Source organism: Haemaphysalis longicornis, unplaced genomic scaffold (assembly GCF_048455015.1).
Source record: "Haemaphysalis longicornis isolate Haplotype H1 unplaced genomic scaffold, Haemaphysalis longicornis Haplotype H1 scaffold_43, whole genome shotgun sequence".
NCBI lineage: Eukaryota > Metazoa > Arthropoda > Arachnida > Ixodida > Ixodidae > Haemaphysalis > Haemaphysalis longicornis.
The window spans coordinates 1,712,209-1,856,387 of record NW_027526371.1 but is presented as its reverse complement, the minus strand read 5'-3'; the positions used below and the strand labels follow the sequence as shown (position 1 = coordinate 1,856,387).

The window sequence follows — 144,179 nt, the reverse complement described above, 5'->3', positions numbered from 1 at the left end:
GCCAGTACCGTCACCAAGATTGCTCAAGGTGCCCCGTGCGGGGCTTCGACCTGCTTCAGTCTAAGCAAACCAGTAGGAACGCGACGCGTTTCAATCTCCACATCCTGGCTCGTTTCATTGCTTGATCACAGAAACCGATGGTGGTTCGCCACGAGATGGAACAGCTCTGATGAGCGACGCAGCGCGAGCCCGAGGAGGCAGTCAGACAGTAACTGCTCAACATGGCGCTCCGAAGGTCGGCCCATCGAGCCCGCAAGGAGCTCGAGGCTGGTCGGAATTTCGGATTCCGAGCTTCCCGAAGGCTTCCTCAGCCACCTCCCTTCCATCGAGCGGCCGTGTTTCAGCCATCTGACGCTTGTATGTCCCTGGTAGCCGGTCTTCCGAGCTGGCTGCCGGCCCTTGCCTCCCCGACGTATTTCCCCGAGTCTGGCCGCAATCTGCTGCAGCTATCTACGCTGCTCCTGGAGCCCGTGCCCGATGTCTGCGGACTGCCAGCCCACTGGGAACGTCGCCGTCCTCACTCGCTGCGAACTGAGGATTTAGGTTCGTCTCGCAGCGTCCACCCCGAGCGCATCATGGACACGTCACCCACGTGAGTCTCGTTTAGTTCGTAGATCCGCCCGGTTTTAACAGAGCAGCTGTTAAAACTTTAATTCCACCCGTGTCTGGAGTCGCTCAAAGGCCGGCGCAGCGAAGTGGAGTGGGGGAAAATGCTGGGCCAAGAGGGGTGGGGGGAAGTGGCGAGGTGGTAAAGAGGCGACGAGCAGGTGTGCGCGTCGCGGCGCAGATGTTCGGGTGGGGTGGCGCGCGTCGCGAACTGGCTGCGCCTAGTGACGGTGCAAGTTCTGACTATAGAGAGAACCTCTCTCTATAGTTGAGAGAGAGAGCGCGAGGAAGGTCTCCGATATTTTCCCGGCCTTCCCACCTCTATTTCGTAGTTGGCGGAATTTTTTTTCACCTTTCCTTGTTCAGTTGCAACGATGTAAAGCCTTGGGTGTCTCATCAAACGCGAAAAATGACTATAGTTGTCGTCATAGGAGTATACACGACCGGTGCTAGAATGGCCACCGCTATGAAGAGAAAATAAATTTGGTTCGTGCGGGATTTGAGCCCGGGTCACTAGAGCAGTAGCCAGGTGCTGTGACCACAGTGCTAACCTGGCACGCAGGCAGAAGGGAACAAGAATTGGCCTGATGCGTGCGCCGTGACAGGTGCACGTGGCGGCACGTGCGTAGAACGGTTGCACGCGGTGGAGATCTCGAGCTTTGACAATGGGGAAGCTGCAGCGGCTAGTATGTGGGTCGGAGTAATTCGCGTCAAAAGGCATAGCGAACGCGAAACAGGAGACGCAAACACGGCGTAGCAGCGGAGAAGCCGTTGATAATGCTAGGCTTTTGGCTTCAAACGACGTTACCAGCGCGATGATTTTTAGATGCGGCGCATCTCTTGCTCTGAGGCATGTCCCTCCTGCGTCGTCGTCGTCGGCGGCGGCGGCGTCCGTCCGCAGCCCTCCTCCGTTCGCCTCTCCCACAGCTGTGTGCAACACTCTCACTCCGGCGCATTAGCATAACGACAGCTGGAGCGCTTGGTTGGCGCGCGCTTCGCTGCGTTAACGCTGCGCTAACAGCTGCTCCGGTGCGCATGCGCGACTCTCCTCCGCGGTCTCCTCTCCTTCAAGCGCTGTGAATATAAAGCGGGTATCGCGCTGGGTGGTGGCCGCTAAAACACGTGTACTCTCTCATTTCGCGTATGCATGTGCATGAAAATGTAAAATTGCCTCCATCGTCCCGTGTATGAGAACATCCGTATGTGATGGAAGGCATCCTACGCGTTCACAATACGTTTCACGCGATGTAGAGAATCAACCCAATGGAAGTGCCAATTGAACCCCCAGATGCGCCGCATCACACCAGGGTTCCCTCGCGGGGGGATGGAGGCAATTTTTTTTTTTCACCCCCAACCCCCCTCCCAATCAGTGTTCCAGCACAAACGCGTCCGAGACGTTTGTCACTTAGCGTCTATTTCTGGGAGAAAACCTGGACATTTCCCGCTTTATTCATGCCTGAGTATATACGTAAGGCCGCAGTGATTGATAAGTTATATAATTATCCGGGTGTTCTGGTTGATATCTTTAGTGTTCTGCTTCGTTGGATGTTCTCACTCCCCATTTCGAAATCAAAACATCGGGGCGTCATAATTTTGCATACTTGGGGTTGACATTACGTTGTATAATTGCAGTTGATATTACATATTTCAAACCGCAATATTTACTTACGAGCTCACGATGAGCGTGTAGGGGGGGGGGGGGGGGGGGGTCGTTGTGCAGTACTGTTATAACTGAGTATTTTGGATTACTATTTGATAATATTTCCACATTTGCATTTTATTTTCATGGGTTAAGTCTTTTCACCAGTACTGTTACCAGTACGCGCGCTGTTAACATTTTCTCAATATTTGTGAGAAAAGTCGAAAAAAAAAAAACAAGCGTCGAAAGTGAGGACCGAACCCACGCCTTTAAATTACATGTCGAGTGGCTTACCAATTCGGCTATCAGGCGGCTGTTTTGTCCGCCACATTCTGGGTACTTACGTTTGGTACATTGTATCTTGCAATTTAGGGAGGTAGCCAGCGCCGCTCTGACAACACGGGGTGAAGAGGGCCTTCTTTTCAATTCCCGGGCCGGGACTCTAGCGTCTAGAACACGTCATGAGCAGTCGACTGTTATGCTACCTTTGGCACCAAGGCAGCCAGGACCGAGGTCCTCGCTATGCTCGCAGAATACGGTTGGGAACACTAGGGGATCGTAGAATAAATACAGAACGGAAAGCCGGCAGTAAAGAACGCCAAGGAAAGCACAGGGGAATAGTTTGAATGTTAGAGTACAGTTAACCTTCTTTTTATTTATTTAACCACGTGACGATGTGCTCGCAAAAAGTACGGTATTTGGGTCAGAAAGTATAGACAATCTGTCCTCCGAGGTTTTTATTGATTGCTTAAATTTACTAATGGTATCCGTCCGATTCTCCCAATTATACGTCCTACTGACAAGTCTGCCGACACTCTTGGGCTTTGAGGGAAATTTGGGGTGACATGAGATCGCAGAGTTACGCATTGTTTCCGCGAACACCTTCCTGGAAAGGCGTCTGGTGACATACGGGAGTCACAAACGCAGCCCTCCCGAGGCACTATATGTCATTAGTGCTCGTTTTTTCTTTACCTTCAGCAACCTTCCGCCCGAAGAGAACTCAATCTAACGGCGACATTGTGTTTGCAGGACGATACTGTCAAAGCTGCTGATCCTGAACGAACTGCACGGACGTCTAGGGATCTCGTGGCTTAGCAGTGACGCTCCGGGCCTCACCGACTGCCTGCTTAGGTCGCCGCCACGTCCCTCTTCTCTGCCTGTTGTAGCCCCTGAGCGACCACGACAGCAGCCTGACAGCGCACCAGCGCAGGCCCAGCAGCACGCAGGTTTTGAGCTTGCGTACGTTTCTCGAGAAGAACGCCTCAACTATCTACGTCACGGTGGGAAGCCACGTCAGCAGCCCCAGCAACGGCGTGGAAACAGCACTGGGACTCCGGAACAACGAGTCCGGTACGCAGCTCACGATAGGCTTAACCGAGCCGGACGGGCTGCCTGGCCAGCACCTTTCAACGCTGTTCGCGGAAAAGGAACCACATCTCTTGGTGGCCCTGGTCTGCGGAACACGAGCGAACCAGGACAGCGTGGTGCCTGCGGCAGGAGGATGACGGGAACGTTCACTACCGCGTGCTGAGCGCTGCCAACGACCCGTCGGCGCCTGAAAACAGCCACGAAGGCAGTCGCCGCCGAAAGCACCGGCGTGTCGAGAAACAGTCCGCATGAACTTTGGAAGGATTACGTTTAGCTGCAGGTTGACCTGCGAAGTATGAACAGCGAATGATGCAGCATTGGCTCCATCTGTCAGGCCTTGGTGGCATTTCCATTTAAAAGGCAAAACATCCGATCGTGTCTTGAGACATGAACCGTGGAAACCTTGGAGGCATTCATATGCTCATCAAATAACTTCAAGCGTTGTGTGCCAGATTGTTTACATTGCGTAATCATGAAAAAGAATAAACATTTATCTGCGCAAACGGTGGGGGTTGAGCCATCTCTCGGCGGAATATGGGTTCGCCTCACTCCCAGGAATACCCCTGGGCTTCGACTGCAGTTCCAGCGCGCACGGGTGACCAGAAATTATTCTCAGAGCGGCGAGAGCTGGCCAGCAGGCCCTCCGACAGCTCAAAGGAAGGATTGGTGTTGGGCACGAGAGATAGAGCCTGTTGCCAAGTCCACACACATGTATTAGAAGAGCTTCAGAAGCGGCAGGTGAGGAAGTTTGCGTAGATAAGGTTGAGTAGAGGGCGGGTGTGCTGTAATCGGTGTTTCTTTGTAAAAGACACCAGATGAGTGCTTCCTCCTCGGTTAAGGGTGGGGTTGAGGCGGGTAAGGCGAGAGTTGCTATAATGGTGGAGGATGTCTTGGTTGCGTGATTGAACACCGGCAAGTGGTGGAGGCTGGGCCGTATGTAGTGACCCTGAGGGAAATGCCCGGTGTGAAAGAGTTGATGGCCGTTGCGTGAGCCGTCTCATTTCCTAGAGGGACGAGTGACTTGCATGGGTCCAGACGATGTATAGGTCGCGGAGGGGGCTGATGTGAGCACTCGTGAGGCGTAATAGTGCAGTCAGAGTTTCGCTTTTTCAAGAAACTTTTATCCCGTCAGTATCAACACACATTAAGGTTGCGTATTGCGTGTTTGCTCGGTATTGAAAGCGTGTATACTAAAGGGACGATATTTTCAGCATTTATTTATTTTTTTTTTAGTTTGGCAAGCATTTACCGGCATTTATTTTTCTCATACATGAGAAGCAGCATTTTAGAGCACTTTTCCGCCCATAAACTCCAGCATTTCTGTGGCTTCAAAAATGGCTCACCCGGGCATTGGTAGGGATAAAACAGCCCTGTATACTGGAAGTGTTGTCACAAAAATGGTCAAACAAGCCTTTAAGTTGTTTGCAACTCACAGTGCCATATGTATAGAGGTTGTTCTCAGATGAGGGAAGCAACACTATTTGCTGACACTGGACATGAGAATTCTACTGCGCTGCATCCGTGAGCTATATACGGCCATCTCGGCAGCTTTTGAAAAAACAAAAGCACTTTCATTTGCTTAGTACTGCGAATAGAACACACGCTATAAAAATTTGTTCAGGCTCTCACATCTTCCTTCATCGCCATAAAACCACGGAGAGAACATTTTAGGTAACGATGGCGATAAGTCAGCGTGGCGTACAGGCGCCCCAAAGAGTAAACGGAGCATGGCTTCATGAAATTAGAATTTCTTTTTTATGCGGCTGCATGCATAAATAAATGTGCTGCCCGGTTTTAGAATGACTTTCTTGAAAAGTCACTTAGAGGTTGCTGGCTAGGCACATGGCGGAGAAATCCCCCCAAAATCTCCAATCCGTGCTCCGTTTACTTTTGGGGGCATCTGTACGTGGCAGATGCATGTGAAGATAAAACCGAGCAAAATGACCACGCGCATAAAAAAAAACATAACGATAATTGCAATACTGTTGCTCACTTGTACACAAGGGTTCTCCAACTTTCATTTTGAAGTTATGTAAGAAGCAGGGGGTTCATTGCATGTGGCGATTAAATACTTTTTTCCGATCGGTTGAGGGCATCGCCTCCTGGAATACAGGCAGTGAGCGTGGATGGGGCTACGTGTGGGTTCGACACGCGAGAGGGAGGAGGGTAGGAACCCGCCGTCGGCAGTGCCATTGGGAGCGCCCGGTAGGCAACATTTCGGGCTGCAGCGAGTGCTGCTTCACTCCCTGCAAGGCCTACATGAGTGGACAATTAGAACGCACGACATTGCTCTGATAGTTCAGACATCGCTACAGCAGACAAACTGCTTACACGAAATAGTCCGCAAAAAAAAAAATTGTCTGGTGATTAGGATACTCCCTAATGCGATATTTGGGCGCAGCAGCAGTGCGCTGAGGCAGCACTAACTCGTGGGTTCTCTCGACGGCAGCGATGATAAGCCTCTGCGTCGGCGGCGCGCAGTGATTCTCAGGAAGCGTGGACTCCGCGATCGGCTGCCACGCAGAACGGTACCGCGAACTGCGTCTTAAGCGAACGCACATCATAGTCACGCACACGCCCCTCCCTTTTTCGCCAAGGGTGGCGCCGTCCTCCTCGCGCGGGCACAGCATACTGCCCCCTCCTCTACCGCACACTTTCGGAGAGCGCTGGCTAGCGCCGCCACGGCGAACCACCCTCCCCTTCCACTTGCGTGACACTCTCCTACTTTGCCTTATTTCTTTCATCGTTAGCTTTTTCTTTCACTCGTCAGTCTTGCCATCGTTCACTCGGTTGCGCCGACAACGCGGCTCAACCCAGAGATGGCCGTCAAAGGGCTGCGCCCTAAAAAAGATTGAGGATCCGAAAAGAGAAACATACGTACGCTGACGCGAGTCTCAACTGACCTGGCTGCGCGCGGCCTCACTTGCGGTGGCGCCGACATAATACAGAGCACGGTGGTGTTTTGACGCTAAAACATTTTGAATTTCATCAAGCGATGACGGCCACCTCGACACTTTTTATTCAAAATACCTTCCAATTAACCGATATAATTAGTTATACCTTCAAATTATTCAGCAATTTTTATTGAATTGCGCGTACAATTGATTTGCGTGTGCAATATCACTTCCAATTAACCAATAATTCCAATTAGGCGTCTTTTAATTATCGAGAGTTGATTGTTCCTTGTTTACGAATAAATTGACCTGGCGAAGTCCGAACGAACGCGAGAAAAAAAAAAAAACACGGCTGTTTGTTATTTGCGATTTAGCCTATTTTTCAGATAGTTATAGTATTGAAACCTGAAAGGGCTGCAGTTTTATCCTGTCAGACAAACATGGGGCTGAATGTTTCACGTTGTTTTTGGGACGCTGTCTTAGGAGCACCGGCTTCGCGTTATTTGTGTTAAAACTGCGACTGGTAATTGCTCGTGATATCTCCTGAGATAAAACTCTCCACGATTATGTGGCCGCCTCAGCAGTCAAACGTCATTTATATGTTTCGGGGTTTTTTCAGCAAAACAAGAATCACAGCCATTTTTTGAAGCAATTCTTCTCCCGAAATGTCTATATGTCGACAACGGACGGGCAACGTTTACCACTTCCCTCTGGCCTACCGAATTACGACAAGTAAACGAACTCGCCGGAAGGAAAGATACGTTTGACCGCTCCATATTTTTTTCTGGGATGTCTACGCTAGATTTCTAGCTACAGCAGTTTCCTCGATAAGCTGGCTTTGTCGCAAAGCGTATTCTGTGTACGATTCTCACAAGAATAAATGCAGACAAGCGAGCAACGTACAGCTTCGCTGTAAAAAGTACTTAAATGCCAACTACAGTTGAACTTCGTTATAACGAACACTGATATAGCGAATTATTGGCTACTAAATACGAACTTTGGTTGGTCTCGCTTCATTTCAATGACACTTATTACCCGCGCGTGATATCGGATGTAACGAAGAAATATTTGACCAGGAGTATGAGAAGCTACATGAAAAAAAAAAAAAAACCGTCGTCCGAAACTGTAGAAGTATAAAGGCCTTTTTTTGTTCGTGGACACAGTTTAAAACTACATCCTGCTTAGTGCTGTGAATAGCCACCAGATGAAGAACACATCCTCCATCAAATAAATAAGGACGCAGGCCTGTTTTATCAAGTGAACTTTGTTCTGTTGTAATTTCAGGTACTCACGTTACGGTTCATTGAGATTGAAACGCAACAAGGAGAAAGGTAAGGGTTGCCTTGCTTACAGTCATTCGAAGCCTAAAGAAATGGAGTTTGGTATCAAGTATTCTTGCAGGAGCCAGATTTTCGATTTGTTAGAGGCGATTTTTACCTCTACTGTTACAAGGAATATCGGATATAACGAAATAATTTGCTGTCCCGATACCACGTTCGACTGTATTTGTAAAAAAAAAAATCGGGGATAACAAATAGTTCAATAAAGGAAGAGCAGGTGCAGCTGTCCGGCCTCCCGCAGTTCTTCCAGAAGTGATTCAGAGACCGACTGATCACATTTAATGACATAACAGAGCACTACCGCCTCTCGCGTCGACAATTTGCCCCGCCTCATCCATCCCTTACGATAAGCCAGGCGCGTATTTGGCGGCTCTTGCAAACGGACACCTTCCCAAGCAGAGCTCGCCTCCACCACATCCATCCGATAGAATTCCCTTCGTCAGCATGCCCCCTGTGCGGGGAGCACGCCTCACTAAGTCATTCCATATGGCAGTGCCCCCAAGACCCCTTCCCTCTAATCACCAGCAGCGAGCAGTGGAGGGAGGCGTTGGGTAGCTCCGACCGGGCTGCACAAGAAGTCCTGGTCAAAAGAGCCACCGAAGTCGCTACCAGCCTTAGGCCGGTGGCCACCGCGCTTCTCTGACCACTTGCTGCAATAAAGTTTTCTCCTCCTCCTCCTCAGCGCAGTGCAATGAATTTTCGCACAGCTAATGCTGGAGGCGAAAGCTTGCTCTGTGCATAGTTTCAAGTTTAAAACATTGTTCTACCTGTTTTCGGGGTCATTAAAACTATCTCTGTGCGATGTATAGGCAGTAACTTTTGATAAGTAGTTACACAAAAATGTTTGGAGTTTAATCTCCAAGTCGACTCCTTAGTCAGGTGAAATATCGCTTTTCCCTTTCGGATTCAGTACGTTCCTGAACAGTCATATTTTTTTAACGTGAAAGTTGGGAATGGATCAATAATCACAGAGAAATGTTCATTGATCTTCCGCCTTGCACGCCAACTGGAGGTTGGGGTGTCTTGGCGCTTTTCCTGGTACGGGACGTCTCGTTGCCAAAGTAAAATGTGGGCCATGAAGACGAAGTTTGAACTATAGCAAGGAAATTTACGTACACTTATTTAAATTTGTACAAGATCGATTCCCTCTTTGGCGAAGCCAATGCTGAGGAGCGCCACACACAAAAACCCCCACCTCCCCTCGCGGGAACCCCTGTGTAGATGCGACGCATAGGCGGAGCGGCGAAGGGAGCGCGTTTTATAGCGCGCATAACGTTGAGGGGACTGCGTAGCCGGTCCCAGTCGATGACGACGTTGGCATACTTGTAAAGCGGCGTGGACTCTAGGTGTTTCAGCCAAGCGTGGATGTTGCTTCGCCGGAGAACGGCACACCAGTTATATGCGCAGCGCGCCCGAAGGAGAGGAAACCGCGGAAGAGAGAGTACTGCACATGCGCCGGCCCCAGCGCGTCTGCCGCGGCTATGACGCAACACAATCCACTTTAATCCAATCCAAATCCAATCCAAGCCAAGCCAAGCCAAGCCAAGCCAAGCCAATTCAATCCAATCGAATCCAATCCAATGCCCCTCGCCTCGCGAGAGATTGTTCGCTATCGGAGAGGAGAGGGGGTGAGCGGCGGAGACGCGGCGAGGAGAATGGGGGAGGGGTGGAAAACGCCGCCGCCGCCGCCGACGACGACAATGACGACGACGCCGGAGGGACAGGGCGAGTGAATCAGATGCTCTGCATTTAAAAACACAGAAATGCCCAAATATTCGCCTACTCGCGGGAAAAATTTTTCATCTACACCCTCGCGTCTCCTATCCCGTCGTCGCCCGCGTGATAGGGCTCTTGCTCTGGAGTTTTGGCGACATGCAACGCCCCCTCGTGTCCGACGCCGCTGGGCAGTACAAAAGCAGACGACCACCGCCCCCCTTCATGTGCTTTCAATTACAAGACAGAGCGAAAGTTGGTTGTACTTAATTTAATCGCGTTTTTGGGCGTTTAAATGACTGCATACTGAATAAAATAGCCCTAAAGTAATTGCAGAGGCTAAACAAAATAATATAGGCTACAACGAGCTGATTTATCGGCTTTCTTTTGAGCGAGCTGTCGCGATCGTCGCGACGTGGGACAGTGTCGCCAGGTCGGGTGGTCTAACTTCCGACGACAATTATTGTTCTTTGCGTACGGTCGACAAAGGAAAGTTGTCAAGTAGCATAAACACTGAACGTACTCTCCTATAGCCTAGGACTGCAAGAGGTTACTTCAGCGGCAGCATGCCGGCGGACACGGGAAGCGCAGCCGCTTCAGCTGGCACTGCTGGCCTGGCACCGCCTTGAAAACGAGTGGAAATTTTGTTTTGTATTTTCGCAAACTAAATGATTCTTGCTTAACATTTTACGCCGCACGATTTACGAACGGCAGGGTACAATACTAGCGAGTAGGTGAGGCAATAGCGTGAAATAAACAAATTAAGCGCAATTAAAGGACGCGAAACAAGCACCAAATAGCACGTCCGCTGCCTGCAGAGATGTGTACTTCTATATTTGCATAACATAACAAAGCCGCATACATGGTGCGTGGCTCAAATATTTACATACGATCGTCACAGACTGTGTTGGTTATTTTCTTGTGCAGGGGTCGGCAGCCTACAGCCTGCGGGCCCGCGGGGCTGTACTATGAGGCCCCCAGCACGTCGTCAGGACACCCACCCCTCCCCCTGTCACTAACAATCTGAACGCCGACACGCCAGCTTTGATCTCAAATGGGATTAGACAGCGAGACAAGGACAAAGCATTGATCGCTTCCAGTTGCATTGCCCCCCATCTTCATACTTCGCCAGATTACTGTCAGCTGAATTTTTCCTCTTTGCCTTCAAAGCCCCCCCTTTCCCTCCCACCCGATTTGCCGTCTGGCCCTCCGCCGTGTCGACTTCATGCAACTCGGCACTACACCTCAAAACGTTGCCGACCCTTATTCTAGTCTATTAAGTGCGAACTGGAAAAAAATATATGGTGCAAGAGCGTAATTAAATAAAGTAAAAGCAAACAAGGAAACAGAACGGCCACTCGGTTCGCCCGACCACTTTGCTTTAACGGCCACTAATTTCGGAATCGCAAAACAGAGTTCACGCTTCTGACGCTCGCTGCATTTTGTACTGAGCCACGCAATGAAACGGCAAGCTAGCGCTGCACCATGTATTCGCAACGGTAAGGCAAACCAGCAGTGTTTAATGAAAGTGTGCGCATAGTGCGCAGGTACGCAAAAGAGCGGTTCACCTCAGCAGACGAGCCTGTGGTCCGCCGGACTTGCTGACTTTTACGCACGATCATCGCCGATTGCGTTACTCTTTTTTTTTTTTTATTGATCGGCCGTGGAAAAGTTCTTGTCGCCAAGTGTAATAATTTAAACAAGAAGCTTTCACTTAAAATTTCACTTCATGCGACCGGTGAACCAGCGAGTGGCAGAGCGCCGTCACCGTCCCTGCACTTTTGTCGACGTTGTAAACTTATGAAGCACTGCAAAGCTTTTTTTCCCTAATGCCAAGTTTAGACCACAAATTTAGACCACTGTTGAAAACCAGGAGGCAGACGCGGTAAAACTAGCACCGGTTTATTAAGACCTTCGAGCGGGTGGTTCGGTCGAGGAAGAAGCTAGCACGAGTGTCGCCCCCTCGTGAGGCAGTCGCTTGTCCCTTCTTCCTTCTCGTCGTCTTCTTATCGTCTCAAGCAACACTTTTTGTAACGGGCTCCGGGCCGGCCAAATAAAATAAATCAGGTTGGTTCAGCTTCTTCAATCTTCAATGCTTGGAGTGTATGGATCTGAAGCCTCAAGACGATAAAGGAGTTGAATTGGTCGACGCAAAGTGGTTCCGGCCGATGTACGGACTTCACAGGAACGAACCTTTCCGTCTCTACCTTGGAAAAGCTGAGTCACTCGACCCAACTTCCACATTTGGCGGGGCGCGTTCCTCTCTCCAATAAGGACAACGTCTCCGAGATGTATAGAATACGTAACTGTCCTTGGACTCATGTACGCGGAGCGTAGTTCATGCAGGTACTCGCGTCGCCATCTGGTCCAGAGTCTTTCGAGTAGTTGCTCTTGGTGTTTCCATCTCCCACGAAGTTTCTCGGCAGAAGTTTCAGGGGCTGAATTGGGGCACGAACTTTCTCGGGGCAACATTGTTAGACGCTGCCCAATGAGGAAGTGGCCTGGAGTCAGCGGATTAGGTTCGTAGGGTTCTGAATAGACGTACGTGATGGGCCTTGAATTCACTATTGCTTCTACTTGAGTTAGAATGGTTGCAAGTTCCTCGAAATTCAGGCTGTTCTTTCCGATTGTTTTCTTTAGGGTTGTCTTGATTGTCCGAATTAATCGTTCCCAAAACCCTCCCCACCAGGGGGCTTGTTCAACAATAAATTTCCAGTGGATGCAGTTTTCCGAAAAATATCCCTGAATTTCATCTCCTTTCATGAGAGCCCATAGCCGCTTAATGTCTTTAGAAGCACTTTTAAAACTCTTCCCATTGTCGGAATATATGACCCTGCAGAGGCCTCGCCGAGCAACAAATCACCGGAACGCGAGGAGGAACTGTTGCGCTGACAAGTTACTCACAAGTTCAAGATGAACAGCTCGGACGACTGCGCAGGTAAAAACCAGTATATAGGACGTCTCCATCATTCCGTTCCGCTTGTGCAGTAGAGGTCCGGCAAAGTCTATGCCCGTTACATCAAAAGGGGGAGATGGCACAGTTCTGTTGGCTGGCAGGGGCGCAAGTGGCTCGCAATAAGGCTTGGCAGAGTATCGTCGGCAGACTGTACATTCGTGAATGACCTTCTTCACTACTTGCCTGGCCCTGATGATCCAAAAAACTTCTCGCTGTTCGGCAAGCACAAGGCTGACACCCGCGTGTAAAAGCCTGCGGTGTTCCTTGATTACCAAGAGTCTTGTGAATGGGCCTGTAGCAGGTAGCAAGACTGGGTGCTTACAGCTTTCTCTTAGATTACTGAACTGAAGTCGCCCCCCTACCCTCAGTATTCCTTCCTCGTCGAAATAGGGGTCGAAGCGTTTTAGCGACGAAGTCATTACAGTGACAGTTGATCCAAACGCGTCTTGTTGAGTCTGCCGGATCCAATTCAGCTGCTTGTGTCTCACTCGTTTGGAGGTTTCCAGCACGTTTACTCATAGGATTCTTGCAGTTATCAATGAACCTCTTCAGCCAAGCGGTTACTCGTACGAGACGGTTGTATGAGCTGTATGATTTGATATCTGTAACCGCACACAGGAGAATCAGGTTGGTTGAAGGCAACGTACTTTCTTCGCCTGTGCTGTCGATATCTTCGTAGTGGTCGAAATCTGGGATGTCGTTGATGTCGGGTGCCGCTGACGCAAGAAAGTGCGGTCCACTCCACCAAAGTGAGCTTTTTAAAAGTTGTTGTGCAGTGATTCCCCTGGAGAGTAAATCCGCTGGATTTTGCTCCCCAGGACAATGTTTCCAGGCGTTGACGTCTGTCAGCGACTGTATTTCGGCGACTCTGTTTGCGACAAAGGGTTTCCATTTCTTCATTGAGTTTTTTATCCAATGGAGCGCAATCGTAGAGTCAGTCCACATGACGGTGTCCATGCCTTCTATGTCCAAAGCCTGTTTAAGTGACTTTGCATGACTAGCTGCTACAAGGGCTCCCATCACTTCTAAGCGCGGCAAGGTCAACTTCCGCAATGGTGCCACTCTTGACTTGGCGAGGAGCACCTGGATAGTTGGTGGCCTCGTTCCTTCTTGAGTTTTCAAATACAGCACTGCTCCGTAAGCTACCGGACTTGCATCGCTGAATGCATGAATCGCTGTGTTGACACGCCTGTCATCCGGGGAACAACCGAAGTATCTTGGGAACGAAAACTTTGCAATATCTTTTAGTCCCTCCGTCCACACTATCCAGTCTTTAAGCAAGCACTCAGGTAGAGGCTCGTCCCAGGAGTACTTCTGCATCCATAACTTCTGTATTAGTAGCTTAGTTGGGAGTACGAAAGGGGCTAGAAGACCAAAAGGGTCATATATCCGGGAGGCGAAGCTTAGGATTTCTCTTTTGGTTCTTTTAGGTTCTTCCTGTTGGTTGAGCATGTGCTGTAGGGGTGGTTTTAGAGTGTCCGCCCTGGTGTTCCAGACCAGACCAAGGATCTTCTTTTCTTCACCTGCGTCGAACTTGAGGGGATCACTCTCGCTGTAACTATCTCGCAAACGTCTGCTGTTGGTAGTCCATTTCGTCAAGCGCATTCCCGCGTCTTGTAAAATGTGGAAGCAATCGTTCACAAGTGTCCTTGCCTCCTCGTAATTGCTGGCTCCGATTACGAGGTCATCAACGTAAAAGTGATCCTTCAAACGAGGAGCGATCTTCGGGTACTGATTTTTCACCTGACGGAAATGGTGTCGTAGTGTTGCTGCGAGAAGAAAGGGACTACTCGACGCACCGAAGGGAACTCTGGTCATTCTGTACTCCTCTATGTTTGACGAGTTTTCTTCATACCAGAGGAAGCGGAATGCATCACGATCTCTCTTCACCAAGGAAACCTGTAGAAAAGCTTTCTCTATATGTGCAGAAATTCCCGTTCGATAGCTGCGGAATTTAAGGAGTAAGTGAAGAATATTCGGATTCAAGTTAGGTCCCACCCACAAAACGTCGTTTAGAGACGGACATCCAGGAGCGTGAGAAGACGCATCAAAGACAATGCGCACCTTGGTTGTCTCTCTTTCTCGTTTTACCACAGCACGGAGGGGCATATAGTAAACAGGTCCTTGGATGGTGTCCGAGGTAACTTTCTCAGCAAAGTCATTGTGAAAGTAACTTCGAATGGTCATGTCGTATTCGTTTTGAAACTCTGGTTCTCGTCTTAGCTTGCGCTGTAAAGTCTCAAGCCTTCGACACGCCACATCTCTGTTATCTCTGAGCTCATGACGATTCGGGCGCCAGGGCAATTCGACATGGTAGCGCCCACTGCGCTTAAAAGTTGTTTCAGCGAAGGCCTTTAAGACGTCGTGGTCGTCTTCGGAAAGCTCTGCCTTATCACTTAGTCCGAGGTGCTCAAGTTCCCAAAACGCCTTCATCTGCTCGGATATACACTCTTCACTTGCCACGTGAAAACTGATAACCTCTTGTGAACCGATGATCGGCGAAGTAACTGTAGCATCTCCATGTACCGTCCACCCGAAGACTGTTTTCACCGCAGTGAGATTTCCGTTGAGGCGTTGAATGTCCCCTGTCACCAGTTTCCAGTAAAAGTCCGCTCCGATAAGCAGGCTGATGCCTGGTTCTGTCTGAGTTTCAAAGCAGGACAAGTCGGCGAAGGGCATTGCGTTGGCATCGAGTTCCTGTAGAATTGATTGTTCTGTCAACCGAGACAAGTCATTACATATCTCGGGAACTTCGATGGCATCTATCTCAAACCCGTGGTTGTCGTACTGACTGTATAGGGTAAGCTGTACTCTTTTGTACCGCTTGCGATGAAACGATGAGTTCCCAAAGCCAGAAATCGTCATCTGCTCCTCGGCGAGTTCCTTTGGTCGCAATTTCTTAGACAGCGTTTCCGTTATGAAGCTACGCTGACTACCCCCGTCCAGCAGCAGTCTCACCAGATGTTTGGTAGCTGTTCCCTTGGCCCACACCCGTGCCGTTTGGAGAAGAACAGTTCTCTGAAGAGTCACGGACTCAGTCGCCGAACTCGACACCGTCGTCGGTCTTTCCGGTGGTCGGCGTCTCCAGTTTGGGTCGCACAAGGGAGTGATGTGGCGCCCCTGGCAATTGCGACATGAGAGTCTCCTCGCATTCTTGCATTCGTTGGCACGGTGAAGGGGCCTCGCGCATCGAAAGCAGCCTCCTTGTTGTTGCAACTTCGCTTTCTTTTCCTCTAACGTTAGTTGAGCTGCACAGTCCTCTGTGATGTGGTCGTTAGAATCACAGAAAACACAGCCGTTGCGGGAAGACCGTACAGTAAGCATAGAAGCAGAACCTTGAAAATGGTCCTTAACTTGCCTACGGACTGGATGTGTCTTAATTGGCGGATCTATTGGCGATCCAGTCATGACCAAGGTGGTCTCACGACTCCGTACTTCAAGGTGCAACAGATCCAGTAGCGCTGATACTTCATCAGGCCGTTCACCTCCCGTTCCTCGTGTTGACGTCTCTTTTAAAGTCAGTTGATTGAATTTCAGTACGAGCTCACGGGGCAACGTCTGCAGTAGCGAAGTCTTCAACATTACTCCGTAGGCCGCGACATCCACACCGAGGTTCTTCAATGATCTCACGTGGGTATGTATCTGTTCATGGAGCGTCTGAAGGCCGTTCAGGTCGTCGCAGGAGGTCACTCTAGGCAGGTTCAGCAATTTGCTCATGTGCTCGTTTATTATAAGTGTTTTATCTCCATAACGCTGCTGCGGCAATTCTATGGCTGTAGGGTAGCTCTCATTGGTTGTTGATAAGCCGCTTATCATGCCTTCCGCTTTTCCCTTTAGGTAGCTGCGCAGGTACTTAAATTTGTCCACATTGTCTAGCGATGGATTTTTATGTATTGTAGATTCGAATTGGTCCCAAAATTCTGGCCAGCGAATAAATTCTGCATCGAAAGGCTGTATGTCGAGCTTCGGCAGTCGAACCTGGACTCTTTCGCGGGATGGAGCGACCTCCTGACCTGTACTAATCGCCGAAGGGCACGTGGCCGCAAGTTTTCTCTCCGAGCGATAGATCATGCGATCGATTGAGTCCTGGTAATGTTCTGCTGTGGCAAATTCCTCGTCTAGCTCCTCATCTGGTACATGCTGCTCTATCTCTTTGTCCAGGTCGGCTAATATAGTCTTCTTCTGTTTGAGTATGTTGAGGTGTTCATTCAGCTCACCGATAGGTAGTGGGTTACCATACAGCAGTGATTTCATCTCGTTAATGATCCTTGTCGTTGATGCGCGGTGCGTCCCACGTTTCCGTTTCAAACGGTCCATGGTGAGGCCCGGTACGTTGATGTCGCTCTGTCGCTCTGTTCATTCGATGCGCCGCTCGAAGTCCGGGGTGCCCTTTTCAATAGTCTTGCCTCATCGTTAGGGGTCTTCAACTGTGTAAACCTTGCATCCTGGTCACGGCACCAAAATGTTGAAAACCAGGAGGCAGACGCGGTAAAACTAGCACCGGTTTATTAAGACCTTCGAGCGGGTGGTTCGGTCGAGGAAGAAGCTAGCACGAGTGTCGCCCCCTCGTGAGGCAGTCGCTTGTCCCTTCTTCCTTCTCGTCGTCTTCTTATCGTCTCAAGCATCGCTTTTTGTAACAACCACAAATATAAAATATAATAATATATAAACAAAAATTTAAAAGTAAATATAATCGGAACTAATAATAAAAAAATAATAAAAAGAATTTACGGAGAACACAGTTTCGAGGAACAAAGATTGCGCCAAAACTTGAAATGACTGCAAAAGTTTACTCAAATCCGATCTCCCTACAAATGAATGAAATAGTATACGTTTGCACAATTTCCGCTGAGCAGACAAATTGACCCATATTTCTGGAAGCCTATTCAGCACGACATCATTGTTGTCCGTGCTCACTGGTTTTCCTAACTGCGCACGAAACGTTGCCTTTTTCCTGACTATAATGTGACAAACTCAGGCGATTTATATAAAGGAAAACCGAACCTTTTTATTTAACGGGAGAATGGTTATTTCAGCTCGTACAGTGCTCAGTATAAAAAAAACGGCTGTGTTATTTTCTTAAATAAAATACAGAATCATTCGATTCCATATGATTAGATTTGATTTGAGATCAGAAGGAAAGCTCGACCATACTGAGTCCCAACTTATGAAAAATTACAGCGTCCTTTTTTTTTTAAAGTCGACTAATGATTCAAATCTCGTGACTGCAGTTGCGCACAACATTTCAAAAAGTGTATAATGTGGCCCTATAGAAATTGTAATTGCTGTTTAACATTCTCAAATTCCCTACCCAGGGACACTTTTTCTGTCGCTAAGAAGTTTTCTCGTTCTTTTTCTTAAACCAATTCAATTTATACGCAAGCTGGTCCGCACAGTCTTGAAAGCACATACTAATAAAAGCTCGTGCTCCTGTTTTCTTCTTCTTTTATTTTTGAGTACCCATAAAACAATGCGACTTTTGGAGATTTGACTAAGAATGTTTAAGAATACAAGCTTCCGAGACTACTAAACCTTGCTCGATCCAATTAGGTTGTTGGTTCGGTGGAAGAGAGGAGACAGACTTCGGGGGCGGTTACAACCCCCACGCCCGTAGGTGTGCCACTGCCTGGTCTTCGGCAGAAATCGCATTTCCGCGACCGGAAGTGGCCGCATTCACCGCTCTCGAGGAGCCCTGCTTTCTGCGTCCGTTCACTGTGGTAGCAGGAAGCAGAATAATATATTTAGTTTCACTCCGTCAATAGTGGTACTAGTATAGAAGAGTACAGAGCGACAGAGTGGAGAAAGTGCGTTGAGTGAGTGGCTTCCGCGACTCTGGAGACGTTGCCATAGAAAGGAAAAATCGAAGAATAGCTAAACAGCTGTCTCTAAGGGCCTTGTGACTCCCACCACACGTGTAAGCGTTGTAGGGCGAGTCTGCAGTTAGTGAAGGGCGGACAACAAGAGGGAGGAAGGGGAAGGGCGACGACGAAATGCCGTTACTGGTGCGCAACAAAAAGAGCAAAAGGCCGACAATGACGCTGCTAAAGCGAGAGAACGGGACAACTGAAATGGTTGGACTGGTAAGCACGATTGGCACGGTGTGCGAGATCGAGACGGGTGATAAACGCCGCATTGCGGATTTCTGAAACCAGTGGCCGAATTCTCTAAAACGACGGGCCGTCGCTTTGAAACGACGCGGTAGCGCCATGCAAATGCATGTGTTCCGGGGTTGGGGCCGTCGCTTTGACGGGTGAGAAAGTGGCGAAATGGCACTTCGGCGCATCGTCCGCAGGGAGAAAAGCGACACGCGCTGCCCCCCGTCGTTTTGTTTGGCACTTTTCTCTCTGCGGACGATGCGCCGAAGTGCCATTTCGCCGCTTTCTCACCCCTCAAAGCGACGGCCCCAACCCCGGAACACATGCATTTGCATGGCGCTACCGCGTCGTTTCAAAGCGACGGCCCTTTTTTAGAGAATTCGGCCCCTGAGCGAGGCGTCAGCATCAGGCCGACCCTCGAGTTAGCAAGCGAGATGAGGAGGAGGAGTGAAACTTTATTTTAAGCAAGCGATAGGGACGAGTTGGGCACGCATTCCTGAAGATCCAACAGTGAATATTCAATTAATTTTCCTTCAAATGAACAAATTAACATCCGTAGTAACTATTCGACCCCGTCGCCACAAGCAGACCGGGATTCCGGGCGTGTACGTGCCGAAATCGAAAGGAATGGTATATTAAAGGCACGTCCACATCCACACGGCGCCAAACTGCATCGCCGTCCGACTCATTACGTAACCGCTCTCCACCCAAGGCGCCTCGTCAGTGGAGCGAAGAGACTCTCTTCTAAAGACTCGATGGGTATCGCAACGCGAGATGCCGCCCTGCAATGAGAGGCGGGTGGTCATATATTGCGTGGATGAAAAGGAAAGAACAACGAGGGCTCCAGTACCACCTGCTGCACGTCTGGCAATGCCTCTCGGAGAGCGCCTCTGCCGCCCTAAATGAATGGCACGGCTCGGTCGCTTTGAGACGTGAGAGAGCACCGGGGAGGGCCTCGGGGACTGTGCAAGCGTGCGGACGCCATTGTGGACCGCGGCGACCCCTTTGTTCCCGCGGTGGGTGGGCAATTAGAGACTGGGAAGGCCACTGCGCTTCGTTGCGACACCTGTCGGCCCGAGGAACGTCCTCTTCACGGAGTGGCCTGCAAGAAGGCACCGCGCTGGATGCTGGTTAGAAGATATCAAAGCACGGTAGACTGCAAGCCTTGGTTGCACGGCGACGTCTTTAACGAAGGCGTGCTGACAGCCGCCCGACACTCGGATCGGGCCCGATGTCTCCAGGATGCATTTCTAGAGCCCTTGTATGGTGCGGGAGCGTTGCGGGCTTTTCGTCGTACGCGTAATGTGTTAACATTTTTGGGCCTATAAAACAGTTGTTCTGGAAAGTTGTCCGCTACGATCCTAAAGTAGAGTATTGTCATAGAATGTAATGCATGCCTGGCTCCAAGTGAAAAGGGGAAACTTCGGACGTACGTCATGGCATATCGTCATCATTCCGACCTCCACCCTTACTTGCGGGGGACGAGGATGTGTTCCGTTCACTATTTTAAGGCTAAGAGACAGCGGAAAGGGAAGCGGAAGTGCGAGACCACGTGTTACCAAAAAACGAAGAACTACATGTAATTGAAAGATAGAGCACAGTGTCCTTTACCGGGCTTGACTTCGTGCGAACAATACTGAACAGTTCCTGAACAACTCGGAAAACAATACTGCAGCACGTTTGTTTGGCAACTTACAAATTGAGGCTATTTTACTGCAAAGGAGCCGCTTAAGGCCTGCACAACAGTCTATGAAGACGCAACAGTCTGTGAAGGGTACACGGGACACCCATCAAGCAAACGGTCAAGGGTAGGCTGCGGATACATGATAAGCGTTTAAAATACATTTTGGACACAACGAAATAAGTGAAACACTATTTATCGGAAAGGCGCATCAGTACAACTTAGCCAAAACATTCGCTGCAATACCAAAAGAACGAGAAGTGCCTATTCCACAAAGTCTGGGCTGGCGCGCACGTCTTGCCGAATAAATTTCTTAAAATGAACCGTCTTTCGGGCCACCAGGATAACAGCGAAAAAAAAAAAACACAAAAACATTGCATTTCTTAGGGCTGGGCCGGCGTCACTAATCTATTCATAAATAATTTTGGCCCCGTAGGATTAATTGGTTGTGAAGGCCAGACCAAGTTTATCGCCCTACCTTGTTGTTCGAGAGTTTTGTACCCGCCAAAAAAAAAAAAAAAAGAAAATCCGCGTACTTTTACTTACGTGGCTTGAGTGAGTGCGAAGCCTTATGACAATGGGAATTGCCATAATGCTTTCCGCCGGCAGGTGCAGTCATCACTGCCCGATACCAACAAGCGGGTATGTGAGTAATGGCACTGATGAATCGACGGCAGCGTATTCCCACCACCTTATCCCGCTCATCCTCCTAGAGGGGCCGCTTTTATGGTTGGCTACTCGTCCCAGCAGAATGGCATCCGAGAGAGGACTCTTCAAGCAGGCTTGGCTTCCCTTTAACTCGGAGGTTTTGGCTGGGCTCAGGACTTGCAGAAGGCGTTCCCTCTCCCGTCACACAACAGCCTTCTTCTGGGTGGCCGAGCCCATTCACCTAAGCGCTGTTTAGCCTGGCGAACATAAATAGCCCTTGAGTGGCTGTGGCTGTAAAGGCTACGTGACCCTTGTGCCTTCTGTGGCCGCGTGAAAAGAAGCGTTGTGCATGCTTATGCATAAGCAGTGAGCCTTCGGAAGCGTTGTTTAAATTGGGTGGTCGACTAAGATGCAGCGGGCTACACGGCGTGCTGTATTGAACTGCTATGGATTAAGTACACAATTCTGCGTTTCCTAACATCTGCTTGAATAGCGTCGCATGAGCGTTTTTGTGTTTTGACCCCTGCATTGCTTGGAACGAAATACGGTGCAACTTACATCAGCATTGAAATACAGGTTCAATGCGGACGACGCACAGTCATTGCTCACTATTGATGCTGTGACGAAACTGGCGAGCCCGGAAACACCTTGGGATCTGCTGTCTATTGAAGGGAGAGAGAAAGTGGTTTAATGGTGCTGACGAGGTTTCTGCTGAACCACGGCCGGTCTGGACGCGCTCGCGAGCTCTGCGCTCGCTCGGATAGCGATCGCAAAGCTCGCGAGCGCGGCCACCCCGGCCGTGGTTCAGCAGAGAGCCTGAAATGCTACGTCAGGGAAAAAATGAGACGTGAGAGAAAAAAAGAGATGAAAGTTAGAGAAAAGAGTACAGAAAGAAATGACCAGAGTTGTGATCTACAGATTCCCGTAGTGTGGTCTACAGTGGTAAAATACACACAAGACAGTGTTCGCTTTCAGGTTGAGAAGAGCTCTGAATACCGCAGAGTAACCACCCGCGAGTGTAGCACGTTCAGCTCTGACATTGCAGTCGTCCTAAACACACACAAAACATGTTCACTGTAACGCCCGGCAGACTTTGAACGTTGGAGGGCGATTAACACGGTCTTGTAGCCCAAGTATGGTCAGCATGTGGCACTGTTAAAGAATATGAACTAGGCCTGAAATGCGGAGAAAGCTCAAAAAGGCTTTTGTGGCACGTGAAACCATTTTGGCACATGACCAGTGGCCAAACACATCGTGCAACGTGAGAGGGGATGATGTGGGCCGCTTGTCCACATCCAGTCTCCTACACCCTGAAGAATGCAGGAGTAAGGCGTTCGCAACAAGAAGCGGGAACAAGAAAGAATTCCTCTGGGAACTTAAGCCCGCTTCACCACCACCACCACCACCACCACCACCACAGTCCTGTGCTAACGGCGACCAATTTATCCCCGCGAACTTCTTGATCTCATCTGCCCATCTAACATTCTGTCACCCCCTGCAGCGCTTGCCTTCTCTAGGGATCCACCCTGTTACCCTTAATGACTGACGGATATATCTTGCCTTCGCATTACATGCCCTGCCCACGCCCATTTCTTCTTCTTAATTTCTACTAAAATGTCTTTAACACGCGTTTCTTCATGACCCAGCCCGCTCTCTTCTTGTCTTTAATGTTACACATTTCTTCTTCCGTTCCATTGCTAATTGAGTCGTCCTCAATTTAAGTTGAACCCTCTTAGTGAGCCTCCAAGTTTCAGCCCCCTAGGTGAGTATCGGTAAGATGCAGCTGTCATACACTTTCCTCTTCAGAGACAATGGTAGGCTGTCATTCATTATCTGAGAATGCCTGCCGAATGCACTTTACCCCATTCTAATCCTTCTAATTATATCTGTCTCATGGTTGGGATCCGGGGTCACTACTTGGCCTAAGTAGATATATTTTCTGATTACTTCCACTGTCTCGCCACCTATCTCAAACCGCTGGGATCTCCCGAGGTTATTAAGCATTACTTTTGCTTTCTGCACATTAATTTTCAGGCCCATGACTCTACTCTGTTTGTCCAGTGCGGTAATCATGGCTTGCGATTCGTCCCCCGAGTTACTTAGCAAGGCAACGTCGTCAGCAAATCTGAGGTTACTGAGGTATTCTTCATTAACACTTACGCCCACCTGTTCCCAGTGCAATGTTCTGCATACCTCTTGTAAACATGCTGTGACTAACATTGGAGAGATTCGACAGAGTCAAATGCTTTCTCATAATCTGTGAAGGAGAAGGCATGTAAGCCCGCTTACGTGCCTTGAATTAAACAAGCATTATTTCTCCTGCTGGAATCGTACGCCTCCTGCGCTTGGGCCTTGTTGGCGTGCTGCGTGGTCGATTACGAATAGCCGGCGCAGAAACTCTGGTACATCGGGCAACGAAGCGCCTCCCACCTCAAGAGACGGCGCAAGTCACTCCAATACCACCTATGAACACCAAGGAAACTACTGACAGCTTCGCCTGGCTCAGTCTCGGGCAGCCACCAAGGGCTCGCGCTAGTATTGCGTTTTGTTTTTAATTGGTAGCACTCTTTGCCGAGTGCCCCCACAGCGAGTACCGTGTAACGCCTTGTATTTTCACAATAACGCAGATTTCGCGGAATGTCCACCTTTAATCGTTATAATAGCGTTATTGGATAAAATTGGTAAAACAGAATTTTTAAAAATTAAGAAATAAGAAAACTACAAAAAATTGCGAAAATGGTGAGTGTAACACGTTTAAGTTACAAAAAAAAATGCAGATATGGTGAAAGTAACAGCTGTAATCGTCGTAATAACGTAAACAGGGATAATTGGTCGGATGTAATTTAGAAGAACCAAAAAATTTGGCTGCAAAAAACTCACACTCTAGACAAGCGGCATAAGAATGCTGTGCATTAGTAGACAATTATTTGCACTTCTGCAATTTTTTTTCTCTCCTTTCTTTCAGAAGCTGTGTTTTACGCGCGCATGGGGAATTACACACGTAATATTTTGGAGCGATCCGTTGCTCACAAAGCCGGATTTTTTGCCTCATGAGGCACTTAAGGCTTGAACCCCAAAAGAGAGACCACACCGATGGAGGCTTCCACAGGCCGAGGCACGAATGTCAACACTGGCTGTCAGCAATATACAAAGGCCGAGTATGCAACAACAGGAAGTCCCGTCGGTCCACTGCGGACGGAAGAAGCTGCCGCTTTGTGCATACCTTGTTGCGGCAACGGATAAGAAAGCAACTTCGCACCTCTCTTTATACACCAGCTCACAAACACAGTGTGTGCGACATCGCAGGAACGAATGCATCCTCACGCTGCGTTTGTTCCTTAACGATGGGCAAATGTGGCCACCTGGCATGCACACACTTCCGCGCTTGAATCTTTGTCGCGTGCGCGCACGCAAACAAAACACGCGGCGTATTTCGTCCGGTCCCGGTGAGGCCTCGTCCCGTGAGTTGCGTGCAGTGGTCTGATGCTGCCAGGGAAACGGAATCCCTTTCACCAGGGCTATTTTGAGCTCCAGGTGGACGGAGAATAGCAACTGATGTTGGGTCCTTTACAACCACGTTGTGCTCCGAGTTCTCTGCAGCTTTGGCACGCTGCTGCGAAGTTGTCTAGCTTATTTAATGAACTTGTGCTGTCAAGAGCAACTACAACTGCAAAAATTACCGGTGGCACTTAATCATGCTTGCGCACTTTGAATGCGAGAGCATTATAGATGGGGACTGCTGAACAGGCCATGTGTCCCTGATGGCAGCTGTCATCTTCACTGGCCGATCTCCCGGAGGGTGTGTGTGAAAAGCGGGGGTTTCGTGTAGCGCAAAAGGCCGAGAAATAGAAAAGAGACGAACAAACACAAGCGCTTTGGGGGGGCGGAGGGGGGGGGGGGGGTTCATTAGGGAGTTATGATGACGTCGCAGCCACATTGGAATTCGTGTTTCGTTGGACCGTCAGCTTCTGGCGGCAGTTCTCATCAACGCTGCCCCATCACTTCGAGGAAGTATGCGACCCGTCTAAAGACCACCCGAAACTCTGCCCAAAGAAGCTCCGAATCTGTATTATGGGAGCTTGAAGTCAGTTTGAGACACGCGATATAGCAGTAAAGTTACGCCAGGGGAAGCCATAAGGTTTTCGCATTTAAATCAGGGGAAGCCATAATGTTTTCGCATTTAATTCATGAAGCAGTCTCGAAGGCCGTGTTCCGAGTGGCAGTTCTATAGGGGAAAGGGTAAATCACTTGCCTGTCACCGTGTATCTCTGGGTACGATTCCCGTTCCAACCACTGACGGCAGCTGTAAAATCACCTTCAGTTGGTATGTAGTCCAAAGACCATTCGGATCTCTGTATAGCAGCTGCAAAACACTATTATGGTTTCTCCACGGAACTAGCATAACACACACGCGGTTTTTATGTAGTAGTAAAGCATCGTGGAGGGAAGCCGTAATGCTGTCGTGTTTTATTAACTTTAGCAGCCACAGGTTTACTTAAAATGCCGTGATTCGTGTGGAATGAGTAGCTGTTTATTTACCCGCTTCTCGCTGCGCGTCCACTCGGGCTATTGCCGTTCTCGCTTGGGAAAGTCTGCCACATGATCCACAGGGTTAGTACAAGGCGAGAGGTATACGTGAGGTGGATGTACTTAGGCTATTTCAAGCCTTTGTCGTCTCTAGGATTGCTTAAGCCTTCCCCTACGCCATATACTCCAAGACTGAAAAGGACAAGGTGGAATCCCTGATCCGCAAGACATACAAACTAACATGGAGCTACCGATAGCCACCTGGACGCGGAAACTATTACGTTCACAAAACCTCGGTTGAACTACCCAAGCTAACCGTATGAGTCAACTCTTACGTCTCATCTCCCTCTCCGTAGAGACATCCCGTCCCAACTGTGCCTGTGTGTCTGAGCCTCTGCTTTAAACCCCCCCCCCCCCCCCCCCCCCCCGGGATGATGCGACTGCTTCCGATTAAGATTCGCCAGTTCACTGATGTGGTTCCAGTGCTCCGCAACATGCATCCGAAACACCGCGAAGCTCACATACAGTAAATCGAAAGAAATAAATCATCAAACAATACGGCCCAACACCGCTTCGTACCCCGGTCGAAGAGCTATGACCACTGTGGTGTCTACTACTAGAGCCCTTCTAACATGCGCATGAATTCCTACAACCAACTCTCTACAGGCCGAAGATGCGGCCATCATCCCAGCCATTGCACAAACGTCTGCGGAAATAATCACTCACAGCCAACAAGCATTTAGAACCTTGTCTTGTGTTCCCATATCACGAATTTCAGAACAATTCTTCTACAACACCCTCTTGGAAATCCCGTAAGGATTATTTGGGATCCAACCCACCCCCACTTGTCTGGCAACGAAGCAGACCACCAGCATGCCCGAGAGGTGACCTACCGGGCAAGTCAGCGTTCGGGGAGCGGTGGCAGTTCTGTCCCCTGTTGTCCTTCCAGGAGATCACACAGCATTACCGCCTGGAACGAGCAATATATCCACCGGCACACAAAAGCCTCACGAAGGAACAAGAGCGTAACCTTGGAGGCATCCAAACAAACCGTCTCCTCCACCACACCAGAGCCCACATCCTGTCCCTACCCTTTATTACTCGCATGCCGCTTCTGCGAGGCTCCGGCACCTTTGCTATATATCATGTCATGCGGTGCTGCAATCAGAAACCCCACCAACGCCCCTTTCTCTTGCCCTCCATTGAGCACTGGCAGAGACCACTAACCATCTCGGAGACCACTATCCAGAGACCGCTATCCAACCAGCTCTGGCTGGTGAAGAGAGCCCAAGGAGCCGGGCGGTCCCAAGGGGTCCTGGAATGAGGACTATTCCCCAGGGCTGACCGCTCTACAACGACGTTTTATTCCTCCTCCGCCTCTGCAGTTCCCGCCACGGTTCCTTTTAGTTGAATGCGCCAGCCCCACGAGTAGAACAAAAACCAGTGATTGCCGCAAAGGCCACTTAGTGACCCAAATACGCTGGTAACAGGAACTTCAAGGTACTACGTAGCGAAACCGTTAATCATCGTTTTTTTTTATTTCTTGCACATGCTTGAACAGCAATCCTGCAAGTTGTTGTTTCGTTTCCGGCCCGCTAAACGGGACTAGTCAGACTTTTCAGTCATATCAATTGCGCCGTGACGACTCGACAGCGGCGCCCCGATGCACAATACCGCGATCGCTCTCATGTGGCGCAACACTGTCACACCTGCAGCTTTGTGGCTCATTCGTTTGCCTGCCAACAAGGTTCTTTGATGCGGATTCACTGTGGCCCCGATTCGCTGGCGATCTGCGTTGAAAGAAACAAAGGGTGGGTGGCTGGCAGCCGAGCTGCCATGCCGTCTTATTCGGTAATCCCCGAGTACAGACATGAGCACCCGCCGGGACTCCGCGCTCTTTGGCAGGAGGAGTCGCCGGATGCGAGCCGCCGCGCGAAGCGTAAAACGCGCGCCATTCAAAAGGAGTCGTCGCATTTTGCACGCTTGGACGCCTTGACGATGAATGAGACGCCAGCCTGTCGCCGCCGCAGGCCAGAGCGTGCGAACGGGCCGAGGCGCATGCGTATGTCGTACAAGGCGAGCTCTTGCGGATGAAGCCCGCGCCGTTAGGGTCTATTTAGTGGCTCGTTTTAAGTGGGTATTGACAAGCGAAAAAATATCGGTAAAACGAAAGCAAGGTCATCATCATTGAAAATAGGTTATCTCGAAAGTGGTTGATGAACCAGAACAGCAAAAAATGAATATTCAGAAATTCAGAGAATCGTCTACTAATGCGTAGCATTCTCATACCGCTTGTCTGGAGTGTGAGTTCTTTACAGCCAGTTTTCTGGGTTTTTATAAATTCTCTCCGACCAGTTAGCTCCATTTACGCTATTATAACGATTAATGTGTTTTCCGCCAAATCTGCATTTTTGTGTAAATGAAGGGCGTTACACGGTTCCACATTTTCGCTATTTTTTATTATTCTTACTTTTAGTTTCTTTAAGATGCTGTTCGACCAATTATCTCCATTTACGCTATTATAACGACTAAAGGTGGAACTTGCACGCAATATGTTTTATTGTGGAAATGCAGGCCGCTACACGGTCCTGGTTTGGGGGTATTCGGCAAAGAATGCTACGCATTAATAAACATGCGGTTCTGCAACCGACATCCCGAAAACGATTGCGTCTTTAAACGCCTGGAGTTCCCATAATTGTGGCAGAGGTTCTTCAGCAAAAAAAAGTAGCGTTAACGAATGCAAAGTTTGAAGAAAGTATTTTAGCTCTCTATATTGAAATCCCCGGAGGCTATGCGAATTGGTTTCAGTTAAAAGAATGCTAGTACCATACACCGTTCCCCTTTATGGGCTCGATTAACAACAGCGTTGCTAATAAAGAACATCGGCCAGAAAGTACATATCGCTCTATATGCACCGTTTCTTCAAATACGAACTGCATATACCAGGCTGCTGAACCTTTCAGGCGTGGTGACATCCCCAATTCACAGCAAAAATTAATGCCGTCGCTATATATGCCATGCCATGGAAAATCTCCGTAGAATGGACTTTTTAAACGCCAACGCGGACGATAAACTAGAAAAAAGGGGAACGGTATGCCACCAAGGAGCCCAAATTAAGACACTTGCCGTCACTTGCTCTGCCATTCCTCCAAGCACTTCAAATATTATTTTCTTGGCACCTCTCAGACGCAAACCAAACTTAATCTTGTAATCCTGTGCTTCATGACCAAGGGCAGGTCCAGCCTTTCGGGAATTCGCGATAATTTCATGAGTCCCTCGCGCAGTTAGTACCGAAGGTGAAACGTTTCTTTGTGTTCGTTATCAGGCTTAATAAAGATGTGGTTCTATCTCGTTTCACAGAGCCGGGAGCCTTTAGGCACAACTCTATGGATGGGCGGCAACTGTTAACGAGTAAAAGCGCAATAAACTAATGATTTCTTCTTTGAAAGTTTTAAAAGCGGTGCGGAAAAACAAGGGATAAAACACGGAGAGCCGCTTTGTCGCTAGTTTTTTTTTTTTTTTTTCAGAAGCACCCTTGAACGCTCCAAAGTATCTACCAACTCGTTAAATTGACCACTTTATTGAACTTGATTTCGTCGAAGATATTTTATTAACTAAAGTTGCAATATAAAACAAGCTGTGAGCAAAATGTCGCCATTATAAGAAGGTTACACAAGCTAGATCACTGAAAGTAAAACCTAATAGTCAAACAAATGTTGCTGATGCTTTTTCGATAGCGGGGAACCTCGGGTGTTAAAGGGCGGAAATCCGGGAGCCCCCTGCTTTCTGCCCGACGCCTTCGACCCTCGGCTTGAAGGAGCTGAAAGGCATCGTTGCTGTGTTGTTCAGATGGCTGCTTTGAGAAACGTGCGCTGTACTCGACCTATTCCCTCATTTGGTGGCGCTACCGCACCGCTAGTCCTACAGTGTGCAATCATGAGCCCTGCCAACGCCTCAATATGTCCACCACATCCAAGGTCAGCGGGGGTGACCGAAGTGTCGGTACTGCAATGGCTATCCATGTATTTAACACTTACTGTGATCCCTCCCCATTTCTAAACACGCCTAGGCCGCCATCTTCCGGTACTTCCCACAGCATCTCATTTCGTCTTCATTGGAACACTGGTTTACTCCACTTCGCCACCTCCGACAATGCTGGTCGACGTTCCTTGTTTCCCATGTTCAGGTCATGCCACGTCATAACGGTATCGCATACCACAACACCGTTCAGCAGTTACTGCTGCTTCTTCCCCGTACGCGGAGGCCGCCTAAGACTTGAACTTGAGTCTTAAAATGAAGTTATCTCCCTCCCTGTATGTGCGTTTCGATATTTTGTTGCATATGATGATTTATTGCGATTCTCACAGCCGGAGATAAGCATTCAGCTTTCGTGTAGAGGTCGGACCGGGAAGCCTCTCAATATCGGAAGCGCGAAACTTGGCTACAGAAAAAGGTGGTTTCAATGCACATCTAGTGCTAACATTTATTGTGAATGCCACAGCCGGAGATACGCATGCAGCTTCCGTGTCGAGGTAGGACCAGGAAGCCTTTCTTGCTTGCGCGCATACCTGATCAGGTGTCAGGCGTTCCGTAAGCATCTCAAGCGGCAACATGTTGACATGTTCCTGAATCAAAAATCGAGGTCTAAACTTTTTCCAAGCAGTTGTCACTCAGATAAGCAGTGGTAAACTGGCCTAGAAAGCTTCATAAAATGGTATAGTTATAATAAAAGCAAGGTTGTCCCTTTGCGTAAAGTTTTTTACTGCGAATTTACCGAAATTTGATGGCTGCCTAACAGCAGTTTCTCGCAAGCTTAAGTATTCTTTAAACAATACGACAGCATAGATATTAAAAGATACGAAGCATAATGTACAACCGACATTGAAATTCACGTACGAAATTTAGGGTGAAACCACGTTATCTTCAGGCAATGCACTTACCCGCCGCCATTCTGGCATTGCGTCGGTGGCTTCCGGCTCTTGCGACTTCGCAAGTTTCATTGCCGGTCGAGCGGTGCAAATTCGTAGTACAATGCCACGGGAAATGCAGCCATCCACAGTGCCCGCCGCAGACTATATTAATTCAGAGATGTTTTACTGTTTACAATAAGCATTGTGCAATTTTACAAACAAAAGGAGGTTCAAAGTGGGAGGCTGCAAGGTTACCTGGTCGTGAATAGGCTCCAAAAATATGCTCTGTACATGATTCAAAAACATAAAACCACAACTTTTCACGCTTACTTGGTACTTTGAAGACGTGCCATTTGGGTGAAGTTTTATCACTTTCGAAACAATACTTCGACGAAGAAGCATTACTGTAGATCAGTCGACGCTATTAGCTGTTTGTAAATGCTACATTTCAAAACCCTTAACGTTACTCATTGTTTGTACTTGTTTCATCAGCTGAGGCTACTCTATCGAGGTTCGGACTGCCCTTGCAGCCGCAAGTGCGTAATAGTACTAATCTCGCAATTTTGATGGAATGCCACGCGCACTTTTAAAGCAAAGATTTCTACTTCTACCAGCCAACGATTTCTTCGTGGCATGCGGGACAAGAAACTCCGAACGCGGATGGGGAGTGGGAGGGCGGTTTTCCCTCCCGGAGCACAGTGTAGATGGCGCGGCGTTAGGGCGCTATTACCCAGCATTCCCCACGCGCAGCTGACTGCTCGCACAGGAGGGCGCGTTGGAGGGAGGGCTTTGTCGTATGCTTTAGCGGCAATTGTTTTGGGCCTGTTTTGGCGCTGCTTCGCGTCCATTACGCACTTCCTTCGCACGGCTTGATTAACTTGTTCGACAGCACCTCCTGGGTAACCCGGACCCGACGAAATTAAGTCGTTGTACGGCAAAGATACGTTAAGGATTCATTTACAGGGCACGAAAACAAAATCTAGAGACCACATGCACATATATTGTCGCTGGAGAAACGCTGCCTTTCGCGCACTGCTTGTCACAAATGAGACCCTGTTTTCTAAATTGGTGAATACCGATTCGGTTGTGTTTTAACAAGTATTACAAAAGGCGAAAGGAGCAACTGGATCTGATAAATAGCGATTGTAAAAGTTCTCTCAGTTTTCTCGCAATTCTCGAACTTGCGAAAGTAACTAGTTCAAATCGGTACAAATGGGAATCACTAGGCTCACATGCCGAATCGTTTCGGTGTCTGCGCTTGTGTAGCGCGGTGGTGTAGCCCCTAGCTAGCACACCAGAATGGCTAGGTTCCGCTGTCACCCTTCGAAAGACGCTCCTCTCCGTTTTCTTTCTCCCGACTCACGGCCGGGCTACAGCGGCGGCGTCCACCGCTTACCGTAGCCGACGCTGCTGCTGCGTTCGGGACGCCGCCCCTGCGAATGCCAGCTAACGGCTGGCCGAATCTCGTTTCACTCTTTGTAGAGCCACGTGTGTGAATTCAAGTGACGCCGTAAGGGAAAGCAATTGTTGAGGGTGTCGTTTAAAGCTTTGCTTTACAACTACCTTCACAGCGTGGATTGGAGCCAAATTTTTTCCACCCCTTTTATTCCCTCACCCCCATTTCACCCCCCCGGACGTCTAGCCTCCTTCTCATAAAATACAATCAATCAATCAATCAATCAATCAATCAATCAATCAATCAATCAATCAATCAATCAATCAATCAATCAATCAATCAATCAATCAATCAATCAATCAATCAATGGAATGTCCAGACGTGAAGCAGCACCTAGCATCATAAAAAGCCAAAACCCGGGTAGAAATTCTCGCAGAGGGTGGTAATTCTTACGCCTTCTTTTCCTGCTTAAATTCAGAAGCGATGTGGATTACTATACCAATCGCAAAACCAGTACTGTAGTGAGAAGGCCGCTCTTAGGCTTCCTTATCTAGGCAGTGTCGAGCGGACCAGCCTGCGGGGCCCAGTTAGGATTCAGGTCACAAAGACGCCCTTGACCGTGAAACGCTGGCCGCTTTCTCTCGTTGACGGAGCCGATCGGTCGTCAGGAGCACACATCGGCACCACCGACGTAGGTAGGAAGCCTCACGACATCGTTGTCAGAACTGGATCATTAACTGTGCTGTCCCTCTCCTAATGATCGAGATGAAAGGGAAGAAAAATTTGCAAAAAACAACATGGTTATTGCCATCAGTTGTAGCAAAGAAGTCCGACGCAGTAAATCCGTAGGCTGCGCTCTTACCTAATAGGCGACGCGAGTATGCGATCAGCGGAGCGGCTTCTCGCCGTCTCTTTTAGACTTCCTCGTGGTCTTGTTGCGCAAACCTTTCGTGTTATCAATCTGGTTTTTATCTGGTCTGACAGCTGCGAGTCCTTGTAGCAATGTCCCTTGTACGGTCGGTGACACGAGTAACGACGAGTAGGGGATACTATCGGCATGAGGACGCGTTCTTGCTGGATGTGGGGTCGTCTCTCGCTTGCAGTTACGCGCTCGTAAAAAGGCGGGGAAAATAAAGGGAAAAATTTATTTAAAGCCGTTCATTTGTCTTCGAAAGGAGGAATGAAGCCCCGACCATGGCAGAACGGCTAACGAGCATGCAAAAGTTTGGGCAATAGCTTCCTGGAGATTTCGTTTTCTTGGAAAGGAATTTCAACATATTAAGGCGGTAGCGCTTCTGAGGCAACTGTGATTTCTTACGTACCTTTCAGAACGTGGCACTATGCAAGACAATGAAATTTCACGCTTGTCAGTGAATTACACGATACGTTTTCCATTCATTCAACACGCATTATTTAGTTGCGCAAAAAAATGAATGTGTCAACTTTTAGTTCCTGTTTTGCTAGTTTGCTTTGGTAAACGGCGTTAGAATGCTTGCGATTTAAATGAGATTTTTGATTCCTGTTCCTCTGTAACAGTCAATGCTAATTTTGATGTATGTATGTATGTATGTATGTATGTATGTATGTATGTATGTATGTATGTATGTATGTATTGGTAAGGCATTCGAGATCTAATCGAAAGGCGTGGGTTCGGCCCCCACTCTGGGCGCGTGTTTTTCTTTCTTTCTCACGTAATTAATAAAAAAACAATGTAACGTGACTAACGGTAAAAAAATAGTCTAACCATTTCCCTATGCCTTCTTTGGCGTTGTAGACTGCCGGCATTTCTTTCTTTCTTTCTTTCTTTCTTTCTTTCTTTCTTTCTTTCTTTCTTTCTTTCTTTCTTTCTTTCTTTCTTTCTTTCTTTCGTTCTTTCTTTCTTTCTGTACGTACGTACGTACGTACGTACGTATGTATGTATGTATGTATGTATGTATGTATGTATGTATGTATGTATGTATGTATGTATGTATGTATGTATGTATGTATGTATGTATGTATGTATGTATGTATGTACGTATGCATGTATGTATGCATGTTTGTATGCATGCTTGCATGTATGTATGTATGTATGTATGTATGTATGTATGTATTTATGTATGTATGCATGCATGCATGCATGCATGTATGTATGTATGTATGCACGTGTGCATATATGTATTTAAGTAGAGAGAAGAGAGAAGAAACTTTATTTAAGAGTCGTTCGTTGCGAACTCCACACTGGACGGAGGTGGTTCCCTGTTCACGGGAATCCATATGCTGCTCTCGCCGCCTGGCCCCTGGTGACCAGTAGTAGCTGATCCTCCAGGGCGGGGCTGGTCAGCAAGATCCTCCATCTCTCGTTAAAGGGTAGAGTGGGGTTGGTGGGGCGAGACTCGGGTAAGGGGGGCGGGTGCTCCGGGCTAAACTTACACTCTCCTATCATGTGCTGGAGAGTGCCTAGTTTTTTACAGATTGGGCAAGCTTCTTCGAATTGGTTTGGGAACATGCGGTTGAGTAGACGGGGGTGCGGGAAGGACTCTGTCTGGATTTGCCGGTATATAGTTTGCTGCTCCTTGGTGAGTGCTGCGTGGGGTGCTGGTAGCGTCCTCCTGTCGTGCCTGTAATAAGTGGTTATTTCCCTGTAGGTAAGTACGTATGTATGCTCATGTATGTATGTATGTATGTTATGGTGCCTCTGCGTGCATGTACAAGGGTGTTAACCACGAAATTATACTTTTTTTAAACTGCGATGAAACTTGTTCTTGCGGAATATATCGAACCGCAAGGATTCATGGCAGCACTTTTTAGAGGAGCTGCATTTGAATAAGTGTTACTGTGCCGTCGGTAGCTCAGTTGGTAGAGCGGTGGAATTTAGAAGTTCCACGAAGTGTTACAACAATTTTCTTCAACAAAAACTCACCACTACTTCAATTTTAGGCACAAAATGTTTTTTACAGCTTCCCAAACCCAATGACAAATTTTCTATTTTCAAGCCACGCATTTCAACTGAAGCTGTACTATGGCCGGTATTTAGGACCGGTATAGGACCTAAGACACTGTGTGTCACTGAGTTGGACACAGTCAAACTCAGTGACACAGAACCACTGAAACTCAGATACCCTCCATGAAAGATGCGATTGAATCGATCAAGCATAGGATTCGTTTGTACCCCTAAAATGACACAACCAATATTTTGTCTGTTAGATCTCTTGCAACAATGATCACGGACAAGACATAGCTGCTCCTCCTCGTACCATTTTTAATAAATGCATTACCACCGAAAGTACTTTGGAGTAACTGCTTCGAGCTCTCCTGCTGAGGACAGTGACAATCATCGTTTCGTACTGCACCTTATTTGAAAGTGTGCGAGATGCGTGCAACTCTCAGGTGTGACATTTTTCCTACCTTCATTATCTAAACACCTTTAATGGAGGACTCCGATTCACAAGGCATTTCCTTCTTTTTCTTTCATGCATGCATAATTTTGCGCTGACTTCTGACATTTTCGAACAAATTCCTGTCCTAGAACTTTGTTATACGGAGCGTCGAGGCTGAATCTGCCCGAATTTTTTATTATTCTTTCAAGGCGGCCTATAGAAGCTCACATGAGCAAACGTGCTCTCGCTCTCGTCGTCTCCGTACCTTAACGCTCTGCGAATAAAATTAACGAATTATTTTTTTTTTTCAGGAAAAGTACGTGGCCGCACATAACGCGACTGCTGCCCCAGCCGTGTTATGTTGCTAGACATGGTTTGAAAACACAGCCGACGATGATGAAATTCTGCACAAAGAATGCACCTCTGCGCCGTCCGTTTGTGCTACTCGAAGAACAAAATCCCAATTTCAGTGCAAAAAGCACACACTACCTGGATAAAGCATCCCGCATTCTTGTGGGTGTCGGTGTAAGTGATCAGAACAAAGCGTCGGGGCGGCACTACCGGGCCGGCTGTAAAGGGTTGTTGACGAATACTAAACAGTCGGCTCCCGTTAATATAAAACCCACGGGGGAACTGAAAACCCTCCGAATTAACCGAACTGCTAACGAAACAAAAAGTACGACAACAGAATAGTTACAAATCCGCAACACGTCTCCCCCCGTTCAGAATCTTCATTTTCGTCGCCAAGTCGAGCGTACGACACGGGATGCCATGATGGTTGAGATTTATCACTAAAACCAAAAGCTGAAGCTTCCACAGCCACACAAAAAAAAAGGTTTGGGACCTCAAAACAGAGAGGAAGAGAGAGATGCGCACGCTGGCGCGACTCTCAACTGACTCCCCGCTTTATTAACTGTGCATGCGTTCCTCAGTAGCGATGGCGCCGAGATTAGCACAGAACACGGCGCTCAGTCTGCGCTTGAAATTTTAAAATTTTATCGGACAAGTATGGTCACCTCGATTTTTTTGGTAAAAATAACTTACAATTAACGTCTAAAATTTCTTTTAGCTTTGAATTATCGAGCAATTTCTGCCATTGGATACTGCCGGAACCATAACCGAAATTGGAACCATAACCGAAAAATCCAAGTAGGAGGCTTCAAATTATCGAGAGTCGGCTGTGTGTTTGTGTTTTTGTGTACCCCCTGTAAGTAAGGCACGTGTCCAGAGGTTTGATTTGATTGATTGTGGGGTTTAACGCGGCCAAACTACACGTGGTATATGAGGCGCGCCTAGTGGAGGGCTCCGGATTAATTTTGACCACATGGGCACCTATAGCGGGCGCTGAAATCTCGACACACGCGCGTTAGTTTTCGATTTTCGACTCCATCATAAAAGCAGCCACCACGGCCGGGATTGAACCCGCATCTTTGGACTCAGCAGCACAATGCCTTAGCCACTGAGCCACCGCGCCGAGCAGGTGTCCACAGGACCAGCTTGAATACAATGGTTGATGGGAGAGCGGAAGCGCTTGCACCTTTGCACAGCAGCGCCGTTCCAGTCATGTTGTTCTTAAAGGCGGAGCTGAACGGAGCCGCTGAACTCAATTATACGTTGAGGGACTGACATAAAAAGAGGAACAGAAAATTCAGGCCCGTCAAAACCTTGATCTTTGAGCCAGTACGCGAGATAACCTGCTGGACAAAAAGACCCGCTTGCATCCTAACATCGTGCAGTGCTTGCACTTCCACACTGGTACAATTATCTTGATGTCCCCGACTCTGAAAGGGAAGCCTAGCTTAGTTAGGCACACCAAACAGAAGTTCGCGAATCTATACGCCGCTAACAAGTCATAGTTTTGAAGTAGCTTTTTAGAGAATGGCAATTTAGCTGCGAGGTCTGCTATCGCCTATCGTTTCGAAGCAATCTACCATCCGTAAATTGGAATGCATACACTTTCCCAAAGCCTAATTTAGAAGGTAAACGTATACTAGTTCAGACTTAAGCGCACTTACAGGGAGTTTTTGATCAAGCAAAAATTACCGCCGTTCCTAAAAGGTAATGGCTAGGTGCTCCTCGTGATGCGGCGATATCTATCACCTCTCAACGCAATACCGGCTTGATGGCATTATTTCACCCCGTGTATTCCCCCGTCCTACAGCCCCATACAGGGCCCGAAATCGCGCGTTTAGTGTCATTCAATAAAAAATTACGCCCACCTCCCCTCGCGGGAACCCTGGTGTGATGCGACGCTGAAGGGGGTTCTATTGGCGTCGCATCAAGCAATCGTCGTGTACGGCAAGAGAGCAAGCGCAAGCGCAAGCGCGGACGACCGTCGACTGAGAGACCGGCCGGAGCGCGGCACTCCGCTTCTATGCGCAGCGCGCCCGAAGGAGAGGAGACCGCGGAGAGAGAGAGAGTACTGCACATGCGCACAGTGCGCAGCCGCGCGCAGCGCCACCGCAGATGTTGGGAGAGAGTGTTCGCTATCGGAGAGAGGAGAGGAGGCGAGCGGAGGAAAGACGCAGCTGTGCGGACGCGGACGACGGACGCACGCAGGACAGGGCCGCCGGCAAGAGATGCTTCTCAGCGTCGCATCTAAAACACTGCAGTATATTCCCTCTTCTTCGTGTTCTATTGTCCACTCAAGAATAACCTCCTCGTCCAGTATGCTCTGGGTTGAAATTACTTTAAATTTTCGAGGACTCAAATATTTGTGTGTGCGCACACGCATGCATGCGCGGGCACCTTTAGCACATAGTACTTGAAAATAAAACAAAACTCTCGGCACTCCCAAAGTATCGTTCCTGGTACCACTCATGGTCAAGGTGAAGGTAGCGTTTAGGTTGCGTTTAGGCTAGTTGGTTGAACTATCTCAAGTAATGAGCACCCAAATGTGCACGTGCGCATCTCTTTTCTTTTCTCTGTCCCTTGTTGAGCTACGCTATGTTGAGCTATGCTGAAAGAATAATCTGCGAGCCAAAATAATCAAACTAATCAAGTAATAAAACGTAAAGAAACTCCCACCTCCCCTTGCGGGAACCCCTGTGTAGATGCGACGCTTAGGCGGAGCGGCGAAGGGACCGCGTTTTATAGCGCGCATAACGTTGAGGGGACTGCGTAATCCGGTCCCAGTCGATGACGACGTTGGCGTACTTGTAAAGCGGCGTGGACTCTAGGTGTTTGAGCCAAGCTTGGATGTTGCTTCGCCGGAGAACGGCACACCGGTTATATGCGCAGCGCGCCCGAAGGAGAGGAAACCGCGGAAGAGAGAGTACTGCACATGCGCCGGCCCCAGCGCGTCTGCCGCGGCTATGAGGCAACGTGCCGCGGCTATGACGCAACACAATCCAACACAATCCACTTTAATCTAATCCAATCCAAATCCAATCCAATTCAATCCAAGCCAATCCAAGCCAATCCAAGCCAATCCAATCCAATCCAATCCAATGCCCCTCGCCAGAGAGTGTTCGCTATCAGAGAGGAGAGGGGGTGAGCGGCGGAGAGCGCAGCTGGCGCGGCGAGGAGAATGGGGGAGGGGTGGACAACGCCGACGACGACGACGCCGGAGGGACAAGGCGAGTGAATCAGATGCTCTGCATCTAAAAGTAATAAAAAACAGAAATGCTTCGGGCTTCTGCTCGCATATGAACACGGGAAACGTACGTATACGCTCAGGTTGCCCCAGAATGTATTCGAGCCGCCCACACCATGCTAGAAATGCGGGTTAGTGGCCTGCTTGCTTCATTACTAGATTGATTTCTTGCTTACAGCCTTGCTCAGTCAAAAGGCTTGGCAATCGAAAAGTTGCTCTATCCAACTTTCGCCCTTCCTGCATTTGGCGACATTCTCCAGCAAGAGAATGTCGCCTATGTAGCCATTATCATAGTTGGCAGTCTACTTATGATTGTTGCGATATTCCCAAATCGGCGGCTATATACGTGAAGTCCTGCTGCTCTTGTATCACACATATTGGATAAATCGAGATCTTCTTGCGTGTTGGCTTGAGATAACTCTCAAGTGGGACGTGGCGGGCTTGTTTGGTTAAAAACCGACCCCTACAGATATAGTTGAGGAATCCTTGTTATGGCTACCGAATGATTGCGCACTTGTAAAGTGGACTTATTCTTTGGCTGAATTGTGCTTAAGGTTTTTTTTATAATAAAATGCTTTACGCGAATAAAGCACATGCCCGACGACTGCTCGTTGAACATTTTGCACGGCCGCATAGCTATCTTTTCTTCCAGGCACTGTGATTTCTTTGGCGTATCCACAAATATATTGTCACCATTAACTGAATTTGGCTTTCAATATTTACGTTGAAAATATAATCAGAACTGTCCTGCAAAGCTAAATATTTACTGTTCAAAACCCAAGTTCCCCTTTACTTGAGTTTGTTAGTTCGCATATATTGTCCCAGGTGCAGAAGCTGACACGGAGAAACCAAAATATTGCTGTGCCGCAATAACCTAAGGCGAGTTGGCCCGAGATCTTTAAGCAAATTTTAACCCCGCTAAAAACGGGCCGGAAGGTTGGAAACAAAAGAGACGCCAGTTTATTTTTTGAAAAAGAAATACTTTGAAGTCACCAATTACTCCAAGAAAATTTTTGATACCTAATAATTATTCCGGTGCTGGTGTTAGTTGGAAGAGCTGTTTTTTTAAAAATGTCCCGTGCTTACGGACTGTCTAGTGGCAAAAGTGTGTTCCACCGGCACATTCACCGTGAGGTCCCAACGGGTTCAGAAAAGGCGCTACAAAAAATTCGTGCTGGAAATCTACGTGTAAAAAGCCTACCCCCCTCACCAAGTAATGATGCTCATATAAAATAGGAGTGCTTTAAATACATGTTTACACTAGAGTGCCCTCTTACCACTGAAAGGGGGAATCGACTTACGTAAAAATTCACAAAGTCCAGCGTCACACAGCACACACAGCATCCCACTGTGCTGCACTGAATAATGATTTACCCCGTTAAAGGTACTTTTGTCTATGACCAACACCTTTACAATTCAGCAAAAACACAAGAAAAATCTCCCTTCAAACTTTGTTATAAACGAAAGAACACCCTCCGTAAGAGGTGTTTTGTAAGCCATTTAAGAAAATACTTTGTAAAGGGAGTTTTCTTGTATTTTTGCTAGGGCGCAGGTGTTAGGTATACACTACACATTTAAAAGAGTGTTTTCTTGCGTTGTAGCCAGGGTGTATAAGGGGGTTCGTTATGCTATACACCATTAAAGTGGGTTTTTTTATGTTTTTGCTAGGGTGTAAAGGTGTGAGTTATAGACAGTGGAAACTCCCCTTTAGAGTGTAAATCATTTTGCAGTGTAGTGCGGCCGGCGCTAGCTCGTTTACCGTAGAAGCTTGACTGTTGGCTGCTTCGCATTCCTGACGAGCAGGCATTCGAAACCGGAGTCGCCGGTCCGTCTGCTACACTATCAGTTCGCAGAAGAGTACCTATGCTGGACCAGCGCCCAGCCGGACGCAAGCCGCGTGGATGCGGCGAGTAACTTAATTCGCACAGCTTTGAGCGTTCGATTCCGATAACAGAGTCACGTAGCGGGCTAATGCCTGATGGCTGCCCTAGCTTAGTCTTGGGAGCTGCTAGAATGTCCGTGTTTAGCCTGCAGGTTTCTCCTGCTTTTTCTCGTACATCCAGCAGCGGTGTACTTGTTAACTGCACCACATTAGAACACTTGTTAATTAAGAGATTCGCCCTTATTCGTATCTTCTAATAGCAAGTATGTGAGGGCTAGGTAAGCCTTATCTATAGCTCAGTTTGTTCGAATATTAATGCAAAGAAGGTTGAAAGGCATAAGGGCCTACCGATCATGGTAATGCAGCTTTCGGTCTTCAACCGTACCAGCAAAACACGGCGCTCTTTCTCCTGCTTCTATCTCCTAAATAAGAGCTTACATTACCTCCCTCCCACTTGTCCAGAGATAGCCTTCACGACAGTGGGCCCTGCTATCCTTTGTACAACACGTCCAAAACACACCGAAGCTTAACTTCCGCTGGGCTATTTCACGCAGCCCAGATTACCTGGTGGTGCACATGAAACACCCTAAGGAAGTTCGCAGAAAGTTTTAAATGATTGATTATTACGTCCTAGACTACATTTGTCTGTGTCTTGTGCACATTTTCAATCTCTGATTACAGTCTAATTGTTTTCCCTTAAAAATGAAACAAGCAAAAATTTCAGCAATATACAAGGCAGGAGATAAAAATGTCCCCACCAATTAAAGGCCAATTTCTGTTCTGCCCGTCTTTTCCAAAGGACTCGAAAAAATATTTCTCTCACGTCAGGAATCATTCTTTTCTAAACATAAAACGTTATCATCCCGCCAACATGGCTTTCGCAAGGGATGCTCTACGGAATCCGCGCTGCTAATGCCAAAAGAAATCATTTTAAATAATATAGGATCAGATAAGCCGACCTTGGGTGTTTTTGTTGATTATAGCAAGGATTTCGATTCCATTAGTCATAGAGCACTTCTTGAAAAATTATATCGCTATGGCATGCGTAGTGTGCCGCACCTTTTTCTGGAGTCTTACATTACTGGTCGCCTGCAGTCTGTTGTTATGAATGGCTATCCCCCTTCTTTTCAAAATATACTGTGTGGAGTTCCACAGGGTAGTGCCATAGGCCCCATTTTATTCAATGTGTACGTTCCCGACATCGTATGTATTGATGAAAACGCTGAATTCGTCTTGTATGCCGATGATACCAGTCTGTTTATTACCAGAGATAATATTATGAGCCTTTCCTCGCGCGCAAATTCTATTCTGTCCAAATTGCTAAGCTGGTATAAACAAAATAGTTTGAAAATTAACGCTAAGAAATCAAAGAATATATTATTCGCACCAAAGGACAAACGTATACCAAGTAGTAATGAATTATACCTGGGTTCATCACGCATCGACATTGTAAAAGAGCACAAAATCTTGGGACTGGTATTCTCGCAGCGCATGACATAGAACTCGCACATTGAATTGTTGTCCAAAAAGTTGTCCTCTGCTGTGGGTGCACTATATTGCTTTCGTGGCATTTTCCCAATGAGTGTTAAACTCCGCATTTATAACGCCCTTTTCAGATCTCACTTGAATTATTGCACTTTGGTATGGGGCACGACTACTAAAAAGAACATTAATGCACTCCTTCTCCTTGAAAAAAAAAAAAGCCATACGATGCAACAGTGGCGTTCCGTATCTTCATCCCACCAAAGAGGTATTTTCAGCATCATAACATAATCAACATTAAGAATCTGTATAAGTACCGTCTCCTGTAGCGGCTTTACTTTTCGAGCACTGCCCACCATATTTTTTTAGTGGAAATGTCTGGTCTATCATTGCGAACCAAAACAGGTCGAACTCGTGAATAAGGCAAATATATTGTTCCTCGGCGTCGCACTGACTACTTTTTACAATCGCTTATTCACACCATACCTGTGATGCTTATCCGGTTACGTCCACATATTGCTGAGTCTGCCCGTATCAGTCGTAAAGAATTGCATTCTACAATTTTCAACGACTAATTACAGTGATGTTTGTATCGATGTTCTTCATGGTCTTCTTAAGGGATGGAATTTTGTGTGGTATGTGCTTGACGGCCCGTAAAGTTGAATTTCCTCGTTATTAATAATGGTGACTTATTGTTCAATGTATTGTAACATTGCTTCTGTATAATTTTGTTTTCAACAAACTAAGTTGTCGCAGCTGCACCGGCGCTCCGGCCCTGCCAAGCCGTCTCTACGCTTCTTGCCAGAGCGACCATGAACATTGTTGAAGTTGTACCAATGCCGAAATAAACTTTGATTTGATTTGATTATTGATCACGAAGCGTTTTTGAAGGCTTTGTCAAAAAAGTGTGCGCGCGGGTATTAGTGCACATTATACATTGTAAAGAGGAGGAATAAACATTAAATTTAACAGTCAATGTTGTTGGGTTGACCGCCAGGTGGGCGACCTCCTTAATCCAGGATAGGGAGCCTACATGTGCCGCGCAACGACGAAGGCGCGGCGCATTCCCTAATCCAGGAAGTCCTGGGTCTTGGCGGCCTGTCTCGCCCGGTCCACTAGATGTGGTTGATGATCCGGGTTGGAGCTGGTCAACCGGCGCTCCCATTGCTCAAATGGGGGATTTGGATTTAGGGCAACGGATCGTGTGTTGCGGCACTCTCACACAATGTGGTAGAGAGTCCATGGCTCTATGCAGAATTCATAAGTGTATGTGTATAATGTCGGATGTATTGAGTGTAGTAATGTACCATGAGGAAAAGTGTTAGTTTGTAGCTGTCTGTGAATGACCGTGTCTTCGCGAGACATGATGAAATGTGTGGAGGCGGAAAGGTTCTTCGTCCCAAGCGGTAGTGGGCCAGGATGTCCCTGTACCTTCTGGGGATTATTTCTCTCGTTGGGCTTATGGAAGGACTGGCTGGTATCCCAGAAGGAGGCGTCCGGTGTATATGAGCTCGGGCTGCGGCATAAGCCGCCTCATTCCCTTCCAGTGAAGAATGAGCCGGTGTCCATATGATAAAAATCTCGGGTAAATCAGGGTGGGCCGATAGAATTTTTGCTGCTGTTGATGAAATGCGCCGAATTCGGAAGTCTCGACAAGCTTTCTGGAAGCCAACTCTTTTTTTTTGCTAGGATTGAACGTTTTATATTCGTACAGTCATGAATAAATGAAGCGTGATCACAAAACATAAATCAGAGCACACCAATAGCACAAATTCTTTACATGCAGGTCATATGGAGGCGTAGCTTAATTACAGTAATGAAGCTGCGAAATGGGCCTTTCCAAATATATCAATAGCGCACCATTATTTCACCTCCACAACCAGTATATTTTTCAATTTTGGGTGTTCTGGTTAATTATTTCGTGTTCACATTTCATTTGTCCATGGATTTACTCCTCCACGGCAATGCCAGAAATGGTGATGTGTATAAACAAATAAATGAAAATAAACAAGTCCAGGTTCAGCAACACGATGTGTCCCAGATACGTGCCAGTAAAAAAGGTACAAAAAAGACAGGAGGTATAAGCGGAGCTTATACCTCCCATCATAGCGGCATAGCGAAGCTGGCGACCTTGAGTTACACTAAGAAAGGAAAATGAGTGAAAAAGCCATTCCTAGATGCTACGTGCCTTTGTCACAGCTATATGGTCCGTTAATCTCGCGAAAACTTTCCTTGTTTGAGTCCAGCCAAAGGAAAGCCTCGCTAAACATAAGCGCCCTACTTGTGTTTCAAGGACGCAAGTCGAACAGAAAAGCGAAGACCGTTTCTTTTCCTTTCCCTTTTTGCGTGTCACCCACGCTGCGCTCTTTTATAGTTGAAATATTTGAAGGGGGGACTTAAACGCGACACAAAAATGAATATAAGTAGCTTAGAGGTTGACGTTTGTTATTACTAATCCTTGCAAGAACAGGATTCTTATCAAACTGAATAACATGGAATTTCGCCGGAAACTTTCAGTAGGCAATCTTCACATCAACCTCCACCTTTGAACCGTGGGTCGTCATAAAGCGGGAATGATTTAGATTTTTGGTGATTACACTTGTTGGAAGTTTGCGCAGGGTAAAAATATTTGGCGAGAAGCTTATCTGTTATTGTTGTTTCGGAGGTTCGTTTTTGCTCACAACATATATTTTTTGGTTATCTACACTTACTTCCATTCAACATCAGCCTACAAAGGTCCACTGCAGGACGAAGGAGGCGCATCTCCCATTGACCTCCAACCGCTCCTACACTCTTACTTGTCCCAATTCTAACATAGCCAGTTGCCATGAGGACCATCACCAAATACACTTCTGTAAAAGACTAAAACTCATAACAGCGTACAAGCACTTTATGTGCTGTAAAATGAACAACTTCAAGCAGACCCAATACCTAGACAAAAATTATGTTAAACTGCATAAACACGAAATCTTCTTTCCGGAAACACTATAGGTACGTAAGGAAGCACAATTTTGTAACCAATGTTCGCATTAAAAATGGGTCTACACTCAGTTTCTGCAAAAAATTGAAATCCGCATTATATCACCCGTACGGTTGCAAGGAAAAGCTCAAAAGCACTCTCAAAAACTTCGAGTTCGAAGAAACATCCTTCCTGGTCAATGATTCCTTTTATTTGGTTCAAGAGGGGGCATCGCATCCAAGGGACGGCATCGCAGGGGATTGGTGGAGTGCATCGAACCACCGGACATGTCGGCGCTCTACCTGTGGGGCGGCACTGTACAGCTCGCACTCATTGAACACAATATCGGGAAACCCAGGTTTATTACACGGGAAAACTTGTTGCTTGAAAACATTTCACCCGTGCAACTAGTATAATGTTTTCCCATCCCTATTCGTGAACAGTCTCAAGTGTCTTTTTTATTCTGTTTGAAAGACGACAGTCTTTCTTGAGCTACTTAAACGCAGAAATTTTGGTTTGTCTGTCTGTCTATGACGCGATTCAGCCACCCGCCCAAACTGCAGCAGAAGCTGCGCAGTAGTCTTATATACCCACAGCCAAATCTAAACGTCAAAGTCGCGTGATTTTATTGTGAAAAGACGGCATTGCAACACTCTTCCCGTATGATAGGTGCAGTCTTTTTGGTAGAAAGTTTGCGGATATCTTTACGAATCTTTACGAGTCCTTTATGTAGCTTCGATGTATGATATAATGTGATCATGACGCACTACAAATCTACTTGTCATTCGCGTAGAGTGTGACGTGGGTGATTCCTTTCAGCTGGAATCAGTGCCAGGTTACACGTAAAAGGACTCAAAAGTACTCCACGCTTTCGTATAGCATGATAAGAAGCTGAGCATTCCGGTGTGCACGTAAAAAGTTCTGGTCGCTCAAAGTAGCTTGTGATGTCCGTCTAAAACTTTCCGCCAAAACCTAGACCAGCAAAAAAAGCAAAATTTGGCTCATGAAAAATCAAATCAAATGCCGATATTTTCTAGAAGTACTGCAAATGGTGCACATCCGCGAGGCAGTTATTACACATAAAACAAGCGAAGTTATTAGCGAATTTTAGCTGACAGTTTTCCACGGCCCGCTAAGCTAGCGCCATTGCGCATGCGTGACGTGCTTGGCCGCGAACGGCATTGGCTCCAGTTGCGCTGAGCGGGCCGCCGATACTGGAGCTGACCGTCGAAAACGGTCAACTAAAACTCTCTATTGTCACTTAGCCAACGACGACGCCAGTTTCTTCAGAGAACAAATGTTTATTGGAGCGAATTTGTGCACCGCTGAGAACCCAAAGATTACACAAGCGGCGACGAAGCAGTCGCCGCTTGTGACGTGCTTGTGACGAAGGTGACGTGCACAGGCGAGTGTCGGCGAATCGAATGCCGCGGTGTTTGCCTTGCGAATATTTATCCTTCGGCGTTAGCCTTTCGAGAACTATCGAATCAGATCTAGAACGTTGGCGATCAAAGACAAACATTCCATTCTAGTGAAGACACACGATACACTCTTCGTATCAAATCAGATAGCCTGCGTGGCATCGAAAGGACGGAAGCGCGCACGTCACAACTAACTTAGATAAGACAGCTGGGTGCTGCCAGACGATGGTAAGAAAACACAGATAAACAAACCATGCCGTATAGTTCGCGGCATTATGTTGTTGATGGCTACAGTATTCTGTCTAAAATCGTTCAGCCGAAGGGCACAGAGCTTTCTGCTTTCTACATACCAGGTCTCTCAAAATTATTTTTTTTTGTAAATTTACTGTCACAGCTCAGAAAAGCAACCGGTAGGAAATATCGTTTCTCGTGGGTGGTTTTTCAGGTTTTAAGATAGCAACAGGCTTTGCTGGTTTCCACTACCCAAGCAGCATAATGGTCCTACTCGGGAGGCTATTGCCCACTCGATACCGGTTTTACGTTACGTATCGAATTCAAATTAGCACAGACTTCGTAACGCTGCAGTCGTTAAAAACCTAAGAGTATACCTCAAACTTCCTCGCTCCACGGTGAACAGCCTTCTAGTGGCGTAAGTAGAAGCCCTCCCTATTCAAGCTCTGCCGACACAGGCAACCTGGAGGTACGTATTCTTGGTTTAAATTGAGCATGGGCAACGCTCGCTGTGGGACGTGTTAAAACATATATTATAGATGATCTCTTGTGTAGTCCCAGCACATCAAAATATGATTGTTCGAAAACGCTCGTGTGTTCGAGATTTCAGCGCATTCAAGAGATCCCCAGGTAGCCAAAATTATTTCGGAGTCCGCCACTACGGGGCGCCTCATCGCCTGTGTAGCGTCGGCGCGTTATAAACCCCACGATCAATAAATATATGATTGTTCGGGAGGGCCACCTTTTGTCACCGGTCTAAACATATTCAGCCTGGGAGCCGAAGCCTAAGTTCCATGGACGGAGCAGTTGGCACAAATTGCGATCATTCGGATGGCCAGTCTTTCCAGAAATGTGATCTTCAAGGACTCTGATCAGTGCATTTGCAGCCTCGTTGACTCCATTGCAAATGAAACAGCTTTAATAGCAGCGCTTGCAGCTGCACACTAGCAGTCACGATAACTAGTGCCTAGTGCCTACTATAGCCACCACGCGGTAAGTAGTGCTCCAAGTGGCAGATCCAAACTGATTTCATCGTGTGGGTGGTAAGAGTACGTATAAGTGCGTGCTTTATTCGTTGTCGCGCCAGTTAGGGGGGTCGGGATGGCCCTCCACTGTGTCGTCACTGGAAGGACTACCTGCCCCTGTCCCAGAATTAATGCGTTGTGATTATAACCACAGTAATCCTCCTCCTCACAATCTTGCACACTAGTGACCTTAGCGATATTCATAAGAGCGAAAGTGGCAAACAGTTATCCAGCACCTCAAGGCCTATAGTCCGCGCAGCTGCACAATTATCCGACATTTCAGCGCCAGAAGCACTGCATTTGGACATTGTGACGCCATGTTATATATAGGTTAGTATTTTTCGGATATTGCGCAATGCTGCGAATATATTTAGGCTATTCTATTGCGCTGATATTATGATATTGTTGCCACATTTGTACGATTTTCAGACACCTCGACAGTGCTGTGCTTGGAAAACCAGCTCAAACATCGGGGAAAGACAACTGATGACCAACAAAACGCGAAGACCCAAACGTGTTGCCTAGAAAACGCCTCGAAGGTCTTAAATTCCTTCTTTGCGCCTTCGAACTCCTGCAGTGCACCCGCATGGCCTGTCGATGTTGGCGCCCTGTTTCACATGTTTCCTGTTTTCTGCTTCCCCATTTTAGCGAAGGTCCCTGCACTTTCAGACAATATAAAAATTAGCCCGAATCTAATTTTCTAATTGGGGGTTTTACTTAGGCTATGAGGGGCGATGTATTGGAGGTCCCCTGACGAATTTAGACCACCTGGGGATCATTTGTGTGCGCCTAAATCTCAAATTAGGTTGCATAAATGTGTTATTTACATGTACACCTATCATAGAGCCGATATTAATTTTAAACTTTCATTATTAAATCACCCGCAATGCCTTAATTGCGTGTTATCAACAAATGCGCTGATAGAAGCGCGATGTGTACTTATCGACCATTAGGTCTCGTTCATATTTTTTCGAGAGGCACCAAAAATTACTACACTTCCCTAGAGTGACTTATTGCTTTATATCAATCCTGATATGCGATATCACTGAACCGAAAGTTTAACCCCTTTAAAAATTACTCAAGGTTCACCGGGACCTTCACAATATGTCCCAGGAACAAAATAGGTGCTGAATACCCTCATGCAGCAACCAGCTTTCCCTCTGTCTACTGCCCCAAACCCTCTCTTACGCTGTAGATCTGCTTAGCGCCACTTTTGATTTGGGCTGGGGAAATCAACGCCAATCCAGCCCCAAAGTAAAAAAAAAATGCATATGCTCTATGAAAGATGCATTGAAGTTAAGAAAAAAAAAACTTCTGACACCACTGAAACTATCTTGAAGGAAATGCAGGAAGATGTTGCACTCCAAGACGCTTCAAGTGAGGCTCCTTGTTAAGAATAAAGTACCAACCAATTAGCATAACGCGGGGAAAAACAGAAAAGAAATACATACTAAAGAACTTGTATTGTTGTGTCATTATATCTGTAAGCAGCTGTAACTCAAGAATCAGTTGCGCTAGGAGCTGTTCGCAAAGCTCTTTGTAATGTTAAGTAACGGAAACTTCAGGAATAGAACAGTGCCTCTTTTCACAAGTGCGAAAGTTGGCAACAGGATACAACTGAGAGGAAAAACGTATACCGATTGAGGCCGTTGCGTATACAGATAAGTATACCGTCGCGCACATTGCGTAAGCTGAAATTGCAGGGAGCACTGCGCGAATTGAAATTGCGCTTCGATGCCTTGCCTTGAACCCATGCATGTTGTACGCAGTGCTGTCTGCAGTGGGGCAGTCGACAGAATGCTGCGCGACTGGTTTTTATGAGACACTGCGGAGTCACTCACAGGGTTTAGGCGTTTCATAGAGAAGCGCTGCACGAAGTGCCCGTGTGCACGAAATCTTTTTACCCGGGTTTCGCAAATATGACGAATTTCTCAAAATTAAGTACTAAACATATGTCACGCTGCTCAAGAAAATGAAATCGTAATGAATCAGTCAAAAACCTCCATGTTGTCCGAGTCTGACTTCGTGGTTTTAAATAGACTTCAAAAAAGGCATCAGCGCGAAAACGAACAAAGACACGAGGAAAAGACGGGACGGGGATCGGAAATCTCGACGAGGAAAAGCGGGAGGTGCACGCGCAAAGAATGACTTCTCGCTTCCCTCCTTGGGGTAGGTGGGGCTTCGCAAAGTTCGTCGCGACAGACCGACTCCTGAAGAGCGCTGACCGGCTTCTGATCGACGACACGCTCACTTTACAGTGCGTTATAGGTTGCGCCAAGTGCGTGCATACCTTTTGATGTGATGTGTGTTTTTGTTGGTTTCTAGGGTCTGTTTTGTACTTATTTTATATTTCATGTCGTTAAAATGATGGCTGCGTATAGAATGTGGAAGTTTCTTCATAAAACATTCAGTACGAAGTCAACGCTTGTTCCGTCTTTTCCTAGTGTCTTTGTTCGTTTTCACGCTGTAGCTACAGTCAAACCTGGATATAACGAACCTCTATGTAACGAATTCCTGGATTTAACAAAGTTTTCTCACCTCCCCATTTACAGCCCCATTGAAACCCATAAGTTTGCGACCTCTATGTAACGAAGGCGGTGTGACGGTTAACCGTAATGTAACGACTTGGCTATGCGGGTAACCCACTGTTTTTTGCACTTTTTTTTCGAAATATTGGCTTTAAAAATGCACGTTTTGTTAGTTTCACCCGTACCGCAAAATACCGTGCGTTTTCATGTGTAAGTGCGTTGTCAGTTCGAGTCTTTTGAGGTGCTAGGCCTGCCTGCCGGCGTGTAGTCACGCGTCTCCACTGGTACCTCTGGTTTCGGCAGGCGAGAAAGAAGAACTTCGCTTCCCGGTACAGTCACCAATTTGTGTGCGGAAAAGAACACCAAGTTCGCGAAAAGGCGCCCTCTCAGCACAAGTTTGGTTCTTGAAACTCGTTAGGGCACCAAAAAGTGTCAGAAGGCCAAAGTAATACTTAAGTTACGTTTTTGAACACGGCGGTAAGTAACCTTGCTTCTTTGGAATGCCGTGTAGTGACTAAGTTCGCGTGAAAGCAGCAGGTGAAAATCACGCAGTTTTTTACTGTTCTTTAAGGGTGAGTTCACTATCACTGATGTCTAGCGTTTTGGTTTTGTTTCTGCTTCATTCACGCGAGCCTTAACTCGAAACCTGCGTGTAACGAAAACGTGCATGTAACAAAAAATTGGGAATTTTTGTCAACTTTGTTATATCCAGGTTTAACTGCATTTTAAAATAAACAATCGGCTCGCCCAACAGTCGACCCTGTTTGAATATACGTTTCATGAAGTGCAGAAGTGACTTAGAAATCCGTCGTCATTAGCTTTTTTCGACAACTGAAAACGGTCTCTTAAAGTTAGGCCATTGCAAAACAGAAAGGGACACCTTGCTTTAGGAGAGAGAACAGGCCCTGAGCCACACACACATGTGCAGCAAAAAAAAAAAAAAAAAACGAATGCCAGTGAGTTCCTAGATTATCTAGTGACAACAAAACTGCCCGCATCCGCAACCCCATGGCACGGCAAGATACAAAGCCGAGTGAAACATTGACCAAAAAACAAATAGGAGTTGTGAACTGTGCGAAGTATGCCTGGAACGCCGGGTTCTATGGTTTCTTTCTCGCTTCCCAGTTTGCCTTCTTGCTTAGCCAGATAGTTCATTTCCGCCTCTGTCGCACTCAATGACCGAGAGAGGCAAAGTCAACTCACTCTATAGCAGGGTTATCGGGTACTATGCCAATGTCAACGCATGCGCCGATGCTTTACGGTGGGGCGTATTCATCAGAACGTTCACTGTAGCCCGTCAGCCTTTAGCATGTCCTTGAAGACGCCAGCTCTTCAGGCCCCTCGCTGGGCCTTAGCTTCGTGACTACCAAAACTTCACTGAATCGCGGTGGCAAGCCCATAGGACGCTCAGCAACCAATGCCGATATGCCTTTATATATAGTTAGGGAGCACCCTATCCTATTCTTTGTGCGATTAACCACAGTGCTTTTTTCACATTACGTATTGCCATACTTATAGTACAACAGTAGAAAATTCACGCAAGTGATTACAACTATTTGGTGACTTAACAGTCACCTGACAAGTTTATTGGATTGGGGGCATGTCAAGAAGCTGGAACCAATATCAAATTCCGAACTGCATTTATAGCATTTATCTGACCCCAAGAAACATAAGCTTGTAGTAAACTGTTTATGGTTTATGAATTCCCAATTTATATTTTATTGGTTGTACCAATTTGCGACCCTGACATTATACAAGGTTTATTCGTGACAGCAATATTATTTTGCTTAAAGTATTAAACATCTCAGGCAAATTTACCGCTGATTTCTCTGCAACCTTTCTGGTGCATGCCACCCGTATGTTAAAAACATGTAGACCTGTGCGCCCATTTAGACGGATTTAAAAAGAAAATTCTGCTAGGTGAAGTCGGCCAATACATTTGTGGTCACCTTGTCGTACGTTCAATTATAATGCTATCTACTTTGTGATTACACTACTTGTTTGAGTTATACATGAGGTTGAGGCCTGACATTTTTTGTCATACGTTGAATTAATGTGGTCTCCTTTGCGGATACAATACATGTTTCAGTTATACGCGGAGTGTAGGCCTGACAATTTATTTATGTAGGGACCACGATTCTCAGTCTCACCATGTAGAAAACCTTGCAATAGCAATCAATAAACTCTACGAAAAGGTGCAATATCCCTGCAGAGACTTCCTCATGGTCTACCACAGGCCTAACGACGGCAATCCATCGAGCGTAAGCAGCGAGAAAAGTGCTAGCTCATGTCGTGAATGAGAGCAATACAGGCAAAAACAGCATTCTCATTTTATATGACTCTCGTGGAATGCTTGAACACACCTGGCAGCTATCGCGGCGACGTGAAAAAACGCGGGCCAGCACTGCGTAAAGGGCTACACTTACCGCCCGGTCTGGAGCTGCAAGCCATCCGTCGGCTATCCGTCGCAGACGACGCCCGGTTGCACGTGCGTTGGCGGTAACGCCACCACAACTACTGAACTGAATAGTACTCGCGGGAGCAGCACCACTATATAAACTCAAACTATATAAACTAACACCACTATATACACTAACACGGGTTCCGTGCTCGCCTGACATTTCGTAGGGTCCTGGTTCGGATCACCCCCAGCAAAAAATTCCTGTAATTTCTTGTTCAACTGTCTATAGCAAGCTTCCCTTGGAAATCTGGCGTAATTACGAGCATCCATTGACCTGTTTTTATCTCTTGAGCAGTAGGCCATTTTGTGGGCCGTGTACGCCCGACTTTCTGCCACTATAGTAAACTAATAATAATCATCATCTAATGCCTAGCATTAAATAATGCTAACTAACTAACTAATGCTAACTAACTAACTAACTAACTAAAGAGTTAACTAATACTTAGTTATTTAGTTTGCTAGTAAACTAATGCTTAGCATTGAAACCACTCCTTTCAGAGCCGATGGTTCTAAATCAGTAGTCTGTTAGATCCAATCGAGGTGATAGTGTACTGTTTATCCAAGATTTGTAAATTGATAAGCAGCATTCGTATAAATTTGCGCCTGGTTATCCAGATAACCTAATTTCATGCGCCCGCAGTGTTTCTATTAGAGCTGTGCACGGGCCAAAAAGTTGGGCCCGAGCCCAGCCCGGGCCCGGTGCTTATCGCCGTGGGCCGGCCAGCCCGACCCGACGAAGAAGGCCGACGGGCTGGCCCGGCCCGGCCCGAGACCTTAACCTTATGGTCCGGGCCCGGCCCGGCCCGGCTGCGTGTTTCCAGCCCAAATACCGTAGGGGCCCGCGCCTGACTGGGGCACGTTTGGAAGATAAAACTACCTAAAGGCGGTAAAACGTATCGTAAGGGAAATGATAACAGGCAAAACCAACATTAAACGGGCAAAACAACCTCAATTAAACATAACAATCATGCACATATCCCTACCGCAGCTGTCCTTCGCTCAGCTACATAGGAAAGAATTGAAACCGACATAAAGGTGACCGAACCACCCAACCTAAAAAAAGATGAACCAAACCCCCCTCCCCACCACCACGGGCAAATTCATGGTAATATTGTAAAATATTCAAGAAAACTAGCCGAAACCGAAATGGCCCAAACCACTGAAAAGTAAAAACAGAGAGCTGGAGCTCATCTAAAGGGAACAAAACCACCCGGCATTTTGTGTAGAATTTCATAATGTGCCATAAATGAATTAAAACAAGCAATTAGAAATAGAATGGCACCTTGGGCATTTAACCTGATTCTTGTGATTGCTATGCAGAAATGAAACCTGTATGCCAGGGGACCAGCCGGTTCGTGTTTGTTTAAACAGGGTGTGTACTTGCTTTGTTGTTTCGTCCGTATACGTTGCCTTTTCTCAAGAGTATATAGGGCTATCATACTCGGTCCCTTCTTTTTATCGAGACGCAAAGTACACGCGTGCATTTATGCACATTTTATCGTTGCCGCTCACTACGTTCTATACCGAATATTATCGCTTACCGTATTTACCCGATTCTAACGCGCCCCCGATTCTAACGCGCACCCGATTTTCCTGGCGAAAAAACCGAAAAAACTTGCACCTCCGATTGTAACGCGCAGGGGACTTTGTGACCCAGACAAACGAATGCGAGAGAAACAGGCGGTTTATTTCCCGAAGTAATCTCACTCCTCTCACTCCTCGTCGCTCTCCGCTGACCACAACATGTCATCCTCGGTGCCTTCAAGCGCGTTCGCGATGCCACACTTCTGAACGAACGTTCAACCATGGTCGATGGGATCGTAGCCCACGCCTCGCACGCCCATCCCGAGAGCTTCTCCAGAGGTGCACGCTTCAGCCGACCGCTCGTTTTGAACGCGTGGGAGCCGCTGCTGCCATTGCTGTTATCAAGCGCGCAAGTGAAACGATTTGACGATTTGTGTGAACGCCGATAGAAAAGCCTAGGCGCCTAGGCTTGCTGCGTCCGAAAAATCGTTGCTAAGAGCTTTGGAGCCATCTTGAGATGGCGATGGCGATGGGTGGGACGAAATTTCCGCTGTTTAGTTTCGGTTTTGTATCCGATTCTAACGCGCATGCGATTTTTCGGCCTACTTTTTCAGAAAAAAAGTGCGCGTTATAATCGGGTAAATACGGTATCTATAAAGTTTCAGTCATAGCAGGTGTTACTGTTTAGGCGGCTGTTGGCGCATTTAAACCACCCTACTCCCCTGTTGCGCTTTTCCTTTCGTCTTCGTCTGCCGGCCATGACGCCCGAGGGCACCGGCCACCTCGTACCACCAGCTACACTCGCCACGATGTTTTCCCGCCAAAACAAAGAGCAAAACTAAAGTTGAATTGTCACCTCAGTCTTTTACAGCTTCACTATTGTTGGCTCAGAAAAGGAAACGCAACTCTGAATAGGGCACTGCTACAGAAAACAGATGGAGACGCAGGTTTTTCTAGTAGCGTTTGCAGTTCAAAGTGTTCCATATTGAAAATTTGTTTTCGCCAGAACTTAGAGGTGGAAACTAGTCACGCTGAATTGTCATTCGTTGCACTTCCCTAGGCGGTGTGTCGCTGAGCCGCATGTGTTGCTCAGTTCATCCCAAGACATACAGTTGCAGATCTCTCACACTTACCGGCTCGCAATACGCCCACATGTGCCTCAGGGCCTAACGATAAGTCCCGTGGAATGTAAAAAGAAACCTGACCCGTGCTTTTACCGCGTCAGCAACATGTAGTTCCTGTGATATCATAGAAAACCTAAGTATTGCTTTACTGTGCCGGGCCAGCCCGGGCCGTCAGGATGGCCCGGCCCGTCCGAAGCATTTACATTTCGGCCCGAGTAGGGCCCGGGCCCGGGCTTTCGGGTAAGCCCGAGCCCGTGCACACTTCTAGTTTCTTCGGTACATGGTGTAAGGGATTTCTGCTGGTGTTGCTTCAATTACACGTGTTTCAATAGGAGTTACCAATTCACTGACAGACTGCGAGATCTCTGCTGCACAATAATCTCTGTAACATAATCATATGAGGCAATAAAGAGATTATGGTGGATGCGATTTGTGCTTCAGCGGTGGGTGTAGTTGGGGGGTTCTCAGACACAGATTGTAAAGAAGGCATTTAAAACACTTGGCTAAGGGGCAGTGATTTTGAATGGCAGGAAAAGAAAAAAAGAAGAAAAATGTTAAAATCCATCCGATTTCAAATCCATTCAAACGAATCCCTCAAGAAAAAGCTGAGAACCCCCCCCCCCCCCCCCCCCCCACCCCGCAACCAATCGTCGTTGTTATACTATCATCGTCGTCCAAAATCTTAACTGCCGAAGTCCAAAGCCAAAGCCTCCTCCAACTCAACCAAAGTCCAAAGCGGGCGGCCGCGCCATGAACCCAAACAGAAATGCCGAGCTACCCGAATGCGATGATGCGCAATTAGTAAGGGATTTTTGTGTATTATGTTTGCGCGACAAATCAAGCCCTTATACAGACTCCAGTACCGACCTTCTCGGGGAAATGGTCGAAGAACCTAGCATAGTAGATGTAGCAGGGTGCCTCGAGGGAGCCCGAGATGTGCAGTACACCCATTTTCAAGGGTTCGATCACACGCGACTTGATTGATAGGTTGTATGTCTCGCTGGACGTAATAGACAAATGCGAAAATTAAAGGGTACTTGCCTGTATCTTTTTCGGACCATTGCTTGGTGCAATGCGATATTGGGAGCAAGAAAAATAAAGCACCCTTGAACTGGGACTTCTGGAAACTGAATTCTAAGCTCCTAAAAGACGAAGTTTATGAATCTTATACCACTGAAAAGCTTTAAGAATTCGAGGAAGCAGATAACCACCTTATTGGTCAAAAATGGGAAATTTTTAAACAATACATTAAAATGAAAGCGATTGAATGGTCCTGTGTTCTGAGATACGAAGAAAAAATGAAGGAAAAGGTGTTGAGAACGAATCTGCAAAAACTAATTGGTCAGGAATGCAAAATTCCCGGTGTATTTTGGGATGACATACGACAAGGTAAACAGAAACTTGAGCTTGTAGATCAAGAGCGTTGTCGCGGTGCACTGGTGCGGGCAAGAGCACCGGGCTGCTGGGGAAACGCCCACAAAGTGGGCTCTAGGAATAAAAAAAAAACGCACTCAAGTCGGAACCGAATCTACCAGATAAACTGGAAAGGACGCACTATGACTGAGAAGCACAAAATCGAGAACACTTTCTTTGAACACTTTCAGGCACTGTTCACCTACCAGACCGTAAATGTCGAAGGGTTTCATAAATATTTTGCGATTGTTTGCCCCGACTAGATAACGATGTAAAAGAAGCCCTAGAACAGCCAATCTCTGACGATGAAGTTAAAACGGCAAGTGAAAACCTAAACCAGGGAATTCGATCTCCTGGCCCAGGTGGGCTGAGTGCGGCTTTTTATAAAGAAAATATACATCTCCTTGTTCCTGTCCTGACATTTTTGTTCAACAAAGCGCTAGATATTAAAACTCTTCTCTCATTTCTCACGCAGTGTTAATTCCGAAAACCGAAGATACGGAAAAGCTTAAAACCGACATCGTATAGGCCGATATCTTTAAAACAAACGTGGACTATATAAGGTCTTCATGAAGATTCTAGTTCAAAGGCTGTAAACAGTTATGATGGAATTGGTAGGAACGCACCAGACCTGAGGAATAAAGGGTCGTGCAATATTCACTAACATTCACAAGGGGAGTTTGTTCTGGAGGGTTGTGACGCCCCTCACACTGGAGTAGCATTCGACTGTGTGGCTCATGAACTGCTGTTTTCTGTGTTGGGACATGTTGATGTTGGGCGTGTGATCACTCAGGGCATAGCCTTGGCGTACCAAAATTGCACCACACGGCTAATGGTCAATAAAAACCTGGGAGCGCCAATTCATTTGGAAGGGTCAGTGCGCCAAGGGTTGCGCTTGAGCCCGCTATTGTTCGGCAGTTACATCGAAGCCTTGTGTAAAAGCATCATTAGAAACGAAGCTATCAACGGGTACAGACTGCATGCCACGGAGGTAAAACACCTGACTTATGCAGACGATGTGGCGGTATTTTGTACCAGCAAGAAGATCATTTCAATGGTAATACAAACTGTAAAGCGTTTCGGTGATGTCACAGGAAGTCGGGTCAAATGGGGAAAGTGTGTCGGATTTTGGCGCGTGGCTTGGCTATCGACACCAAGCTTTTTCGAATATGTGAGTGGGGTGGCAACGCCTGTCAAATACTTAGGTACGCTCCTAGAAAATTACCGCGATAGCGAGCCGTACTGGCGAGGACAGATAAAAGAACTGAAGTATAAGGCAGAAAAATGGAAGGGGGCTGGCTTTCTGTATTCGTGAAGGCCACTGTCTGTAATTTATTTTTTGTTGCAAAGGCGTGGTTCGTTATGCAAACGTTACATGGCTCACGGGTTAACGTAGAGCAATTGCACAGGAATCTTGCTGTTTTTTGGGTGGTCATCAACGTGGGAAGGATGCAGCTGCACCAATTTGTTCAATGGGTCCGCGATGGCGGCCTGGGGCTGGTACATTTGTTCGTAAGACAACTCGTTAATCGCTTTCTGTTTTTTACGCGATTCTCGCGATCCTTTTCTGCGCACAGTAATTGGTTGGCGCGTGCTTTACCTGAATTTGTGATATTCTCGGGTGGCATGTCGAGTGGCATCCACGGTTATTTGAAAGAGGTTGTGATGTCTTTTCAGTTCCTAACTGCCCGTTTTTCCCTGGAATACTTGGGTTCAGTCGCACGTAGAAAAATGAATAAGGATGTCTGCGACGCTGTCTTTCCGATACAGATGTACAGAACTCTGTACGATGGAGGCCCAGGACAAGGTGTATTAAAATACGTGAAAAGAATGCAAGTTAATCCAGGAATGAAGTCCTTTTTCGGTAAGTTGCACACTGGTACACTCTAGCTGGAAACCTGGATGCAAGGAAGAGGACTGTTTGTATCCTGGGGAGTCGATTGCTGTATTTGAAAGCAACTTGATAATATAGAGCACGTATTTCTGCATTGCTAGGCGGCCGTCTTTTTGTGGGACGTCTTTCCAAGGACCATCTACAAGGACTTTCCGCTACATCCCCGCGGCATCCGGTTTTTGAGCGTGGACAACGAAGATGGAGTGCCTTACGATACGGTCATGTTGTTGGGCCTCCACAGCATTTGGCGTTCACGCATGGCCTGGTTTCACGGTGACGTAGACGCGAGGCCCATAAGACGATATTTCATTGATAGTATCTCGCAATTCGTTGAAGTGCAGAAATAAAAGGACTGCCTTCCTGAGTGGCTATCAAGGGTAGAACCCCGGATGGAACTTAAGGAATTTTCAATGACAATGCCTGCACAAGTGAGGCTGGCAAACCTACGCGTGATTTTGTATATCTTGTGTGTGCCCATTGTTATGTAATGTCGAAGACCGGCAATAAAGAAGAAAAAAATTGATGATGGCGCAGTCACATAGACGCCAGCCTGATAATTAACGCGAGAGACCCTGCTTGGATTCCTACCACGGAAAACGTTTATTTCTTGTTTTATGATTATCATCATCTGCCCTCCCATTGTGTAAAGTAAGCTTTCCGGCAGTTCCCATTCTGTAACGTAGGCTTTCCTGCAGTTCCCATTGTGTAAAGTAGGCTTTTCTGCGGTGCATTTTGGTTACGACAACGCCATCAGCGAGACCAAGCAAGCTTTGCTTTAAGAACAACGTTTTGGAACACGTTCACCTCGTTACTACGTTTGAGTATTCTATTTATTGTAAGTCATACTAAGTTGATTTTGCATGCATTATTGTTTGCAAAACATGCCCAAGAGCTTATTAAATTTTGCATGTATACTTGGTAGCCAATAAGATACCCCACGGCAACGAGTATCTTGATTATGCACGCATGATGGCTTTTAGAAGCACGTTCAAGAGCTCATTAATCTTTATATGAATAGGTGGTAGCCAAGAAGGTACTCCGCAACCACGAGTATAAGAATAAGATCCAGCGAGAAAGCCACAATATCACCATGTACGCGTGTTGCGAGAGGTTTCAGCCACCTACTAAAAATGCAGGCTCTGTTCCAAGCTCGTAAAGTTTCCTGTGCGCTTTGTGCGTATGGACCGTACCGTTTCACAATTTTCAAAACGGAGCTTCGGCACACCGCGACAAAAGGCGAAAATGGATAGACGTCCAACCACCTTGATGACCGGCGGGTCAATCAAAACCTATGGGGAAAAATTTGTGTCATGTCGTGTACAATGTACGCTGAGTATCCGACACGTGGGAGGCAGCCACCGTAGTAGCCACGGGAGAGTGGAGAAAACAGCGGTTGCGCGTAAAAATGCTGCAGGTTACCGGATTATCACTAGAAACTCGTGTCCGCAACGCCGTCAGCGACGTGCCCTGTTTCCGTAAACAGCACGCCTGGTTGGAGTTCGCTTGTGCCGGCAAGAATTTGTCCTCGCCCTTGTCCCGGCTTAGGCTTGAGGCTTTTCGCTTTGCACTCGCATTTCCTTAATAGGCCCGTTAATATGTGTGGCGTAAAGGCGTTCTCCAATCACCTCCAAATGAAAGCTGTAGTAACTGGCCGAGAAAAAGGGATGAGACACGGTGACGTAACGTAGAGGTGAGATTGAGAGAGGGGAGAAAGGGTGGCAGGTATAAGTACCACCGATCCATAAGCTCAGCAGCTCGTTGACGAAATCTCCTCTGGACGTCCGTTCTCCAGGTAAGTCAACTGCTCGGAGACGACCTGTACGGCTACCTATACGCAGTGGCCCAGTTTCAACAGGACAGGATGACCCGCAAAGGATTGCGCCCCGCGCTACTAGCTATCTAAGCTCTTTTAAGCCGTTTTTGTCTCTCCAATTAGCCCTTCAACGCAGTTCTTTTTTCACTGACACGCAATAATTAGTACAAAGTTTCGAAAAGTATCATTAGGAGATCAAAGGTCTCGTACGGGACTGCTTTTTGGGTGGTAACCTCCGGTGGATGTTTCGTCTGACTTGAATGTGTCCCGTAACCTAGTATCTTGAAGTGATCCTATGTTATGGTCGTTAGCTTCGTGCCATAATGCAAGCACAGAAATTAGGGTTTCTGAGTTTTTAGGCAAGGATTGTCAACACAGCAAATTAAAACTTGTAAGGTAACGTTTGAACCTGTCCACTGGCGTGCTCTACAGCGATCAAAGTGGATTTCATGTTCTCAAGGCGATGCAAGTAAAAAAAAATATTTGTAGGCGTAAGAGATCAATTTACAAATTATATAAAAATATTCGTAAGCCACAAGCTTTTCCTTTAAAGCGGAACCTTAACTAGAGGCTCAGTCAGTCTCGTTCTTTTGAAGAGTTCCTTGGGAGGCAGCATGCCGCCAGCTGCGTAGAAAATCACCCGCAAGTTAGACCAGCTATTTATACACCCCCGTATTACGCAAAATAGTGACCGCTTCAATTCGCCCATTGCCAGCCTGCCGTTAGACTATCTTGAGGAAACTCCAGAAACTGTCCTAGTTGCGCAAGCTAGCTATCGATGGGAGTGGGATAGATGGACTTGAATTACTGTGCCGTTTTAACCTTGCACTTGATTCTGCTTCTACGAAATCTGTTTTATATTCTGCTCACAACTCTGAACTTAAGAAAAAGCTGGTCGTATGCAGAACGTGTAGCACTTTCGTATTGAGATTAAACAGTCGCTGATGGCCAACTGCTCACGTGGCCGTAATGTCGTGCGCGTTTTGAACAATTTGTCGTGGTGTTTTATCGACACCGGCAAGGAAAAATTCGTGCGGGAATTACGAAAATTATTTACTAATACGTACCATTCTCGCGCAGCTTCTCTTCAAATTGAAGGTTTTTGCAGCCAGATTTGACTACGAGCAGCCAAGCGGGCTACTTTTCGTCGTTTTTAATTCATGTGCATGGTATGTTAAATGGCATTTTGATGGTTTAAGCGGGCTACTTTTCGTCGTTTTTAGTTCATGTGCATGGTATGTTAAATGGCATTTTGATAGGTTTTTGTTTTCATTTTTGTTCTTTTTTAATCATCTACCTTTGCACTATTATAACGATCAAATATTTTAACTTCGCCATTCAGGCTGCCGGCAGTTTCCTGCCGGCAGTGAAGCTCTTGGAATAGTGAAGCTGACTTTAAAGGGACGCTGTGTAAAGCTTGGACTGTGTAAAACTGGTTTCCTAACAGTCAGTGTTGCATGAAACTTGCTCATAAAAATGAGTTCGTGTGTTAGGACATCACACCCTATCGAAACTAAATTGAGCTGCACGAAAGTCAGCGACATTCTCTTGAGTGGCATAAGTCGGTGAGAAGCTTAAGTTCCCCCTCCCCCGTTAGCTTTTTTGCCGGCGACTAATTAGGAGGAGCTTCGGCGGAGCTATCGCAGGCATATCCAGCCAGGCTAACCCCGCCTGATCCCACACAACAACCACTACCACCACAACCGCCGCCGGCGACAGCAGGGACAGAAAAATGATTCGTTAAGTGACACGCGTACCCTCTCAGAAAAAAACAAAAGATATACGCACGCCATCATTTCCGAATCGTGGGAGCACGATGTGTTTATCAGTCATAACTGAATTGCGCACTTCATCTGGAATTGTCCGAAGGCAGGGACTGGTGGGCGCTGTTATTTGGGAATGCCCTACGGAAACTCCCTCGCACTGTACAGCCTCCGTACGTAGTTTGCAGCAAGCAAGCGCGCAAAACATTTTTACTTACTATGGTCCCTTGCAGCGTACTATCGGCAGGAAGTGTTTAGCTTTTGAGTAATCCCACGTGGTTTTTGATCACTTTATCCCCAAAACGGTATCAAGCATGGAACACCCCGAAAATCAACTACCCCTCGGTCGAAACGACAGCGATTGCGGAACGCGAAGCTATCCAAATTCAAGTCCAACACCAGACGAACCAACCCAGAAGGGAGAGGACCCGCATCACACCACCTTACCATGCACACAAGGTATTTCTTATCGGGACGGTTTACTGCCTGCATTTTACTAGCGAAAAATAGACGCGGACGAAGAAGAAGTACACAGGACACTCGCTAGACTACAACTGAAATTTTACTTAGCGTCTGTGAAACAAAGAAAGATAACATATCACCACGACCTGCCTCTACACATCCCCACTGCACTGCGATTGCGCTCTCTAGTGATTTAGTGATACGGACGTCCTATGGCTTTCCCCAGCATTCAACATCGTCGTCTTTCAGACGGAGGGGTGCACTTCCTACCTAATTTTGCACGTCCTTGCACCCCTCTCCAAATAAAAAATCCTTCTACCATGCCGGAATTGCGGAATCGGATAGACGTCAGCTTTATGTCATGAGGGACCCAGGTTCGATGCGGACCGCGGGAAGCGTTTTAGTTTTTCTTCCCTTCTCCCACAATCATCATCATCGTCGGAGAAAGTTGGCTTCCCTGCAGTGTGTTTTCTGTGAGATACAGGCGGCATTAGTGAGCGGGTGAAAGCTTCGTTTCATATTATCCGAAAAAATGCCCCCAAAAAAACCATCCCATAAAAAAGACATAGGTAGCGGTGTAACAACCTAGTTTGGTTATGTCACGAAACACGTCTAGCCTGCTTCACTCACGGAAACTCACATTGATTTCCTATTGAGTTATCATATTTGCTTCCTGTGACGCACGCACCTACGCGAAGTAAAGAAAAAAAACAACTAATTAAGAAATGTTGCTTTTTTGTGTTTTCACCGGCAGTGAACCAAGCACAATGAAGGCTGTTGCAGTCCTCCTCTTCGGTAAGCATTATTCTTCCTGCGTCTGATAATAAAGAAAACCCTCTATGTAACGAAATCACTTTGTTCAAATTTTTCCTTTATACGAACGTTTTCATGGTTTGAACTCCGCTGCAGGCAGAGCGGATCAACCTCTCTTTAAGAAATGCCGCTTATAACAAATTTAGTTTCCTGTCGAGGACTTTGTTATAACGATGGTTCACTGTATACTGCCAGTGTATTGCATATTCGTCGACTACCAAATGTAACTCCAAAATGGCGTGCCTTTAGAGAGTATATGCGTTTAGGAAATGCAACCGGAATGTAAATACCAATAGGTATGGCCATTAAAGCTTTCGTCGTAGTAGAACGTTTTAACACCAAACTCACTCCGGCTTGAACATGGCCCACAGAGGCACATTAGATACTTCTACAAGGCTTCGCTTTTTCATATTTCCCGATAATTCTGACTGAAATGTCGTGACAGTTTCCGCGTATTCTCGTCCTCTAAGCTGCATACTAACTTTGCTACTTGCTACATTGAGTAATTCTGCATTCACAGTTATTCCCGAAATGTATTCAAACTTTGTGGGGTAAAAAGCCGAGAAAATATGATGTCGTAATCGCCTTTGCTGTGTGGAAATCAATATAGCTTGACAATTCACATGTGTGAAATAACGCGGAATCAGCAATAAATGTATTGTACATTGCTGCTGTCCTAACTAGAGTATCCCAAAAGCTGCGCTATATATCCAAGGCCAGCTTGCTGCTTGGCAGACGAATAACTGCCATCATCCCTACAATTATACAGTTTTTGACAATTTCAGTATATATTTATTTTTGTAACTTTTGTTTTTCCAGCCGCCCTGGCCACCGCCGTTCCACGGGTAAGTGTTTTTGGTTGTTAAATGTTGTTTTTCATGTTTAAATTGCCACAAAAAACTGCACCTACAAACCTCCCAAGAATCTATTTTGTATGTGTTGCATTACAATTGAGATGCGGCGTAGAGTGCCCTCCTCTATGGATCTGAAGAAAGCTGGGATGTTCTGCAAAAGAGTGAACAATCTCCTTCGTATGGATTCTCAACTCGGTAGCGCATAGTGCACGTCAGCCAAGATGCAGCCATGTTCTTTAAAATATATACTTCATGTGTTGTAGAGCACTATGGCCCAAGTGTAGCATTAGCCAAAGCTCCCCGGAAGCATGACGGTACCGTGACAAAACAGCAGGCGACAAAAGAGAACCAACAATAGAGTGCGCAAAAGCATGAGCTGCTCATCTGCTGGGTCCCAGGACACGCTGGGATCGCTGGGAACGAGTTGGCAGACGAGAGGGCCACTACTGCTGCACTCGGGAACACTGTAGACACTACAACTGTACCATATACAGACCTCAAGCCAGGCAAACGTCCAATCCGTACCACAAAGGAAGTTAAAGAAACACCATCATTAGAACAGGATATAAGACCTCGCCATTTCGACCATGAGGCGAACTAACAAAGGGTGGACTACCCCTGGTTTGTTCGTCTTATAAACATGAACATGAACATGAACAGAATGAACATGCATACACGGATCTAGAACCTGGCATTTTTTAACAGCGGAGCTGTTGCAGCTGGCCGTAATATGTAGCGTGTAACGCGTCAAAATGTGTAGCGTAATGTGTAGCGTAATGTGGCGTGTGTAGCGTAATGTGTAGCGTGTAACGCGTAACGCGGCGTCAAAACACCGCGCAACAAAATAGCATAGCGTCAGAACAGCACGGGAAGGAAGATCACAGCTTCAAAAGAACACTGCGACAAAAGATAGAGCCGTCAAAACAGCACGCGACAAAAGAGCACGCTGTACGAGCAGAGCACGGAAACAGCTGGGCGGTTTTTTTACAGACACTATTCCTTGCCCTTCAATCTGCGCACGAACTCTTAACTACATCTGAGATAACAAAAACACCTTGAGTTTCCTGTCTTACTTACAATATAGAACTAAAAAAAATTGCATGAATGACATAAAATTTTACCCAGTCTTCCTCTTTGAGTCATATTGCTCTTAGGTTAGCTTGTAAGGTCGAAATAATTTTTTTAAATCTAAGCCAAGTTCAATTAATGCGAATTCCTTTACTTATTGTTAATTTATTTAGCGCCCACAGCACCACGAAGGCTTTACAGGTTTGAGGGGGGTTACAAACGAAAAAAAAAAGATACAGCAGGTTTCAGTTCACAAAAAAGAAGGCCATCACTCAACTTGAAGAAAGAAAAATGCAGCACTTTCAAATTTGAGAAAAATACAGCTACGCACAATTAAATAATACAGAAGCCTAAATCGGACCAGCAGCGCATTCCCCGCGCAGTTTATTGTAGCACAACGTAGCATGAAAACCCATTCGTTCATAGAAAGGTCAGCAGTAAACAAAAATCCTTTTATGAATAAATATAATAAAATACAATTTATTATATACTTACATCTTGGTTAAGCGTTTTATCCCGCCTCAGAAAAGCAACTTATCGTAAACAGCAGTTTGAAGGGACTATGTGATTTCAGTTAAATAAATTTCCGTTGCAATGACAACGGCCTTACAATACACCTTGTTGTAGCTACACGATAGCCCTTCGACGAAACCTGGTCCAGGAGCCCAATCCCACGCAACCGCACTCCAGGAGATTTGATACGTCGGCATCGCCAGGCACCAACCGGCGTTAGCGCGCATCCCCAAAATGCAACAAAAACAGATATATTGACGCCAAAAAAGGTGGTGTGCAGTCAGCGAGCGCCAGAAAGCAGACGGCATGCAGCTTCCTGGTTTTCATGTAGTCCGCCTCGAGGTTCGTGGACCGGTTTTAGCCTTCAGGAGCGCCGTTCCATTCCCCTAAAAACAGCAGCGGCAATCTCTACCGGCAATCGGCTGCCTTGAGACAAAGTTAACCAAGAGTCATTACCAAAAGCATTGAATGCCTCCGCTGCTGGGATGCATACGATTGTCGCCGCCGAACTGGGAGGAGGTGTTACGTTTTGTCCGCTCGCTGGCGCTTCGGATCCAGGGTTTTCGACGGTCATGCGCACACCCCTCCGCTCTGACTTGTTGCGATGCGAGCTCCTGCTGGCCAGTGCGGTATTGAGAAGTAAAATAAAAATGCATGTAGACGAAAGAAATTACCTAATATCTGCCGCAAGATATCAAGGCAGATTATGCAATCCCGTACATGGTCAGCTTCACCCTTGCGCTGCGTATACGTGAAGGGCGTCGCGTTGTTACAAACCGGTGCTTTTGTCTCGGCTTTAAGCGTACCTGGGTTGGGATCGTTCCAATTTGCCGCAAAACGTATATCTCGGTCCACGACGGCGACTAAGTGACGGGAATTGAAATGGAGATGTTGCAAAGCCATAGTGCCTGGAGCGGGCTTGCGCCACTAATGACGTCCAGAGTGCGGGGTCGAAAGAAAAAGAGACGTTAAGGAAAGTTATTTCTACTGCTTTAATTTTGCGAAAAGTGTCTGTTACCATATCAGTCTCCTGAAAGACAATAAAAATGCGTGCTCATTTCCTTATTCTTCCGATCTGAATGACCCCATTCGGTGGAAACAGCAGCGTGGTTCATTATCTGATTTAGGCCTTCTTGTGTTTTAAATAAAACCTACCAGGTGTTGCTCCTTATCTTTTCGATAACGTGCGATGCTTGCAAGCAATTTATTTGAAATTTCAGCTCTAGTAGAGGAGTTATAAATGTCTGCCCACGATATACCCAACTACCATTTATAATTGTTTCTTATTCGAATCATGCCGCGGCGCACATTTCGTGCATGTCATATTCGATTATACCTCACCATGCGCAGATCCCCTTCAGGCCAACTTTGTTATCGTCCGTCTGTACCGACCAGCCGGCACTTGTTTGATGGAGTAAATTGATGATTGATTGTGGGGTTTAACGCGCCGACGCAACGCAGGCGATGAGGCGCGCCGTAGTGGAGGGCTCCGAATTAATTTTGACCACCTAGGGGTCTTTAACGTGCGCCGAAATCTCGAACACTTCGGCGTTTTGCTTTTCGCCTCTATCAGAAAAGCGGCCGCCGCGGCCAGGAATCGAGCCCGCGCCCTCATGCTCAGCATCACAACGCCTTAGCCACTGAGCCACCGCGGCGGGTTGGAGTTAATAAGCAAGCATATCCGCAGCACGCTTGTGTTGGTTGTTGCACAAGGCCCTCATGCGTGAAACTAACCCCGCAGGTTCGCCGCCAGACGGCTCCCCTTCCTGATGGCGTTGAGCTTCTGCTCGGCCGGGCCGCCCAGACCTCCTTCCAGTGCCAGCGCGACGGCTACTTCGCCGACGCCGAGACCGACTGCAAGGTCTTCCACGTGTGCCGCGGTGTCACCAAGGAGAACGGCGCCGTGGAGTTCGAGCACAGCGCCTTCGCCTGCGGCAACCAGACCATCTTCAACCAGGCCTCGTTCACCTGCGCCTTCGCCTCCGAGGCTGTGCCCTGCGCCAACGCCAAGGACTTCTTCTACCTCAACGACCACCTCTTCCAGGACAAGGACACGCCCATCCTGGACGACGCCGACGCCGAGAAGGCCTCCAACTTCTACGCCGCCCGCTTCCAGAACAAGGCCTAAGCCTAGTGATGGCTACCATAGGCGAAACGAACATTTTTGTACAGAGAGTAGATTAATAAAGAAGTTTTATATGTAAAGACCCGTGCGGTGCCAGTTTTTGTTGTTGTTTGTGGGGGGGGGGGGGGGGGGAAGAGCCTTCCATATTAAGTGCAGATCACTTTAGGGGCTCGCCTTGTCGTCGTAGCTCACTCGCTGCACCCAAGTAGAGCCCCACGGCATACCGTCGTAGCGGCGTCTTAAAGGGGCTTCGAAAACCAAAGCGTTTTATATATAGTCATAACTAGAGACCGGATTTTAGGCAAATGCCTATTTTTTTCCTTGCGTTCCTATCGCCCCATTTCGATATATGAGCACGAATTGGAGGTCAAGGATGGCTTTTATGGTGGTTTTATAGTGCCTATAAATGCCTATTTTGGGTGTTGGTGCCTAAACTCCGATAAATGCCTATAAATGCCTTTTTTCTCAAATTGGCGCCTAAATCAGCACTATGAAGCGTCAAGTTTCGCTTTTGAGTTCAATTTGATACCTTTATTCATTCTACCTGGAAATATTTACTGTTCTGAATTCTATTGGTTCGAACCTGGTCCTCTTTTTAAGACTCCCCCCCCCTTTGGACTGGTGCAACCGGAGCGGCGGCTTCTGCATGCTTTACGGGTGGCTTTCCCGCAGAACTTGGCGGTGGACGCACAACTCTATTCCCCAGGGAAACTATGATACCGTCAGGGGCAAAGAAAGTGATGGGGAAAAATTACGCCCACCTCCACTCGCGGTGTGATGCAACGCATGGTGTGATGCAACGCATCTGGGTGGTTCCATCGGTGTTTCCGTTGGGTTGATTCTCTAAAGGAACCGTCGCATCAAGCAATCGTCGAGTACTGCGAGAGTGCAAACGGAGCACGGTCGCCCGTCGCCTGAGACCGCGTTCGCTATCGGAGAGAGGAGAGGAGGAGAGTGGAGGAGAGACGCACCTGTGCCGTCGCCGCATAGAGTTTCATACTAATATTAGTATGAAACTCTATGCGTCGCCGCCGCCGCCGCCGTTGCCGCCTTGTGTGTAATTTATTAGTTGAAAGGTTCACCACCAGGGAAGAAATTGGCTCTAGGCGATTGGACCCGACCAATAGGAGGCACCCTTCCCTTCTGGTCCGGTCTTTCAACGTGCAAGGTCTGGCTTTCTCCGCTGCCCTTTTCAGACATGCCGAAACGGAAGACGCCCAGAAGGGCGTTGATCCGACAGTGGACACTTAACTCACCATGCTACAGAATAGACGGAGAGACCGTGTTCTGCCAACCGTGCGGAAAAAAGGTGAGCCGACGAGTTTTTACGTGGCGTGAGTGTTTCATGTGTTATTCGAAACCACGGCCCCTCGATCAAGTGCGCTTGATCCAGGGGCCGTGGTCGAACTCGAAACTATGCAAAGCTGTCCATCGCGCCGCCTTGGTTGGCGCCTGGGCGTCATGGCCGCTATTCGCTGCTATTGCTTTTTGTTTATACTGCCCCTTCTTCTGAGAAAAGAAAGGAGGCACCTGTGTATTTTGAATACGGCAGACAGCGTTCCTTTCGGCATTTTTTCAAACATTGGTTATTTTGATTGCTAGCGTTGTTTATACGTTCTAAACTTTCAATACCATTGAGATCATTGAAATGAAATATTTTAGATACCTTAAAAAGGACATTCACATTTTATGTACCGTCCCTGTGTGCTGCGTTAGGTGAAAATCCAGAAATTTCTTAATCAAACGAGCAATTGATCGGTTGGTACTGAAGGATGATGTTTCAAAACTAGCGCTGATGCACAGAGCGCGTTTTTAAGATATGCACTGGAGATCCGTTAAATCGAAGTCCACCTCGTACCTACTCGGTTAATTACAGGCAGACGCTAGCTAGAATTACCGAAGTACGCCAAGCTAAGTTAGCACGCAATTGAATCTGGTATCTTACTCCCCCACCGTGCCACCATGAAATTTGGGGTTTTGATGGCGCGCGCCAAGTCAGTTGAACAGAACGTCAATGGAATCTCACCTTCTTGTTTTTCAAGTACGTTTTGGTGGTATGACACGCGTAGCAGCGCGGCGCTCAAGTGCAGTTATACCATCAAATAGGACGCAGCAGGGGTGTTTGAGCGCTTCTCTGGGGAAGTTAGAATGTTTATTCATGCTTATCGTATTTATTTTTCTTCTGTTAGCATGTCAAGACGCTTAGTATATGCTAGCATGTTTATCTGCGCTGTGATGTTGAATATACGCTTCGTATTTAAAAAATCCTAACGCATTTGCGCAGATTCCTTGCGAGAAGAAGTACCACCTGGCTCAGCATGAGAAGACGGCAGGTCACCTGGCAAACCTCAAGCGGGACAAGCCCTCAACATCCAAACAGTCTTTTTTGACAACAGCCTTCAAGGACGACAGGACGAACGCTTTCAACGTTGATTTGTGCGAAGCCTTGGTGGCCGCAAACATCCCTTGGACCAAAATTGAAAATCCCGTGCTGAAACAATTTCTACAGAAATACTGCAATCACAACGTGCCGTCTGAGTCTACTTTGTGGAAGAACTACCTCCGGCCTTTGTATGAACAGACATTAGCAAGAATGAGAGAAGAGCTTGGCGACTCCTGCATTTGGATTTCCGTAGACGAAACAACAGACGTCAAAGGGCGCTTTGTCGCTCACTTTCTTGCTGGGAAGCTTGCGGCGCACGAGAAGACAAGGGCTTTCCTCGTGTGTTCGAAACCTTTGGAGAGAACAAATGGGGAGTCTGTAGCATTCTTTGTAAACGAATCCCTAAAGGTTCTTTACCCTACAGGAGTCGAGGCCACCAAGGTTCTGTTGCTCTACACAGACGCTGCAGCCTACATGTACAAGGCCGCTCATCTCCTGAAGGCCTTCTACCCGCAGATGCTCCATGTCACCTGCCTAGCGCATGCGCTTCATCGTGTTTGCGAGGAACTGAGGAAGCACTTCACCGACGTCAACGAGCTTATTGGTTCAGCCAAGGCCGTGTTCCTGAAGGCACCCTCTCGCGTGCGCGTCTTCAAGGAGATGCTGCCTGATGTGCCCCTTCCGCCAGAACCCGTCGTCACACGATGGGGAACGTGGCTAGAAGCTGTTGAGTACTACAACTGCTACTTTTCGGACATCAAGGCCGTGATCAACGGCCTTCCAACTGACGAGAGTGTTGCAGTCACAAAGGCTCAAGCTGTCCTCTCCGTGAATAGCCTTCCAGGAGACCTCGCGTACCTTTGCGCCAACTTCACGTTATTAGCGGATATATCAAAAAACTTGAAAGTGCGGGAGAAACTCTTGTTACGAACGTTGCGCTAATTCTCCACGCACAGGAAAGAATCGCCACCATTCCCGAAGGACCCGTCGCCGAAAAGGCACGTGCGAAGCTGCAATCGGTCTTGGACAAAAACAAGGGGTTTTCTGTCCTTAAAGAAGCTTCAGAAGTCCTTGCTGGTGAGCACTGTAGGATCCCAGTGTCAATTAACCCATCGAATCTTCCCAAGTATAAGTACGCACCAATCACATCTGTCGACGTCGAGCGTTCGTTCTCTGCGTACAAACTCGTTCTGAGCGACAAGAGGCACAATTTTGAACCCGCAAATCTGGAGATGCTGGTAGTTACCTATTGTTTCTATAATTTTCATAGTGATTCTTAAACTAGGTTCCACGTTCTGTCCAAACACAATTCTTAATATTTATATTTCGAATTAGCGTATGTGTATTTGGCAGTGTTGAAAGGTCTTGCCTGTATAATTAAGGTACCTGTAGAAAATTGCTAAAGTCTGTACGCAAGTTCTCACGTAACAACATGTTAATTTCTTAACAAACCTTGTCTATTTTCCATTTATTATTTTCTTGCTTTATTGTAATTTAATTGCGTCAGACAGACATAACTTTGCGCTTTTATAAATCAGTATTACCATATTTCAAATATTGTTTCTCCTGCCTGTTTCACAATATGCGACGCTTGAGTGACTTTCGCATCTGAACATGTATGTAAGCAATGCGTTTGTGAAATTAAGCCAATTGATCGCCATTAGCCCAGAGGTATTACGGGGCAATTCCACGTCTAAGATCAATGTATAGAACTTGTTATGAGAGAAAAATAAAGAATTGAATTCAATTGAATTGACCTGTTACTGCCATTGTGGCCTCATAGCAATGACATTTTTGGATTTCCTGTCGTGCTTACAGTTCGCTCACGTCTTCACTTGAGATTATTACCATTTATCTAAAAATTTATTGCGCCTATTTTATTCTTTTTATTGCCTAAAACGTTGTTTTTGCCGCCTATTTTTGGCGCCTAAAACGTGCTTTTTTAGTGCCTAAAAATCCGGCCTCTAGTCATAACCGTTGGAAACTCGTTAACCGCTGGCGCTTGTCATACATCTTCCCGTTGTTTAGCGCAAAAGAAACTGCAGGTACATTTGGGGCAGAATATACGTAATTAACCGGCAGTGCCTGCGTTTATTTAGTTGGGGGCGATCGTTGGGCTGGTTTTTTACGATAGTAAGCGAAAAAAAATTGCCAGTGCAAGAAAAAATTGCGCTTTCTAAACTGCGCAGTAAGGCGCCGGCCCGTGCGTGAGGAAAAGCAAACAAAAAAATTAAGGCCGTTCCGCTCAACGTGAAAGCTGTCGGAAGGGCAGAGTGTACGATTCACCATAATAAACTGTACCGCCGTTATCCGCTCGCTACTACCACCTATCACGCTCTTAGCCATCCTGTCTCACTCCTCCCTTGATGAATGGAACGAAGGTTTGTCTAATACAATTCAAATTTACCGCCTCCGCAGTGCTCGCGCGGCCCCTGCCTGAAATTGCGCCAGCGAAAGTTCTGTTCCTTTTTTTTGCTTGCTTTCTTTTCCTCCCGCACGTGCCGTCGTTGCACTACCACTTTTTTTAAAGACGATAGTCTTTCTTGGGCTACTTAAACCCAGAAATTTTGGTCTGTCTGTCTGTCTGTCTGTCTGTCTGTCTGTCTGTCTGTCTGTCTGTCCGTCTGTCTGTCCGTCTGTCTGTTACTCGATTCAGCCACCCGACCAAAGTGAAACAAAGTCTGCGCAATAGTCTTATATACTCACAGCCAAACCTCAACGTCCAAGTCTGGTTTATATGTAGATACTTGTCAACATTGTTGAACAAGAACAAGGCATTACGCAAATATAACTCAGAAAATTAATATACAAGGGATATTTACAGTGTTCCTTTATAAAAAAAACTGGTTGATTCCTCTGTCTTAGGAATAACTAAAACACAAAAGTGAAATGTGCAGCGAAATATCCAGCTGAGCATGATTTGCGGGTCGGTGGCTGTCTTGTGGGTGGGCTTGGCGAGCGACGTCCTGCTGGCGGGTCCCTTCGGCAGAGGTGTACTGGCGTCATTTCCGTGACGGGCATGATATCAGTGAAATCTTGGGCTATCGCGGCATCAAACACGTTCGTGTTAAAATATAAGACCTGAAAACGAACAAACCCTAAGTGTAACGTACTCTTTATACTAAAGGTTGCTTCCCCGCAAGAAGGCCCTGTGTGCAGGGGTGCACCCTTTACAGGCCGCTTGCTTCGTTGTACTGGCGTCACTTCCGTGACGGATATGACGTCAGCAAAATCTTCGTGTATCCGGGAATGAAACAAGTTGAGTTCCAATTCATAGCTGCTTGATTTTTGCGAAATGAAATACTACATCCCCTGCTGGAAAAAATTAATACCATCGACTGCAAAAGCTTCTGGCGGCATTTTAGAAATCAATCGGCAACAGTTACGAAAGGTTCTACTATGTAGGTTCCACGTTCTGCCTAAAACGCACGTGTACTAGGGCAACGCTTTTCTATAAACGCTGAAGTAGGGCACCTCGATTGACGCGCGTCTCCGCCGTACGGCAGCGCTGGCATCGAGGCACCCGCCCGCGTGTTTCCAAAGGCTTCGCCGCACAGAGAACCCATGTGACATGTGTGATGTCATTGCGCGTGCCATTCTTTTGAGCAACTGTTAAAACGAGCCCGTCATTCGGGCTCTCTAGCCTTGTTGTATTGTACTGAGTATTGGTGCTGACAGCTTCGGTTCGAGCCCCAGCAAGTCTATCTACTTAGTTTTTTTAGATGCGAAGCATCTCATGCTCGGGGCTGTGTTCCTCCCTCCCTTGTTGTTGTCCGCTATCCGCACTCTACTGCGCATGCGCGTCTCTTCAGCCCCGTCAGCGTTTGGGCTGACGTCAGCGCAGTCCACTATAAAAAGAAATAGGCGGTGCCCGGTTTCGATCCCACGACTCTCTGGCCGCAACGGGAGGTACGTGGCGCTCTTCTCACTGCGCTACAAACCGAGACGGGAGCATCTGCTACGAATGCGCCTTATGCCCTTCACTCATTCAAACTACGTCAAGAAGCTACTGATACAACGAAGGCGCGCGAAGCTGAACGTCAACGGAAACGACGAACTGAAAATTTCAGAGGAGGATGTTGAATTTCCTTCGGGAAAGATGTGGCGGGAAGCGCCACACGCCTTGCAGCTCAACCAGAGAAGAGGACGAAGAGGGCGGGCAGCAGGGTAGGAGCGTGAGCTCGCAACAAAGAAAGACGAGAACCAGGAGCTGTTCGATCAGGTAACGCGGGTGTCGGCCTCTTCGCTGTTTCTACATTTCTCTACATTTCTCTGTCTCTACATGGGGGTTCACACTACGTTCCCATTCGGGCTCCGATAAATGAAACAACATAGCGGCAACACAATGGAACATATACGGAACCCCCATGATGCTTCGCATCCTCCTCATGGTTCCCCACGGGAAGATGGCGTAATTTTTCATTGCGTAATTTTTTTCTAAGTTTATTTTCTTTCTAAACTCAAAACTACGGTTTTTTTTGTTAATAATGGTGATTTGGTATGTTTTAGGTCGCTTTAGGTTTGGGTCGCAGCCAATGAACACGTTTAGTTACCGTTCTCCACCGCACTAACAGACATGTCAAATGGGTGCACTCTGCAGCCAAGCGTTTGGAATTATGCCACCCGGCCTTTTAAATCGACTTCAGCAATCCCTCAGCCTGTTTACCTTGGGAGGAGCGAGATGCAAGAGGAACAACATAAGAGGTGAGCGGAAAAACGAAGGGAGGCACTTACTTTGAAAAGGTGGGCAAAGACTATCGTCTTTTGTCGACATTTGCAACGAAAGGAGCAGATGCGCGGCCAATTTTTTTAAAGTCGATAGTCTTTCTTGGGCTACTTAAACCCAGAAATTTTGGTCTGTCTGTATGTCTGTCTGTCCGTCTGTCTGTCTGTGACTAGATTCAGCCACCCGGCCAAAGCAATGGCTGCGCAATAGTCTTATATAGTCACAGCTAAATGTGCCCGTCTAAGTCCGGTGTAATGTTCATACTTGTCAATCTTGTTGAAGAACAACAAGACATTACGCATAGATAAGACAACAAATTAATATAGAAGTAATAATTGCAGCGTTCCTTTATAAAAAATCGTACATGTTTGATTTTGGCGAGATTAAACATCAACTGAAGAAAAAAATATCGCTCCGCCGTCGCCTGCTGTCGCCCGCGCCACTATAGCTTCTGGCGGCATTTGAAGAAATCAAGTGGCAAGAGTTACGAAAGGTTCCACTAGATAGGTTCCACGTTCTGCTGGAAACGCACGTGGACTAGGGAAACGCGGTTCTATAAACGTTGAAGTAGGGCGCCTCGATTAACGCGCGTCTTCGCCGTACGGCAGCGTTGGCATCGAGACACCCGGTTTGGAGCAGTGGAACGCGGGAAATTTAAAATGATTTAGGCAAACCTTTGGCGTATTTACCTTGGGAGGAGCGCAAAGCAAGAGGAACAACATGAGAGGTGAGCGGGAAAGCGAAGGGAGGCATTTATTTGGCAAAAGTCGATAAAGACTATCGTCTTTCGACGACATTTGCAACGAAAGGAGCAGATACGCGGCCATTTTTCACCTACTATCGTAAAAACCAGCCCAACGATCGTTCCTAAATAAATGAACGCGGGCACCCGCCGCGGTGGCTCAGTGGCTATGGCGTTGTGCTGCTGAACACAAGGAGGCGGGTTCGATTCCCGGCCGCGGCGGCCGATTTTCTGATGGAGGCGAAAAGCAAAAACGCCGATGTGTTTGAGATTTCATCGCACGTTAAAGATCCCCAAGTGGTCAAAATTAATCCGGAGTCCTCTACTACGGCGCTCCTCATCGCCTGTGAAGCGTCGGCGCGTTAAAAACCCAAAAATCATCAAATGAACGCGGGCGCTGCCGGTATATTTTGCCTCAAACGTATCTGCAGTGTTCTTTGCGCTAAACAACGGGGAGATGTATAACAAGCGGTAGCGGTTCACGAGTTTCGAACGGTTATGACTATATATATAAACCACTGGTTTTCGTAGCCTCTGTGGGACGCCGGTACGACGGGACTCCGCTACGACGGCACGCCGCGGGGCTCTAAAAAGCGAGGGAGCTACGACGACATGGCTAGCACCTAAAGTGCTCTGCACTTAAAAGAACAGAACTCCCACTGGCCCAGCTTCAGGCAGGGGGCGTGCGAGCACTCATAAGTGGTAAATTTGAATTGCATTGGACGAACCTCCGTTCCATTCGTCAAGAGAGAAGTGAGACAGGGCGGCGAAGAGCATGATGGTTGGTATAAGTGACCGGATAACGGTGCTACAGCCCGTTATGGCGAATCACTGCTCTGCACTTCCGACAGCTTTCACATTGAGTGGAACGGCTTTAATTTTTAGTCCTTAGCTCCATTAATACATAACTTCAGGGGATAAGGAATAAATTGCAAGCATAGGATTCAATCATGAATGGTTGTTTAATCTCGCCGTGGGTCGGTGTTATGGGCAGCTGGAGCTGAGGGCGTCCACCTTCTGGGCCGCGCCAGCCGAGAATAGGCGAGCCGGGAATGCCGGGCGCCGAGCCGTCCCCGCCATTGAAATTGATGTCGGCGGCCGCGAGTGGTCGCAGCATTACGGCGCTCTGTGTGGCTGTACCCTGCTGTCCTGCAGACGGCTGCCGGCGAGCCACGCCGATGCTGACGGAGATGACCGCGGGATGGCCGCGGTCGCGACGACCGGCTCCGAGCACGGTGAACAGCGAGCAAAGACGCTCACTCTCCACAAGAAGCTCGGTGGCGGAAGGCGTCCCCTGCAGGTAGTCGTGCGCCATGATGTTGCTGCAGGGGAGGAGGCCAGCAACCGCCTGCGCTGAAGGCGGCACCGTTGGCGAAGACGGCCTGTCGGGGACCTCGGAACGTCAGGCCTGGCGCCCCTCTTGCTGGCCTCGGTGGGACGGCAGCAGGTGGACGAGCGATAGCCGGGTTGCGGCAGTCTGTCCAACAGCGATTCGGTTGGGGGTCTCCTCGCTGGTCACAGGGGCACACACTAATGATGGCTGTTGGTTGGTTGTTTGCGTCAGAACACGGCACATACCCGCGTAGGGGATTGGCCAAGAAGCTTTGCACCTAATCGGATGTGACCTGTATTATTTTAGATATCAAAATTAATTTAGATATCAAATCAAAACAACAGAACATATTTTATAAGCAGGTTCACAGCGAATAGCCGCGCGCGTATTTAGTTCGGTGGCCTTCAGTGGCCTATTGAGCAAAAAAGCCGGAGTCCGGTGCTCGTAACAGGAATGGTTACTTCGGAAGCATTCCACATGACGAGGCGTTTTATACCCCTTGGCGTTCAACACCGCGAGCTTAAACTCAGCAGATGAACAGAGTAGAAGCACGCAGCAGAACAAACTACTAGATAAATAAATTCACCCTCGTCGTTCACTCTTCCATTATCCGCGGATGGAACGAGCTGCGGCGAAATGAGTAGCACACAAATTGAAGCCATTGGAAAGCATTAAAGCGCACAGCCAAGCAGAGTGTCCCAAGCTGCAAGATTACAAGGTCTTTCGACAGCGCGAGACGGAAGCTAAGCGTCTTACGCGTTCAACTGGACACTCATGCATTCACAATCTCTAAAAAGTGCTTAGGTTCCCTCGGACTTTTTGGTTCGAACTGCTTCAACAGACCAAATATGCAGCGGTAACACCGGTGCAAAGGTGTAATAAAGCCGACTCTGGTTATGTCGACCTTGGTTAATTTTATCTTATTCTTTGATTTGATGAAGTTAAAGGCCCCATTGAAGTAGAAAGCTATGCATTTTGAGCTCTGTTAATTCAATTTTCTGCTTAATTCTAACAAGCTTTAGTGGTCCAAGCAGCGTCGCGTTAATGAGGGCCCACTATGCTAAGAACGGTCGAGCATTATTAATATATTGGCGTAATTTTGAAAGACGAAGGAGTAGGTATACCTTGGTTACTGCGTGTCACCTTCAGTGAGAACTAGTGGCCGTTTAGGAAAAGGTTCGCGTGTTATTTGCTTGCGTGCAGTGTTTTGTTGGGGCGGAATGTTAAAGGCGAGACTGCTGTATAACAAACATAGACACAGATGTCTGCAACCTCTTTCGTTCTTGCTTGCTTGATTTTTCCTCCTTCTGTTCTTCTTTCTCTTTTTTTAACTTCATTTTCTTCTCTGTTGGCTCATTCTGTTTTAATAGCTTTATGCTTTCCCTATTTTACCTCCGATTCCTTTCATCGCATCTATGTTTCTTTTTACGTCACTTCCTCATTCATGTCTTTCTATTGTTCATTTTCTTCCCTGCCTTTCCTTGAACAGTGATCGCGCATTTGCGGTTCACTAAACAGTACGCTTTGCAAGACGCGGAAGCTTTGTTTGGCCAACGAGTCTGTAGCTGCGGTTATTTATTGTGAGAATGAGCAACGTAAATTCCGGCAGCATACCATTCGTCTAACCTTCTCCGCTCCTTTTTTTAGTCATTTAATTGCTTCTTTACATAAATCTCACTTATAAGGTGAAAACGACGCACAATGAGTCGCTAACTGCAGCAGCAAAGACGGAACTTCTGAAAAGCAACAAAGTCGCGCAGAACTAATTCCTCTTCGTTCTACACGGTTACGTCTTCTCCGCCACATGCAGTCTACACCGCTGTTGTCTACCGGACCATTTGTCATTGCTGCAAGCTGTGGATAAAGAGTTTCTCCTGGCTGGCCGTCATCCTGCACGCTCGCTGGGTGGCGGTCAGCCTTCCCCGGCGTCGGTGAATAAAAGGGTCCTGCGAAAGGGCACGGTGCCAGCGGTCTCCCGTACTCCGTTTAACGCACACGTCCGCCATCTCGAGTTCGCGTGACTCTTCCGCTCAAACGCAGAGCGAGCGCAACACAGAACCGCCGCGACCGTCGGATTGTTTCTCACGTCGCGGACATCGAAAGCCCAGCCCTCGAGGCACGATGCTCGCCGGCGTGATTTAGCTCCGACGGACGGCGGCAATTCGCGTCGTACTCTTCCGCAGGCCCTCTCCGGCAAGCAACGCAAACCGAAGGCGAATGTGGCGAGAAGAAAAAAGCGGGGTCAGCCGAGGGCTGACCCGCCATCACTCACAGACTCTGCAGAAACACTGTTGCCGTATGGGAACAAAACGGGCAGAGCCCGGCGCGTTTGTAGGGCAAATTGTTTGCGGAGATAAATTTCGAGAAACGACGCGAGGGTCGACGCGCCGCCCGAGCGCATTGTCTGGGCGCTCGCGCGTGACGGGCCGTTATACGGATTACGTGAGCTTTCCATTGTGCGGTTCTCGCCGACTGCTCTGTTGAGACGGGTGCGAGGGAGAGGCGGCCAGGGTGGCTGCAAGAGGACTTTGAAAGTGCCGATCTGCAAGGACCATGTTGCGACGCTGAACTGTTTGGACGTGTACTTACGTTTAATTGTCGGTAGTGGGTGTTGGTCGGCATAATGAGTGGGTCGATTCTGATGCGTACGATGATAGCCCTGGGCATGTTATTTATTGCTGTAAGGGTCGACGCTTCCATACAATGCAAGACTTAATGCGCCGTATCCTCCGAAAATTGAGTGGCGCCGCGGCGATTATTTGCGGGACTGTCACAAGCTTCTTTCTCAACGCGGAAGTGCATCTTCTTTCAACTTGGAACACGTTGGAGGAAAAAGGAAACAAAAGAAGTAATCTGAATGTTCAACGTCCCTAGCTGCTTTTCATGCCTGCTATAACTTGGACGGATTACAATCCTGCACGCATCGTTCGAAGAAGAAAAAAATGCCAGAAATCTTTGAATAACGAAGCAAAATAATTTTATATGCAGATTCCTCAGATATTTCTTAGTTATTTGTTCGATTTAGTTCTATTTCTCAATGTTCCTTCCATGAGCTTTAAGAAACACGCTTCACCAGCTGTCGACTGCAGGACCAGACTCTCCTGCACGGTGAAACGGGCGCAGACGGCTAGACCAACTATTAAAAAGTGGTCCCAACGTTTCAGAGCCTACTCGGCTCCTACATCAGTGGTGACTGTGTTGGACCACAAGAAGCAGTAGTGTAGGGTAGCTTCTTTTTTTCTTTTACTCGTTTCTTGCCCTTGCGCGTCGGAGGCTGTGGGCGTAAATGCCGGGAAGGGCACCTTGGCATCTATTCAGTTTAACCAAACCAGACAGAGTTTTGTCTAAGATGCTCACATTCAAGGCTATGACAACGCATGTATTCCGGGACTAGGGTTCCACTCTCGCTTTCCAGCTTATTAGTTTTTTTTCTCTCTCAATGCCTCCCGGTATTGCCACGGAGATTCATCACGTAGATGATATAAACGTTGACAGTCTCAAAGGAGACTCGGGCCTTGATGGAGCTAAACTTGGCACGTTCTTTATAGTCGTGGGTGGTTCCTTCGCAGCACGTTAGCTTGACGCACCACCATTTCAGCCTTGAGCAAATCGTTTTCGCGAAACGAGCTTCGGCGATGTCTTGTAATGTTTGGTTTGTATAGCAAACCCCAACAAAGAGGAGATAAAAGACGGCGTTCCGTGTGATGCGAGGCAGATGTTGAACTCTCTTTATGGCCGCGTCAGTTCCAGAAATATTCACAGCTAAAAAGAAAGCGAACAAGTTTTCAATTTTATAATGATGGAATTAATTGGGAATAAAGTGGATTAGGGTGGATTAAAGATGAATTAAGATATATGTACGTAAGTTGGCGTGCAAGGGCTGCGTGTCGAAGATGTAATTTGGAAGAAAGGTTCCTGTCTCGAATTTCAAGAAGATTCGCAATGGTTTTTTGCTTACAGAGGCAATATGAGGTATCATATAGGGACTCTGCCCTTGTCTGACAATGTGGAGTACATCGCTGAATGCTGGGAGATGGGTTGCGTAGTGTGAAACCCGAATGGTTTTAGGCGGTATATTAGGAAAAGAATTGTCAGTTTAGACAAGAGTGCACATGCATGCACGCGGGATGGGTGAGAACCCTACTGGCTGATTTTAAAAGGAAAGCGTTAATGGCATATTCAGTAAAAAAGCCTGCATACGGCGTTTGTAGCAGCGAAACAACTCCTAGACCTTACATTGGTCACGGCGCATACAGCACAGGCCAGCTGTGGCGTATCGGTCAACGCTTTCGCGGGATACGTTAGCCCTAACGTTACACTTAGAGGTCTAACGACGTCAACAGGCACCCGCTGCTTGACGTGTAAGAAGTTGGACGTTGCTTGGCACGGCCATAGCCTCAACGTTAATCTAATGTTAATCCATGTACCCTGGCGTATTTCTTTGTTTTGAATTACAATCTGGCTCCAAATTAGCTGCTGTGAGAGCACCACTTCTTTTTTTTATTAAGAAAGCACCGTATGTGTCATCAAACGCGAAAAGTGACCGTTGTTGTCGGCATCGCGAGAATGGTACCAAAAGTCACGTGACCTCAGAAGAGCGCGGTGGCGCTCTGGTGCCGTTGCTCTTAAGGCCCATAACATTACTGCTGATATCGCCTACTGTGATTGTTGCTCACTAAAATTAATTAATGACTGGTTATTGATTCATAGTGATGGTTAGTATGGTGGAGTTAAGGTGAATAAAGAAAGGTAAAGTTATATGAAGATAAATCAGAGTAGATTAAAGTGGATTGCGTTGAATTTTGATTCAATAGTGTAGATTAAGATGGATTAATGTAGATTGTAAATAAGGCGGATAAAAGAGATTAAGGGGATAGATTAAGTTTGATAAAGATGAGGTTGATAACGGCGCAATTAAGGTGGGCTAAGACAGATAAAGAAGGATTAAGGATATCAAAATAGCGCGGCTACGGACGTACATATAAAGGCACCGTCACAATAGTACGCCAGGCTTTCGCCTTCAAAAGACGTATAGAGAGTTTGTGTTTACTTTCCTTATACATTAAGGACAAAATCAGCTGAGGCTATATAGGTTTCTTGTCGACCGATTTATGAGCACCTACCTCGTGCCTCAAAGCCTTCCGACAACCCTTGTTTTTCTGGAAAAAAGCGCGGGCTGTGTAGCGTGACAGAAATCCCAAGTGCACAATCCCGATAAATGAATTATACACAGTCTGATTCAGCAACGCGCACTTCTGGAGTCTCACGAATCGCATTGCTAGAGTCACAAAGTTCAGTCCGGCTGAGCCTAGATTTCCGGGCTCCCATTGTCTGATATGATTACGCTCTATTTTCGCATCTCTTCCGGGCACTCACACGCACACACAAGCCACTTAAAAGGGCATGCCCTCACAACTGGAGCTCAACCTTTCGAATGAAAGCGTCCACGAAAGAACACCACCCCCTCTAAATAACCAGGGCACTTCGCGGGTGCGAAAAATACCCGCGGTAATGGCGTTATAAAATAATAGCTCCGCAAAGGGGGATCGGCTCGAGAGAAACCATTTATTCAAGGATGATGAAGGCAATCATTCAACGCCTCGGCGTCATAATGGGGCTTGCACAAGCGAACGACATGACTGGATTTCAGGCCACAACAACTGGTTTCTTTCCCGCCGCCTCCCCGGCCGCTGACGTCCAAGGGTGCCTGCTCGTCCCAAAGGACGTTCGTGTGACGGACGAGCCGTACTCCGGACAGCTGCCTCGCGGGCCGATGTCACGACGCACGCCTTGAAGGACGCGGAAACTGAGAAAGTGGACCGGTCTTCCAGCGGAGTGCGGTGACAGCGTGAGAGTGAGTACGGTGCGGACATGCGCACATGTGAAAGAACACGTGCATTGTTGGCTGCAGACGACTGGGATGGCCCTGGAGCAGGCACCTGCATGCGTGGGATCGCAGCTGGATGATCGGTCACTGCTCGTCTTGCGTGCCGCACAGCCTCATTTATATCTGCGGCCAGCACGGATTTCAAACGAAGCTAGGTGATTAAAAACGAATGATAAACAAGAAGAACGTCTCTTTGATTTTGTTGGGCTTTCAGGGATTGAGCTCTAATAGGGACTGAGCTCTTTCACGGATTGAGCTCTTCAGGAATTGAGGTGCTGTAATAAAAAAAATGCCGCAATGTTGCTGAGTGCTCTAGGCGTTACGATTGCGCTCGAGGCCTTGTTTTTATTTAAGTCTTACCAGCTAACCGTGGTCGAATAGTTGTTATTAGCTGGCTTGTAAAAGATGTTCTGTCATGCGTTTTTTGTGCTCCATCACATGTCGCTTTGCAATGTGACATCCTCAATGTAGGCGCAGACCCACGTTTCTCTTGGTTTTTTATTCAGGAACCCCATGACTGGTCGTCCATTTATTTGGCTCAAAAACAAATTCCTTATTTGTACATGTTCTGCCCTTTCATTTATATCTTTTTGTTTTTTGTTTGTTTGTTTGTTTGTTTGTTTGTTTGTTTGTTTGTTTGTTTGTTTGTTTAGACGACAAATAATCGTTGCCACAAGCACTACACATTACTGCGCGCGCCGGGCGTCCTTACAACGCAGCTGACTCGCGTGAGTAAAAACTCGTAAAGATTTTTAGTTTTAACGTTGACTAGCGTGTAGAAGCTAATTGAAAGTTGGTTTTAAAGAAAGGACGGTGGACAACTCTAATGTGTTCTCTTGCTAAGCCTATTTTTCTTCCTTTCTCTCATGCAGTATATAGTTCACTTTCTCAGCTACTCACCCCCTCCCCCATTTACATGTAACACACACACACACAAGCACAAACAAACACGTGCACGCACGCACGTCGGCACGCATCACAATTGACTGAAGAGTCCGTCGAACGCGGAACACTTATTATGCAAAGCGCAACGTATACACACGCTTGTATACGTACTTACGATGCTGCGTGACTTTAAAGCTATTAGAGCTTTACTTCCTGGTGCCATGCACTGCCCATTCTGGCCCGAAAGAGACGGCCCGGCATCTACTTCTTATTCGAGGGGTGAAAATAAAACAATGACCCAGAGTCTGCAGCGGTCAGAGGGCAAGCGTGACGCGGCTGGCCTGTATAAGAGCGCAGCAAAAGAGAATTACGTGCCCGCCACAGCGTGGGTGCTCCATTTCCGGACCGCGTTTACATCGGCGCATTGTATACACGGAGAACGCAACGCAGTACGCTTCATACTACGTCGGCTACTAGCTATTACAGTCCTGCAAGGGGGACCGGTTGTTTTGGCCCCGTAAGAGGAAGAGCTACCCAACTGTGACTAACGGACATATCTGCCTGCGGCAGGTAAAGAGGAAAAAGGCATTAAGAAGAAGACCATTGCTAAATGAAGTCTACATTCTCCACTCTTCCCCTCTTTCAAGTTAAAAATAAAGCAAGCGAGATAGATTCAATAGAATAAAAGACAATTCAAACGGAACAAAATGATTTACAATAAAAGCTTTACCATTCCTTCCTGAAAGTTAAGAGAAGCGAGAAAGCTTTTTGACATCAACACTGCGTCAAAATCACGACCGGATTTATAGACGGAGACTTGCCCATAGCAGCCGGCGACTATGGTGGCAAGCGTGCCGAAAAGGTGCTCTGTATACGGACGGCGCGCTCCATGAGGTGGTGCTAATTTAATCTCCAACCTCGCTAGCTTCGCTTCGCTCGCAGTGCGACCAACTTTTTACCTTGTCTTGACGGCTGCGCCCTCCATGATTGTAGGGATATTAAAATTGCCGGCAGCTTCGCTTTCCCTTCATTCATTAATTTATTATGGTGTTTAACGCACCGACGCTACACAGGCGATGAGGCGCGCAGTAGTGGAGGTCTCCGGATTAATTTTGATCACCTGGGGATCCTTAACCTGCGCCGAAATCTCGAACACACGGGCGTTTTCGCTTCTCGCCTACCAGAAAAGCGGCCACCGCGGCCGGGAATCGAACCCGCGTTCTTGGGCTCAGCAGCACAACGCCTTAGCCACTGAGTCACCGCGGCGGGTACCTTTCTTTCATACTCTTACCAATTTTCTGTGATTAAATGTGACAGCGTGAACTCAAGCATGTTTTGTGCTTGTAAACACCCAAATGTGCATTACTTGAAAAATAACCACTATAATGTTATTTTCTTTTCTTTCAATCATACGTGAGTACCGTATGGGGTTTGGTGTGCCATTGTTTCTGTTGCCTTGTACAACTGGGAGGTGGGACTAGTCAAGCTGCTATAGCGCAGCTTTTTTCCTACTTTCCATGCCACAATAGTTTCTATTTTGTGCACACTACGGTGTATCGTTGTGGTGAAATAAACTTCCACTTCAACTTCAACGTCATATACAATCATTGGGCATTTAGAACTCTGTACGGCTAGTGAGCCGCAATCATTGAGGACAGGAAACTCGGAAAAAATGCTATTCACGTGCCAGAAGATTCCACCTCACAAGCCACGCCAACTATTCATGGAACACTTCCCATCTATCTCATGATAGCGCACGACTACAGTGACAGGTTTTATATGGCGTATTTTAGTAGGAAACCGTATACACATCCATGTTTTAGTACAGTAACTATAAGTTCAATCGTGGAGGCGTCCTCAGAGGGCTGCCACCATCAAGATCAAACTACACCTCAACAACCCTCAAGGCCTGCTGAACGGTGTTCCCACGTCTGGGGATAATGTATCCCAGTGGCCAGGAGTCTAGACCAACTCGATTGCAGCTTCTCCTCGGGCAATGTGGTTTATGACGTACAACATGGCTCAGGTGTTGACTGGGCGGCCTCCGTGGCTGGCGTGAAGCATTGTTGTGCATTATAATATGAGCCAGCCTATTGGACATTCAGCTGTCAGATACATAAAAATGGAAATTAGGAAAACGACCGAGAACCGCACACCGTGGCGACCACACCGCCAGAAATCGGCGCTGACGAGGAACCTCCTTCATCGCTGCCGTTTGCTGCTGAAGAAGCTACCGTAAAGGAAGTGCAGGAGCTGAAGCAGTGCACTCAGCATGTCACTCCCTCCTGCAGCTGTACGTAAAAATAACTCAACGGTGCGAGCCTGCAAAAATTTTGGACCATTAACAAAATCTATGCAATGAGCCGAAACGTCACATACGTTTCAGCGTTGCGTTAGCAAACCACCACCTTTGCAAGACGCACCAAGTGTCCCCTCTGCGCCACACTTGCAATTTTCGCGAGGGCATCGAACGCCTGCCTGTTTTGCGCGTCTTCACTTCTTGGCACAAAGGATTCCCGTGAAGGCGATATTGCGTCTGTAGGCTAACGTATGCGTCGATTCAGTGACGTTCTCTGACCGTGGCGATTAGGGAGTGCACGGGCTCCAAAAGCGCTGGCATCTTTTGTCCGTGTCTATGGATCGGACCACACTATTTTCCCGTTCAATGTGCTCATATAGTCCCGTGGGGTTGCGCAATTCTGTGACTGTTCGTGTGTCACCCTTCTACAAAAATCTGTCCGTAGCCTGAAGGGCTCTTTGCAGGAACCAATGCCATTGCGTGTAGGAGAAAACTGAGCTGGAGAGGAGTTGGGGGCAAGAGTGAATGTCAGGTTTTTCGCCTAGGAGTAACAAGTGTTGGTGACATACATGGACACTAGCAGCATCGGCGCGGAGTGCGCACGCTCCCAGCGCGAGGGAGCAAGAGGAAAGAGAAAGTCATGTTGTTTCGCAGGGTGGGTGTTACGTAGCGCAGCATGCAGGGAGTGCGCACGCGCGAAGTGTGGGGCAGCAAGGGAAGAGGGAACGCCGCGTGCGGATAACGGCGCCGCGAACAGCGCCGGGAGCGCGCCCACCACCGCAGCGTGCCGCCAGAACAAGCGTGTACGTCGCGCCCATCCTTCAGCCCGTTCACTTATGGCGGTTTTCCGAAACTGCATGGGTAGCATTTTGATAAACATTGTGGTAAAGCCAAAGCCAAACGCGTCCGTGTCTCCGTTTCCTAGCATAGAGAGCCGCGTTAAATGACACAAATACCTAACACAGTTCAAAAATACTTTGATTTACACCCGTGACAAACATTGAGATAAACACCAAACAACAGCTTCGCTGGTCAACCTTGCACACTGTGTAAGGGCCGAACATATTTTCTAAATTATCATCCAAAGTACAAGTTAAGACCGCTGCAAGGTGGACCTGTACATTTGTTGAAAATTGTAAATGGTTGACCATTTATTAGGGCTTATTCGACATTGGAAAAATAGTTGCGCTCTAAGCTGGGTAACCCTTATTAGAGGTATACATTTTCGAATTTTTGTAACCTATAATTTATAAGATACAAATGTAACCTATATCTTCGTAACCATTATATACGCATACACGTAAGGGTTACTCAGTTATGGGTTACTTTGCAGCTTTCAGCATGTATACCTTTATATAAGTTACATCTACCGCCGTCATGTTGCGCGCCAGGCGCGCTTTCGCCGGCGCCGCTTTGGCGACACACCGAAGACGCCTTTCCCGCGTGGTAAACAAACATCGCGTTAGTGGAAGACGATATGTGCGACCATGCTGTCCATTGTGCCGTCTAAACTTTTGCGTCGGGTGTCTTTTGTTCGTCCCTTGAATAAAATTCCGGCCACACGGCTGGGGCTAAAAGAGAAGTTACTTTTATAATTCCTAAAATTGCAGTGCCAAAAAGCTTGAAAATGTTCTCTTAATATATATGCATTGCATTACCTGTTCGATAATCGTTACCCAGGTTGTCACCCAAAAATCTTCGTGAGTATTGGCAACGCTTGAGTCTTATAAACAGGCATAACTAAATTTGATGTTTGCATCAGCTGTGTGCCGTTTAAGAAACCAGTATCAAACATGCATGATAGGTCTTTTGGTAGATTGCGGGCATGAATTTGAGCTTTAGTTAAACAACATTAGGCTCCAGTGAAACCAAGCTTTAGTGGAAACATGCACTTGATAGCATACTTCGAAAGGACGCCAAAGTTATGATAACATAACATCAAGCCAAAAAGTATTGTCTAACAACTTAGGCCATGATTATCAAAAGAGAATTGCAGTACATGCCCACATATGTGCGCATTTAACAGGAGCACATTTCCAGAAGTTTGGCATCAGTAGTTTTCAACATTCACATTTATTATTATGAAACACCTGTGGGCTATTTATTAAAAAGCAAAGCTGCGAACCACCCCAATGTTATTTTCGTTCCTTAATGAGTATTAGACGAGTGCGGATTTCTGGGCGAATTGGTGTTTCCTATATTGCTTTAGACTTCCAGGTAAAATTCGGTTTATTCATATATCCTTATTAAACCTATTTAATAAATGTTGCGTGAACAGCTTCACAAACATGGCCAAGTATACAGATTCTTTACCTCAATATTTGCACGGATGTATGCAAAGTATTTCGAATTGTTTGGATAGTGCCATTGAACAATTTCAGACGAATTCGAGTTTGAGCTACATTTATAAGATGGTTCTCAGAGGTGCTCTTTCCCAGTACAGCGTTATTGTAATGGTTCGCCACAGAAAAAATGCAGAATGTGGGAAAGTAGGAAGAACATTTATTACAAATTCAGTGTTTCATACAAAGCAATGTTTATGGCTATGTTCCCTACATTCTCCGTTTCCCGCAGAGTCTAATATTACACTTGGAATTCACTCGTCTTTACGAATTCATCTTTACACTTCCCTCTTAGGTTACTCTTTACAGTTCCACCTGAGTTGTGATTCCCACGCCAAGTTATCGTTTTTTATGCAGCACTAACAAGTTTCTAACCCGATTGCAATCTGTTTTTTGGACACACTTTAAATGGGATCTATAATTTCCTGCATGAAAAAAGGCGCTTGGAAAAATTCAGAGATAAGCTTCGCAATTTACGTAGTACACAAGCAGGCACAAAATCAGGGCACGCTGAAGATTTCCCGCGGTCATCTGAATAACTTGTTCCCTGCTGCCGCAGATGGAGGTATATATGTGAGGGGCCGTCACTTGGATTTCCCCACCTTGAAGAGCCATCTACAGAAAATTTCAGAAAAAGAACAAAATCCATTGCAACCATAAGCCCCTCACACCAAACCACAGACATGTGAAGTACGAAAAATATATTGCACGAGAAAGAAGACGGAGACCAGAGAATGAAATGAAAGGCCGCACCACAGGAGTGATTTACGGCCTTTCCTAATAATATTACATCATTTCAGTAATCGTTACACAGAGTAATTTGGCCGCATTGTTCAGAACAACGCGAAGCCACTATAGTCATACCGGCCAACCTTCCCGAATTTTAATCGTGCCGTGTTCCAGTTTATCTCGCGAAATGTTTCTGCATGCTCACCCAGAACAGGCAGAAACTTTGGGCTACGAGATAAACTTCCATACATTTGCAAAAGAGAAAACAAAAACATTTCCGCGCCTTCATGTGGAATTACTAGTACACGCAACAGAGCGAACGTCGCACTAAACCCAGGAAACTTGCTTTCACGGTGCTGACGCCATCTGCGTCACATTTTTGGCTGTACTTAAACATCTCCCTCCCTCCTTGTACTGGTAGTTTCATTTTGAACAAGGATCCCACATGGAAGCCGAAACGTTTTTAATTTCAGTAAAGTGTTTTTATCCGTGGTTTCTTCCTTGGCTATCAGTAAACAGGAATGGCCAACTTACATTTTTTCTTCGTCCAGATGTGTTGTGGGAGAGGATACATCTAGAACTTGCACCGATCTTCAAGTGGCATTCCCAGGAGGTCTGTACCTGTAATGACTCGAAGGGTTATTTGGGTTAAAATGTAATAGGCTTTAGAGCTGGGCAGTTGGTATACATTCATAATGAAAGAACACCTCAAACTCGACAAGACGAAGAAAAGAACACAGCACAAGCACTCACTAACAACAGTAGCTTTCATAAAGAGCTCTTTTCGAAAAAGAGTTCTTGTTGGCTCTGCAAAACCACGCATCTTATAGAATAGCTAGAGTTGCTGAAAAACTACAAAGTTCCATGCTGAGGAAATCGTTATGTGAATTCATAACGTTCATGTAGTAACAAAATGATAGAAAGTCACTAAACATGAGGCAAAATAAGATACGAAATATAACATCATACCACTTGAAGAAAGGCATCGCATTTTTACAAGTGAATCATACTTTTGTCTGTGCAGGCCTGGGTGCCATATTTACAAAGAATATTTGAATGAATGTGTTTTAGTTATTGCATTTTCATACCGTTGTTTCCACTGAAATCAGACTTCATTTCAAGTTGTGTCATACGCAGGGGAGTCCTGGTTGTCAGCTCAAGGAACACTGCCTGCAAGAAAAACAGTAGTGATGATAAGTCATAGCATAGGTAGCCAGATGCAACCACACTTTTCGAACAGCCAGGAACCGACGAGGGTGAGCACCCATTTTTACACCTGCACCTGTCTCTGTGTAGGTCACGAGCGCCGTTATCTGTTATAATGTACGGGCTTCCCCGATCGTCCGCTCCAGTCTGACGCAACGAACGCAAGCCCGTTATTTCATTCAATTGCCGTCGCGGACAACAGAAAACGTCCAGCGAAGCAACCAGTCAGGTAACGAAAATCCCTCTCGAATGCTGCAATTTCAAATTGAAAAGCCCCCAGCCAAAAGATACATCCAATGAAAACACGGAAACCGTTACGGGAATATACCCACAGAGTTCGCCTTCACTGGCGCCGGGGCATTGGTCCAACATGCGAACTTGATGCTGGTCGTAGAAGAACGGGCCGTGTAGCGCTGCCAGTCACAAATGGGCTCGCCGCAGCCTCCGCGACTCACGCCGACAAATAAGTCTTGTAACAGCAATCCTCGCTTCATCGTAGGGGTATCACAGCGGTAAAAAGGCTCGAGCGGCGCGAAAACGCGGCCACCGGGCCTGCGGGCGCCGCCATTTCTCTATATCCCGTCATGCAACGGAGAAATCAACGGCCGTCTGGAGAGAAGGCGCGACGAGCATCTCTTATATGTTACAGGGCGTTTTATAGGTTACAACGTAAAGGTTACATGTCAGATTTTGTTGATGTAACCTATAAATCATAATGTAACCTATAAATCGTTTTTAACTTCACGCTTGTAACCCTTAGAATGGACTGAGATAAAGAAAACATCAAAATGGATTCATTGTAACCTTTATTTTATAGGTTATTTCCGTTTAGAAGTTACATTATGGGTTATCCATGACGTGATACTCCACCGACGACGACGACGACGAAGGAGTGGCCGCGGCGTGGAGCCCGCGCAGACTGGCCGAATCAAACAAGTATCCTAGTGCTCAGCACAAGAACACCAGAACCAACGTAATTTATGGTGCATGCCCAAGATGGGCAGTGAGCGGGGTAGAAAAGGTATTCTCGGTAGAAAGCAAATCTAAGTGCCGATTGAACTCGGCGACCACAACCACGTATAAATAAAATTTCTTTCGCGTGTTTTCAATGACCTGTACTGTTTTCTATATAAAGAAGAACACGTATACGTTCGGTAAAATTTGAAGACCTTCATTATACTTAATTAAAAGGCGACAAAAATTACCATACACTAGGCGTACAAAATAAGGAATGAGAGCAAGAGCTCTACAGCGTTACAGCTTTTAAGAGAACGCTTTGTAAAGGTCGGCTTGAAAAAGCACAGAAAAAATTCCCGGGCCATCTCCACTAACGTGAAAACTGGGGAGGGGCGAAGCATACAGTGTATAAATGTATTCTTGGTACCTTGGCGTTTTTGCCAACGGAGATGAAACCCCTGGGGGGTAGAGGTAATACAGCTTCGCTGTAAAAGTCTCTTGTCTTAGAAGCACGATAGCGCGAGGCGTAAACGAGTTTCCCGGTGTTTTAGTACGGTGACTGCATGAGGCGACGATTGCGACGAGGGCGACGACAGAAGACGCCAACAGCCCCAGCCCCCAAGGGCCTTCGCCTCTAAAAGTGTGACATGTAAATACATGTAAATACCAGATGTCCAGGCATGCATATCTAATATGTAGGTATCAAGTCGGAGAGGACAGCCGACCTTTACCTTGGTCGAGCGAAGAACGTAATACCCCAAAGCCACAAAGAGCGTCGTGACGGTAAGAGCCTTAGAATCCCAACGAGCGTCAATGGGCATTTAAACGGCGAGAAGTTGGTGAAGGTTAGTGGCCTCGGTGTCATGCCGACCTTTTGACAAACGCAGCTGTTGAGATGTACACAGTGGGATGCCTTAATTACGTCGCATGTGAACGCTGCTTGTGTCGGCACGAGAGTGATGATGCCACAGACCTTGCTGAACCTTCAGTTGTAGATAAACAACCGGATGGGACAAAATGAGCAGCGATCATAATTAAGATGAGCAGTGTAAGAGACAATGGGCACAACGACGGAAATGCGCCAAAGACGTGATAGCCAGCGTGCGCTGACATATGTGAATGAGCGCTTTTGCGGGCATTTAAAGACGCATTTTGGCTTACGACATTGTAATCACATGTTCAGGCTGTTAGGCATGCATCTATTATTGAGGCAACCATAAAATATACATGCGAAACAATTCATTACCTCGATGGTGCGCTCAGTTGTAGGGACCACCGTTATTCCACATCGCGAGTACGTTTAGCACGATTCGCCACCGATTCAACGGATGATTTTGCAATGCGCAAACGTGACGCCAAATGATTTGGCCTGCAAAAGCGTATGTCGTTATTAAAGGCCGGCTTAACTATGAGATATCGGCGGCATATTCATGCTCGACGGTTTAATTAAAATGATTGTTGCGATAATTATGGGAAGGGATATTAGAAATACGTAATTATATGAGATGGTATCGAGGAAAGGGGGACTTGTTAGGTTTGAACCCGTTGTAGACGTTCAGACCGGCTAAGTAGTGCTCCGTAAATTATCTCGAACAGTAAAATCGATAAGGTAAGGACGTGGAACTTGTAAATTGGCCTATGAACCACGGACAGAAAAAGGTAATGTGGAGATAAAACTGCGGAATAGGCGTGACAAATTTATGATTAGTACTCAATAGTAGAATTAAGTGCCAGAAATGCAAGACTTACATTGAAATTGTGAAAGTAGGGGGCACATAAAAGTAGAACTCACTACTTATATAACTGAATGCAGTCAGGCAATTAGTGCTGTATTTATTGCAATAAGGGGTTGCAATAATCTGATAATTAGGGGGATAACAGAATTTCAGCGGTAATCGAGGCACGGAATAGCAGAAGAGGTCAATAAAGTTACTTTCTGATTGCTTCGCATAAGAGACCTTCACTAAAAATATTAACACACTTAATAAATCATCCTCCTCCGGGAATACTAGCCAGAGTTTTTCCCCACAGGACTAAACGCGCGTGACGGAAAGTGGGATACGGGAAGGCGATGTAGGAGAAAAATTGCAACCTCAATAACCCTTTCGGTCAGCATTACCGCAGAATGCTAGGATCATTACAAATATATTATGCGCGGATCATGTTCGTTGTAGAAAAGGGTACAAGCTGTGAAATGTTTCGCACCGCTGAGACTTTTCATAAAAAAAGGGTACCTGAGTGGGCATCATCACTATGGCTAAGCTAGTCTGGCCTGTCCAGCATCACGCCGCATCTACTGCAAACGTGTGTTTCGTATCTCAAGGAACCTCTTCTCACGATTCATGGCTGTGGCGTATATTTCGCCCACATTTCCCGAACTATATACATATGCACAACAAATTATTTAAATATCATTATAAGCAGCGCATCAACAAGTATATAATGTAAATAACCCTACAAAATTTTGGAATCGAGCTGCGCAAACCGACGTAACACGAAAGAAAACCTCACGTGCGTGAATTCTGCGCTTGTGCCCAAGACAGCGCGCGGTTCCCTGAGCGTGTCCCACGCGTTAAACATCAATTTACATCGCCGCGCAAGTCATGGCAAACCAACTAGACGCGGCTGTTATCGCTTTAACCGACTGCAAAAATTCTCATACTGGCGTCGGCGGAACGTAAAACGACCAGTTATAGACAAGAGGAAGACGTTAGCCCGTGAAGACGTTTCCCTCTCGACGACACTTCCAGGAGCGACTGTCCTGTTTGCGGAGAATGCACGACCACCACAGCGTACAAGACCTGCCGCGTACGTCGGTAGCGCCATTGTGCGTGAACGCCGCCGGACGGGGGAACCCGCGCAGTCGTGCCATGCGAGTCACGAGCCCTTTGCACTTCCGATGGCCACGGTCGGTCACCACGCCGTTGCCGAGCGTGCGTGGAAGCGCTCTCCTGGAGTCACTTTTGCACTCTGCTGAGATGTGGCTACCGGGAGGCGCGGAAGTAAACTTGAACGTGCCCACATAGAGGAAAAATAAAAGAACGAGGTTCGCGGATGTTATCCTGGGAACCAGAAAGTGGTGGAATGGCGGAAAGGAGCCTGTGACTGGCTCCGCAGAGGAGGGGTACGTTACGCAGTGTTTATTAGTGCTTTGCGTACACCAGAAAAACCGTTGGCACAGCCATTGACAGCACTTTCTAGTTTACAAGACCGGTTATCAAAGGGTCTACAACAAAGTGACTACAAAGTGTCTAGTCTACAACACCGGTTTATCATTTCTTACAACAGTAAGAAAAGGTAAAACTTATTTCAGTCTCATCACCATAGACATCCGAGCGTAAGGTTCGCCTTAATAAAGGTTACTTTTCCTCCTTAACCTCCTCATCGCCATTACATTTTGGTTTAAATATAAAGTTCACCTACCGCGTTGTAGAACTTCCGCAAATGACGACGCCTTACTAGCACCACAGTCTGCTAAGTTGCGACAACATTTTGATCGTCGAAAGACATAGAAAAGCGCAGACCTTAGCAGTACATTGTCCGGTGCATTGTCAAGCATATTGTCCAGTACCTCAGTGAAAACGATATGCTAACACGGCATCAGCACGGGTTCCGCGCAGGATATTCTACCGTCACGCAGCTACTTGAGTTCACATTCGACATTGCTTCAGAACTTAACAACAAGGGTCAAATTGACGCGATATTCATTGACTACTATAAATCGTTCGATAAGGTCTGTCATCGGAAACTTCTGCACAAATTACGAACATTTCTTGGAAACAGCCCATTGCTCTCATGGTTAGAAGATAATTTGCTCTCAAGCTCACAGTTTGTTACATTTAACAACACGCGGTCATCACGAGTGCAAGTTTCATCAATCGTGCCACAAGGTTCGATTTTTGGGCCGTTATTATTTATTATTTGCATTAATGATGTTAAAATTACTTGTGGCACGCCCGTTAAATTGAGGTTGTATGTGGATGACTGTGTTCTGTATTGCAATGCCACAAACGTTCAAGATCAGCGGTGTCTGAAAGATGTGTTTTCCAAGTTTTGCGCATGCAGCAGGGACTGGCAAATGGCAATTACTTTAAACAAAGCAGTTGCGATGTCTTTCACTAACAAAAAATAGCCTTGTCATTTATTTTACTGTTATGGCAAATGGCAATTACTTTAAACAAAGCAGTTGCGATGACTTTCACTAACAAAAAAGCCTTGTCATTTAACTTACGGTTACTCAGGACAACAATTAATTAATGTCGATGAGTTTAAATATATCGGCGTCACTTTCACACCAACCCTGAAATAGCGCAAACACATCGACCTTATCTGTGTGAAGGCTCTCCGAAATCTTGCCTACTTAAAACGCACTCTCAAAAATTCTACTACACCTTGTAAAATAACTGCCTGCAACACTCTTATCCGTCCTGTACGCTTCAGTTGTACGGTCGCCTTACTTTCTTTAAATGTGATATTGCTAAGATGGAATCTGTTCAAAAAGACAATTAGGTCTATTCCGTCGTTACAGCCGCAACGTTTCCGTTACATTTCATGCTGAGAAACTGTCCCTTCGGCCCTAATCTCACCGGCGTGAGTGTGACTGGATTGCTTTGATGCACTAGATTGTACATGGTTCCACTTGTTTAGCCAAACCAATTTTTTTCGTAGATTGCTCGTGGCGCGCAACAAGACACACTGGTCCCTTGAATACTGTCCCCTTTCGAGCGCACTTAGATTCTTTTGGGTATACGTTTTTCCTCAAACAATTCAACGATGGAACAATCTAGAGCCACCCCTTCGACGTTTGCCCGCTGAACTGTTTCTAAAAGACTTGCCAGAACTTGTTCCGTGAATTATGAATTTTATGTGTTTTTTTATGTATATTTGTGTGATGTACCATTTTTGTTAGATGTGTACGTTTTACACTCTTAATAACTTATATCTGTCGTGTATATGTGTTTCATGTAACTCTTCCACTCCTGCTATGTCTCTAGTTGAGACAGCAGTATTTGTAAATAAATAAATAAATAGACACAGAACGTGCACGGTATACCGTTCACTGAGATAATCGCCTTTCCGATAACAGTTATCTTACGTATGCTATGCCAACCATAACTCGAAATGATCATGTTCCAAATCTCCCCCCATTTCATGCACACAACAATGCATTCAAATTTAGTTTTTTTTTCAAGAACGACAGAATAGTGGAACTTACTGCCGGGTGAGATTTAGGACCTCGTCGATAAATCAATCTCAGCTGTTTCTTGAAAGTCGTGTTTAGGCAATAGTTCTTTCCTTTGTTTTGTTTGTATGTGCACCCCGTCTTACAATGCCCATTGATTGGCTGTGTAAAGGTGATTCTATGTACATTGTCATCTACATGATCTGGCATTTTTGTACTGAATGAAATTTGCAATGTGTATACGGGTGTATACGCCTTTCTCGTTCCCTGAAGTGTTGCACTTCTAGTCGCTGCTCTGTATTTCAACCACTCCTGCTATAGCTATTAATGAACTTCAGTATGTACAAATAAATAAACAAATAAAATAAATAAATGTGACTGCTGAGAACTTCCTAAAGCAACTTTGGCAGTTGTTGTAGTTGCGCTATGACCTTTTGACTGACCCCTCGCTTTTTTTATGGCGGAACTGCTATGTCGGTTTGTTCTTCGGCGGAACCCTTGGCTTTTGATGCACGCCGCATGCACGGTGGGGTGCAGATCGATACAAACCGCTATGATCGCCAGACGGGTACCAATATTTTTGCGCATAAACCATTTTCTGCACTTAGTTCCTCTGTACTTGTAATACTGGATAATTACGTTTCTTACAATGCATGCCTCAGCTAATGCACCACTGGGGCCTGCATTGTAACGGTATAAGGCTAGCGGGACAATGTCGTTTCTCGCCGAAATTTCGTAGGTTTTGACCAAACACAGTTGCAAGCCCAGCTAATTCTTTTTTAAGCACAGTAAGCTTTTGTTACAACAAAATCATTGGGACGGAGGCGGACTTTGTTATAAGCAGTACTCGCTAAATGTTGGACCCTTTGTAATCCTTGCACTGCAGTCGGCGTTGTCAGTAACTTCACGTGAAGCAGTAATTAAAACCGCAAAGCGATTTCGTTCTAACGAGCGCTTATGCACATATTTCAATCAGTTCGAAGGGTTAGAATTCAGCGACCACTTAATACTTTTAACTGAGTTGAAGTACTCCATTGGGTAGCCTGAAGTACTCCATCCGGAAGTACTCCATCCGGAAATACTCAATCCGGAACCGGTTGAAGTACTCCATCCGGAAATGTTTTTCTTGCTTGACAAAATTTGAACACAGGTCATGGAAACAAAATCCGTTTATGTATTTCAAGCCCTAGTATTTCATGGCACAGCTAACGAGGATACGGCTGTGCACTCGACAGCTGCCGCAGAACTGGAGAGCGACTCTTGCTTCTATCATAGAAAGCCTTATACTCATGGCTCCAAGCAAAATTTCGACCGTATACGCGCCATAGCGCATCGTCGTTATGAAGTTTTGCTATGCATTCGACCAACAAAACAGTCGTCAGTCTACTGACATTGGGTAGAAAAAAAAATATTCATCTGCTGCTGCCGTAGTACCGTTTCGCAGTCTTGGACGAGTGTACACGGTCTGGCCAGGTGCTGATTTAATACTCCATTACAGAAGGAATTAGCACCTCGCCCCGTGTACGCAGTAGCTTTCACTCCATAAGGGCACAACAATTTGCACGCCCTGCACTCAAACCGATGGCAGCGGTTACGTCATGCGCGTGTAAAACGTGAAACTACAACGTGTAATCAATGCATCAAGGTCTTCGTTACAGCATCCATCCCCGGCCGCCCACTGACGCCGTGTGTCGACGCATAATGGAGAAAGCGCCCGTGTTCGAAGGATTAATGGCTCGTTACGGAGCCTCGGCCGACCAGCTGTATAGGACCGATAGGTATTAAACGCTACACGCCCGTACAGATTGTCAAGCGGGAAATGGCTTCGTTTCAGGTGATAATTAGCCCCTGCTTATGAAGCGCACTTAACAGTTCACAGCGCTAATAGTCACTAGCTTATTTTGTTTATTCCTTAATTTCCTGCAGGCTAACTGAAGGTTACAGGAAGGAGGGGTTGTCACATCTTCCTTTATTTCGTTAGAGTAACATCTGCCTACGTACCTTTACAGTGCTAAGTGCTATGTGAAACCAGGGAACCATTCCAGGAGCAGTCTCCCACTCATTCCCGTAAAGTTTGTTTACCTTCCTACGACCGCCGTAAACGTGACTGAAGGCCATTCGAAACAAGTCTGATAACATTAATGTCTCGATGCGTAAAAGGGAACTAACTGCATGTTAACAAGTGGAAACCGATGGCAGCTGGCCTTAGCGACTCTTGGTATCCTTACTATCTTCTTTACACTCTTCTAACATCTATGTCAAACTTTACATCATCATCCGCGTGATTTCGTGTTAAAATGGCAATGAAAACAAAACACAAGTTTGGTTAATTTTAAAAAGCTGCCTTTCCTCAGCAAAAATGACGACGATTTTCTGGCAATCTTCAAACAAATAATGGAGATATTAAAGGGGTCGTGAAATACCTTCCGCCGATGCATGGATGTACATGTACCCAAATAAAGCAATGTATTTGCAATCTCCTCCCGCAAAAATTATGTTAAAGCGATGAGTATTAGCTGAGAAATCGTAAATCAAAAACCGCGCATTATCGTCGTTTCGCGTTTCCTCCTCCTTTCGACTTACTCTCCGCTGTTGACGGCGCGCAAGACTTTCCTCCCATGATGCTGCGCTCCGCAGAGGTGACGTACTTCCGCTATTGTCGTCTGCTACGGGCAAGCTTTGTTGACAGTGACACCATGAATCATGCACTCCGCTCAAGGCTGGAAAAGCGAACGAAAAATCTGGCCGCATGTATGCGGCGGCCTGGCCTTGCCGTTTCGCGGTGTACGTTGCTGGCGGCACATGACTTTTTATCGGCGGCGAACTCGCAGCCGCACAAGGAGGGTCGTGCGCTCGTTCCCTTGATGCACCGCGCACTGTTTATCCAAAAAGCGCCGTATCAGATGTGGCCCCGCTGGTGCCGGGTCTTATTTTGCGGCGGTGGTAATTCCTGCCGGCGGCATGTGAAGAAGTCATATTAAATCGATACAGAACCCGTGCACAAAACGCTTCAATCATGTGACCAGTTCAGCTTGGGGCGACGCGTGGTGGAGAGCGGCAACGTTGGCAAAACATGCTCCGTCGCGGCTCTGAGCTTTCTAGCGCTGGAGCGAGCGCCATTTCTTTGACAATCTCAAACATCGGTTGCCTTGGTAACAAGGCACAAACCGCTCCAGAAGTCAGTTACGGTTGCGTGATCCCGGTTCAGCTTGGGGCCCCACTTCGCGACATGTGGGAACTGCAGGCGTACCACTCACTCCCATTGGGAAGTGCGAGATGCGTTTGGCATTACAGGAGGCGATGGTGTGTGTGTTTGGACGCCTTTGTTTCGCGATGAAATGCGACGTTGTGCTTCTGCGGGTGGATAGTGCTTCCCATGGTCTGGATTATCTTTCTCGTGCGACGTACGACTCAACCTCGCATGGGGTATGTGCAGTGTGCGTGGCTAAAAGCCATCGGCTTGTGCGCCAGAGTTAAGTGAATTGCTGTTCGTCCCCGCAAACCGCGCGCGAGGTGAGTACCGAATTTACGACGGGCAGGAGGCAACCCATCCTCTGTCAATTGTGGTTCAGACTTTCAACGCATGTTGTGACGTTGTGTTCGTTAGAAACGCATCTCTGGATTGTTTTGAAGTTGAATAAAATGTATGCGTCAAACCCGGGCATTCGGCTCAGGGCGTTCTCTGCGATTGCACGAAAGAAGTGCCACGGGGCTTCAACGCTTTCTTTATGGAACGTACTCAGGTAACAGAATACCCATGTCGTGTTATGGCCGTGTTGCATTCAATACAAAAGGTTAAGCGTTTGTTTTACACTTGTTTCGTTTGTCGTAAAATGCCCAAGCACTCCGCTGGCAGATCAGCCGGCGAGCCGACGCTGAGCAGACGACTCATCTCTTTGCCGGAAGTGCGTGAAAAAGCCGCCCAATAGCAGGATGTCTAGCTCATGACGAACATCTGGGAATCGATGATGTAGACATGTGAAGATGGCGGCGCCCAAAAACACGAAGGGAAGGGTGAGAAAAAAAACGACAAACTTTGCAACAAAAGTGTGAGCTTTCCGCTGCGCGTACAAGAGTAATACTTGGCACAGAGGACGTTGACGACCCAATCTAACGGTTGCGCTAGTTCTTTTAGTGTGCCCAAAATGCCTTTCAGGGCCCCTTTAAGGTAAACATTTCCACTAACCTGGGGAGGGGTGAAGCATGCAGTGTTTAAGTGTATTCTTGGCGCCTTGCAGTTTTTGCCAACGGAGATAAAGCCATTGGGGGTAGAGGTATACAGCTTTGCTGTAAAAGTCTCTTGTCTTTGAAGGACGAAGCTCTCTAGCGCGAGGCGTAAACTAGTGTCCCGGTGTTTTTTTTTTTTTTTTAGTACGCTTTGCGAAGCGCTCCAGCGTGAGGCGTAAACGAGGGCCCCGGTGTTTTCTCACTACGCGTTACGAAGCGTTCCAGCGCGAGGCGTAAACGAGTGTCCCGGTGCTTTTGTAGCGTACACTACACAGGCCTAGGTTGAGCAGTTTCACGTGGACCCCAAAGGGCCGTGCTGCGCAAGCGCGAGGAGCATTGGATTGGATTGGATCAAATTGGATTGAATTGGATTGGATTAAATCGGATTGGATTGGATTGGATTGGATTGGATTGAAATCCAGTTGGACTACGGGTATTCTCTACACACCATGGTACGGGTGTGTAGAGAATTGGGTCTGCACATTCGCCGGTCTGCACATTCCAGAGGAGTGACGTCATAGCCGCGGCAGACGAACCGGCGCCGGCGCGTACCCAGCTGTGCGCCTCCGTTGCGCAGTAGCCATGTCTGACGCTGCGCCGGAGCCGCTTGATAGCCGTTTCGCGTGGCTCCCGGAGAGCCGTGCGCGAGGAGCATGCGCGAGGAGCATGCGCGAGGAGCAGCTACTGGACTGGACTGGACTGGACTGGACTGGACTGGACTGGACTGGATTGGATTGGATTGGATTGACGAACCTTAGCTCACGCTACGTATATCCTGGCATAGCAGACCAAAGCACTGCTATTTTTTTCGTACGCGTTACATCTATAGCGCGAGGCGTAAACGAGTGCCCCGGTGTTTTAGTACCGTGACTACATGAGACGACGGTTACGACGACGACATGAGACGCCGACAGCCCGAGCTTTTAAGGGGCTTCGCCCCTAAAAAGCTCTGTTGTCTCTGTAAAAATAACGACGATTTTATGGTAAGCCTCAAACAAATAATGGAGATTTCACGGGAAACAGATGTAGCAGTGGCAACTAGCCAACCACTTTCCGGAGATTTTTCTATGACGTCACAGAATCTTGTTGATTCAATTGGCTGGCTCTGATCAGAAACACGACTGATCGATTGAAGTGAAGGCCCTTAGTTCCGTTTGATCGTGCCACTTCAACGCTAACGGGCAGTTAACACACTGATAACTGTGTTTTTAGTGCTGCCCCATATTACGTCACTCCTGGAAATGCTGCGTCAGTGCAGCGTGAAATTTGAGTTTTTCGATATATCTTGCGCTTGTTTCGGGTAAAAAAGTAAGCTCTTTCGCGGCTCGAGCAAACCTCAGTGAGTTACCAAAGGCTAGTTCTTAAAAATCGGGCAAAGTTGTCTTTTGTCTTCATGACTTATTTAAAAACTCGGCGGGAAATTGTAGCAACCCATGCCCTGTCGCGGAGATAGCGGTCGCACCGCTTTTTTCAACATATTTAACCTTCTCGGTGCTATGGGGAAACCCTTTGCGGACGCAGAGAATCGTTACAAGCGCCGGCGCGGACAAAAGGCTGCGCCAAAAAAAAAAAAAAAGTGAAATACACACGCGATGCCGCAAAGTTGTGTGGCGTATATTCTGCTGATAGCGATGATGGATGCACCTCCAGGGTGCCTCGCCGTCGCGTGCCGTTGTTGTAGGCAAAGTACTCGTAAGACGCGCTACGTTACACTTAAGTAATGGCGCTAGCGAAAAACGGAGATTTATAGTGGGTGGGCAAAAAATGATGAAAAGCTCCGACAAAAATGTTTGATACGACCCGTATCAGTGCCGTGCAGCAGGTTAACAATAACGTTAAAGTTGACATTGCCTGAGAAAGCAGCCCACCTTGCAAATAGATAGGGGCAATAATTTAGACATGATATTATTATAAGGTTAGTTGCACACTGATTTGTACGAATATGTATGTTTAAACATCTCATAGTTCGCAATAAAATCAAGGTTGCTCGCGTCTAAGACTATCCAGACGTTCATTTGGAGCCTTCTTGTGTGCTCACAACCTGTATGAGGGTAAGACGTGCCAAATACGCGTTCATCTCAGGCTAGCTTCGGGAAAAGGGATTAAAAATCAAATTCGGGAAGTAGGTTTTGTCAGAACGTCGGTGACTAAAACATGGGAAGCTGCATCAGACTCACGGCACGATAAACACGGGCTTAGGAGAATCATCCCATCGGAGCTCGCTCCGAGCAAGGCGGACGGCCCGCAAAGGTATACGCAATAGAAGTTGCGGCGTTGGAGGGTTTATTGTCCTAGTGCGAACTCACGTTTTTGCGTTTGCAATATCTTCTCTTCGCAAGATCAATTTGTCCCCTCGTTACTTTCTTATGGTATATGGGAGCCAGTTTGACGTTAGTGATCGCTAAACTTTTTTGCCATGATTTTAGCTCCTTATACGCGCCTTGTCTGCTATTCGTTGCGACATTCACGTGAACTTAGAGCGTTTTTTAATACCATAATAGCCAAATTCCGCCAAGATTCCCGTCTTCCTTCCTTCTGTGGCAAGCGGGCCATTACGACTGGCCCTTTGCTGGTGTTGCTAACAGAAATTTTGCAAGAAGAAGGTATTTTTGAAAATACCACTGCTCCTTCTTAGCTCGACCGCGTACTTCTGCTGTCTCGCAAGCCTATAGTTGCTGGTTTACGGGATATAACCTTGCCGTATTGGGAGACCAGGAATGGCCCAAGATTGTGTTGGAGGTACCGAAGTTGGCTTAGGACACGGAATTAATCCAACTTTGACTGCAGTTTTATGAGTACAGCATATAAAAAATGAAAGTTTGCTGCTCAGGTGATACTCCAGCTGTTCTAGCTCTTGCCGGCGCCTGGGAGGAATTTGAATAAATCTGATTTTAATCTCCACGCAGCCAAGTTGCCAGGGTGAGCCTGACGGATTGTCCATTTTGTAAATTGACTGCACTTAAGCTCGTAGCAAATACCGTAATTCCGAAAGTTGTGTTCTTTCCTTCTTTATTTTACCCGCTATTCCCGAGGAAACTGACATCGCTGACCCCGCTACCCCATAATTTACCCATCCCTCATCTCAGTCATCCTGACGACACCAATCATACCGCTGGCGTTGCCGAAATTCCAGCGCACTGTCGTCGCACCTGTTCACGGCGTGTTCGTCGGTGAATCCCGGGCGCTTACTCAACGGGCTCTTCGCTTTCCTTTCAGGCCGCGATAACGGTCGACGGCGCGGGCGGGGGCGGGCGTGACAGAGACGGCGATGCGCGCGCGCGCCAGCGCGATCATGTCCCTTGACGTACGGCTCCGGCAACGCAGAACAAGGCTGCGTTCCCGCCGGGTCACGCACGACTCCGCCGCGGGGTCAAGCGAGAGAAACCGAAACACATCGGCCTTTACTGCCTTCCTTCCGCCCCTCAAGGCCAGTAGAGCGCTGCCGTTCGCGGACGGGAAAGCGCGAGGAACGACAAAGCGGAGAAGCGGCATCCGACAAGAACAAAACGGTCCGCTTCCCTCAAATTACTCGTGACGTGACGTCACTCGGAACGCCCTGTCGCCATTGGCGGGCGTCGCGCTCGGACGCAGCGGATGAGCGGACGTCACCGGGCAAAGGAAGCAGAAGATGGCGGGAGCTTTTTGTCCGTTCCTCCTCACGAACTGCGAGCGCCGGGTCTCGGCCAATCCGGCTACAAGCCGCGAGTGAGAGTGCGCGGTCCCATTGTCTTCCGGCGTTGTACGGCGTCGCTTCCTTCCGGGCCCATAAAAGCGCGGGGCCCCGGTGGGCCACTCTGTAGTTGCTGTGTGCGTTACGAAGAAGTTCGTCGCTCAGTGCGCTCCCTGGGATACCCGTTACCTTGCAACGACCAAGTTCGTCCGAGGAACTCGACTTGCTTTGTCTGCTTTACATCCATACGGTAAGACAGTGCCGCTCGTAGGACTGTGTCTTGGCACCCATACTTCCACCGTTGCCACGGTAATTACTTATCTGCAAAGAACTGGGCAACTAAGCAGCAACAGTAGTGCCATTGAAGTGAAACGAATCAAAATCTGATATACCGAACTCCCTCGAATAGCGAATTCTTAGGCTATAGAGCCGTTGCAAATCTTGCCGACGTACCGAACAGAAGTTTCGGGTACTCGTGATACCCCTAAGTTCAGGTGCTGCAAGTGCTCTAAAAGGTGGCTTTACCGAGCTACGGGTGTTGCCGTGAATATTTTTCTTCTAATGGACTAGCTGTCTATATTTTCATTTTTTTTTTTGTGAGGGGGGGGGGGGGGGGCAGTTTCAAGAACAGTTTTCAGAGTCACTACCAACACCATGTTGGCTACCTCCTTGCCTTGATTTTTTTCGTGTGTGTGCATTTGTTGCCTCGTTGGTAATTCTTCTCCGCGGTGTCACCGGACGCAGCGCTTAAGGCAGTAGCTGTTATTAGTTACCAGAAAAGTGGTGGTTCCGCGCGCCTTTGACAAGGCAAGCTGACATGCCCATTTTCCACTAGCACGGCAAGGGGCATTACAAGTGGTGCAGTATATATTTTTACGACAAAATGAGATAAAGTAAAAATCTCACTACTCGATTGGCTAATAAGTGTAGAGTAGCTTGACTGGAATAAAACAATAATTTCGGGCAAGCCTCATAATGTTTCTGCAAATCCTTTGCGTGTGCACATATCAAATTTTCAGTTATAGCGAAATTTTGCCGGGCTATTGAATTCGGTACACCAAGTTACTATGGTTGCAGCGGCAGCAGCAACTAACAGTAGTTATAACAGCTAAAGGTGGACGTCGAGGTAGGGGCGACAGCCAAGGCAGCAGAAGAAGCAGTAGTAGTAGTAGTAGTAGTAGTAGTAGTAGTATAGTGGTGGTGGTGATGGTGGTAGTGTAATCGTAGTGGTAGTAGTAATAGTTTTGCCTAGGACACGAACTAGGTATGGGGAACGTATTCGCGCTTTTTATGTCCCGCATGCAATGAATCTGTTACCAGACGATGTTTTCTCCCTCAGTAGCCCAAATTTAATTAAGAAATGTCTGTTTGAACTTTTCTATTAACTATTTGCTCCTCACTTACCACATTCTTTTATTTTTTATTTTATTTCTTTCTTTTTCTTTTCTTCTCATTTTTTTTCTGTGTGTAACGGCGAAGCGATTGGCCTCGGTGCCGCCAACTGCCGGGCACTGCCCTTCAAGCCTCCGGTGGCTTCGGCAGGCCCGCAAATATACCTTGTATATTGCAATAAACATATTATTATTATTAGTAGTAGTAGTAGTAGTAGTCGTGCTAGAAGTGAAAGCGGTATGAGTAATATTGTAGTAATAATAGTCGTAGTACAACATAGCAATAGGCGCATAGGAATAGTAGTGGTAGTTGAGAGCAGTTGACAGTTGACAGCTATTGCCTACAGGTGCAGTGTACGAAGGGAAGGACGATGTGCAGTCGGCGGTTAGTAACAACAAAATCAGTAGTGATTAGTTATAGGTAGTATAAGTAGTAGCAGTACATTAACTATTATATAGTATTGTATATTCATCCCCAGCAATAGTAGTGGTAGCAGGAGTATTTTTAGTAGCAGGGATATTGGGTGTAAAAAAGCAGTGGCAGCAGCAGTAGCAGCAGTGGTAGTAGTGTTTGTGGTGGTAGATCGTCTGTAGTACTACCAAAGTATAACGTTCATAATATACCATCAATAATGACGATGTTAGCGCAACCAGCCGCAGTAGAGGCGGCATCGCCAAGGCCGATGCGTGGGATTTGTTACGCTATTTGCTCACGTCCAGTGGTCTGGAACAATTGTTGTTACAATTACTACAATTTCCATGCGATGCCACCGTTGTGCGGGCTTTTCTAGCTTGTCGTACTGTTCTTTGGGTTGACATGACACCAACCATAAATGAGCAGGATCAGGAACCACCATAACAACCGAGGCGTTTCTTCAGTAGCAATGTGATTGCGAATGACGGTACGGACCGGCGCCATCAACAGCAGCAGCAGACACTGCAAATATACCAGCAAACAAAGTGGAAATGCATGGGAGACCAATGAAACTGTGCACACAGAATTAGACCGACCACTTCTTCTCCATTGCTTAGGTATTTCCTTTCGTCATAACTACAGAAAAAAAAATAATTTATTTAAATGCTTGAGGACAAGATGAATTTTAGAAATCCTTGCCGAATATTCAGGTGAGTTTTACTTGTATATAAATGTATATATTTGAACATACTTGCGTACTCACATTACTGCGGAAAGCGAAGTCATGCAAGAAATTTGCGTAAGACGTATTGCCAACATTGTATTCTTCAAAAATGGGCTATTCATTTTGCGAACCCGTTTCCTGTGTCAAGGTGGTCTCTGGAAGAAAGGATGTATAACCCACTAGTAATATAGATAAACAATGTCACGCAGTTGAACTCAAACATAGTAGACTTTTCCGGAAGCAGCAGCCAATGTTCACAGTGTTTCTCAATCTTTAGAAGTCACCGTTCTGGACATCCCGCGGGAACATCACATTGCAGTCGAAGCAAGCTAGTATTTCCAAGACTTAACGCGGTTTGAAGCCTGTTTTCCGTAGTAATCTGCTAAAATATGAATAAACACGGCAATTCGCGCGTTTTTTTTTTTTCATAGAATGGGAGAAGTCACCTTAGCGGGCTGGAGGAGCAGAAAAAACGTTACTCAAGCCGATATAGAAAAGAAGAGAAAAATTGGCCGCGTATCTGCTCCTTTCGTTGCAAATGCCGTCAAAAGACGATAGTCTTTATCGGCTTTTGCATCCCTTCGCTTTCCCGCTCACCTCTCATGTTGTTCCTCTTGCGTCGCGCTGCTCCCAAGGTAAATACGCCAAATGTTTGCTTAAATCATTTTAAATTTCCCGCGTTCCACTGCTCCAAACCGGGTGTCTCGATGCAAACGCTGCCGTACGGTGAAGACGAGCGTTCATCGAGGCGCCCTACTTCAACGTTTATAGAACCACGTTTCCCTACTCCACGTGCGTTGCAAGCAGAACGTGAAACCTATCTAGTGGAACCTTGCGTAACTGTGCCGGTTGATTTCTTAAAATGGCGCCAGAAGCTGTAGTGGCGCGGGCGACAGCAGGCGACGGCGGAGTGAATTCTTTTTGTGCAGTTGATGAAGTATTTAATTTCGCAAAAGTCCAGCATGTTTGATTTTTTATAAAGGAACACTGCAAATATCACTTCTGTATTGATTTGTTGTCTCATATTTGCGTAATGTCTTGTCCTTCTTCAACAATGTTGACAAGTATGCGCATTACACCGGACATAGACGGGTATTTTTAGCTGTGACTATATAAGACGATTGCGCAGGCATTGTTTTGCTTTGGCCGGGTGGCTGAATCGAGTCACAGACAGACAGACGGACCGACGGACATACAGACATACAGACAGACCAAAATTTCTGGGTTTAAGTAGCCCAAGAAAGACTGTCGTCTTTAAAAATTGATGGCATCCTCTCATTTCATAAAGCCGCGGGCTACCGCTGCTTCTCCGTTCGGATTGACCTGGTTCTTAAAGGGACCCTGAAACACCTTTTCAACTTTTTTTGGAAATCTTAAATTCTTGCAGAGCCTAGTCAACCAACTCATCCAGTAGTTCGATTACGGGGTCGAAAAGTACTTCAGCCAAAAATTACTGTTCTATGCCCGTCAGATAACTTTAAAAAGACGCTAAAAAGATTTTTCTCTCGTTCCCAGTCTTCGTGTTCTTCGACAGCTGGAATTACGACATTACAGCGGGTGTGGCGGCTATTGGCCCCGTCTCGCCTTCATTTTCAGCAACAAACGCATTCGATAGCCACATCGAAAAAAAACAAGCCACAAAAGAAAAGCATAAACGGAAGGCGTATCTGCCACGACGAGCAAATCGTGCAGTGCCGCTCCGCGCTGCCGAAGCTTTCGTAGTGCTTCCAGGCGCGAAGGAAAGAGTGAAAGCGTTTAACGGAAGTGTTGAAGAATCGCTTTAAGCCGCGACCAAGCTACTCATTTTAAATCACAGTGCAGGAAACTCAACGAAAAAAAAGGCTCCCCTCGAAGAGCTTTTTTTCGATTGACTCATTCCACCATTTCTCTTCGATTGCAAAAACGGTGAGCAACAAACGAGCTTGTCCCGTCTGGCGGTTATATACCGTCATTATTCCGGACGAGCTGCGCTCATCGCTCACACTTTCTTTAAGAACACGCTTGACGAGCTGCGCTTGTTTTCCGTGTGGATAGAATGAACGCCTGAATTCATCAGGGCAAAATCACACGGTGTGTCACCACTTTTGACGGAGTGAAAACTAACACAGTGGGGCTCACAAGGCAGAGTGTGACCCGCCGTGGTGGTTCAGTGGCTAAGGCGTCGTGCCGCTGAGCTCAAAGGCGCGGCTTCGATACCGGCCGCGCGGCCGTTTTTCCATGAAGGCGTGAAACGAATACTCTCACGCGAATACGTTCGTGCATGTTAGCATGTTCAAGGGGCCTAAATTAATCCCTAGCCCTCGTAGTCCAGGCGTGCTTCGGCGCGAAAGAAAGGGAAGAGCAGAGTGTGGAAGAGTTATTATAAGGCAAAATAAGTGTTGCTTATAACGGGTATAAAGACAAATTTTTACAACATTCCGAAGTACCATTATGGGTAAGACAGGAACGCTGCTCTCAATGTCGTCATTTTTCAAGGAAAAAAGCATGAGCAGGTATACATCAGGAAAATAAAAACCAAGTAGGGTGGCTGCTATGTATTTATTTTGTCTGCTTTAAAGAACTTTATTGTTTTTCATACCAAGGTAGAAAATTCTGCAAATAATTCAAGATAATTTACAAGATTTGGGTAAAGCAGTAAACAGAAGGAAAACTACCTGCATAAAAATTCAAGAACCCAGAAAACGGAGACACATGGAAAGTTATAAGGAATTTCCGACGCAAGCAAAATGCAGCGAAAGATGTTTCTATGCACAGAGAAAAAAAGCCGGCAAACTGGACCTGCCTGGAAAAAGGCGGCGTCGAATATCCTAACACTGCCAGGAAAAATGCACTGAAAAACCGGGGTTTGGAGGGTACCTGCGAACAAAAAAAAATAACTGAGTAGAGCTGTGATCTGTCCGTTTTATATGTTGGTGGCAATGATAGGAGTACATAAGTTGCGACGCAAGGCCGTTAATCCAGTGGACGCAACTAAACGAAGACTGTTTAAAGCTGGAATAAATCGCAGTAACGTGTTCCTCCCAGCACTGTTTCCAAATGGTTGAGTAGTTCGGCTCGGCCGCCGATGAGCGGCCGAACTAGGCGTCTATACTGTTCCCATTGTAAAGAGTGTGTCGCGACAAGTAATGTTGCACAGGCGGCGTTGTTCGAGGTAACGTGAAGTTCATTTGGCAGTGACGGCGTATGAGCATGTTTCCGCGTTTTGTCGCCTTCTATCTACGCCCAAGTATATTGACGGAAGACGGAAATCGCAAATGTTTAAACTTCACAGTGAACTAATTTTCACAATCAAATGAGACTCAATGTCCGAGTATATGTAGCTGCGAATTGTACTACGACCTTCTTTGATATTGTTAAGACACAGATTAGAACTATTTACAGTCTATGTACATAAGCAATCTGTCCACAAATAATTACAGCTACATGCCAACAGACCAAAGCCAAGGAATACAATGCAGCTCGTGACAGTCTGTCTCCGGGTGACTTCTTCCTCGTCACTTCGGCTTGCCTTGCGCGCTCACTGATGAGGCATGTTCCCATAGATGAAGAGTGCTATGATTTGATTACCAGGTGATCCAGTGCATTGCCATGTAAAATGTTTCAAGAGTTCCGTAACAATATATTAGATTGGGAACGACCGAGTGCTTTCGAGAAAGTTGGCTTTGCTGCAAGGCGTACTCAGCTGAAAAACAAAAATTCCTGTAGTGCATATTGGCTTTGAATTCGCAAGTAGTGTGGCTTCCCCATCCTCCCCGGGCGAAATACCTGTTTACTGCCACGTTGTGGTGCATCTTTTTCTTCGCCTTCATTGGTTACCAGACTGCAGGCCCCTACTGAGGAGCTACGAATTTGTATCGTGGCAGCTTCATGAAACCAGGACGACGCACGCACATACGAAAGAGCAGACTCAAATAAGACTTCGACCAGTATCACCTGATGGAGTCGTATTGCTTTCGCATTCGGAGCACGTAATCAAGGTTAAGTGTCCAAGGAATTTGAATGTGTAGCATTGACTGCCGAGTATCCCGAAGTCAGCAAAATAACGTTGTAAAAACGAATAAAAAATTGCGTAATCGGACCACCCCCGCACTACGCCTAGCATCTTCGGAAATAAATATTAGCCAAGTAAAGCCACTTCATCGCTGTCATGTAATAAAGTTACATCACCGGCGAAAAGAAACAACAGAAACCTTAAAAAAATATCCCAACGTCTTTCGCTACTCCTTTCCATATTTGGCTGTAAAGAACTCACACTCTAGACAAGCCGCATAAGAATGCTGTGCATTAGTGGGCAATTCTCTGAATTGCTGAATTTCTTTGCGTTGTATTTCTCCGCTTGGCACATTTTCGTCAATACTTGAATTTCCTCAAAATTTATGTTCTGCGTGGCGTCGGCCTAGAATAGGCGTCGGGCTACTTATCTCTCACCGCACTGCCATGTGTTTGATTCCCGTCCCTTGCACGATTTGTTTTAATCAGTGTAGCGGAGTTGCCACTACGGAATTGGAAAAGCTCCGCATTCATTCCACGTTTTCGCTACCTCGGAATGGAATGCAGACTACGCTCGAAGGAATGGGATGGGACTAGAATTAAAGATGGGACTAGAATTCTAGCGTGTGTTTCGTCTTCTCTTTAGCTGTGTCCCTGTCTTAATGTTCGCTAGTACGATGAATTCCTTAGTAGAATTAGCCGCATTTTGTGCGGAATGGAATTGGAATGGAATTAGCTGAGTTTTTAAACGAGCTGTGTCGATCTTAAGCTGCGACCTACGGCCAAGCTGGCTCTTGAACCAGCATCACTGCAACCAAAAAGACCCATTGCTGCCTGTAGTTTTTAGGCGGCTGCTGTGAAGTACTGGATGAAAGTGGGGACTCCCAGTGAATACGCCGAAGGAGAAGCTTTAGAGAGGTGAAATGATAATTGCAGCCAAGGTGCACCAAAGTGACTGCTCCGCGCGACTGCCGTCGTATCCGCAGCTGCGCAATATCAAAACACAGAGCATCAAGCGCGGCCACCCTGCCCCGCCAGGAAGATTCCAACATCTGCTGCCGTGGATCTCAGTTTAGTAAGTAGCATAAATGGGCAATTTTTGAAATGCCAGCTGTCAGCGTTAGATAAAAAAAAACCCGCACGACGAAATAAAACATTACATTCAAATCGCAGCGCGGTCACACCATTTCACAATGTTCAGACAATTATGCCTTGATGGTATTTCAGAGATATTGTAGTTGAGGCCCGTCCGGCTTAACTTTAACACATGCACAGTATCGGTATAGGCATCTTCTATACATAGCCATTTATTCATTTCTCCGCCATCTTCATCTCCCTCGTCCTCTATCCACGCTCTTTCCTCCCCTTTCCCTTCCCACACACAGAATAGCTGGCCAGATATATTACCATCAGGCCGACCTTTCTGTGTTTTTTTTTTCATTTCAATAAAATTCCTCTCTCCTCTCTTTGTCCCTCCTTCCAAAGTCGCGTTTTTTTCCAAAGTTCGCGTTTAATTTAACGCTTGCCAGTTTCACTTCGCGCACAGAACACGTGCTATCAGGTGTGTGGCGCGAACTGTTGGCAGGCGGTGTAGTGGGAAGGGGTGCACGCGCGGGAGCCTGTTAAAGCGAAGCTCTCTGTGTCTCACTGATGGCGTCATTCGTCGGCCAAAACGCACAACCGGAAAGCTAACTTTACACAAGCGCCTCAAGCAAAACGCTTCCCGTGGTGGGAATCGAACCCAGGGGCCTCGCGTTATGAAGTCGACGTCTATCCAATTCCGCCATTTTGACACTGTCGAAGTAGTTCGGATTTTGGGCTTTGACTTTGACTCAGGTTACATAGCAGAAAGCTTCGCGTTTTAACCATCTTTCTCTTAAGAAAGGGACTTTAATTTTTTTAGACGTGAGCCTCGCTCAAGTAGCTCAGGTGCGAAATTCGCGCGATCCCTGTATCCGCGTGACGCCATAAACGTAATAAGGTACGCATTTGGGCTGGTTGATTCATGATTACGAGTGAAAAAAACAGCGCTAAAAAGACAGGACAAGAAAGGACACAGGGTTGTTAGTCAGCGCCGTGGTCCTGTGTCCTTTCTTGTCCTGTCTTTTTAGCGCTGTTTTTTCACTCGTAGCCATAAACGTGGGCGCGAAGTTCCCGTTGGCTGCGAACGCGGGCACATTTAGCATACGAAAGCGGCTTTGTGTCGGCCTTATACCCCAATCGGTTGCAGACGCGTGTATACGTTGGCCTGATGTCTCTATTGGCTGTGAACGTGAGCATGTGCCGGGCTGACGTCCCCATTGGCTAGTGCGCGAGATGCGGCCGAACAGAAAAGGGGGATGATGTATTATAAATCTTTATTGGCCATGGAGTGGTGTGTGTCCTCAGAAAAGAGAAAAAATAAGGGTGGACATGGGTATGCCATGGCCCGACGTTCATCCTAACGTCACGTTTTGAGCTGTAACGTCTTCAACTGGTACCCGCAGCTTGACGTCTGCCAGTATGACGTTGCTTGGCACGTCGTTAAGCTGACCGATAAGGTTACTGACGTTAAGTCTGAACACGTGCGTAACAAGGGCAATTGGCGAAGGCTCTTGGTCATCGGAATGAGTATAAGGAGAAAAAAAAAACGAAAGGAAAAAAGTGGTAATCGTGAAAGTGTCTAGATATGGTCTTCTACTAGCGTTGCTTCACTACTTCATACACATAGCAACGCTAAACAAAACAGCGACACTCACATCAGCGACATAACTTGGCAAGAAGTGATGCTCACGCATTCTCAAACCACAACAGAAAGCGTAGGTGTCTTGACAGTTTTTTTTATATGTGTTTCTATGCACAAGATGTCACCAAGCTGCTACCATCCTTCGGCCTTGGCGACGTGCATGCATATTTTGGCAGTTCCCAACGGACTTGATGACATCAGCTTTATGTTGCGTTCTTAGGTAACTCGACCCAATCAGCAAGAGGTATTTTCTACGTTGAGGAATACCAGGAATGGAATAGAACTTCCCGGATACGCCGGGAATGGGAATGGTCAAAATTTTGGCATTCCGCGGAATTGAAAGTAACGGAATGGCGGGAAGTTATAAGTCCTCGGGATGAAATTGGAATAGAATGGGGCCGCCCATTCCGCAACACTGGTTTTAATTAAACGATGACGCACAGATTCTTTCCTGCCATTCTCTGTGAACAGTCAAGGGGGATACGGCTCATGCGGCATATACTTTCGCATTCAGAATTATCCTGCACCTGAACCATATACAGCTTCGCTGTAAAACCGGGTGTTATATTCGGTTCGCTCCTACAACTGCCTATCATGGGAGGCTGTGTCGCGCGCACAAGGTTACTGAAATGCATCGCCTACTTACAGCTGAACATCGAGTGAGTGAGTGAGTGAGTGAGTGAGTGAGTGAGTGAGTGAGTGAGTGAGTGAGTGAGTGAGTGAGTGAGTGAGTGAGTGAGTGAGTGAGTGAGTGAGTGAGTGAGAGAGTGATTGAGTTTTCAGGTGTGGTGAAACGATAACAGTAGAAGCAGAATTGAGAGAATGCGCTGAGTGCCAAAGACTAGCAGCAGAAGCAACAATGTCTCCGATGTTTACACAATGAGAATTATCATCATCTTTAACTTCACTGGCAAAAAAATGCAAATAGACATTCACTGCCGAACGGTGGTTGGGGTACTTATTTCAAGACTCTGTTGAACCCTGCCACACTCGAGCCTGGTTAATCAGTTTTCTCTGAAGCTCCAGGTCTGAGCTGACAGGGGCTGCCTCCCACCACTTTTGTTTCTCCTGTGGTTTTGTACTACTTGGCCATGTATCCACACATTTCCATGTAACATGGCATAATGTCGGTTTACCTCCGCAATTGGGGCAAGCGTGTTGATAGTGTAGTGGATACATTAAGCTGTACGTACACAATATGAAGCTGAAAATGAGGAATGGAGTCGCAGATTGGAGGGAAGGCGATGAGAGACACGATGGGTTATGCATTTCTGGCCAACGGGCATTTTTCCCTTTTTTGTGAATGTGCCGTGATAACGGGGGACTGTAACTCTAAATACGGTATGCTCTCGACACTGAGTACCCCTCGTCTGTAAACCCTTACCTCTCGTGCACCTAACCTGACTTGCGGCGAAGAGAAATCATTAAAGATTGACAATTCAATGTCTGTAAGCCGCCAATCTCACCGCCTTTTCCTGTTCCTGGTATTATCGATTCAAAAAGGTGGGTTGGTGTAAAAATATAGGAAAGGCTGCAGTAGCGAGTCCCACTCATATCAAATGAAACTGAATGAACGATTTGTGCTTATGAGGGAAGCTTATGCTCCTGCAAATAAGATTGACGCAATCGGGAAACACTCACGGAACCAGAATCGTAAAATATATTCGTCATAGCCATCCCGTCGGCTAACTTCATCAATTCGTAGCGCGGTTAGGGATCTAAAAGCACAAACATAGCGGAAAACAATGAAGAGATGAACCTTGCTGTTGAGGGGCGCCTAATGTATTTAGCCCCAAATTGTTAGTTTCACATTGAGGCATAGCAATGTGTCGAAGCCTGCTAATTAGCGTCGACTTTGCATCGAAAGGTGAACTAAATATCCCGTTTTTACGCGTACAATTTCAGGGGCCACCACCACTACCACCACAACCGCCATGGCACCCGTCTCCTGGCAGCTAACGGTTCTAGCAGCGCTGCTGACCATTGGTACAGCATCCACACCTGGCAAAAAGGTAAGCGGTGCATTCAATCTTCTGAGTATACTGTAGAATGCGCAGGTGGCAGAGCTCTTTGCTCGAAAATAACAACTTTTGTAAAAGGTGATCGCCCTTCTGCCATACGTATGATGACCGCATCGGTATCAAGCTCGTCTTTTTGGTTTGGGGGCTTATGTAAAATTCTTCCCTTCGGCAGTTGTCCACGCAGATGTTTTTGGAAACACTAATACCCCTTCCGCCTTCTTCAAAAAAGCACAGTGTGCCACCCGCCATCTGTCCGTCGTTTTCTATCCGGTCACTGTTACTTTTCATGAGCTCCTTAAATCATACTCAATATGCTGAGGGACGGATGCTTCAGGACACAAAAACTATCGATAAACAAGGGACAATGAATTAATAATTGGCGCATATGGCGAAATTCTTTATAAATGACACGCAAAGAGTGAGACGAACAAACTGGAGAATGTAAAACTGGGAAATTTAGCCATACATGTGCGTGATGCATGCACGCGAGACGAGGAAAAACAGGCAGGCAGTCAATGCCTGCTGATGAGGCGCCCACCCCTCTATACACATCAATGGCAACACAGGAAAAAATAATAAATATATGCAAAGGAAGAAAAAAATCAATGCTGAGTATACAAACTAAAAACAAGATAAGCTATATCGCTGATACTGAGAAACAATGCTATGTAAAAAAAGGAAATGATGCCTTTTGCAAGGGCATCCAGTGAGTAGCAAAAAGACATTGATTGGTTCACGTTGATCAACGGGTATAATTTTGGACAATTATAATTAAGATGTCACGAAAAAAATTAGGTTCCAGGGTTTTATAGTTTAGAGGCATAACAAATACGACACATGCAAGGAAAACGAATACAAATTTTTCGCCCAAACTGGTACAACGTATAGCTTTCGCGAGCTCTTCTAACTAAGAAGAGATGCTCGCAGAGCACCGGTCAGTAGCAAATTGACAGCACTTGATGGTAGGCATCGATCATTTGTGTTCCTAATTTCCGGGAGAACAAGTGGGAGAAGTTAAGCCTGAGTTGTGTTCGATGTTACGACTGACCTATGTACTAGCAATAGCGACAAAGGCATGTTTCATTTTGTTATGAATAACTGTACCCAAACTTTTGTTGTAGTGCCCAGAAAAAAGTATATAAACAATGATAATACATTTATATATCTTGTATTATTTATTGAGTCTTCACCCTAAATGAGGTACGCATGCCTTGTGTACACGTATATAAAACAAATATCTTAAACGCATAGGTTTTTTGCATGTACCACACACATTGAGAATGAAGAAAAGGAGTATAAATAAACGCATACTAGTTTCTTATGAATAATGGAATGAATGACCTACGCAAAGTGACAGTGAAATTTCCGTCAAGAGTGTTCGTTCTGATGGTCAGTCCAGCTAAGTTGACCGTGAAAGTTTGGGCCAATAAATCGGTAAGCGTCAATGCGGGAAATTCAAGTGAATAAAGTTAGGGTCGATTTCCTGAATTAGTTGCTTATTTTTAGCCTAAAATTGCAGAAACTCCGTTTGTATGTCAAAATCTCGTCGGTTAGCTTTTAACAGAGCCATCAGCTCGTGAGTCAATGAATTAGAAATCTGTCTAAATGCTAAATGGTTATCAGTGTTCGAGAAAATGTGTTGGCATCATCGGCGTATAAGTTAAGTTCAGGCGTTAAAAAGTTTTTTTTTACGTAGTTTATGCAGCAGCCAAAAAAGGAGAGGCTCAACACCAAATTATACTGTACCTACGTCAAGTCTTACCTCATCAACGAATATACAATGTCTTGGGTTGGCTAAACCATTTTATAATAATGAGTAAGCTAGCTTCTCCGTCCACACCTCAAGATTCAGGCGTTCTAAGAAAACGTTTTGCTGAACGGATTTCATTTACTTATTAACCCTTACAGTCCCGAGGGCGTTACATGAAGATAATGCTCTCGGCATTACTGCATTGGCAAAGCAAATAAACTGCTTTGTTACAATATGAGAAAATGCAGAAAAAACATGTACTCAGTGTTCGGGATTTAGCTGTTTTTAACTTGTAGTAAATTTCACTCCTAACCAAATGAAAACCAGACTGCTCATTTCAGTTTCGATTAACTTGTAGAAAATTGGAAAGGGCTTCAAAGATTACAAGTTCCGCAATTTTGGAAAACAATATCAGTACTGAGATCAGGGGATAATTTTTAACATCATCTTGTTGTAGCCTTCGATTTGTAAGAAGATTATTGGTATTAATCATAGCAGCCTTATTTAAAAATGCATGCCTGCCATCAAGCCTACATGCACATGAATTTATCAATCTATAATTGTATTCTTCCGAAGCGGGTGGGACAAGGAAAGTGAATTAATACAGGTTGGGGAAATCCTCATATAAAAAAATGTGCATTTAATTTTGTTCGCAACCGGTACTCTGACGTAACGAATTCCTATAATAAGCTCTCGAGGAAAGTTTGTCTTTTAACCTCTTGTCAGAGTGTACTTTTTTCAAAGTAGTTTAGGCCCGTGTATTTCAAATAAAATTTTATACGGAGATAACAAGGACTTAGAACCACTACAAATACGTGTTTAACTTGTTTAAAAACATTTTTTAATTCGATGTAATGAACTTGATTTGTCTCGTTTCTAGAAAATGTGTAAGCAATAATATTTCATTTATTTATTTGCGATCAACTGCTGGCCGCTTACTAGAGGCTGAAAATAATAACATAATGCAATACTTTATGCTTACAATAATTGGATATTTTTCAACTAACACGCTAAAACGTTGTTCCTTTACCCCATTCCTTCCGTTTTGTTTGTTTTGTAATGATCACTACAAGAGTCGAATAATTTACGGTTATATAATGTTCCATTTTAAAATTATATCATGCGCATAGGAAGAATTCATAGCTTTGTTTACAGAATACCGCTTTGTTTTATCGTTATAGATCAAACAAGCAGTTGCTATATTATTCTGCCGTTAACCTGCCTTCAGCATAGATTGATTTAAACAGGAAGCAGTGAAAATATAGGGAAAGGTCAATTATGGCCCAGTAAAAACTCCCAAAATAGCAGGGTTAGAAAACACTTAAGTAATACCAGAGTCCTTCAAAGCATTAATGGACTCTAGTAATACACAATTCAAGGATTTAGAGTGATGGTCTGTTCAGGTAGGCTAACCAATAACCTTTTCACAATCGCCTGACATCGCACCTAGAAAAGCTATATAAACAATGAAAGCATCAGTTTTGCATGCAATGTCGAGAGCGGCACATGATAATTATGCATATGCAACTCGCTGACAAGTAATATATCCTCGCTAACAAAAAAAGCCAAGGCATGACATCAGAATACAAACTATACTCGGTGCACTACAGTCTAGTTGCCATAATTCTACTTCATTAGCTGAGCATTTCTTGCGCAGTCATTCAGCATTAATATGATTGTTGATAGAAAGGGCGGAAAGAACAATGGGTAAACAAAATGTTAACAGAATAAAGAACAAAATAAAAATTCAATGCACTTAGCTCCGTTACGAACATTAATTTATCTGGTCCTGATGCTTTTGTAATGTTAGTGAATGGTATGATACTCCATCTTGCGCTACCTCGTTAACCTCTGTGACCGCGCTTATACTCTCATAACCCCACCACCACCCAATTCCCGCCATCATAAGCCTGATCCCATTAGTTTTATTGCGGCAGGTTTCTCCATGTGCTTTATAGGCAGTTGAGGATAGTCAGCGCAACGCTGTGGGTGAGTACCGAGGTACATTCAACATCCGTTTGAGTACTCTCAAAGCAATAAGGAAAATATTGCTAGCTGTGTCATAGGTACTGCACAATACATCAGTAGCGTGTGATCCAAGATATGAAGTGTGGTGCAGCGTCCCAACGGCTTCACGATGCCCTGTTTGCGACACATTCGGGTATATATAATGAGGTATCTTCTCTCGCCCAGCGCTCCAAGCGCCAGGCGTACGAGCTGCCGGCTGGTTCGGAGCTGCTGCTGTACGCTCCACTGTCGACCAGCTTCAGGTGTCAGGGTGAGGGCTACTACGCCGACGTGCAGAACAACTGCCAGGTGTACCACGTCTGCCACCAGGTGAGAACCACCACCGACTTGAATTCCTTCTACTGCAATTTAAAGCTTCCATTGAACGAATTGTGCGCACTAGAACGACACCTTTACTCAAACAAGATGTTTGCAGAGCTGTCAAAGGAGCACTTAACCTTATTAATCGGACTTCAGTTAAACAAATTATAGTTTGGACGTCTCAGTTTCTTAAGTACTTTCTATGGCGTGGTTATATATTTCTGCGCCCATTTGTACCCATCTGTGCGCACATAGCGCCTATGATTAGCGCGACTCTTGATTATCTGATGGCATTGGCTCTTCTAGGATGTCTGTTCATTATGAACGACGCATACCGGTCTTGTTCGCTGCGGATCGCTACGGTTGTCTTTGAATAAGTAGATTCGGCACAAGCTTGCATAGGATTGTGCAGAATGGCAAAGAGCACCCTTAAGGATTGCATTTACTCCAAGTGGATAAGAATATATAGTGAATGTTCACAACGTGTGTGACAACAAAGAATAAAAGGGTACAACCAGCACTCGTTTTCTCAACACTAAATTGGTTCAGTTGGCTTGAGTTTATTGCAGTTTCGAACTGGGGAATTCTTTTCCCGCGGTACCTTGTAGTTTGTTCAAGCCAAGTCCCGTCAAATGCTAAGAATCGCATATGTCAGCTTTCAACAACTGCATGATTTTTTTCCTCAGTACGCTATTGCCTGATTCTATTACTGGGGGTAAGTGGTCTCGCGGTCTCAACCACGGAAAAGATGCACAATCAATCGTATGATGCCTTTCGGGGTGTGTATGACGAACTACAGCTGACCAGGATGGCCAGTACGCAATTATTACGCCAGCAAAAAAAAAAATGGCGCAACGCGCTGAGGAGTCGTTTGACCCTTCAAACTTTGAATTGAATTGGTGAACGACAGATTTGGACATATTAGAAAATTATACCTCTCGTGGCATCAGTGCATGCAGCGTCCGGAGTGGTTGCAACACTCGTGAGAGCACCGCCGTCGCAGTCTAAGACACTAGACAAAAGCAGCAACCCGGTTCAGCCAAACAATTGTTCCCAATAATAACGCCCAAACATTGGAGTTCCGAGTTCTTCGCATGTGCCATTCATACAGATATAACGGATGAATGGCGTGAAGGTAATTTGAGAAAACCAGATGTCGAGCAGCGCTACACTTACAAGATGATTGAAAGGAGACAGCCTAATGCCCGTGGTAGCAATGGGGGGTTGGCGGTCATCGTCTGTGCTCTTTCTTGTGCCTACGAACTCCATTTATCTCAAATGCCAGACGTTACTGCGAAGCCCGAATGCAACACCCAGGACAGCAGACATTGACGCATCCATCATGCATTAGTTTTCGCGGCCGACAAACTTTCTTGTCAATCGCAGGTGACCCGGCCGGACGGCGCTGCCGACTTCCAGCACTATAGCTTCATGTGCGGCAACCAGACCGTTTTCGACCAGCTGTCGTTGACGTGCGCCTTCCCGGAGGACGCCGTGCCGTGCAACAGTGCGCCCGACTTCTACTACGTGAACGCGTACATAGGCGTCGAGAACGCGCCTTTCCTCACCGAGGACGACGTGCGGCGGGCGGACGCATACAAGCAGGGACGACGTCGGTAGGCGACGGACACGGAGGGCCATCGGCGACGCCATAGATCATTCAAAAAGAAGGCGCTTTGCAAACCGATGCACTATCTGTAAGGATTAGTGCACTCGTTCATTGAGCTTCTTACGCTAATCCCATGTTGGTAATGTCCTCCTGCAAGGGTCCATTGTGAATGTGCAACGGCCTGTATAAGCCTTTTTCAGCAGCTGATTGGTACCACGAGCTTGCAACCTGATGTGTCTGCTTTTACGTTACTATGATGACCAGCAGTGTTGGAAAGGATAGGGCGGTGCGTGCCACAAAAAAAAAGTTGGGTGTTGCATTGGTAGCTGCTGTTGTAAAAAACAAAATCACATGCACACAATGTTGTGTACCCTGTGCGTGCTGCTTCGTATGAAGGGGTGCGCACCAAAACGACCACCACGATTAACGACTCGTGCTGAACGCCTTGAAACCACATGGTGTTCGATGGTGCCTTGCGCTAGCGCGAGCTATTGCCATATTACCATTGAAAATGTAAACTTGCCTTCTAGCTTCTGCGGAAACTTAGTTTCTTGTTTTGTTAGTTACCCGAATAGCGCTTGACTACTGCTTCATAGATAACAATAAAACACATTACCAGCAGGGCTCGTTCAGGTGCGCTCTGCGTGCAACGCTTATATCGCTCGTTGAGTACGCCAGAGCTTAAGTTATGTAATACGAAGTGCTTGGGGCAAACTTTAGGCGATTACGTAATCTCAGATGTGCTTAATATATGAGTCTAATTGGGACAAACTGAAGGTGATTATGTAATCTCAGATGTACTCAATATTGGGGTGCTGGGGCAAACTGTAAGCGATAAGGTAATCTCAGATGAGCCTAATAATGAGGTGATTGGGGCAAACTCTATGTGATTACGTAATCTCAGATGGCTCAACATTGGTGCGCTTGGGGCCAACTGTGCGCGATTTTGTAATCTCAGATGGCTTAATAATGGTGTGCTTGAGGCAAACTGTGGGCGATAACGTAATCTCAGATGTGCCTACTATTGGGGTGCTTGGGGCAAACTAGGCGACTACGTAATCTCAGGTGGCTTAATATTGGGGTGCTTGTGGCAAACTGTGAGCGATCACGTAAAACACGTTATTACAATTATTTTGGATGCACAACAATGCTAGCGCTTACACCTAAGAGTTGTTTTGCTTGGCGGATATTAGAATTTTCGAGTTCATGTTTCATTCTTCACAATTATTTAACGCCACTACTACGACATGCATTGGACATAATTACAGGTGCCTTGCATAGCTTCTTTCCATACTTTGAGTGCTTACTCTTGTTACTTGTGTTGTAATTCTACCAATATTCATAAATGGAAGTTCTGTCGGTGCTGATGTCCCTTCTTTTTTGGTGGATGTTTGTGGTAACAATTATTCCTCTCCCGATGTGTGTCCTGTCCCTGTACTTTGCTTCGGTATCCTTTCTTTATACTGCGCCTTTGTCTGCGTTCGTGTTTAATGTCGGTTCGCCTGCGTGTCATATAAAATCAACTTCACGCTTAGTCTGGTGAGTAATATCATACACAGGGCAAATACCACGAAGATGACGTAAAATTGTAGTTTTGCCATTTGACTGCAAACTACGTGAGCCAACGAACATGAATAAATAAGATATTTATGAAAATTACTTTATTTGCCACACTGGTGTTTGTGCATTTGTTTATACTTCACGTGGAAACCTTGGAGTGATGTTGTCCCGTCTGTGACTTGTTATATGTCCTACCTTTGTTCCTCACCGTGTGAGCTTAACAACACTAACCTCAGGGGAAGTTCACTTACGAGGAAAACTATGAGGTATACGCGTCGTTATTTTACCGTCTGTCTGCTTTCTACGCGCATCTTGCCTCGTCAAAATATCTTTTCCCTCTATTTATGGCCACGTCCCCTCCATACCATTTTTTTACGCCTGCTACGAAATACCTTCCTCTCACGTTGTTACCAAAAGCGCCTTATACGGTTCAACGTCAGAACACATGACCAGAACAGAACACGCTGTTGTTAATTTCCCAACTCGGTGAAGTTTAAGGTATCACCGGTAGCATCTGCTAATTTTCAAGGCTGTTTTCTTAACAGTTCCTCGCTAACGCTGAAAGGCATACTGTCAAATCAATTGTGGTTCTTTGCTACTGCACAACAGCGCTGCTGCTGGCCAGTACGGGCTTTCTTTCCTCCTCTATTTACACTCTTGTGAGACCTTATACGCCCATACTCATACAGTAGCATAGCATACTTAAAAACAACATTAAAACATTCAGTTTATTCTAGGTATCGCCACAGTGCATGGTTTCGTAACTCTTCATATTTTGCAAACGATTGTGTCATGTGCAGTTTCTTTTGTTCTTGCCTTTGTCTAATAATTTACCCGAACTTGTTTTTCGAACGGGACTGTTGAGCTCCCGTCACATAAGCCTCGCGCGCGTGCTTTCAGTTAGAATAATTTTCCTAGCACTGTACACTCTATAGGACTTCGAAATAAACATTTGAAATTGTTCTCAAAATTTTTCACTTGCATTTGTTGAAAACTTAATGATTTCTTGTGTTTTTATTTCCATGTGCGTCCACCAGAACAAAGTGTACGAAACACCAGCCATTCAAATTCCCCCTTTGAATGACTCTACCCAACGCATTCCATTCCGTCACTCCGCATCCAGAATTCATTTCGCGACTTTAACACCACTCGCCCCTAACTGCTCCTGGAAGGAGTGGTTTTATATGCCACAGACAGCCTTACCCCTTATTCTCTTTTAACGATGGTTCCACATAACCAAGTACTAAAAACTCCCGGTTTCGCTGATGGACGTGTTTTCAATATTTTCACTATACATCAGCCCTGCCCTGGAAGCCTGAGGGGGTGTACTTCTGCGTTGGGGAGCTTGAAACAGCGACCACTGCTGAAGTTCGAAGCTTCTAGGCGCAACTGATTAGGGCATTTCAGCCCTTGTTTTTTCCTTAATCTGAACGCACGCCTGCGTCCGTTCATATTTTCTGAATGTATATCTCGATTTATGCCATGTCTAGCTGTCATTTGCCTCTTTTCGAAATACTGAGGACTATTCATATTTTAGGCTTGTTTTTGTTCCATATATTTATCTGCTATCATTGTATAATGCATTGATTGTTTGTGTTGGCAGCTTGTTGCTCGTTTTAGCAGCGTAAATAGATATAAGGCGATTTTAGATCTAATAAACACACTAGCGTAATTGTTTTCTCGGTACAGGATAGAAAATTTGTTCAAGATGGAGCGTGCCTACCTGTTAAAAAAATATCTCTTTAGAATTTTATATTTCATTGTTGTATTTCGGAATGACGCGTGCGGACTAGCATATCGCGCTCGTGGTTATTCGCTGCATCACGCGCGATTCGGACTGTTGTCGCAATTGCAACATTTGTAATCATTGACGCCATCTGATGTCTCAGAGCCATTCCTTGCGTCTATTTGCGTCAGCAGTATGAACATACCATCCCGTATACTGTGTGTATGCTGTTGGCGAGTGTCAGAATCAACTTCTGGCATATTAAAGCGTTTTGGCTTGCGTACCTGTTTACCAGTTGTTACTCGCGATGCTTGGGAGCTTGTAGTCTGTAGTTCGCACGCCACTGTACTATCTGTTCAAAAAACAATAAAGACATATTTGCCAAAGGATAAGTGATTTTTGTTGTCTTGGCTGTTTGAAATGATATAGGTGTCTCCTCGTCTCTTCTTTTGGGACACATCCAGATGAGCAACTATGATTATGCATGTATGGATGCATGCATGCATGTATATATATGTATGTATGTATGTATGTATGTATGTATGTATGTATGTATGTATGTATGTATGTATGTATGTATGTATGTATGTATGTATGCGTGTGTGTGCACTATTCACTGAGTATGTGGTTATAGTTTTCCGAGATGACGGCAGTCTCCGTGTCTGTGGAAGCTTGAGGTAACATTCGTGATTCGACGGTGGTGGTGGAATCTTACAATACTCTCCGTGAAATGCATGACTTTAGTTCCGCTTGTGTTCTGCAATGTTACTAAGCAGAAAAGGGAAGCGCGATGTTTGCCGTTGGGTTGGACACTTGGGACTTGCAGGACAGATGAAGTGTTTGCAGTCTTAACGCGGCGACCCTTGAAGTGTAACTCTCTCAGGGGTGATCTTCTTGTTTGAAAGTAAGTTTTTGAAGAACATTAGACAGGTTTGTGTTCTAAATTTCCTGAAAGAGATACGCTAGTCGAGTTGGTGGTTATTGCTTTAGAAGCGAATACGAAGGGAATAATGGTTTTGTTGAAATCGTTCAGAGTCTTAAAGGTCTCCTTGGACCCTGGCCCTCTCCATCGTCCCAGAGAAAAGTGTTCGTTGCTTTATTTGACTATTTACACGGAAGCGGCGTCGCAGAGACAATTTAGAACTTTACCTGTGAGATATCGTGTGGACTTTTACGTCACCACGCAAAGCTTCGTGTTCACTTTTTCTTTTACTCTCTTCTTTTTCCCCATTTCTTCTGCCCTATTTCTTTTAGGGCCTTTACTCCCTTCTCCCCATCCCCGCAGAGTAGCATGTAGGCGGGAACATGCCGGCAAACCTCTCTGCTTACATCTAATAAAGAGCTCTCTCTCTCTCTCTCTCTCTCTCTCTCTTTCTCTCTTCAGAGTCCGTATGAATAAGCCAACATTTTGTGATTGCCAAGGCAAAAACTGGTACTTGCCATTTTTTTGGTGAGCTGTAGTAACTCCAACCAAAAAAGAAAGGCCTGTGTAATGGCCCTTGTTAAAATCTACTTAAAGAAACTAATCAGCTGATTTCATTACTCATGGAGAATTTTTGTCCGAGCTTTGACACATGAATTTAATTTTAACACTTTAGTGCACTGCAAACGTCATAGCACGTAGAAAACTCTTAACGTCGGCTGCCATTGAGTGGATTATATGCCTAATATAACATACAAAAAGAGCCTAGACCACAGCCGGTGCAGGTGGGTGATAATAGATGTACGCAGTAAGTAAACATACCTACCCCCATGCCGTGGTATGAACACCTCCTCGCGAAGAAAGCTTTATCTGGGTGTAATAAAAGTACGGCGCTGGGCATGTCTGTCGAACTTCTTTGTGTCTTTAATATAAAATGGGGTCAATAAATGTATTAGAACACGACCAACGTCGGTTATTTGACGAGAAACAGGGGGGTTCATCAAACAGTGTGCAGCTAGACTTCCTTATCTAGATGGTGTTGACTGGCACTGTTGCGCGTGACCAGGTTATCAGGGAGGAGCTCGAGCGTGGGTCAGCTCATATCCGAGGAGATAAGCGGGGCTCCAAGAGAAACGTATCCGTTTACGACGTATCCGTTTACGTATGCTGTGATAGTCTGAAGAGGTGTAAGGGTTGATACCTTTCTGCGATCGCTTTCCGTTTCTTTCATCAACAGTTACTGCTGGTTGTGGGGTTATCGAAGTCCGGTTTTCGTTGCATCTACGCTACCCGTACCATAAATATTTTGTTTACGTAACATGAACTTAGCAGGACCATAAGGACAATTTCTGACGCTATGTGACCCTCGGTGCCCATGAGCCATAAAAATACAGGTACTTCTAAATTCTAGTAGCACGTCTGCGCTGCCTTCCCCCTCGCCTGTTAAGACCGCAATTTGTACGGAAGCGTTATACCAAACTGCAGCGCCCTGCCACTTGCTAACTACAGTTTGCAAGTTGCACTTGCAAGTTTGCAGATACACTATGGTTCTCCTTCTTTTCGTTCACCCTTGCATCTTTGGGATGCCCGACAAGGCCTGCTTCGAAGGTGAAAAAGGAACAGAACAAATAAGAAACTTCGCATCCGCATCGCTCAAATCACAGCAGAGGCAGATGCGTACGCTAAACAACTTAGCCAACAAAACTGGGCTGAGTTCTGCAACCAACTTCAAGGCACGCTCGGCACCCGCCGCACCTGGCACTTACTCCGCGGTCTTTATTAGGCAGCAAGGAATCCAAATCCACCACCCAACACCATCTGAAGCGCCTGATACATAATTACCAGGGTACAGAATCCGATTTATTGCGAGAGCTTCAGCAACCGCTTCAAGCACCCATTACCGCTACTACTCTGACACTTCCGTCATACACGGGAAAACCCAATCCAGATATCGACGCACCTTTTACTATGGCGGAAATCGAAGCAGCCGTTCACCATCTAACCCGCAACACAGCCCCAGGAAAAGACCGGATTCCTAACAAGCTCCTCCGCAACCTTGATTACATTGCCCTTGAAAAGCTTTTGGACTTTATCAACTCCCATTGGCAGGCTGGAACCCTCCCCCCACAGTGGAAGCACGCCGAAATCACCCTCATACCCAAGCCCAACAAACCACTCATTACAAAGAACCTCCGTCCCATCTCTCTCACTTCATGTGTCGGAAAACTGTTTGAGCACATGGTGCACAACAGACTATCACCCCACATCGAAGAGAACGGGTACTTCCCACATACAATGTACGGCTTCCGCCCCCACTTATCGGCCCAGGACATCCTACTTCAAAGGAGCCATGAAGAGGAAACACAAGTTTGGTTCATTCAAAAGATTGCCTCGTTAGAATCATACTGACACCACTTTTAACGTAAACTTCGCTCAAATAAGCTACATAATTAGGAAAAACGGGAATGGTCATGCGACCCACCAGCTCATTTCCTGCAACAGAACCTATGTCGTCACATGAGCTAAGCTCTGCGATTGGCGGAGGCTGGCAGAAGCAGACGCAAATTAGGTAGAACTTACAAACGACACGAACGAGCGATTTGCGCTTAAAGTTAGGGCACATTCTTTACAAAGCAATAAGAATGATGGGACAAACAGTGGAAGTTACGAAAGCACATGTAAACATAGAAGTACTGATGCGTTCTGCTGTTCGTACTGCGCACAGCATGCTTGGTGTTTTGCTGCACAGCACTACGGGGTTTGGGGTTGTCTCAGACGACACTGGACGATTGACGCAAGCAACGGTGTCTTACGTGACCCCATTTGTCGAGCGAGCACTGTTTCAGGGAACGAATATTTTCTCCCAGAACAAAAACAAGCCAGGTTTAAATGCGGGCAAAAACAAACCAAACGCTTGCCACGGTATGGTGGCGCCATCTAGGTTACGGAACGTAAAGAAACGCGGGAACAAACCAACACCGCTGTTCAGGGTGGAGACAACCGTTGAACGGTCCCGTGCCGCCGCAATTGGGCCAACGGGCTCAGCGCGTTATTCTTTTCGTTTCCCACGAGACCTAGCAACGCGAAACAGACAATATGATTCAAACTTCTTCAGTAAACCGTTCAGCGTTGCGGGGATAATTTTAGCGCGGTTTTGACACAATGACTTGCTTCGGCGGCGAGCGAGCAACCGAAAATGGCGGCGCCAGCGTATACGTGTCTCTACCCTGTACGGCGGATGCGTGAATGAAGGTACTCTAGGCTGCAGAGCGGTCGGTTCCAGTGATGTCACTTGGGACCACGAAAACGCACGATTGAGCGGGAAAATCAAAATTTTAACCTAAATTGTTTAATTTCTCAGTGAATAACGCACCGTTTGTATCCGGACAAGCGCTGGGGGCACTATAAAACACGAAATCTTTCGAATAAAACCAACTTGCATTTTCTCTTCATGGCTCCTTTAAAGACTACGTTCTACACCCTGAACAATCAGAGCAAAAAATCAATCCTAGCCCTAGATATCAAAGGGGCATTTGATAACGTAACGCATCATGCTATCTTGCAAGGTCTTGCCTCTACCAACTGCGGCGAACGTACATTTTCCTACATCGCTTGCTTTCTGACCAACCGCACGGCAACGATAGGCATTGGGCATCTTCGTTCCGACCCATTTGCAATGGCGCCCAAGGGAACCCCACAAGGATCCGTCGTTTCACCATTGCTATTCAACTTAGCTATGAAAGATTTGCCGCCGCTCCTCGCAGCAATCCCCAATTTGCGCCATGCACTTTACGCTGACGACCTCAACTTGTGGGTTCCCACCGGCTGCACCGGCGCCCAACAAGACGCCCTTCAGGAAGCAATACACGTCACTCAAACATACCTCCGAGCTCGTGGACTGGAATGCGCCCCAGAGAAGTCCGCCCTCCTCACGCTCTGTGCCCGCACTTACAAAAAACGAACGGACCCAATCCCCGATCCGGAATTAACGATCAACAACCTCGCAGTACCTACAGTTCCCCACCTTCGCATACTCGGTCTCAACATACCCAAAAATGGAAGCGGCTCTCAAACCTTACCTGCATTAAAACGCACCCTCACACAACTAACGCACCTCGTACGACGCATCGCCCACCGCCGCTACGGCCTTCAGGAGAAGGACACTCTGAGAATAACTCAAGCAATATTGATCAGTCGTCTGAATTACGGCACACCATACCTGGCTCTCAAATCCGTCGAAAAAGAAAAACTCAACACTTTTATCCGCCAAGCCTACAAACTCGCCCTTGGCCTACCCCCCTCAACATCCAGGCGCACGTTGCTCCAACTAGGGGTATACAACACTTTGGAAGAATTGCACGATCCTCATCGCTGTTCCCAAATCACCCGTCTCAAGCTGACACCTACCGGAAGAGACACCCTTACACGCCTTGGATACCCGGTACCGCCCAAAGAAGACCAGCCCCAACGTGTCCCCCTCCACATCCGTCAACACATTCGTGTAGCTCCCGTGCCGCGAAATATGCACCCCCTTTACAACAAAGCACGCCGCAAAGCACGGGTCGATGCAGTTACGAAGAAGCACGCCGGGAACCCTACTACACGCTACACGGACGCTGCACGCTGCACGCTACACCCGCTTACGCAGTCACGGTTATAGACCACCAGGGAACCGAGGTCACAGCCGCCACAATATCCACCACCTCTACAAACGCCACTGAGGAAATCGCCATCGCCCTAGCAGCCACAACACATAGCGAATACGTTACAGTCATTACGGACTCGCAAGTAGCATGCCGCAACTACCAGCTCGGCCGCATATCACCCTTCGCCCTCAAGATCCTGAATGCCATCCCGCAGCTACCCGACATTCATATCGTTTGGGCCCCTGGACACGAGTCTCTCGACGGAAATGAGGCGGCACACACCGCTGCCCGCGTACACACCCTCCGGGCCATTTCCGAAGAGAGCCAAGACACGGAGAAGGCCCCCCACACACTGAATGGCTACGCGGACATTCTCGCTCACTTCAGACACGAGCGCCAGTAGTTCCCTACACCCAACTCCCACCTTTCCAGAGCCGAAGCGACCACACTCCGCCGGCTACAGACCAACTCCTACCCGCACTGTACCCTCCTCCACCATATCTATCCCACCCAGTATTATAGTACCTGCCACTTTTGCCCCCAGCCAGGCACCCTGTACCATCTGGTCTGGGAGTGCCAACAATCCCCATCCCTCACACCCAATCCCCGTCCCACGTACGAGCAGTGGGTGGACCGGCTGTCCAGCTCGGACCTCTCGACCCAGCGCATGCTGATAGAGAGGGCACGAGCAGCCAGCAAGGACCAGGGCATCCCGGACTAGCGGACGCCCCCCACCGGTGATGCTCTCACCATCCTGCACCATTAAGCTCCAAATTAAAGATGTTTATCCTCTCTCTCTCTCTCTCTCTCTCTCTCTCTCTCTCTCTCTCTCTCTCTCTCTCTCTCTCTCTCTCTCTCTCTCTGCATCATTGGTTTTGATCATGGCAGCTCAACATCGTGCACAATACCTTGAGAGGCACTTACAATGAAGTAGATTTCGTTTTTCGTTTGACCATTGCGCTGTTTTCTTGTTTCCTATGTGTTACTTCGTTTGTTGAAGAATTATTATACCGACATTATCACGATTCGTCCAACCAGCGCGCACCCCTTAGGGTTTCCCGGCTGCATGGTCCAGCGCTTCCTACAGCACATTCGCCTACACTTCTCTTCTACTTTTCCATTACCCCTCCCACAACACTGTCTTCACTGAATATATGGTGTATTCCTTATTCATGGCCGATTCAACAGCTTCATACAAACTATCAACAGCTTCCTCGTAGCCAGCCGTACGTTCGTAGCGCGACCCTCTCGCCAACGCTGTAAAATTATCCCATTTTCCTTGCTAGTTTTTTAGGGATCCAGAATCCTACCCTCACTCCGTCCTTTTAGATGCCTCTGGTAGCAAACAATATTGCCGTTATTAAACACCTTCACCTCCCCTCACGTGTTCTTCTAACTACGTTTAGCCCTGTAATATTTAGTTTACTCTCAGAGAGCTCTCCTAAACCCCACTGCCGTATAGTTCCGCATGGTTTAGTGTTATACGATGGTCGGTTCAAATTCCAGAAACCACCTGACCGAAACAAAGGTTCTTAGCTCCCTTTTAGCATTTTTTTTTTTTGCAGTGGCCTCCATTGGCTTGGTCTGCCTACGAATTCTCTCTCTGAGAAAGAGAAAGCCTTGAACTTCGCTCAAGATCACACACATAGGTAACCTAAAAAATTCCCCCGCATTTCCCCGAGGGGGAGAATGTGAAAGTGCGAATGCACGGTTGTCGGCCCGCTTGCGGCGCTTGCGCTCGGCCCCCGCAGCCCACCGCCTCGCCGCCTTCTCTTCCATCTCTTCCATCGGGTTTGTAGTATCACGTGTACACCACGCAGTTATCAAGCCGCTATAACGCCGCTGAGTCGCCAACGCACGCCGCTGACGACGTAGTTTGAATGCGTTAAAGATATAAGGCGCGTCACTTACACCGATATCACCGTCGCGTCCGTGGCTTGGTCGGTAGAGTGTCGCGCTGCGGCCGCAAAGTCCTCGGATCGAAACCTGGCGCCGGATGCTGTTTCTTTTTTAAATATAGAGGAGCAAATATAGAGGAGCACTGCGGACGCCGCCGCCGCCGCCGGCGGTGGATGGTTTGGGGTCGCTTATAAAGTGCATTCGCACTTAAAAGGACAAAAGCCAATTCACTCTGTGAAGGTAGCTGGCCAGCGGAACTGTTTGTTGGTTATTGGTTGGCCCCCAACTCCCGCTAAAACCGCGCCGTCGCGCCGCGGAGGCTCTCAGCGGGATTGTAGCCGCGCCGACGTCTTGCGCTTTCCGTCTCGCGGTATTCCGGGTCCCGACGAGCATCGTGCTTACGCTTGGCGATGCAGCGTCGTCGGTGGTCTCCTTCGTCGCGTTCGCGCCCATTGCCGCCATTTTTTTTCTTTATCGGCAGGCTTCACTGCGAAACCCTTATCAAGTCTTTTCAATGACACTAGCACTGACGCAGTGTCAATCCAGCATGGCGAATTACCCAGAGTGAAGGAATATAAATATTTAAGAGTGTGTATAAAGAAGAGGATAAGTTCTTTAAGGACTCACGCGTAGCAACTTAAGGGTAAGGGAAAGCGAAACGCAGCTATAACGAAGCATAGAGCTCTGTGGGGGTATAACAAATATGAAGTAGTGAAAGGAATGTGGAAAGGAATGACGGTTCCGGGTCTCACATTTGTGAATGCAGTACTCTGCTTAAAATTAGACGCTCTAGCAGGCCTTGAAGTGAACCAGAGAACGGTGGGCCGTTTGGCTGTAGGAGCGCATGGCAAAACGACTAACGAAGTAGTGCAGGTAGATATTGGCTGGGCGTCGTTTGAAGTTTGAAAAGCCCAGAGTAAAATGTGTTTTGAGAGGACGTGAGAGCGAATGGCTCAACTTAGGTGGACAGCTAAGGTTTTTACGCACCTGTTCTTGAGAAGTGTGGGCCCACAGTGGCTGAGCAAGACTAGAAGGCTAACGATGAAATACAGTGGGGAATCCAAAACAGCCAAGGCAACCAAAAAAGAGCCAAGGCAGAGATAAACGAATAAATAGAGCGAAAAAATGAAAGCTAAAACTTTGTTAGAGATATACTATCGGCGTCAAATCAAACGCGAACACGAAAATATGAACCGGAACGTGCAAAATTGAAAAATGCTGTTAGTAGATAAAATGGGTTGCTATTGGTATGTTTGGAAATCCACTTTTCCCAACTTTGTTTTTGTAGCTAAGCCACGCGTCATTTTGGCTTGCATGGAAAAATATACCGCTATTTGCGTGTTCAGGTTCATATTTTCGTGCTCGCGTTTCATATGACGCCGATGGTACAGGGCTGACAAACTGGACACCAGAAAGGAAAATTTCTACGATAATTCCAAGAGCAGTGCTTTGCTTTTTGAGGCTAGAAAAGGTCGCTTGCGAACTAAGAGCTTTGTGGGGAAGTATACACAAAATGATGGGGCATGCGTGGTCTGCGGAAAAGAAACAGAAACTATGTGGCACATAGCGTTAGAATGTGAGGGTATCCATCCAAATCTACATGAGGGAAATATTTGGCTTCCAGAAGCCATAGAATTTGTGGGTAGCACAGAGGAAGTTAGCTTCAAGGCTGCCGCGGATACGAACAGAAGATTAGAATGCTGGTGGACGAAAAGCAGAGAGGGGAATATTGCCTAGGACAGCTACCACCTGTAACAAAAATATAAGTATTTTGTGCCTAATACGTTTTTTGTGCCTGCCTTAAGAGCAGCGCATTAAACGAAGAGAATAAAACGCAGGTATATTGTTTTTTTTGGTATGATGACACGTCATCACCCCGCTATGTATACAAAAGGCAATCATCATAATCATCATCACCATCACTGTCTACGGGCTCAAAAATGGGAGAGTCAGCCTATAACAGCCCCACCGTAAAACATTGCTCACCTCATTCAAACAGTATTGTTAGAAAATTGCTAGCTGGGTCGAAATATTGCGAAATTTCGTCCCAGCGAGTTGCCTATCGGCGTGTCCTTTGTACACACTCTAATGAAGCGTAGTACGTCAATATATTCAGGATTACCACATCTTGGCCCCGATCCGGGGAATGTCAGCAAGTCCAATACACCACCCCCTTCATATGCTGGCCTGGACAACTGTCGGGAGAGAAGCTTCTCGCTGCTAAAAGAAAAAAAGAAGAAATGGTTACCAGTAGATTAAGACAAAGGTGTTCTTTTTTCAGTTTTTAGCGGCCGTTGCAGCCATATGTATAAACATCGGTCCTGAAGTCTAGCTACCGATATGCAGTAGAGACCGCGACAGCAGGAAGCTTCACGATTCACTGTGGCGGTGGATGGCACTGAGATTACGCTCGCTGCGAAACTAGGCCCTTTAGTCGCTCGCTGCCAAGATTGGCACTTCACGGCGATTGGATAAGTGATGAATGCGTGCCTTATACCTTGTTGTTGGCAAATAGAAAAAAGTGCACGGCGGAATTCGAGAACTGTCCGCCCAGTCACTCTTCCACTCGTCTTCCGAGACATGTATGTAATGAAAATAAAATACGGGTTCTTCTTTTTGGCATCACACACCACACTTATATTGAAATTGGCGCCAGCCTGCAGCAGCGACCACGAATAGGCACCATGGATCCACGGCTCGCGGAATTTGGGAGGCAAAAAAAAAATGCTGCTGGCCGTCACCTTGCTCGTTTTTCTGTTCGTAGTTACTGCAAAAAGTATGGAATGAAACATTTATTGGCAACAATGTTTTTTTTTTTTTTCAGGGTGTCGAACCGGAACCGAACCGAACCGAAAACCGGAACTGAACCGGTATTTTTGCCGGAACTTAACCCGAACCCGAACCGTTATTTTTTGAGCACGCTTAACCCGAACTGGAACTGAACCGAAAAAAGAAATAACGGTTACCGGTTCATGCCGAAACGGTTCGACCCTCCGTTGTTGACACTGCACAGTCAATGCAATTCAGGCCTTTTTTTCTTTCACGTACCATCAACTTCGTACCCGCTCGCGAACTTTCCCCTCCAGACAATTGAACACTATCACGCTCTATGTAACAACAAGAGAAATGAATGAGCACCAATGTAGCGATGGTCTGTTGCTGCTGGAAGCGCGAGCGTAGTGCAAGCTGACCAAACGAAATGTCATTCTCCGCAGCTTGCAGGGGATATAAAACGACTTTGCCCTTCCCTAGCTGCGACTTTAGTGGAGCAATCAGGCAGCAGGAGTGCTCCAGTGCGCAGCAGCGAAAGCCCATACCCGATGTGTGGAAACTTTTTGCATTTCATAATTTGTTCCCCCTACCAGGCGGGTGCCCAGACAGCAGCACCTAAGGCTCGCATAAATAAAGTTTATTCCTCCTCCTCCTCCTCATAATTTGTGTAAAAGGTCCGACACCTGCAAATTGTTAATACTTGACAATTGTGACCGCAGGAGCTGCTCAGTGGCTAAACCGCCTGCTGCTGACCACAAGTGGCTTTGATGTCCCTTACCCACGACCGTTTTTGAGGACAGTACAGTTGACAAGCTCCGTTTTTTACAAGTACAAATAACAACAGATATGTCAGGGAAAACTGTTAAGGTGCGCACTTAATCCCTTGGCAAGAAACTGCAGCCTTTGACCTTGTCTTGGAAGCAGAAACAGTAATAAAGCAAATGACACGTGCAGAAAGGCAGGCCGGTACCTCACACTGTCCCATTCGCCCAGCGATCATCTTTTCTGTTAGTTCTGCAGTTTTGTCTCTTTCAGATCTGCTGTTTTTTTCGAAGGTGCACTTGTACTGACTGCCCAATTCGCTACATTACTTCTACTGCTACTCGTTCCGGAGGGGAGTACTGATTTGATTTGATTGTGGGGTTTAACGCGCCGACGCAGCGCAGGCGATGAGGTGCGCCGTAGTGGAGGGCTTCGGATTAATTTTGACCACCTGGGGATCTTTAACGTGCGCAGAAATTTTGTACACACGGGCGTTTTTGCTTTTCGCCTCCATCAGAAAAGCGGCCGCTGTGGCCGGGAGTCGAACCCGCGCGCGACCTCGCGCTCAGCAGCGCCTTAGCCACTCAGCCACCGCGGCGGGTCGGAGGGGAGTACTGCTGTGAACGAATTAAAGAGCGTCTACCCAAAAATGTTCATCTCATGCTCCGCGCGTCAAATTTCCCTTTCATTTTGTAACAGCATAATCTGTCATAAGATTCCGCAATGTAGCACACGGAACGATGGCCGGGGGTCAGGCGGTACGATGACATACTGATTGTAATGCACACTATTAAGCGCTGATATTTGAACGCGCCAGTACGCAGACCTAAATTTAAGGCTTCAAGGTTAGCGTGATGGGCGATTCCATAGCGACGATTGCGATTTCAACAAAAAATGAAAAGGCAGAAAATATATCCCAACGTCATATCTCTTGGCGGTGGCTATATGAATAGTCGCTAGGACAACATAAAGTCTGGAAGAGAAAGTAGTTAAGAAATCGTCACCACTTCATCTGTTTTTCTAATATCTCGTGAATGTTTAAAGTTTGCTTTGCAATTGCGCCACTGCCCTTGGGGAACAGCAGCATTTTGAATTTTTGTTTGTGTTTTGATTTTACTGTCGCTTTAAACTACTAAATATTTTTTTTCTAATTTCAGTGACAATTCAACTCATCGAACTGGTTCGCGAACCGGTTCAAGCTCCCGAACCGGTTCGCGAACCGGTTCGGTGCGTGATTTTGTCGAACCGGAACTGAACCGGAACGAAATTATTTCACCCGAACCCGAACCGTAACCGAACCGGTATTTTTTTGGTTCGACACCCTGCTTTTTTTGTCCGAGCTGGTGACGTCCTGGGGCTGTATCTCCCTGAGGTGTCTACAGCTGCTCGTGAAGCGAAAGTTAGAGCGTATACCACCTCTGAAAGACACGTGCATGCAAGATTGCCGACGTGTACAACCACTGGTACTCTGCGGGATTGCAGATTTGAAAACTGGGGGGTTAGCGGCCCCATCCCTCCTCCACCCATTTAATGAAACACCTAAAGCCTAAAGCTTTGAACACACAATGTTGGAACAATTTTTTTCTGCCAAATTTCTATTACAGAAAATCGTGATGTGCACGTGGACGGAGAGCTGCCGAGGACACTTTTGTTTCCGAACTGATACTTCACGAATCTTGCAAGGCGGCTGTGAAATGGACACCGAGCTGATTTTGCTAACCTACGGGACATCGCTAAAAATGCAGTGCTCCAGCAAGGCATGAATTTGGGGACCAGCTTCCTGCGTCACCAGTAGACGACGCAGACCCTTGAAGCGTCCATCACACCCTCGGGCAGATGTCTTTTGATCTTATTTTTAATGCGTAGCGTTCTTTGCCGAGTAGCCCCACAGCCAGGACCGTGTAACCCCCTGCATAGGCACAACAGTGCAGATGTTGCGGACGTAACATCTTTAGTCCTTATAATATGGTAAATGGAGATAAGTGGCCCTAACAGAATTTTGAAAAAAGCAGAAAATAAAAAAAAATTGAATTTTTTTTACTATGCGATCTGACAAAAATAAAAAATATGCATCTTATATATCTGCCCTAGAAACCCGAAGACAACTAAAATAGTCCGCAAAAGAAAACTGCAAATACGAATGAAAAATAGCGTACACGGATCAACTCTGCAGTACGCCTTGCATCTTCGAAAAAAAAAGCATAATTACCAAAGTAAAGACACTTCATCGCTATAATAGTATCAATTTACATCATTGGCAAAAACAAGCAAAATAAAACTTAAAAATAATAAAATATTCTAGTCTCTCGCCACTCATAGCCATATCTGGCTTTAAAGAACTCATACTCTGGACAAGCGGAATAAGAACGCTACGCATTAGTAGACAATTCTCTCAATTTCTGTAGATTTTTTTATACAGCTGATCTTACTCTTCGCGACTACACCTCACCAGGCATAGTGAAACAGTAAAAATTAGTCATCTTGTGAATGAAAACTTGGGTAGTCCAATTTGCGCAATGAGGCGCTACTCGAATACGAACTTTTATTCAGTCACTGTAACCGGAACGAAAACGACACACTTGGAGTCGCTCCTTTAAGTTCACTTAACCTTCGGAGATCGCACCCTGGTGGCACCGATCCTTCGCAATATGCCCGCCAACTACCATTTTGGCCCTTCGGCCGCTCGTGCTCGAACCCTCAATAATCAATACGGAGACGACCCCACCGCCCTGCACACAGATGCTACCCCCTACACTGGGAGATGCGGAGTGTGCCGGCCTGGCAGACTCAAACTAGGCAATGCATCAATGCCGCCACTACTACCACAAACTCAATCCATGTCGCCAAGGAAGTAGCCATCGCCCTAGCCACCCCATCCCGCTGTGAAGCAGTCGCCATTCTCAACGATTCGCAGACAGGCTGCCGAAACTACCAGATTGGCAAGAAGGAGGAGGCGGCAAAACGTTTTTTGAGAAAAAAAATTAAGCCCACCTCCCCTCGTGGGAACCCTGGTGTGATGCGACGCTGAGGGGGTTCAAGCGCAAGCGGAGAGCAACCGTCGACCGAAAGGCCGCCGGAGAGCGGCACACCGGTTATATTCTAGGCACTATATATGCGCAGCGCGCCCGAAGGAGAGGAAATCGCGGAGAGAGAGAGAGTACTGCACATGCGCAGCACCGCGCGCAGCGCGCGCAGCGCCGCCCACCGGCGGAGTGAGAGCGCGCTGGGCCGCACACGCTCTCACCTGGGCACGCGCCTGCACCAGATCGTCTGCCGCGGCTATGACGCAACACAATCCAACACAATCCACTTTAATCCAATCCAATCCAAGCCAAGCCAAGCCAAGCCAAGCCAATCCAATCGAATGCAATCGAATCCAATCGAATCCAATCCAATGCCTCTCGCTAGGGCCACCCTACCCCTCGCGAGAGAGTGTTCGCTATCGGAGAGGAGAGCGGGAGAGTGGCTGCGGACAACGGACGCACGCTTCGGACAACAACGGACGCACGCAGGAAGGACAGGGCCGCCGACAAGAGATGCTCTGAGCGTCGCATCTAAAAAACGGTGGGTGGCCTCTTCAGTTCAGGAGGCCGCGCGCCGCCGCTGCTCGCGTGGCCCGCTGGATCAGTCTGAGCTGCTCATGAAATGCAGGTCCGAGCTGGTGAACGCGCATTCCCACTGCTCGGGGGTAGGGAAAGGGAGAGGAGCAGGGTGTTGAGGGCACAGGAAGACGAGGTGGGCAGTGGTGGCTGAAGCTTGACAGTCCGGGCAGTTGTACTCGAAGCGTGAGGGGGAGATGTGGGAGAGGATGGTGGAGTTATAGTACGTGCCAGTTTGTAGTCTGCTCCAGATTCGTGATTATTCGACGGACAGGGTAGGGTGGGACGGAGGATACCTTCGGCGAGCGTGGCGGTAGTGGGATAAGATGTCGGTGAAGCAGGGTTGAAGAGGATGGACAGTGGCCGTCGTAGAGTCCGAGCCGCCTGGCCCTGTAGGGAACGCCCGGAAGTTAAGCTCGCGGGCCGCAGCATGTGCTGCTTTATTCCCAGGGAGTGAGGCGTGTCTCGGGGTCCATACGATGGTTATTGTATAGGTCGGGAATGGCTTTCAGGAGCTTGAGCGCCGCCGGGCGTACCCTTCCCCGGAGGTAATGTCGGCAGGCTCGTTCAGAATCTGTGATTATGGTTAGGGGGATGGTGGGTGTGTGGGTGGCCGCTGCGAGGGCAATGGCGGCGGCTTCAGTAGCGGCTGAAGAGAGATGAAGGAAGGTGGCGGCGTTGAGAACGGTGTCCTCGTTGTCCGTGGCTGCTGGGGTCGAGCGGGGGTGTGATGGGGTTTGTGCGATGTCGCTATAGCGATCATCCGGGGCTGAGGAGTACTTCCGTTGAAGTTGCGCTGCTGAGCACGAGGTCGCGGGTTCGATTCCCGGCCGTGGCGGCCGCTTTTCTGATGGAGGCGAAAAGGAACAACGCCCGTGTGTACGATATTTCGGCGCACGTTAAAGATCCCCAGGTGGTCAAAATTAATCAGGGGCCCTCCACTAAGGCGCGCCTCATCGTCTGCGCTGCGTCGGCGCGTTAAAACCCTACAATTAATCAATCACTTCCGTTGAAGGTGATGCACTCTCTTTGCGTCGGCCGGGGTTGTATACGGGATGCATGTGACGTGGAATTGGTGCCACCTTGATATTGGTCCGGATGTTGGGAGGGAGGGGGTGAAGCTCGTTATGAGAGTTCGGCGTGGGGCGGCCTAGTGCCCTGAGGACATTTCGGCTGGTAGAGTGAGGGAAAGGCATGCCAATTGACTTGTCTGTTGTGCTTCCAGGAGTTCAGAGAGGGTGTTATGCAGCCCAAGTTGAAGCAATTTCTGTGTGGCGGCGAAAGCTGGAAGGCCTAGCACGATCTTGTAAGCCCGGCGAATGAGTGCATCCAGCTTGCTCTGTTCTTGAGGTTTGAGACAGACGTAGGGGGTGCCGTATGTGAGGCGGTTGAGAAGTAGGGCGTGGACGAGACCGCAAGTGTCCTGTTCCCTCAGGCCGTGTTGAGGTGGGCAGATTCACCGGATGAGATGGATAAGTTGCGATATCGTGCCCTGCAGTTGAAAGAGGAGTGCTGCTCCAGAGCCATCCGCGTGAAAAGGCACGCCGAGAATTCGCAGGGTTTTCACTTTCGGCACCAGTTCATCTTTGATAGTAACTTTAGGATCTGGTGTGGTGCTCGGGGGTCGACCACGCGTTCTGGCGCGGCGGACCAAGAGAGCGGATTTTTGGGGAGCACAAGTTAGGCCGCGATGTGCGAGATACTGGAGGGTGAGGTCGATAGCTTGTTGTAAGGGATCTTGTTGGTAGCCTGGCGAGCCTTTGTTTATCCAAAGTGTCATATCGTCCGTGTTAAAAGGCGTGGCGTAGATCCGGTATGGTGGAAAGTTGTTCAGGTAGCTCAAAAGGGCGAGATTGAATAGCAAGAGGGAAATGACCGACCCTTGGGGAGTCCCATAGGCTGGTGTGCTGAAAGTAGGAGATTTGTATGGGCCAAGGTGGATAGTTGCAGTTCGGTCAGTAAGAAAGGCGCACACGTAGTCAAAGGTTCGAGGACCGCATTGCGTGTGAAGGAGCCCTTGTAATATGACGTCGTGCGTCACGTTGTCAAATTCGCCCTGGACGTCCAGGGTGAGGATGGTGCTGGGGTAAGTCTTGCTAAGGTTGTCGATAATTTGCTCTTTTAGTTGGATGAGCACATCTTGAGTAGACAGCTGATTTCTGAAGCCAAACATGGTATGGGGAAAGAGATCTTTAGTTTCGAGGTAGGAAGTAAGCCGGGAATGCAATATATGTGTTAGAAAAGTTTCCGCAGGCACGATGTTAGAGAAATGGGTCGCAGATTGGTGGGGTAACAAAGAGGCTTGTGCGGTTTGGGAATTAGGGTTATGTCTGCGTGACGCCATTGAGGGGACAGGGTGCCTGCTTCCCAGTGGTGGTTGAAAAGAGTGAGAAGAGATTCTTGGGCTTCATCGTAGAGGTTTCAAATGAGCTTGTTGGTAATGCCATCCCTACCCGGGGCGGTATTGCGAGTGAGGCGTCCCAGGGCTGGTTGGAGTTCAACATGGGTTAACGGGGCATGAAGTGCTTCGTTTGGCGGACCCGTGTAGCTGGTGGCCGGAGGGGGTGGGTGCGTGACTGGGTGGCCGAACAGGTGATCTCTGATCGAATGTAGGAGTTCTCGGGGAGGCCGGTTACTGTTATGTATGAGTCTATTAATTTGGTGGTTGGGGGCCATTCGAGTATGTTTTTCGCCGATTAGTTTCCGGAGGATGTGCCAGGTGCGCTTGGTGCTGAGAGTGCCTCTTAGCTCGTCGCAGAAGGAGTGCCAGTTTTGTGTGTGCAATGTTTGAGCGTACTGGGTCGCTTGTAAAGTGATTGCCGCAATACGTTTCTTGGGGGTGCGGTTATGCTTTTGTCGTTGCCACCGTTTGACTAGCCCTCGGCGGGCTGCCCAGAGATGGAGAAAATGAGCGTCGGCGGCAGGATTCTTGCCGGTGAGTGTAATTGTTTCGGTATGCTTCTGGACGAGATTTTCTAGGACCAATCTCCACTCTTCTAGTTTTTCGGTGATGGAAGGAAAGGTGGTGGGATCCTCGCGGAATGCGGGCTAATTAGTGATCTTTGTGAAACCAATTTTTCGGGTTGTGGGCAATTAAGGTATCACGATTTGAATGAGGTAGTGGTCACTTCCGAGGGTGTCTGAGTCCTTTGCCAAGTCAAATACCCTACGTTGGCTGCGAATGTGAGGTTTGGGGAGGTGTCGCGTGATACACAGTTCCCCAGTCTGGTTGGAGTGGCCAGGTCATTGTAAAGAACGAGGGCGTGATGCTGGGTGGCGTTGAGGAGGGCTGTTCCCTTTTTTGTAGCCTGGGAGTATCCCCAAGAGTATTGATTGATTGATTGATAGTGGGGTTTAACGCGCCGACGCAACGCAGGCGATGAGGCGCGCCGTAGTGGACGGCTCCGGATTAATTTTGACCACCTGGGGATCTTTATCGTGCGCCGAAATCTCGTACACACGGGCGTTTTTGCTTTTCGCCTCCATCAGAAAAGCGGCCGCCGCGGCCGGGAATCGAACCCGCGACCTTGTGCTCAGCAGCGCAATATCCCCAAGAGTAGTGTGGGGCGTTAAAATCGTCGAGCAGAAAGAAAGGATTTTGATGCGCTGTCCGCTTGGCGTCGTGCACGAGGGTGTCGATTGCTTGCAGAGGACTGAGAGGTGGGCTGTATACGTTTAGAACAAAAGCGCTGGGTTCGTTTCGCCGAGTTGGAAGAATTTCGACAAATGTGTGGGCGATGGGGAAGGTTAGGCTATGTTCTTGGGCGGTGAGGCGCTGGGCCACTAGTATTGCAGTGTGGTGTAAGGGATCTTGGGTGTAGGCCGTGTACCCACGAATTCCAGGGGCAGGCGTGTCAGTTTCCTGGAGGGCGATGATATTTATTTATCAGCCCTACTCATCCTCACAAACTGCTCGACGACCCCTGACAACCGCATCGTCTGGGCCCCTGGCACGCCGTCATACCCGGCAATGAAGCGGCTCACGCCGCTGCTCGCGATATGATACACCGAGCCCTTGCCGCCGGTGGCCAATGTCTACCCTCTCAAGATCAACCCCACCTACTGAGCGGCTACACAGAGATTCTAGCGAATTACAGGTAAATTCGCCGCAGCCTCCCACCACCACACTGGCGCCACTCCCGGGAGGGAACTACAACTTGGCGATGATTCCATATACGAACACCTACCCCTAGACCACCCGCTTCCACCTCCTTTTCCCCGCGCAACACCCTTCCATCAGAGAAGAACTTATTGCTGGGCTAGCTGGTGAATAGTTGCCATGATTTGAAGCACAACAAAAAACACGGATGAAGAAACAGAGTAGACGAGAAAGGCGAAGACGACATAGCGCCTGTCTCGTCTACTGTGTTTCTTCGTCCGTGTTTTTTGTTACGCTTCAAATCATGGCAAGAGACTTCCCTATTGTAGAGAGGTACGTTAAAAATGGCACCAATACTGGCGGTGCGCTTCCATGACGCCTTTGCATATCCGAGAAGGCTGCCCTTTAGCCTCTCCATGTAGACATTGTATCGTTCCATAAATTATGCAGGAAGAAACGAATTAATACTGTTTATAGAATATCCCGTAAGAAAACACTGCTCATGGAACATCGATTGTGGGGGGCGGGAAAGGGGGGGCGAGCCATTGTTGTTTAGGATTAAATTGGAGACTCACATCTGACCCTTCTTCA

The 144,179-nt window shown here is 46.9% G+C and overlaps 3 protein-coding genes and 1 long non-coding RNA gene across 4 annotated transcripts; 3 read left to right on the top strand and 1 right to left on the bottom strand.

Annotated features, from left to right (window-relative positions):
* Positions 1 to 60,365: 60,365 nt before the first annotated feature.
* LOC144137636 (U-scoloptoxin(01)-Cw1a-like) lies at positions 60,366 to 68,162 on the top strand. Its single transcript, XM_077669579.1, has 4 exons — positions 60,366 to 60,463; positions 63,464 to 63,504; positions 64,342 to 64,367; positions 67,699 to 68,162. The coding sequence occupies exons 2-4, from the start codon at positions 63,477 to 63,479 to the stop codon at positions 68,083 to 68,085; spliced, it is 441 nt and encodes a 146-aa protein (XP_077525705.1). The 5' UTR covers positions 60,366 to 60,463; positions 63,464 to 63,476; the 3' UTR covers positions 68,086 to 68,162.
* A 1,033-nt stretch (positions 68,163 to 69,195) lies between these two features.
* LOC144137628 (uncharacterized) lies at positions 69,196 to 77,290 on the top strand. The gene is made up of 3 exons (XM_077669570.1): positions 69,196 to 69,391; positions 70,367 to 71,371; positions 76,928 to 77,290. Exons 1-3 carry the CDS (start codon positions 69,281 to 69,283, stop codon positions 77,288 to 77,290), a joined length of 1,479 nt encoding a protein of 492 aa, XP_077525696.1. The 5' UTR covers positions 69,196 to 69,280.
* An 11,584-nt stretch (positions 77,291 to 88,874) lies between these two features.
* Positions 88,875 to 90,581, bottom strand: LOC144137656 (uncharacterized). The gene is made up of 3 exons (XR_013315702.1): positions 90,497 to 90,581; positions 89,943 to 90,029; positions 88,875 to 89,294 (listed from the first exon to the last, which is right to left on the bottom strand). It is a non-coding gene; the product is annotated as an uncharacterized LOC144137656 (long non-coding RNA).
* Positions 90,582 to 104,667: 14,086 nt separating this feature from the next.
* LOC144137653 (U-scoloptoxin(01)-Cw1a-like) lies at positions 104,668 to 125,196 on the top strand. Its single transcript, XM_077669589.1, has 4 exons — positions 104,668 to 104,900; positions 115,801 to 115,907; positions 119,860 to 120,003; positions 121,381 to 125,196. Exons 2-4 carry the CDS (start codon positions 115,830 to 115,832, stop codon positions 121,612 to 121,614), a joined length of 456 nt encoding a protein of 151 aa, XP_077525715.1. The 5' UTR covers positions 104,668 to 104,900; positions 115,801 to 115,829; the 3' UTR covers positions 121,615 to 125,196.
* The last annotated feature ends 18,983 nt before the right edge of the window (positions 125,197 to 144,179 follow it).

Bases quoted from the DNA above. Each gene is read 5' to 3' on its own strand.
- LOC144137628 (XM_077669570.1), top strand. From the start codon at position 69,281: ATGCCGAAACGGAAGACGCCCAGAAGGGCGTTGATCCGACAGTGGACA. The intron at 69,392-70,366 runs GTGAGCCGACGA...GCATTTGCGCAG, and splicing joins GCCAACCGTGCGGAAAAAAG to ATTCCTTGCGAGAAGAAGTA. The intron at 71,372-76,927 runs GTGCGGGAGAAA...TGTTATGGGCAG, and splicing joins ATATATCAAAAAACTTGAAA to CTGGAGCTGAGGGCGTCCAC.
- LOC144137636 (XM_077669579.1), top strand. From the start codon at position 63,477: ATGAAGGCTGTTGCAGTCCTCCTCTTCG. The intron at 63,505-64,341 runs GTAAGCATTATT...TTGTTTTTCCAG, and splicing joins TGTTGCAGTCCTCCTCTTCG to CCGCCCTGGCCACCGCCGTT. The intron at 64,368-67,698 runs GTAAGTGTTTTT...CTAACCCCGCAG, and splicing joins TGGCCACCGCCGTTCCACGG to GTTCGCCGCCAGACGGCTCC.
- LOC144137653 (XM_077669589.1), top strand. From the start codon at position 115,830: ATGGCACCCGTCTCCTGGCAGCTAACGGTTCTAGCAGCGCTGCTGACC. The intron at 115,908-119,859 runs GTAAGCGGTGCA...TCTCTCGCCCAG, and splicing joins CATCCACACCTGGCAAAAAG to CGCTCCAAGCGCCAGGCGTA. The intron at 120,004-121,380 runs GTGAGAACCACC...TGTCAATCGCAG, and splicing joins TGTACCACGTCTGCCACCAG to GTGACCCGGCCGGACGGCGC.